General features: G+C 45.9%; 1 protein-coding gene and 2 long non-coding RNA genes across 4 annotated transcripts; 1 reads left to right on the top strand and 2 right to left on the bottom strand.

Annotated features, from left to right (window-relative positions):
- Window positions 1-31,234: 31,234 nt before the first annotated feature.
- LOC141094923 (uncharacterized) lies at window positions 31,235-34,259 on the bottom strand. Its single transcript, XR_012233197.1, has 4 exons — window positions 34,180-34,259; window positions 32,522-32,671; window positions 32,353-32,433; window positions 31,235-31,413 (listed from the first exon to the last, which is right to left on the bottom strand). It is a non-coding gene; the product is annotated as an uncharacterized lncRNA (long non-coding RNA).
- A 12,669-nt stretch (window positions 34,260-46,928) lies between these two features.
- On the bottom strand, window positions 46,929-113,355 carry LOC141094663 (uncharacterized). Its single transcript, XR_012233150.1, has 6 exons — window positions 113,273-113,355; window positions 53,328-53,497; window positions 49,912-49,992; window positions 48,214-48,363; window positions 48,045-48,125; window positions 46,929-47,107 (listed from the first exon to the last, which is right to left on the bottom strand). It is a non-coding gene; the product is annotated as an uncharacterized lncRNA (long non-coding RNA).
- A 126-nt stretch (window positions 113,356-113,481) lies between these two features.
- Window positions 113,482-131,043, top strand: PLEKHM1 (pleckstrin homology and RUN domain containing M1). Of its 2 annotated transcripts, none has more exons than XM_073580500.1 (12): window positions 113,482-113,615; window positions 116,878-116,957; window positions 117,368-117,609; window positions 119,263-119,871; window positions 120,286-120,577; window positions 120,821-120,989; window positions 121,069-121,926; window positions 122,007-122,152; window positions 127,431-127,624; window positions 127,951-128,014; window positions 128,130-128,287; window positions 129,648-131,043. In XM_073580500.1, exons 2-12 carry the CDS (start codon window positions 116,910-116,912, stop codon window positions 129,748-129,750), a joined length of 2,883 nt encoding a protein of 960 aa, XP_073436601.1. In that variant the 5' UTR covers window positions 113,482-113,615; window positions 116,878-116,909; the 3' UTR covers window positions 129,751-131,043. The 2 variants fall into 2 exon arrangements, with proteins under 2 accessions (XP_073436601.1, XP_073436602.1); XM_073580501.1 differs by having other exon boundaries at window positions 113,559-113,695.
- The last annotated feature ends 13,136 nt before the right edge of the window (window positions 131,044-144,179 follow it).

The raw sequence follows: 144,179 nt of genomic DNA, 5'->3' as shown, positions 1-144,179 counted from the left end.
CAATGAATCAAACCCAATTGCTCAGCTTTATTCTATTCCTTAAAACCATCATACATGTATCGAGCAGGGTGGGTGCACGGTCAGCTTCTAAGTCTGCGCCATCAGCAGCAGATATCAGCTATATATTTCAACTGACACTTTTCTGCAATGGGGCAACTGGTTGGTGCTAGCTGAAGATGAAAGGTCTTCCATAGGTATCTTGTTTTCTTTTAAAGCATAACTAACCTTTTTTTGTCCTTAAAAAACTTGTTTGAAAATGTCTTCAAAAGTTTAAAAATTGCTCTTAAATATCTATAGATTTTAACATCCTAAAAAGATATGATGCCAACATAAAAGAGACATATGGGAAATGTTCATTATGAACTGCAGTTTTTGAGAACTAAAAATTGGAGTTTTCCATATTGAATAACACGTACCACTAACATGAAGTACAATGGGTCACAAAAAAACTATTTCACAATCACTTAGAGAAGTATAATAATTCCAAAGTTATTCCTAAATAAAATAACGCAGGTCAGATTTCAAAATTGGACAAAACTGGCTGCAACTGTAAGGGGTAAAAGTGTCCATTAATCCCCATTATATATGCTTCCATTGGGATTCTGTTTTTCAACAAGACAGACAAACGGAGATTGCGTGAATTTTATTGTGCACTACAAGTTTTGGGCAAGTGAAAGTACTATTTGTGACGCTTCAGAGGTATGGACTGCGTCCGAGAGTGGACCCTCTGGGTCGCGGAACTGAGGCCCCCGGGACGAGCGCACCAGGTGGAACCGACCCCTATACAGGGACCGTTAGGGGCAGGTCCACGGGGGGTCAGACACCGCGACAGCTGGAACCAAGAGGGACGGCCCAAGGGACTGGAAAGACTACAGGCTGAAGAGGCTTACCAAGGAACGGGACTCCGTGCAGGAAGTGAGAGGAGGCAGCACGGACGACTGACAGGCAGTGGCAGGAGTACAGGACAGGGAACTAAGCAGACACTGGGGGACGGAACAGAGACAGGGGGGCCGGGGAACGTAGGCAGTGGCACCCGGACAGACAGGACAGAGGACGGGCAGGAAGGCAGGACAACAAGACTGGAACTAGGAAAAACACGAGACAAGGAAGACCTATAGACAAGCTATAGGCGGCCAAATTAGAGAAGGTAGACACACACAATAATCAGGCGTCTTCCCCTTATGGGAGACGCCTGATATATCCCCTGCTGGCGGGCGATTGGCTGACCGCTAATCGGCCGCCGCCCACCGCAGGGTTAAACAACCCGACAGCCGCGCACCCGCGACCTAATGCACATGTGTGGGCCAGCAGCTGTCGGGAGACCAGGGAGGCGAGGCGCGCGTGAGCAGGAGGAGGGGGGAGGCGCGTGTGAGCCGGAGAGAAGAGGACGGGGCGGCTCGCGACGGGCCGGGTAAGAAGCAGCCGCGGGGGGACCCGGTGCTAGGGGAACGACCGCTGCCGTTACACTATTTTTGTATTGTTCTATTTGACATACGTTCTTTTAAGAAATGTACAATTTACAATTTCATGAAAAGCTACCAAAAAGAAAAACAATTAAGATTCTGATACAATGTACTAAAGTTATAAAAAAATGTTGTTCCCTGTAAAAAATGAAATTTTAATATTGAATCCTGCTTTTGTAATATTTACCTGGGAGATGTTGTAGAGCTGGCGAGTGTCGTTGGGTTTAATTTTGGTCACACAGTCGTCTGAGGTCCCATTCTCTGGAATCTGGAACAGAAAATATAACATTATGTAATCAGCAGGAGAAATTGACCATGGTATGATTGTGCCTTGTGCGCCACCTTTAGCTGCACTGCTGCAGGTGACCACAGGAAAGATAGAGGACGCAAGCGCCAGAGGCTCACCATGGTATGGAACTTGATAAGCATCTGGATGGAAAGATCTTTGTGATTGTCTTGGAGCCATATGCAGCTCTTGGAGTAGACAATGGTACTGGCACAGAGAAGGAGAAGGAACGTCCAAGTATTGGCTGGAGACATGGCCAGTAGTCAGAAGGTTGTTGTCTCCTCTGTCCTGGTGATATTTTTGCTTAGAATTGGGCTCCATCTTCATAGTTATATTCCAAAAAGAATATGGATGTCACAAAAGTGGAATGTGAATTAAGTCTATGGGATCTCCCTATCAGTTTTAGTTTCCTTCTAGCAGAGAATTTTTTTGACTGCTTACTTACTGATTGTGGAGACATCTAGTGGTGAAGTCAAGGAGAACTTCCACAAATCCTGAACATGAATATGTGCACACTACATCATTTTCAGGCAGATTCCACAGCGGAAGTGTAATAGTAGGAAGTGCTTGTTTTGTATGCTACAGCTATTTTGTGTGCTCCTTAATAAATTAGGTAATATGCATGAGCCAGTCACCAACCTCTATCTGTGTATATACAGATGTAAGCAGTTTGAGTGCATGAAAGAAATGGAAAGATATAAAATTGATAAATGTCAGGAGGAGGGTTTGGATATTTTGAATGATCTCCCTTTGGGTAAATCTCCTAGACCGGATGGAATTGCATTTATATTACAAGACCTTTTCAGACGAGCTTTCTCCCCGCATGGTTAGATTGTTTAACGCTTTTTTGGAAGGCTCTCCCATCCGGACTTGTTATCACACTCCTACTTAATTCTCATCCCAAAATCAGGGAAAACCCCCTTGGATTGTTCAAATTTTCGTCTAATTGCACTGTTAAACTCTGATCTGAAAATTTTAACTCACATACTGGCCAATAGGCTTAACTGTTGGCTTCCTCAGCTTATTAACAAGGATCAAGTAGGTTTTGTCCTTAATCGCCAAGGAGAGGATAATACCATATATTGTATGGTATTGTGGGGACATTATACTGTATGGAGCACTACGTGAGGCCATTATACTGTATGGAGCACTGTGTGGAGCCATTATACTGTATTGAGCACTTTTTGTAGCTATTATACTGTATTGAGCACTATGTGGGCCTATTATACTGTATAGTGTTTTTGTAGCTATTATACTATATGGAGTTCTATGTGTGACTATTATAGTGTATGGAACACTACCTGTTGCCATTATATTGTATGGAGCACTAAGTGGGGCCAGTATACTGTATGGATGACTATGTTGGGCCCATTATACTGTATGGAGCACTATGTGTTGCCATTATATTGTATGGAGGACTATATGGGGCTATTATACTGTGTGGAGCACTATGTGGTGCCATTATATTGTATGGAGGACTATGTGGGGGACATTATGCTGTATGGAGCACTTTTTGGGGCTCCATACTATATGGAGGGCTGTGTGGCAATTACAGTTGGAGAACCATATTGTGATGGATCACCATTCTTTGTCAGGGGATCGAAGGGGAGGTATGGTAGAGTCATCACATCGTACATGTGGGAGGTACTGTGGAGGGATTCACTGTGGGGGTATCATACTGTGTTTGGGCGCACTTTTATTTGCATCATGCTTTATAATCTGTATTATTCAGAGCCTCATTTTTCCAAGTGAGTTCCAAAGATAGGATACGAAAACAGACCGCATACTGGCCCACATAGAGGTTACCTTGGCGTAACCAGAGCAGAGAAGAGGCTGCAAAAGAAATGCGGCCGGGCTCGTCAAAGACCTTACGAAAGGCTTCCAAGAAGGACCGTAGGTCCGACACCAATGGATGCCCTCTTTCCCACAGAAGATTGAGCCATGCTAGGGCCTCATCAGATAGATGTGACATGATGAATGCCACTTTGGCTCAGTCTGTGGTGAACTGATGAGCCAAGAGTTCAAAGTGCAATGTGCACTGGTTAATGAACCCCCGACACAGGGCAGAATCTCCGCCATAGCGTGGAGGAGCCGACAGACGTGGTCCAGAACCTGGTGCATAAATGGCTGCCTGGTGGGTTACCGTGGTGGTAACTGCTGCCTGTGAGGGTGAGGAAGCGGCCGGTACTGCCAGCGTATCAAGACGAGTATTCACAGACCGTAGCTAGGAAAAAATCTTGTACTGCTGATCCTTTGGGCAGGAGACCTCCTGGTATAGGTCCGAGATGAAAGACGCCTGGGAGCCAGCAGATTCCATGGCCTGTACAAACTACAACGGGCTGGGTGGTGGAACCACTGTACCAAAGCCCAAGTAAGAACTGGAGGGGCGGGACTAGAAGCCTCACCCAATCCGACCACGGACACGCAGCAGCTAATGACACCGCAGACCTTGGAGAGTCAAGGAAGGTGATCCAGGTGCTACTCCAGGACTGACCTTGGTTAGATGGAGACGGACCCCTAGGAGTGGATAGCTGGAATGGCCCGGGGAAATGTCCAACACCTGCAGACAAGCAGAGAAGATGAGAGGAACCACAGACGCAGACAAGACAGTCTAATGGACAGATGAGCACTGACGGGTACGGCCGGCCCAGCTGCCGTTGAGGTGAGCACTGGTGGGTGCAGCTGGCTCTGCTGCCGTTGAGGTGAGAACTGGCGGGTGCTGCAGACGCGGATACAAGTACAGGGACCTGAGAACTGACAAGCGTGTTAGGAACAAACTCACAAAATTGTACAGGCACCTCCATGGAGGAGGAGGCGGTTTAAATAGTAAGTGACCTCCAGCTATTGGCTGGGGACACTTTAGAGGAACACGCGCAGCCCCGTTAGGAAAGAGGAAGTGCACGTGCGCATGCTCTAAGCACAGTGCCTGAAGATCTGCTAGGAGTGTGTGCACCCTGGGCAGCATCAGACCGGGAAGGATGGGAGCCTTGCCAGTGAACACGCTGCTGTCTCTGCAGAGAGAGAGAGGAACTGCAGGCAGAGATGAGGGCGTTACAGATATGTTATTTATCTGAAAAGTTACCACATGGGATAATAAAGAGTCTGCCACTTTTTTCACAATTTATCAGAGTGAAATACTATATATATATATATATATATATATATATATATATATACAGTCATGGCCAAAAGTATTGACACCCCTGCAATTCTGTCAGATAATACTCAGTTTCTTCCTGAAAATGATTGCAAACACAAATTCTTTGGTATTATTATCTTCATTTAATTTGTCTTAAATGAAAAAACACAACAAGAATTGTCCTAAAGCCAAATTGGATATAATTCCACGTCAAACATAAAAAAAGAGAGTGGACAAAAGTATTGGCACTGTGCGAAAAATCATGTGATGCTTCTCTAATTTGTGTAATTAACAGCACCTGTAACTTACCTGTGGCACCTAACAGGTGTTGGCAATAACTAAATCACACTTGCAGCCAGTTGACATGGATTAAAGTTGACTCAACCTCTGTCTTGTGTCCTTGTGTGTACCACATTGAGCATGGAGAAAAGAAAGAAGACCAAAGAACTGTCTGAGGACTTGAGAAACCAAATTGTGAGGAAGCATGAGCAATCTCAAGACTACAAGTCCATCTCCAAAGACCTGAATGTTCCTGTGTCTACCGTGCGCAGTGTCATCAAGAAGTTTAAAGCCCATGGCACTGTGGCTAACCTCCCTAGATGTGGCCGGAAAAGAAAAATTGACAAGAGATTTCAACGCAAGATTGTGCGGATGTTGGAAAAAGAACCTCCACTAACATCCAAACAAGTTCAAGCTGCCCTGCAGTCCGAGGGTACAACGGTGTCAACCCGTACTATCCGTCGGCATCTGAATGAAAAGGGACTGTATGGTAGGAGACCCAGGAAGACTCCACTTCTTACCCCAAGACATAAAAAAGCCAGGCTGGAGTTTGCCAAAACTTACCTGAAAAAGCCTAAAACATTTTGGAAGAATGTTCTTTGGTCAGATGAGACAAAAGTAGAGCTTTTAGGGCAAAAGCATCAACATAGAGTTTACAGGAGAAAAAAGAGGCATTCAAAGAAAAGTACACGGTCCCTACAGTCAAACATGGCGGAGGTTCCCTGATGTTTTGGGGTTGCTTTGCTGCCTCTGGCACTGGACTGCTTGACCGTGTGCATGGCATTATGAAGTCAGAAGACTACCAACAAATTTTGCAGCATAATTTAGGGCCCAGTGTGTGAAAGCTGGGTCTACCTCAGAGGTCATGGGTCTTCCGGCAGGACAATAACCCAAAACACACTTCAAAAAGGACTAGAAAACGGTTTGAGAGAAAGCACTGGAGACTTCTAAGGTGGCCAGCAATGAGTCCAGACCTGAATCCCATAGAACACCTGTGGAGAGATCTAAAAATGGCAGTTTGGAGAAGGCACCCTTCAAATATCAAGGACCTGGAGTAGTTTGCCAAAGAAGAATGGTCTAAAATTCCAGCAGAGCATTGTAAGAAACTCATTGATGGTTACCGGAAGCGGTTAGTCGCAGTTATTTTGGCTAAAGGTTGCGCATCCAAGTATTAGGCTGAGGGTGCCAATACTTTTGTCCGGCCCATTTTTGGAGTTTTGTGTGAAATGATCAATGTTTTGCTTTTTGCTTCATTCTCTTTTGTGTTTTTTCATTTAAGACAAATTAAATGAAGATAATGATACCAAAGAATTTGTGTTTGCAATCATTTTCAGGAAGAAACTGAATATTATCTGACAGAATTGCAGGGGTGTCAATACTTTTGGCCATGACTGTATATATATATATATCTCCAAGCACTAAATTTTGTATTTATTTTCAGAAAATGAGAAATGGTCAAAATAACAAAAAAATTCCGTGCTTGCAGATCTCAAATAATGCTAAGGAAACAAATTCATAATCATTTAGAAACAACAATACTAATGCTTTAACTCAGAAAGAGTTCAGAAATCAATAATTTGTAGAATAACCATGATTTTTAATCACAGCTTTCATGCATCTTGGCATGCTTTCCACCAGTCTTTCACACTGCTTTTGGGTGACCTTATGCCACTCCTGGTACAAAAATTTAAGCAGTTCTTCTTTGTTTGATGGCTTGTGACTATCTATCTTCCTCTTGATTACATTCCAGAGGTTTTCAGTGGGGTTCAGTTCTGGAGATTGGGCTGGCCATGACAGGGATTTGATGTGGTGATCCTTCGTACTGTGACAAAACACTCCGGGATCGCCTTTGCTGGGGTCAAAGGCCACGTGGGTTTAGCATGAAACTAAGGTGCACAGCCGAGATCCGGATATAACTGACACTGGGTCAGGTTTATTTATGGTGAAAGCCAAAACATACAGGGAATAAAACATAAAACAAATCCTTGCCTGTCCGGCACTAACTAAACAGGGTCCGAACTAACTACCAACTGGAGGGCTTATCCCGTCCAGCCCAACCACAGTTACCGTGAGCACTGCTTTCACTCACAAGTGTCTCTCACACAGACAGGCTCTCTGTGTTCCCCAAGCTGAGCGACTAACACACCACCTGGTGTCCTTTTATATTCGCCTCCCCTTACTCATTAGTCATCAGGTGAAATACTGACCAGTGTAGGCCACATAGGAAAGGTATCTGGGCGAGATATACTTGCCCTCATCCACGATTCCCCCATGCTTCTCACATATCCCCCCCCTGCTCAGACCACTCCGGTCGAGCAATGACACCCGCCAAACAGTGCACTTGGGACAGGGCATCTGCATTCCCCATCTGTACCCGTGGGCGGTGCTACACCATAAAAGTGTAGGTCTACAGGGCAAGGAACCACCGGGTCACTCGGCTATTCCGTTCCTTGTGCAAGTGCATCCACTTGAGAGGGGCATGGTAAGTGATCAGCCTAAACGTTCTGCCCACCAGGTAATATTTGAGGGACTCTATAGCCCACTTAATGGCTAGGCACTCTTTTTCCACTACCATATACTTTTGCTCATGTTTATTCAGCTTCCTGCTGAGATAGAGGACCGGGTGTTCCACTCCGTCCCTCGCTTGTGACAGTACGGCCCCGATACCGATCTTGGAGGCATCAGTTTGTACCACGAACTCGCTGCGGAAATCTGGAGTCACCAGTACGGGTTAAGAGCAAAGTGCCCGTTTTAGGCTATGGAAGGCTTCTTCAGCCGCTAAATTCCATTTAACCATGACGGAATCTTTCCCTTTGGTAAGATCCGTCAGGGGGGTAGTGATGGCTGCAAAATTGGTGATGAAGCGGCGATAATAGCCGGCGATCCCCAGAAAGGCTTGCACCTGCTTTTTGTTAACTGGTTGCGGCCAGTCCTGAACCGCTTGAATCTTATCGACCTGGGGTTTAACAATACCCCTCCCAATTACGTAACCCAAATACCGGGCTTCTTCTAGCCCGATGTGACATTTCTTGGGGTTCACGGTTAGACCTACCCCCCACAGGTACTCAATCACAGCTTGCACTTTCCGGAGGTGAGTCTCCCAGTCCAAGCTTTAAATGACAATGTCATCCAAATAGGCAGAAGCGTACTCCCTATGTGGCCTCCGTACTCGATCCATCAGTCTCTGGAACGGCGCCGGCGCTCCGTGCAGTCCAAACGGCATATACACATACTGAAATAAACCTTCCAGTGTAGCAAATGCCGTCTTCTCTCTGGCAGCCTACGCCAGAGGGATCTGCCAATATCCCTTTGTTAGATCTAGGGTCATAATATACCGGGCCTTCCCTAACCGATCTATTAACTCGTCGACCCGAGGCATAGGGTAAGCATCAAATTTTGAGACCGCATTCAGTTTCCTGAAGTCATTGCAGAACCGGATGTTGCCGTCCGGTTTAGGAATTAACACAATCGGGCTGGACCAAGCACTGTGCGACTCCTCAATGACCCCCAACTGTTATGAGCTCATTTTCTGCTCCACCAGTTGAGAGTTCCCTTTCCGTTCTCCCTCTGGTGGTGACAGGAGGTAGTGAGGTTGGTTTAAGTGGTAGTGAGCTGCCACCTGGTGAGGAAGATAACGATTGGATCTCTAGAGTATTCGACTGGATATAAGACAGCCACCGCCCTATCCTGTTGCTGGTGATTCAGTCTGCTTCTCAGGCCTAGGACTCAGCTCTGTTCCAGTCTTCTCAAGATAAGTTTGTTTTTTGCTAATGTTCACACTTGCTCTTGTTGGTCTTTTCAGTTTTTTGTGTGGTCAGCCAGCCCGGCTGTGCTGTGCTGAATTTCCACTCTTATTTGCCAAATTGCCTTTTTTTTTGTCCCTTATTAGATTGGTGTCTTTTTGCTCTGTCTCAGAATATTTCAGAGTGCTGATATAGTGGGAGAAGTCTAGTGACTTCAGGGTTAATTTTGCTATCAGTTGTGTTGGACATTTTGTAGGGTTTTTTGGCAGACTGCAGACAGTGTCTTTCCTTTCCTGTCCTTTCTAGCTAGTTTGGCCCCATCGTTTGCTCAGCCTATTTTCCTGCCTTTGTTTGTGTTTTCATCTTGCTTCACCGTCAATACATGTGGGGGGCTGTCTCTCGTTCGGGGTCTGCTCTGGGGCAGTTAGTTTTCCTCTTTTCCTGCTTTAGGCTTATTTAGTTCTCCGGTTGTGACGAGGCATCTAGGACCACCGTAGGAACGCTCCACGACTGCTGCTAGTTGCGTGTTAGGATCAGGGGTCTGCAGTCTGCATAGTTACCAACCTCTTTGGTTTTCTGAGACTTAGCTTGTTGTTTTTTATTTCCTCCTCGGCTACTCCTTCCATAACACCTAACTCTAACATTGCCTTGACTTCTCGGGAAGCAGCTTCATGGCGTGCTTCCGGAATTCTGCAGGGTTTCACATGGACGGTGACCCCAGGTTCCGTTATGATGTCATGTTTCATTAGCGTAGTCTGCCCAGGTTTTTCAAAGAAAAACTTTTGGTTGTGAAGTAGAAACTGCCTGACCTCAGTCTTTTGCCGCTCTGAGAGAGTCTCTGCAATCTGTACCTCCGGTTCGGTATGCGAGCAGAAGGGCCGGGCCAGATCCGCTGATAAGGCAGACCGATCCTTCCAGGGTTTTATCAGATTTACATGATAAATCTGTTCAGGTTTCCTTTTACCTGCCTGATACACTTTGTAGTTTACCTCACCAACTCTTTCCTTAATCTCAAAGGGGCCTTGCCACTTTGCCAGGTATTTACTGTCAGCCGTGGGGACCAGGATCAACACCCTATCTCCTAGTGCAAACGTACGGATCTTGGCGCCCCTATCATAGATTCTTTTCTGGGCTCCCTGAGCCTGCATCATGTGCTCTTTGATGATGGGCATAACAGCCGCAATACGGTCCTGCATTTGTGTTACATGATCTATCACCGTTTTAAATGGAGTGACCTGACCCTCCCAGGTTTCTTTTGTGACGTCTAACAGTCCACTGGGACGTCGGGCGTACAATAACTCGAAAGGCGACAATCCAGTGGAAGACTGGGGCACTTCCCTGATGGCAAAAGGCAAATACGGAAGTACATAGTCCCAGTTTTTCCCATCCTTGTCTATCGCCTTTCTCAGCATCTGCTTCAGAGTTTTATTGAACCGTTCGACCAGCCCGTCTGTTTGAGGGTGATACACGGATGTGCGTAACGGTTCGATTTGAAGCAGCCTGCAGAGCTCCCTCATTACCCTTGACATAAAGGGAGTCCCAGGTCGGTGAGTATCTGTTTTGAAATACCGACCCGACTAAACACATGCACCAGTTCCTTGGCAATCGTCTTGGTGGCCGTGTTACGCAAAGGGATGGCCTCCGGGTAACGAATGGCATAATCCAAGATGACCAGGATATGTTGGTATCCATGGGCAGACCATGGAAGGGGCCCAACTAAATCCATCCCAATCCTCTCAAACGGGACTTCAATAATAGGTAGAGGTACAAAAAGGGCTGCAGAACCAGGGTTTAGGCGCAGAGGCTTGGCAGTCAGGACAAGACTCACAATATACACAAACATCATGATGCATACCTGGCCAAACAAAACAGTGTAATATCCTTTTGGTGATTTTCTGGACTCCCAGGTGATCTCTCATCACATGTCCGTGGGCCAGGTCCAGCACTTTCCACTGGTAGGGTTTTGGCACGACTAATTGTTGCACCATGTCTTCCCCTTTTTTCTCAATCTGATATAATAAATCATTCTCCAGGACCATGTATGGATATGCCAGCTTAGTGCCAGGTTCTACGGGTACCCCATTTATCACTTTTACATTTGTCCTAGCCTTAGAAAGGGTAGGATCCTTTATTTGCTCACTTTGGAAGTCATCTTTCTGGACTTCGACATCCGGCAAACGGGGAGGTGGACGGCTGCCTGCCCCCTCCTCTTCCCTGGTCTCCTCAGTATCCCCGCCATGACTGAAAACAGGAACTGAAGTTCATTTCCAGTAGACTCGTCACTAGAGTCTCCCTGGGGAACCTCCTCCAGGGGTTCGGGACCCACCCGCGCCCTGGGAGAGGAATCCCATACACTGTTACCCTGGGGCATCAACTGATTCTCCCACAATTGCCAGAAGTGGGGAAAATCCCGGCCCAAGATAACATCATGCAATAATGCGGGGACGAGTCCCACTTTATGTTGCACAGACCTATAGGAAGTAGAAATGCATATGACCGCGGTAAGGTATGAACAGGTGTCTCCATGCACACATGTTACAGAAAATTTGTCTGATGGTCCAGTCGGGGCTGACACCAGACTGGCCTTCACCAGAGTCACCACACTTCCCGAGTCTACCTGTCATGATCCAGGATGGGCTTTGTCTTTGGCCCGTCCGGGTCAGACAGGGGTTAATTGTTTCTGCCTCTCTCTGGCAGAGGGCGGCTATTTAATGCTCACTTGACCTAGGTCCGGTGTCAGTTATACTCCTGCCCTCGGCTGAGTTAGTTGACCTCGTGCGTACGTGTGCCTTGTGCCTGATATCTTGCTTGCTTGTTTGGTTTTGATCCGGTTCTGTCCCTCTTACGAGTTCTGCCTGTCCCTCTTGTACTGCGCTATCTCTCTGTGTATGACCCTCTGCCTGTGACTTGACTATTCTCTGCTCGTCCCTCTGGTACCACACAGCCCTCTCCGTGTACGAACCCTCGCTTGTCTGACCTGCGTTTTCCTCCACTACAGTTTCCCTGCAGTAGGTACATTATACCATCTGCAGCAGTAGGACGCTAAGCCCCGCCCCCTGCAGTCACATGATCTAGGTCCTGGGACTCCTTACTATTTTCAGTGCCGCAGGTCCTGTCTGCTTGAACCGTCACTACTATATTGGACCCCGCGCTCTCCCATAGTGGGGGTAAGTCACCCTGCTCGGCGTGGCAGTTTGCCGACGCTGACAGGGTCCTGACATTTGAGTCCTGACACTACCAATGCCACCACCCTTTTTCCATCCACCGTTACATCACACAGGTGTTTTTCCACCTTACTTTGACCGGCATTCACACTCACTACCCGGGCAACCATAGACATGCGTTTTTGAGGCTGCATGGGTTCAGTAGTGACCAGACCGTTCGCAGCGATGTGGCCCATTTCTTGGCAGCGAAAACACCTAACTGTCCCCTTGCCTAGACCAACGTTCGTTACTCTTGGCCTTACCGTGTGGGCAGTCCCGTTTTCCTCCCCCACTGTCTTAGGGATTTTTCCTTCTCCCCTAATCCCGGGAACAGTCTTACCGGTTCCACGTGGAGATGATGAAGACTGAGGTGGGGTAGCGTCATCTCGGAGTCCTTCCACCACGGAGTAACGCTCAACCATATCCACCAATTCATCTGCCGTCGTAGGATTTCCATGGCTTACGCACTTCCTCAAGGCTGGCGGTAGAGCTCTCAGGTACTTGTCCAGGACGACTCTCTGTATCATCTCTGGCGCTGTCAGCACCTCGGGTTGTAGCCACTTCTTCGTCAGGTGGATCAGGTCGAACATCTGTGACCGCGGTGGTTTATCCAGCTGATAAGTCCATTGATGCACTCTTTGTGCACGGACAGCGGTCGTCACTCCCAGCCGGGCCAAGATCTCGGCTTTCAGTTTGTCAAAGTCCTGCGCGGCTTCAGGTTCTAAGTCATAATAAGCCTTTTGGGCTTCACGGGAAAGAAACGGGGCAATCAGGCCGGCCCAGCGGGCCTTCGGCCATTTTTATAGCACCGCCGTCCGTTCAAACATGGTCAGATATGCCTCGAAGTCATCTTCAGTCGTCATCTTCTGCCAGTACCGACTCACGTGAATCACTCTTGAATTGGCTTCCGGGTTAACCTCAGGTAAGGCCGCCAGGCGCTGCGCCACCTGCTAGAGAAGCGACCAATCTGTTGCTGTCATGTCCACCATCTCCTTCAGCTGGGCCATCATCACCTGATTAGCTTCTTGCTGGACTGCGGTGGACTGTATCAGCGCTTTCACCACGTCCTCCATGTTCATGCTTTCAACGTCCTGCTCGTATTCTCCACCATACTGTGACAAATCACTCTGCGATCGCTTTTGCTGGGGTCAAAGGCCACGTGGGTTTAGCATGAAACTCAGGTGCACAGCTGGGATCCGGACATAACTGACACTGGGTCAGGTTTATTTAAGGTGAAAGCCAAAACATACAGGGAATAAAACATAAAACAAATCCTTGCCTGTGCAGCACTCTAAACAGGGTCCGAACTAACTACCAACTGGAGGGCTTCTCCCATCCAGCCCAACCACAGTTACCATGAGCACTGCTTTCACTCACAAGTGTCTCTCACACAGACTGGCTCTCTGAGTTCCCCAAGCTGAGCGACTAACACACCACCTGGCGTCCTTTTATATCCGCCTCCCCTTACTCATTAGTTATCAGGTGAAATACTGACCAGACTAGGCCACATAGGAAAGGTATCTGGGCGAGATATACCTGCCCTCATCCACGATTCCCCCATGCTTCTCACAGTCCACAGATTGATTGACCTAGCTGTGTGGCATGGCGCATTGTCCTGCTGGAAAAAAACAGTCCTCAGAGTTGGGGAACATTGCCTGAGCAGAAGGAATCAACTGTTTTTCCAGGATAACCTTGTATGCGGCTTGATTCATACCCAAAGATTAACCTGCCCAATTGTAGCCTTGCTGAAGCATCCCCAGATCATCACCGATCCTTCAACAAATTTCACAGTGGGTGCAAGATGCTGTGGCTTGTACGCATCTCCAGGTCTAACCATTAGATGACCAGGTGTTGGGCAAAGCTGAAAATTAGACTAATCAGAGAAGATTACCTTACTCCAGTCCTCTATGGTCCAATCCTTATGGTCTTTGGAAAACTTCAGCCTGGCTCTCCTTTTGTTCTCATTGAAGAAAGGCTTTTTTCTACCTTTACATGACTTGAGCCCTGCCTCTTGGAGCCTGTTACGAACTGTTCTTGCTGTGCACTTCACCCCGTCTGCCATTAGCCGTTCCTTTTGTAGGTCACTTGATGTCATCCTGTGGTTGCTGAGTGACATTTGAATAAGATGACGGTCATCCCGGTCAATGTAGAGTCATTTTCGCCCTTTGCTAGTCTGTAGCTTTGTTGTCCCCAATGTCTCCTGCTTGACCTTGTTGTAATGGACTTCCGTCTTAGAAATTTTAAGGATGGAGGCAACATGACGCTCACTGTATCCCTCTGCTAGATAAGCCAAAATTGAGCCCATCTTTTCCTCGCTCAATACATTTCTTTTCAACTCTTTTGGCATGGTTAAATGTTATTTTTTCATTCCTATTACTTTTGGGATATATATAACATAGGAGACACCACGACTGCTAAATATATCACATTGCGACTGCTGCATATACATTATATAATTGATACTGTGACTGCTGTATATACATTATATAGGTGATACTGCAACTATTACAGCAGTGGTAGGCCAGGAGAACAAAAAGGAGCACTGAATTCAATATAAAAAAGTTACAAATTTTATTAGTCACATAAACATTAGCAATTAGAATAAGCAGCAAAGTTGTAAAACCAACAGGACAAACACAGGGGGAGCGTTTCACGCTCACACAGGGCACTTTCTCAGAGTTTTTTTGCACAGCTATGGACTTTTGTGCATGAGACCACACATGACGTGCCCAACTCAATGATGTCTTCCAAGATGGCAATGATAGGGGTACCAATGGATGTAGTAGAGATTTATAGAAGGCAATGCTAAAGGTCAAGGACTTATTAAAGAAACATACACATATCATCCTCTTGGGAAAGCACCCTGTGTGAGCGCGAAACGCGTCTCGGGGTCCACCCCTCGGTCCTGGGTCCATGCATACTGCCTGGTAAGCTCCCTTAATTTATGCTTTACTTGCCATTGGGTTTTTTTTACTGGTAATATGGGGTACAGCTTACCGCAACTGTTGTTGTAATTAGTCACCATTTGTGACTGATGCTATGGCTGACTTTGTGGGTATGTGCTAGTATACACGGCTCCTTCCCCCTGTGTTTGTCCTGTTGGTTTTGCAACTTTGCTATTTATTCTAATTGCTAATGTTTATGCGACTAATAAAATTTGTAACTTTTTTAGATTATATTGAATCCAGTGCTCCTTTTTGTTCTCCTGGCCTACCATTATACATGGAGTGGAATTTTTACTAAGATGGCGGTTTATTTGCATTTGCTACCACCCACTTCTTTCAAGAAACTGTTGGGCGTTTTTGTGTTTCTAACTATACACAGCAGTAGCAGTGTCATATTTATAATGTATATACACAGATTTAACAGCCAGGATCACAGTATCACCTATATAATGTATGCTGTATATACATTATACAGGTGATACTGTGATTATACACAGATTTAGCAGCCAGTATCACCTATAATATCTATATATAGCAGAGTCGCAGTATCACCTATATTTTGTATATACAGCAGTCTATATACAGTTTACAGTTGGTACTGCAAGTGCTGAATATACAGAAAACAAAGTTTCAATATTGGAACTTACCCAGGTCTCGGAGATGGGGGGGGATGAAGATCTCTGAGCTGAGGTGGGTCCATCATCAGGCGTGCAGAGGAGCGGATCCCTGGCTAGGACTGGTGAGTACAGCACGAAACAAAAAAAGCTGCTCTGATGCTAATTCTGGCCAGCGTCAGTTGGTAGAGCCCTGTGCGTGCCACGGTGGCCCTTTCAAACTTGTGAAAGACGGTCCTGTGTGCGCGCACTCTCATGCTTGCACACAATGACAGGGACCGCAGCCGCGCGCGTACACGTGCGAGCTGACAAGGGCCGCTGCGGCAACCACATACAGATACGTGCCACAGCGGCCCTTGTCAGAGCGTGCAAGCGAGAGACCCCGTCACACAGGGCCTTTAGTAAGATGTTTTAGAGGGTTGGATGGCCACTTCGTATTACAGAACCGCCAACCCACCGGGCATCTGCCCGACCCGGCAGATTAGCAATCCGGGCCTGCCCCTTGTATTGGCTACACCCTGAATGTTATCAGTTGAGCTCACCATTGCATCCAGTAGATATGTTCTCTTGATTTATGTAGTTTCATCCTTATTACTTTAGAGAAATTATCTCATCTGGTCATGTTTATAACCGCATGGTGATGACTAGTGAGACGTTCTTACAAAAAATAAATTTTATTCCAAAATACATAAAACACAATAATAATATAAAATAAATAGATAAATAACATAATAGATAAATAAATTGCAGAAGATGCAGTGGTAGCAAGGGCTGGAGATCCTTGTCTGACTACTGAGCAGGTCTATTCCTCATGATTGTGGAGAGTTTAGTGGCGTGCAGGAGGCAGCGATTGATGTTTACGTGGATTATCCACTGAGCGCAGACAGTGTCATCCTGCAAAACAGAAAGGTACCGTAAAAATGGTTAAATTCTACAATCTATTTGTCATGGAAAGAGTCACATGTGATAAGACAACCAGCAAGACATACAGAGCAATCAGAAGATTTTTTCTCCCCTTCACTTTTTCTACCTTGACAACCCATTATGGATTAAACGTTCGTTTGTAATCAACCAATACATAATTCTCTATAATAAAAAATGTAATTGGCTTCATAAAAATGTGTGCAAAAGTATTCAATCCCTAGTTAAAGCCTCAGGTCTCCTTGTGTATGACACTATAAACCCAGCGCAATTGCATTTGGAGATTTTCTCCAAATTTTAATTGCAGACCCTCTCGGGTTTTACTTTTTACTAATTTACATTTAGTAAATTAGTTGTCTGTTGAGAAAGAAACATATATTCTTGATTTGGAGCCGTTTTCACAAAACTATTGGACATTTTTAATAAAATGATTTACTAAGTTGCTTAGTTTTTCATATTAGATGCATAGGAAAGAAAATTTGTTGCGATGGTGGAGATAACCTTCAAGTGCCTTCTGGCCAACTCCACATGGGCTATAGTGTGGATTTTAGTGAAAAGTATGGTAGTTTATATCTATATAAAGTCCCGTAAACAGATAGCTGCTAAATGAAAAATCACTTGGCCAATTGCTATCTCCCCAAACTCTTCCCATAGACAGAAATCCTCGCCTCAACCTAGCGCTTCTGTGTCTTCTATGAATGAGTCACTGCAAGATTCTTTTGTTGGTGACTTGTCTTCTGGAGAATGAAAGGATCAGCTGCTGAAATTCAACAGGTTGGATCCTTCTCTTCCCATACAATATCTGTCAGGACAGAGTCAAAGACTGTCTGCTGATCCTGTCGATATTTGCAGGTTTGGCCTATTATAGCAATAAGATGAAATCAAAGACATGTAATTTGAAGAACCATTACCTGCTCTTTCAAAATCTTTTCCAGCGTACTGAAATATTTATTCCAAATTCTCTTCTCACGATTTCCTGTGGTTTCGGAGATCTGGGGAGAAATAAAACCTGTCGATTACTGACTGTCCAGTGTAACACTCAGAATGGCTGTACTGTAGATCAGTTAGAGGAGAACCTACACAGTCCTCCAGTAGATTCGCCTGGTGATACATTTCCTCCTGAAGCTGCTCCCAGGCTGTCTGGTTGTTCACAAGTTTCTCCTGATGTTTTGTGTAGAACTGGAGCGTTTGCTCAAAAAGTTCACGGACCCACCGCGCCACAGATTCGACCTGCAAATTTATAGTCAAGAATGATTAATACACCAGGAGCTGCGGATGGTGTGATTCTCTCTAGAGAGGCCAAACGTGGGCCACAGATTCCCCCTGCAAATATTTCAACATGATCATTTCACAAGGAGTGGTGGATGGTGTCATTCTCTAAAGAGTGGTCAGTTATGGAAAGTTCTGCTGGCTACATCAATGAATCAAACCCAATTGCTCAGCTTCATTACAGTTCCTGTAAACCATCATACATGTATCAAGCAGGGTTGGTGTATGGTCAGCTTCTAAGTCTGTGCCATCAGCAGCAGATATCAGCTATATATCAGCTCGTCTCCCGGTACTTACCTGCACGAAACCTCCGATCCTCACAAGACCTCATTCTGTACTCCCCTCTTATCTCCTCTTCCCACAATCGCATACAAGATTTCTCCCGCGCATCCCCCGTACTCTTGAACGCTGCACCACAACATATCAGACTCTCACCTACCATGGAAGCCTTCAAAAAGAGCCTGAAGACCTACCTCTTCTGACATGCCTACAACCTGTTGTAACCACCGATCCACCAAACCGCTGCATGACCAGCTCTACCCTCGCCTACTGTATCCTCATCCATCCCTTGTAGATTGTGAGCCCTCGCAGGCAGGGTCCTCTCTCGTCCTGTACTAGTCGTGACTTGAATTGTTTAAGATTACTGTACTTGTTTTTATTATGTATACCCCTCCTCACATGTAAAGCGCCATGTAATAAATGGCACTATAATAATAAATAATAATAATATATTACAACTGACACTTTTCTGCAATGGGGCAACTGGTTGGTGCTAGCTGAAGATGAAAGGTCTTCCATAGGCATCTTGTTTTCTTTTAAAGCATAACTAACATTTTTTGGTCCTTAAAAAACTTGTTTGAAAATGTCTTCAAAAGTTTAAAAATTGCTCTTAAATATCTATAGATTTTAACATCCTAAAAAGATATGATGCCAACATAAAAGAGACATATGGGAAATGTTCATTATGAACTGCAGTTTTTGAGAATTAAAAATTGGAGTTTTCCATATTGAATAACACGTACCACTAACATGAAGTACAATGGGTCACAAAAAAACTATTTCACAATCACTTAGAGAAGTATAATAATTCCAAAGTTATTCCTAAATAAAATAACGCAGGTCAGAATTCAAAACTGGACAAAACTGGCTGCAACTGTAAGGGGTAAAAGTGTCCATTAATCCCCATTATATATGCTTCCACTGGGATTCTGTTTTTCAACAAGACAGACAAACGGAGATTGCGTGAATCTTTCTTGTCCTGCTGAACACAAGGATCCCAACTTATTTCTTTTATTGTGCACTACAAGTTTTGGGCAAGTGGAAGTACTATTGTTCTATTGTTCTATTTGACATACGTTCTTTTATGAAATGTACAATTACAATTTAATGAAAAGCTACCAAAAAGAAAAACAATTAAGATTCTGATACAGTGTACTAAAGTTATAAAAAAAAAGTTGTTCCTTGTAAAAAATGAAATTTTAATATTGAATCCTGCTTTTGTAATATTTACCTGGGAGATGTTGTAGAGCTGGCGAGTGTCGTTGGGTTTAATTTTGGTCACACAGTCGTCTGAGGTCCCATTCTCTGGAATCTGGAACAGAAAATATAACATTATGTAATCAGCAGGAGAAATTGACCATGGTATGATTGTGCCTTGTGCGCCACCTTTAGCTGCACTGCTGCAGGTGACCACAGGAAAGATAGAGGACGCAAGCGCCAGAGGCTCACCATGGTATGGAACTTGTTAAGCATCTGGATGGAAAGATCTTTGTGATTGTCTTGGAGCCATACGCAGCTCTTGGAGTAGACAATGGTACTGGCACAGAGAAGGAGAAGGAACGTCCAAGTATTGGCTGGAGACATGGTCAGTAGTCAGAAGGTTGTTGTCTCCTCTGTCCTGGTGATATTTTTGCTTAGAATTGGGCTCCATCTTCACAGTTATATTCCAAAAAGAATATGGATGTCACAAAAGTGGAAAGTGAATTAAGTCTATGGGATCTCCCTATCAGTTTTAGTTTCCTTCTAGCAGAGAATTTTTTTGACTGCTTACTTACTGATTGTGGAGACATCTAGTGGTGAAGTCAAGGAGAACTTCCAAAAATCCTGAACATGAATATGTGCACACTACATCATTTTCAGGCAGATTCCACAGCGGAAGTGTAATAGTAGGAAGTGCTTGTTTTGTATGCTACAGCTATTTTGTGTGCTCCTTAATAAATTAGGTAATATGCATGAGCCAGTCACCAACCTCTATCTGTGTATATACAGATGTAAGCAGTTTGAGTGCATGAAAGAAATGGAAAGATATAAAATTGATAAATGTCAGGAGGAGGTTTTGGATATTTTGAAGGATCTCCCTTTGGGTAAATCTCCTAGACCGGATGGGATTGCATTTATTTTACAAGACCTTTTCAGACGAGCTTTCTCCCCGCATGGTTAGATTGTTTAACGCTTTTTTGGAAGGCTCTCCCATCCGGACTTGATATCACACTCCTACTTAATTCTCATCCCAAAATCAGGGAAAACCCCCTTGGATTGTTCAAATTTTCGTCTAATTGCACTGCTAAAATCTGATCTGAAAATTTTAACTCACATACTGGCCAATAGGCTTAACTGTTGGCTTCCTCAGCTTATTAACAAGGATCAAGTAGGTTTTGTCCTTAATCGCCAAGGAGAGGATAATACCATATATTGTATGGTATTGTGGGGACATTATACTGTATGGAGCACTACGTGAGGCCATGATACTGTATGGAGCACTGTGTGGAGCCATTATACTGTATTGAGCACTTTTTGTACCTATTATACTGTATTGAGCACTATGTGGGGCTATTATACTGTATAGAGAGTTTTTTGTAGCCACTATACTATATGGAGTTCTATGTGTGACTATTATAGTGTATGGAACACTACCTGTTGCCATTATATTGTATGGAGCACTAAGTGGGGCCAGTATACTGTATGGATGACTATGTTGGGCCCATTATACTGTATGGAGCACTATGTGTTGCCATTATATTGTATGGAGGACTATGTGGGGCTATTATACTGTATGGAGCACTATGTGGTGCCATTATATTGTATGGAGGACTATGTGGGGCACATTATACTGTATGGAGCACTTTTTGGGGCTCCATACTATATGGAGGGCTGTGTGGCAATTACAGTTGGAGAACCATATTGTGATGGATCACCATTCTTTGTCGGGGGATCGAAGGGGAGGTATGGTAGAGTAATCACATCGTACATGTGGGGGGTACTGTGGAGGGATTCACTGTGGGGGTATCATACTGTGTTTGGGCGCACTTTTATTTGCATCATGCTTTATAATCTGCATTATTCAGAGCCTCATTTTTCCAAGTGAGATCCAAAGATAGGATACGAAAACAGACCGCATACTGGCCCACAGAGAGGTTACCTTGGCGTAACCAGAGCAGAGAAGAGGCTGCAAAAGAAATGCGGCCGGGCTCGTCAGAGACCTTGCGAAAGGCTTCCAAGAAGGACCGTAGGTCAGACACCAATGGATGCCCTCTTTCCCACAGAAGATTGAGCCATGCTAGGGCCTCATCAGATATGATGAATGCCACTTTGGCTCAGTCCGTGGTGAACTGATGAGCCAAGAGTTCAAAGTGCAATGTGCAATGGTTAATGAACCCCCGACACAGGGCAGAATCTCCGCCATAGCGTGGAGGAGCCGACAGACGTGGTCCAGAACCTGGTGCATAACTGGCTGCCTCGTGGGTTACCGTGGTGGTAACTACTGCCTGTGAGAGTGAGGAAGCGGGCATTACTGCCAGCATATCAAGACGAGTGTTCACAGACCGTAGCTAGGAAAGAATCTTGTATTGCTGATCCTTTGGGCAGGAGACCTCCTGGTATAGGTCCGAGATGAAAGATGCCTGGGAGCCAGTGGATTCCATGGCCTGTACAAACTATAACGGGCTGGGTGGTGGAACCACTGTACCAAAGCCCAAGTAAGAACTGGAGGGGCGGGACTAGAAGCCTCACCCAATCCGACCACGGACACGCAGGAGCTAATGACACTGCAGTCCTTGGAGAGACAAGGAAGGTGATCCAGGTGCTACTCCAGGACTGACCTTGGTTAGATGGTGACGGACCGCTAGGAGTGGATAGCTGGAATGGCCCGGGGAAATGTCCAACACATGCAGACAAGCGGAGAAGATGAGAGGAACCACAGACGCAGACAAGACAGTCTAATGGACAGATGAGCACTGACGGGTGCGGCCGGCTCAGCTGCCGTTGAGGTGAGCACTGGTGGGTGCAGCTGGCTCTGCTGCCGTTGAGGTGAGAACTGGCGGGTGCTGCAGACTCGGATACAAGTACAGGGACCTGAGAACTGATAAGCGTGTTAGGAACAAACTCACAACATTGTACAGGCACCTCCATGGAGGAGGAGGCGGTTTAAATAGTAAGTGACCTCCAGCTATTGGCTGGGGACACTTTAGAGGAACACGCGCAGCCCCTTTAGGAAAGAGGAAGTGCACGTGCGCGTGCTCTAAGCACAGTGCCTGAAGATCTGCTAGGAGTGTGTGCACCCTGGGCAGCAGCAGACTGGGAAGGATGGGAGCCTTGCCAGTGATCACGCTGCTGTCTCTGCAGAGAGAGAGGGGAACTGCAGGCAGAGATGCGGGCGTTACAGATATGTCATTTATCTGAAAAGTTACCACATGGAATAATAAAGAGTCTGCCACTTTTTTCACAATTTATCAGAGTGAAATACTGTATATATATATATATATATGTATATATATATATATATATATATATATATATATATATATATATATATATATATATCTCCAAGCACTAAATTTTGTATTTATTTTCAGAAAATGAGAAATGGTCAAAATAACAAAAAAATGCCGTGCTTGCAGATCTCAAATAATGCTAAGGAGGCAAATTCATAATCATTTAGAAACAACAATACTAATGCTTTAACTCAGAAAGAGTTCAGAGATTAATAATTTGTAGAATAACCATGATTTTTAATCACAGCTTTCATGCATCTTGGCATGCTTTCCACCAGTCTTTCACACTGCTTTTGGGTAACCTTATGCCACTCCTGGTACAAAAATGTAAGCAGTTCTTCTTTGTTTGATGGCTTGTGACTATCTATCTTCCTCTTGATTACATTCCAGAGGTTTTCAGTGGGGTTCAGTTCTGGAGATTGGGCTGGCCATGACAGGGATTTGATGTGGTGATCCTTCGTACTGTGACAAAACACTATGGGATCGCCTTTGCTGGCACGTGGGTTTAGCATGAAACTAAGGTGCACAGCCGAAATCCGGATATAACTGACACTGACACTGGGTCAGGTTTATTTAAGGTGAAAGCCAAAACATGCAGGGAATAAAACATAAAACAAATCATTGCCTGTCCGGCACTAACTAAACAGGGTCCGAACTAACTACCAACTGGAGGGCTTCTCCCGTCCAGCCCAACCACAGTTACCGTGAGCACTGCTTTCACTCACAAGTGTCTCTCACACAGACAGGCTCTCTGTGTTCCCCAAGCTGAGCAACTAACACAACACCTGGCGTCCTTTTATATCCGCCTCCCCTTACTCATTAGTCATCAGGTGAAATACTGATCAGACTAGGCCACATAGGAAAGGTATGTGGGCGAGATATACCTGCCCTCATCCACGATTCCCCCATGCTTCTCACATATCCCCTCCTCTGCTCAGACCACTTTGGTCGAGCAATGACATTGCCCATCTGTACCCCTGGGCGGTGCTCCACCGTAAAAGTGTAGGTCTACAGGGCAAGGAACCACCGGGTCACTCGGCTATTCCGTTCCTTGTGCAAGTGCATCCACTTGAGAGGGGCATGGTCAGTGATCAGCCTAAACGTTCTGCCCACCAGGTAATATTTGAGGGACTCTATAGCCCACTTAATGGCTAGGCACTCTTTTTCTACTACCGTATACTTTTGCTCATGTTTATTCAGCTTCCTGCTGAGATAGAGGACCGGGTGTTCCACTCCGTCCCTCGCTTGTGACAGTACGGCCCCGATACCGGTCTCGGAGGCTTCAGTTTATACCACAAACTCGCTGCGGAAATCTGGAGTCACCAGTACGGGTTGAGAGCAAAGTGCCCGTTTTAGGCTATGGAAGGCTTCTTCAGCCGCTAAATTCCATTTAACCATGACGGAATCTTTCCCTTTGATAAGATCCATCAGCGGGGTAGTGATGGCTGCAAAATTGGAGATGAACCGGCGATAATAGCCTGCTATCCCCAGAAAGGCTTGCACCTGCTTTTTGTTAACTGGTTGCGGCCTGTCCTGAACCGCTTAAATCTTATCGACCTGGGGTTTAACAATACCCCTCCCAATTACGTAACCCAAATACCGGGCTTCTTCTAACCCGATGTGACATTTCTTGGGGTTTGCGGTTAGACCTGCTTATGTGGCCTCAGGACTCGATCCATCAGTCTCTGGAACGGCGCCGGCACTCCGTGCAGTCCAAACGGCATATACACATACCAAAATAAACCTTCCGATGTAGCAAATGCCGTCTTCTCTCTGGCAGCCTCCGCCAGAGGGATCTGCCAATCTCCCTTTGTTAGATCTAGGGTCGTAATATACTGGGCCTTCCCTAACCGATCTATTAACTCGTCGACCCGAGGCATAGGGTAAGCATCAAATTTTGAGACCGCATTCAGTTTCCTGAAGTCATTGCAGAACCGGATGAATTAACACAATCGGGCTGGACCAAGCACTGTGCGACTCCTCAATGACCCCTAACTCTAACATTGCCTTGAGTTCTCGGGAAACAGCTTCACGGCGCGCTTCCGGAATTCTGTAGGGTTTCACATGGACCCCAGGTTCCGTTATGATGCCATGTTTCATTAGCGTAGTCTGCCCAGGTTTTTCAGAGAAAAACTTTTGGTTGTGAAGTAGAAACTGCCTGACCTCAGTCTTTTGCCGCTCCGAGAGAGTCTCTGCAATCCGTACCTCTGGCACGGTATGCGATCAGACGGGCCGGGCCAGATCCGCTGATAAGGCAGACCGATCCTTCCAGGGTTTTATCAGATTTACATGATAAATCTGTTCAGGTTTCCTTTTACCTGCCTGATACACTTTGTAGTTTACCTCACCAACTCTTTCCTTAATCTCAAAGGGGCCCTGCCACTTTGCCAGGAATTTACTGTCAGCTGTGGGGACCAGGATCAACACCATATCTCCGGGTGCAAACGTATGGATCTTGGCGCCCCTATCATAGATTCTTTTCTGGGCTCCCTGAGCCTGCATCATGTGCTCTTTGACGATGGGCATAACAGCCGCAATATGGTCCTGCATTTGTGTTACATGATCTATCACCGTTTTAAACGGAGTGACCTGACCCTCCCAGGTTTCTTTTGTGACGTCTAACAGTCCATGGGGACATCGGGCGTACAATAACTTGAAAGGCGAGAATCCAGTGGAAGACTGGGGCACTTCCCTGATGGCAAAAAGCAAATATGGAAGTACATAGTCCCAGTTTTTCCCATCCTTGTCTATCGCCTTTCTCAGCATCTGCTTCAGAGTTTTATTGAACCGTTCGACCAGCCCATCTGTTTGAGGGTGATACATGGATGTGCGTAATGGTTCGATTTGTAGCAGCCTGCAGAGCTCCCTCATTACCCTTGACATAAAGGGAATCCTAGGTCGGCGAGTATCTGTTTTAGAATACCGACTCGACTAAACACATGCACCAGTTCCTTGGCAATCGTCTTGGTGGCCGTGTTACGCAAAGGGATGGCCTCCGGGTAACGAGTGGCATAATCCAAGATGACCAGAATATGTTGGTGTCCACGGGCAGACCATGGAAGGGGCCCAACTAAATCCATCCCAATCCCCTCAAACGGGACTTCAATAATAGGTAAGGGTACCAAAGGGGTACAGAACTGCGGTTTAGGCGCAGAGGCTTGGCAGTCAGGACAAGACTCACAACATACACGAACATCATGATGCATGCCTGGCCAAACAAAACAGTGTAATATCCTTTTGGTGGTTTTCTGGACTCCCAGGTGATCTCCCATCACATGTCCGTGGGCCAGTTCCAGCACTTTCCGCCGGTAGGGTTTTAGCACGACTAATTGTTGCACCATGTCTTCCCCTTTTTTCTCTATCTGATATAATAAATCATTCTTCAGGACCATGTACGGATATGCCAGCTTAGTGCCAGGTTCTACGGGTACCTCATTTATCACTTTTACATTTGTCCTAGCCTGAGAAAGGGTAGGATCCTTTATTTGCTCACTTTGGAAGTCATCTTTCTGGACTTCGACATCTGGCAAACGGGGAGGTGGACGGCTGCCTGCCCCCTCCTCTTCCCTGGTCTCCTCAGTATCCACGCCATGACTGAAAACGGGAACTGAAGTTCATTTCCAGTAGACTCGTCACTAGAGTCTCCCTGGGGAACCTCCTCCAGGGGTTCGGGACCCACCCGCGCCCTGGGAGAGGAATCCCGTACACTGTTACCCTGGGGCATCAACTGATTCTCACACAATTGCCAGAAGTGGGGAAAATCCCGGCCCAAGATAACATCATGCAACAACGCGGGGACGAGTCACACTTTATGTTGCACAGACCCATAGGAAGTAGAAATGCATATGACCGCAGTGAGGTATGAACAGGTGTCTCCATGCACACATGTTACAGAAAATTTGTCTGATGGTCCAGTCGGGCTGACACCAGACTGGCCTTAACCAGAGTCACCACACTTCCCGAGTCTACCTGTCATGATCCAGGATGGGCTTTGTCTTTGGCCCGTCCTGGTCAGACAGGGGTTAATTGTCTCTGCCTCTTTCTGACAGAGGATGGCTATTTAATGCTCACTTGACCTAGGTCCGGTGTCAGTTATACTCCTGCCTTCGGCTGAGTTAGTTGACCTCGTGCGTACGTGTGCCTTGTGCCTGATATCTTGCTTGTTTGTTTGGTTTTGATCCGGTTCTGTCCCTGTTACGACTTCTGACAGGGTCCTGACATTTGAGTCCTGACACTACCAATGCCACCACCCTTTTTCCATCCACCGTTACATCACACAGGTGTTTTTCCACCTTACTTTGACCGACATTCACACTCACTACCCAGGCAACCATAGTCATGCATTTTTGAGACTGCATGGGTTCAGTAGTGACCGGACCGTTCGCAGCGATGTGGCCCATCTCTTGGCAGCGAAAACACGTAACTGGCCCCTTGCCTAGACCAACGTTGGTTACTCTTGGCCTTACCGTGCGGGCAGTCCCGTTTTCCTCTCCCACTGTCTTAGGGATTTTTCCTTCTCCCCTAATCCCGGGAACAGTCTTACCGGTTCCACGTGGAGATGATGAAGACTGAGGTCTCGGAGTCCTTCCGCCACGGAGTAACGCTCAACCATATCCACCAATTCATCTGCCGTCGTAGGATTTCCATGGCTTACCCACTTCCTCAAGGCTGACGGTAGAGCTCTCAGGTACTAGTCCAGGACGACTCTCTGGATCATCTCTGGTGCTGTCAGCACCTCGGGTTGTAGCCACTTCTTCATCAGGTGGATCAGGTCGAACATCTGTGACCGCGGTGGTTTATCCAGCTGATAAGTCCATTGATGCACTCTTTGTGCACGGACAGCGGTCGTCACTCCCAGCCGGGCCAAGGTCTCGGCTTTCAGTTTGTCAAAGTCCTGCGCGGCTTCAGGTTCTAAGTCATAATAAGCCTTTTGGGCCTCACCGGAAAGAAATGGGGCAATCAGGCCGGCCCAGCGGGCCTTCGGCCATTTTTCTCACACCGCCGTCCGTTCAAACGTGGTCAGATATGCCTCGACGTCATCTTCAGTCGTCATCTTCTGCCAGTACCGACTCACGTGAATCACTCTCGAATCGGCTTCTGGGTTAACCTCAGGTAAGGCCGCCAGGCGCTGCTCCACCTGCTGGAGAAGCGAATAATCTGTTGCTGTCATGTCCACCAACTGCTTCAGCTGGGCCATCATCACCTGATTAGCTTCTTGCTGGACTGCGGAGGACTGTACCAGTGCTTTCACCACGTCCTCCATGTTCATGCTTTCAACGTCCTGCTCGCATTCTCCACAATACTGTGACAAAACACTCTGGGATCGCCTTTGCTGGGGTCAAAGGCTACGTGGGTTTAGCATGAAACTCAGGTGCACAGCTGGGATCTGGACATAACTGACACTGGGTTAGGTTTATTTAAGGTGAAAACCAAAACATACAGGGAATAAAACATAAAACAAATCCTTGCCTGTCCAGCACTCTCTAAACAGGGTCCGAACTAACTACCAACTGGAGGGCTTCTCCCGTCCAGCCCAACCACAGTTACCATGAGCACTGCTTTCACTCACAAGTGTCTCACACAGACAGGCTCTCTGTGTTCCCCAAGCTGAGCGACTAACACACTACCTGGTTTCCTTTTATATCCGCCTCCCCTTACTCATTAGTTATCAGGTGAAATACTGACCAGACTAGGCCACATAGGAAAGGTATGTGGGCGAGATATACCTGCCCTCATCCACGATTCCCCCATGTTTCTCACAGTCCACAGATTGATTGACCTAGCTGTGTGGCATGGCGCATTGTCCTGCTGGAAAAAACAGTCCTCAGAGTTGGGGAACATTGCCTGAGCAGAAGGAATCAACTGTTTTTCCAGGATAACCTTGTATGCGGCTTGATTCATACCCAAAGATTAACCTGCCCAATTGTAGCCTTGCTGAAGCATCCCCAGATCATCACCGATCCTTCAACAAATTTCACAGTGGGTGCAAGACGCTGAGGCTTGTACGCATCTCCAGGTCTTACCATTAGATGACAAGGTGTTGGGCAAAGCTGAAAATTAGACTAATTAGAGAAGATTACCTTACTCCAGTTCTCTATGGTCCAATCCTTATGGTCTTTGGAAAACTTCAGCCTGGCTCTCCTTTTGTTCTCATTGATGAAAGGCTTTTTTCTACCTTTACGTGACTTGAGACCTGCCTCTTGGAGCCTGTTACGAACTGTTCTTGCTGTGCATTTCACCCCGGCTGCCATTAGCCGTTCCTTTTGTAGGTCACTTGATGTCATCCTGTGGTTGCTGAGTGACATTTGAATAAGATGACGGTCATCCCGGTCAATGTAGAGTCATTTTCGCCCTTTGCTAGTCTGTAGCTTTGTTGTCTCCAATGTCTCCTGCTTGACCTTGTTGTAATGGACTTCCGTCTTAGAAATTTTAAGGATGGAGGCAACATGACGCTCACTGTATCCCTCTGCTAGATAAGCCAGAATTGAGCCTCTCTTTTCCTCACTCAATACATTTCTTTTCAACTCCTTTGGCATGGTTAAATGTTATTTTTTCATTCCTATTACTTTTGGGATATATATAACATAGGAGACACCACGACTGCTAAATATATCACATTGCGACTGCTGTATATACATTATATAATTGATACTGTGACTGCTGTATATACATTATATAGGTGATACTGCAACGATTACAGCAGTGGTAGGCCAGGAGAACAAAAAGGAGCACTGAATTCAATATAAAAAGTTACAAATTTTATTAGTCACATAAACATTAGAATAAATAGCAAAGTTGCAAAACCAACAGGACAAACACAGGGGGAGCGTTTCGCGCTCACACAGGGCACTTTCTCAGAGCTTTTCTGCACGGCTATGGACTTTTGTGCATGAGACCACACATGACGTGCCCAAGTTAATGATGTCTTCCAAGACGGCAATGATAGGGGTACCGATGGATGTAGTAGAGATTTATAGGAGGCAATGCTAAAGGTCAAGGGCTTATTAAAGAAACCTACACATATCATCCCCTTGGGAAAGCGCCCTGTGTGAGCGCGAAACGCGTCTCGGGGTCCACCCCTCGGTCCTGGGTCCGTGCATACTGCCTGGTAAGCTCCCTTAATTTATGCTTTACTTGCCATTGTTTTTTTTTACTGGTAATATGGGGTACAGCTTACCGCAACTGTTGTAATTAGTCACCATTTGTGACTGATGCTATGGCTGACTTTGTGGGTATGTGCTAGTATACACGGCTCCTTCCCCCTGTGTTTGTCCTGTTGGTTTTGCAACTTTGCTATTTATTCTAATTGCTAATGTTTATGCGACTAATAAAATTTGTAACTTTTTTAGATTATATTGAATCCAGTGCTCCTTTTTGTTCTCCTGGCCTACCATTATACATGGAGTGGAATTTTTACTAAGATAGAGGTTTATTTGCATTTGCTACCACCCACTTCTTTCAAGAAAGTGTTGGGCGTTTTTGTGTTTCTAACTATACACAGCAGTAGCAGTGTCATATTTATAATGTATATACACAGATTTAACAGCCAGGATCACCTATATAATGTATATACAGCAAAATCACAGTATCACCTATATAATGTATGCTGTATATACATTATACAGGTGATACTGTGATTATACACAGATTTAGCAGCCAGTATTACCTATATAATGTATATATAGCCGAGTCACAGTATCACCTATATAATGTATATAGACTGCTGTATATACATTATACAGGTGATACTGTGATTATGCACAGATTTAGCAGCCAGTATCACCTATAATATCTATATATAGCAGAGTCGCAGTATCACCTATATTTTGTATATACAGCAGTCTATATACAGTTTACAGTTGGTACTGCAAGTGCTGAATATACAGAAAACAAAGTTTCAATATTGGAACTTACCCAGGTCTCGGAGATGGGGGGGGATGAAGATCTCTGAGCTGAGGTGGGTCCATCATCAGGCGTGCAGAGGAGCGGATCCCTGGCTAGGACTGGTGAGTACAGCACGAAACAAAAAAAAGCTGCTCTGATGCTAATTCTGGCCAGCGTCAGTTGGTAGAGCCCTGTGCGTGCCACGGTGGCCCTTTCAAACTTGTGAAAGACGGTCCTGTGTGTGCGCACTCTCATGCTTGCACACAATGACAGGGACCGCAGCCGCGCGCGTACACGTGCAAGCTGACAAGGGCCGCTGCGGCAACCACATACAGATACGTGCCACAGCGGCCCTTGTCAGAGCGTGCAAGCGAGAGACCCCGCCACACAGGGCCTTTAGTAAGATGTTTTAGAGGGTTGGATGGCCACTTCGTATTACAGAGCCGCCAACCCACCGGGCATCTGCCCAACCCGGCAGATTAGCAATCCGGGCCTGCCCCTTGTATTGGCTACACCCTGAATGTTATCAGTCTACTTTGAGCTCACCATTGCATCCAGTAGATATGTTCTCTTGATTTATGTAGTTTAATCCTTATTACTTTAGAGAAATTATCTCATCTGGTCATGTTTATAACCGCATGGTGATGACTAGTGAGACGTTCTTACAAAAAATAAATTTTATTCCAAAATATATAAAACACAATAATAATATAAAATAAATAGATAAATAACATAATAGATAAATAAATTGCAGAAGATGCAGTGGTAGCAAGGGCTGGAGATCCTTGTCTGACTACTGAGCAGGTCTATTCCTCATGATTGTGGAGAGTTTAGTGGCGTGCAGGAGGTAGCGATTGATGTTTACGTGGATTATCCACTGAGCGCAGACAGTGTCATCCTGCAAAACAGAAAGGTACAGTAAAAATGGTTACATTCTACAATCTATTTGTCATGGAAAGAGTCACATGTGATAAGACAACCAGCAAGACATACAGAGCAATCAGAAGATTTTTTTCTCTCCTTCACTTTTTCTACCTTGACAACCCATTATGGATTAAACGTTCGTTTGTAATCAACCAATACATAATTCTCTATAATAAAAAATATAATTGGCTTCATAAAAATGTGTGCAAAAGTATTCAATCCCTAGTTAAAGCCTCAGGTCTCCTTGTGTATGACACTATAAACCCAGCGCAATTGCATTTGGAGATTTTCTCCAAATTTTAATTGCAGACCCTCTCGGGTTTTACTTTTTACTAATTTACATCTAGTAAATTAGTTGTCTGTTGAGAAAGAAACATATATTCTTGATTCTGAGCCGTTTTCACAAAACTATTGGACATTTTTAATAAAATGATTTACTAAGTTGCTTAGTTTTTCATATTAGATGCATAGGAAAGAAAATTTGTTGCGATGGTGGAGATAGCCTTCAAGTGCCTTCTGGCCAACTCCACATGGGCTATAGTGTGGATTTTAGTGAAAAGTATGGTAGTTTATATCTATATAAAGTCCCGTAAACAGATAGCTGCTAAATGAAAAATCACTTGGCCAATTGCTATCTCCCCAAACTCTTCCCATAGACAGAAATCCTCGCCTCAACCTAGCGCTTCTGTGTCTTCTATGAATGAGTCACTGCAAGATTCTTTTGTTGGTGACTTGTCTTCTGGAGAATGAAAGGATCAGCTGCTGAAATTCAACAGGTTGGATCCTTCTCTTCCCATACAATATCTGTCAGGACAGAGTCAAAGACTGTCTGCTGATCCTGTCGATATTTGCAGGTTTGGCCTATTATAGCAATAAGATGAAATCAAAGACATGTAATTTGAAGAACCATTACCTGCTCTTTCAAAATCTTTTCCAGCGTACTGAAATATTTATTCCAAATTCTCTTCTCACGATTTCCTGTGGTTTCGGAGATCTGGGGAGAAATAAAACCTGTCGATTACTGACTGTCCAGTGTAACACTCAGAATGGCTGTACTGTAGATCAGTTAGAGGAGAACCTACACAGTCCTCCAGTAGATTCGCCTGGTGATACATTTCCTCCTGAAGCTGCTCCCAGGCTGTCTGGTTGTTCACAAGTTTCTCCTGATGTTTTGTGTAGAACTGGAGCGTTTGCTCAAAAAGTTCACGGACCCACCGCGCCACAGATTCGACCTGCAAATTTATAGTCAAGAATGATTAATACACCAGGAGCTGCGGATGGTGTGATTCTCTCTAGAGAGGCCAAACGTGGGCCACAGATTCCCCCTGCAAATATTTCAACATGATCATTTCACAAGGAGTGGTGGATGGTGTCATTCTCTAAAGAGTGGTCAGTTATGGAAAGTTCTGCTGGCTACATCAATGAATCAAACCCAATTGCTCAGCTTCATTACAGTTCCTGTAAACCATCATACATGTATCAAGCAGGGTTGGTGTATGGTCAGCTTCTAAGTCTGTGCCATCAGCAGCAGATATCAGCTATATATCAGCTCGTCTCCCGGTACTTACCTGCACGAAACCTCCGATCCTCACAAGACCTCATTCTGTACTCCCCTCTTATCTCCTCTTCCCACAATCGCATACAAGATTTCTCCCGCGCATCCCCCGTACTCTTGAACGCTGCACCACAACATATCAGACTCTCACCTACCATGGAAGCCTTCAAAAAGAGCCTGAAGACCTACCTCTTCTGACATGCCTACAACCTGTTGTAACCACCGATCCACCAAACCGCTGCATGACCAGCTCTACCCTCGCCTACTGTATCCTCATCCATCCCTTGTAGATTGTGAGCCCTCGCAGGCAGGGTCCTCTCTCGTCCTGTACCAGTCGTGACTTGAATTGTTTAAGATTACTGTACTTGTTTTTATTATGTATACCCCTCCTCACATGTAAAGCGCCATGTAATAAATGGCACTATAATAATAAATAATAATAATATATTACAACTGACACTTTTCTGCAATGGGGCAACTGGTTGGTGCTAGCTGAAGATGAAAGGTCTTCCATAGGCATCTTGTTTTCTTTTAAAGCATAACTAACATTTTTTGGTCCTTAAAAAACTTGTTTGAAAATGTCTTCAAAAGTTTAAAAATTGCTCTTAAATATCTATAGATTTTAACATCCTAAAAAGATATGATGCCAACATAAAAGAGACATATGGGAAATGTTCATTATGAACTGCAGTTTTTGAGAATTAAAAATTGGAGTTTTCCATATTGAATAACACGTACCACTAACATGAAGTACAATGGGTCACAAAAAAACTATTCCACAATCACTTAGAGAAGTATAATAATTCCAAAGTTATTCCTAAATAAAATAACGCAGGTCAGAATTCAAAACTGGACAAAACTGGCTGCAACTGTAAGGGGTAAAAGTGTCCATTAATCCCCATTATATATGCTTCCACTGGGATTCTGTATTTCAACAAGACAGACAAACGGAGATTGCGTGAATCTTATTGTGCACTACAAGTTATGGGCAAGTGGAAGTACTATTGTTCTATTGTTCTATTTGACATACGTTCTTTTATGAAATGTACAATTTACAATTTAATGAAAAGCTACCAGAAAGAAAAAAAATTAAGATTCTGATACAATGTACTAAAGTAATAAAAATAAGTTGTTCCCTGTAAAAAATGAAATTTTAATATTGAATCCTGCTTTTGTAATATTTACCTGGGAGATGTTGTAGAGCTGGCGAGTGTCGTTGGGTTTAATTTTGGTCACACAGTCGTCTGAGGTCCCATTCTCTGGAATCTGGAACAGAAAATATAACATTATGTAATCAGCAGGAGAAATTGACCATGGTATGATTGTGCCTTGTGCGCCACCTTTAGCTGCACTGCTGCAGGTGACCACAGGAAAGATAGAGGACGCAAGCGCCAGAGGCTCACCATGGTATGGAACTTGTTAAGCATCTGGATGGAAAGATCTTTGTGATTGTCTTGGAGCCATACGCAGCTCTTGGAGTAGACAATGGTACTGGCACAGAGAAGGAGAAGGAACGTCCAAGTATTGGCTGGAGACATGGCCAGTAGTCAGAAGGTTGTTGTCTCCTCTGTCCTGGTGATATTTTTGCTTAGAATTGGGCTCCATCTTCATAGTTATATTCCAAAAAGAATATGGATGTCACAAAAGTGGAATGTGAATTAAGTCTATGGGATCTCCCTATCAGTTTTAGTTTCCTTCTAGCAGAGAATTTTTTTGACTGCTTACTTACTGATTGTGGAGACATCTAGTGGTGAAGTCAAGGAGAACTTCCAAAAATCCTGAACATGAATATGTGCACACTACATCATTTTCAGGCAGATTCCACAGCGGAAGTGTAATAGTAGGAAGTGCTTGTTTTGTATGCTCCAGCTATTTTGTGTGCTCCTTAATAAATTAGGTAATATGCATGAGCCAGTCACCAACCTCTATCTGTGTATATACAGATGTAAGCAGTTTGAGTGCATGAAAGAAATGGAAAGATATAAAATTGATAAATGTCAGGAGGAGGTTTTGGATATTTTGAAGGATCTCCCTTTGGGTAAATCTCCTAGACCGGATGGGATTGCATTTATTTTACAAGACCTTTTCAGACGAGCTTTCTCCCCGCATGGTTAGATTGTTTAACGCTTTTTTGGAAGGCTCTCCCATCCGGACTTGATATCACACTCCTACTTAATTCTCATCCCAAAATCAGGGAAAACCCCCTTGGATTGTTAAAATTTTCGTCTAATTGCACTGCTAAAATCTGATCTGAAAATTTTAACTCACATACTGGCCAATAGGCTTAACTGTTGGCTTCCTCAGCTTATTAGCAAGGATCAAGTAGGTTTTGTCCTTAATCGCCAAGGAGAGGATAATACCTTATATTGTATGGTATTGTGGGGACATTATACTGTATGGAGCACTACGTGAGGCCATGATACTGTATGGAGCACTGTGTGGAGCCATTATACTGTATTGAGCACTTTTTGTAGCTATTATACTGTATTGAGCACTATGTGGGGCTATTATACTGTATAGAGAGTTTTTTGTAGCCACTATACTATATGGAGTTCTATGTGTGACTATTATAGTGTATGGAACACTACCTGTTGCCATTATATTGTATGGAGCACTAAGTGGGGCCAGTATACTGTATGGATGACTATGTTGGGCCCATTATACTGTATGGAGCACTATGTGTTGCCATTATATTGTATGGAGGACTATGTGGGGCTATTATACTGTATGGAGCACTATGTGGTGCCATTATATTGTATGGAGGACTATGTGGGGCACATTATACTGTATGGAGCACTTTTTGGGGCTCCATACTATATGGAGGGCTGTGTGGCAATTACAGTTGGAGAACCATATTGTGATGGATCACCATTCTTTGTCGGGGGATCGAAGGGGAGGTATGGTAGAGTCATCACATCGTACATGTGGGGGGTACTGTGGAGGGATTCACTGTGGGGGTATCATACTGTGTTTGGGCGCACTTTTATTTGCATCATGCTTTATAATCTGCATTATTCAGAGCCTCATTTTTCCAAGTGAGATCCAAAGATAGGATACGAAAACAGACCGCATACTGGCCCACAGAGAGGTTACCTTGGCGTAACCAGAGCAGAGAAGAGGCTGCAAAAGAAATGCGGCCGGGCTCGTCAGAGACCTTGCGAAAGGCTTCCAAGAAGGACCGTAGGTCAGACACCAATGGATGCCCTCTTTCCCACAGAAGATTGAGCCATGCTAGGGCCTCATCAGATATGATGAATGCCACTTTGGCTCAGTCCGTGGTGAACTGATGAGCCAAGAGTTCAAAGTGCAATGTGCAATGGTTAATGAACCCCCGACACAGGGCAGAATCTCCGCCATAGCGTGGAGGAGCCGACAGACGTGGTCCAGAACCTGGTGCATAACTGGCTGCCTCGTGGGTTACCGTGGTGGTAACTACTGCCTGTGAGAGTGAGGAAGCGGGCATTACTGCCAGCATATCAAGACGAGTGTTCACAGACCGTAGCTAGGAAAGAATCTTGTATTGCTGATCCTTTGGGCAGGAGACCTCCTGGTATAGGTCCGAGATGAAAGATGCCTGGGAGCCAGTGGATTCCATGGCCTGTACAAACTATAACGGGCTGGGTGGTGGAACCACTGTACCAAAGCCCAAGTAAGAACTGGAGGGGCGGGACTAGAAGCCTCACCCAATCCGACCACGGACACGCAGGAGCTAATGACACCGCAGTCCTTGGAGAGACAAGGAAGGTGATCCAGGTGCTACTCCAGGACTGACCTTGGTTAGATGGTGACGGACCGCTAGGAGTGGATAGCTGGAATGGCCCGGGGAAATGTCCAACACATGCAGACAAGCGGAGAAGATGAGAGGAACCACAGACGCAGACAAGACAGTCTAATGGACAGATGAGCACTGACGGGTGCGGCCGGCTCAGCTGCCGTTGAGGTGAGCACTGGTGGGTGCAGCTGGCTCTGCTGCCGTTGAGGTGAGAACTGGCGGGTGCTGCAGACTCGGATACAAGTACAGGGACCTGAGAACTGATAAGCGTGTTAGGAACAAACTCACAACATTGTACAGGCACCTCCATGGAGGAGGAGGCGGTTTAAATAGTAAGTGACCTCCAGCTATTGGCTGGGGACACTTTAGAGGAACACGCGCAGCCCCTTTAGGAAAGAGGAAGTGCACGTGCGCGTGCTCTAAGCACAGTGCCTGAAGATCTGCTAGGAGTGTGTGCACCCTGGGCAGCAGCAGACTGGGAAGGATGGGAGCCTTGCCAGTGATCACACTGCTGTCTCTGCAGAGAGAGAGGGGAACTGCAGGCAGAGATGCGGGCGTTACAGATATGTCATTTATCTGAAAAGTTACCACATGGAATAATAAAGAGTCTGCCACTTTTTTCACAATTTATCAGAGTGAAATACTGTATATATATATATATATATATATATATGTATATATATATATATACACTCACTGGCCACTTTATTAGGTACACCATGCTAGTAACGGGTTGGACCCCCTTTTGCCTTCAGAACTGCCTCAATTCTTCGTGGCAGAGATTCAACAAGGTGCTGGAAGCATTCCTCAGAGATTTTGGACCATATTGACATGATGGCATCACACAGTTGGCGCAGATTTGTCGGCTGCACATCCCTGATGCGAATCTCCCGTTCCACCACATCCCAAAGATGCTCTATTGGATTGAGATCTGGTGACTGAGGAGGCCAATTGAGTACAGTGAACTCATTGTCATGTTCAAGAAACCAATCTGAGATGATTCGAGCTTTATGACATGGCGCATTATCCTGCTGAAAGTAGCCATCAGATGCCTGTTCTTAGCTGAGAGGAGTGGTACCCAGTGTGGTCTTCTGCTGCTGTAGCCCATCTGCCTCAAAGTTCGACGCACTGTGCGTTCAGAGATGCTCTTCTGCCTACCTTGGTTGTAACGGGTGGCAATTTGAGTCACTGTTGCCTTTCTATCAGCTCGAACCAGTCTGCCCATTCTCCTCTGACCTCTGGCATCAACATGGCATTTCCGGCCACAGAACTGCCGCTCACTGGATTTTTTTTCTTTTTCGGACCATTCTCTGTAAACCCTAGAGATGGTTGTGCGTGAAAATCCCAGTAGATCAGCAGTTTCTGAAATACTCAGACCAGCCCTTCTGGCACCAACAATCATGCCACGTTCAAAGGCACTCAAATCACCTTTCTTCCCCATACTGATGCTCGGTTTGAACTGCAGGAGATTGTCTTGACCATGTCTACATGCCTAAATGCACTGAGTTGCCGCCATGTGATTGGCTGATTAGAAATTAAGTCTTAACACACAGTTGGACAGGTGTACCTAATAAAGTGGCCAGTGAGTGTATATATATATATATCTCTCTCCAAGCACTAAATTTTGTATTTATTTTCAGAAAATGAGAAATGGTCAAAATAACAAAAAAATGCCGTGCTTGCAGATCTCAAATAATGCTAAGGAGGCAAATTCATAATCATTTAGAAACAACAATACTAATGCTTTAACTCAGAAAGAGTTCAGAGATTAATAATTTGTAGAATAACCATGATTTTTAATCACAGCTTTCATGCATCTTGGCATGCTTTCCACCAGTCTTTCACACTGCTTTTGGGTAACCTTATGCCACTCCTGGTACAAAAATGTAAGCAGTTCTTCTTTGTTTGATGGCTTGTGACTATCTATCTTCCTCTTGATTACATTCCAGAGGTTTTCAGTGGGGTTCAGTTCTGGAGATTGGGCTGGCCATGACAGGGATTTGATGTGGTGATCCTTCGTACTGTGACAAAACACTACGGGATCGCCTTTGCTGGCACGTGGGTTTAGCATGAAACTAAGGTGCACAGCCGAAATCCGGATATAACTGACACTGACACTGGGTCAGGTTTATTTAAGGTGAAAGCCAAAACATGCAGGGAATAAAACATAAAACAAATCATTGCCTGTCCGGCACTAACTAAACAGGGTCCGAACTAACTACCAACTGGAGGGCTTCTCCCGTCCAGCCCAACCACAGTTACCGTGAGCACTGCTTTCACTCACAAGTGTCTCTCACACAGACAGGCTCTCTGTGTTCCCCAAGCTGAGCAACTAACACAACACCTGGCGTCCTTTTATATCCGCCTCCCCTTACTCATTAGTCATCAGGTGAAATACTGATCAGACTAGGCCACATAGGAAAGGTATGTGGGCGAGATATACCTGCCCTCATCCACGATTCCCCCATGCTTCTCACATATCCCCTCCTCTGCTCAGACCACTCTGGTCGAGCAATGACATTGCCCATCTGTACCCCTGGGCGGTGCTCCACCGTAAAAGTGTAGGTCTACAGGGCAAGGAACCACAGGGTCACTCGGCTATTCCGTTCCTTGTGCAAGTGCATCCACTTGAGAGGGGCATGGTCAGTGATCAGCCTAAACGTTCTGCCCACCAGGTAATATTTGAGGGACTCTATAGCCCACTTAATGGCTAGGCACTCTTTTTCTACTACCGTATACTTTTGCTCATGTTTATTCAGCTTCCTGCTGAGATAGAGGACCGGGTGTTCCACTCCGTCCCTCGCTTGTGACAGTACGGCCCCGATACCGGTCTCGGAGGCTTCAGTTTATACCACAAACTCGCTGCGGAAATCTGGAGTCACCAGTACGGGTTGAGAGCAAAGTGCCCGTTTTAGGCTATGGAAGGCTTCTTCAGCCGCTAAATTCCATTTAACCATGACGGAATCTTTCCCTTTGATAAGATCCATCAGCGGGGTAGTGATGGCTGCAAAATTGGAGATGAACCGGCGATAATAGCCTGCTATCCCCAGAAAGGCTTGCACCTGCTTTTTGTTAACTGGTTGCGGCCTGTCCTGAACCGCTTAAATCTTATCGACCTGGGGTTTAACAATACCCCTCCCAATTACGTAACCCAAATACCGGGCTTCTTCTAACCCGATGTGACATTTCTTGGGGTTCGCGGTTAGACCTGCTTATGTGGCCTCAGGACTCGATCCATCAGTCTCTGGAACGGCGCCGGCACTCCGTGCAGTCCAAACGGCATATACACATACCAAAATAAACCTTCCGATGTAGCAAATGCCGTCTTCTCTCTGGCAGCCTCCGCCAGAGGGATCTGCCAATCTCCCTTTGTTAGATCTAGGGTCGTAATATACTGGGCCTTCCCTAACCGATCTATTAACTCGTCGACCCGAGGCATAGGGTAAGCATCAAATTTTGAGACCGCATTCAGTTTCCTGAAGTCATTGCAGAACCGGATGAATTAACACAATCGGGCTGGACCAAGCACTGTGCGACTCCTCAATGACCCCTAACTCTAACATTGCCTTGAGTTCTCGGGAAACAGCTTCACGGCGCGCTTCCGGAATTCTGTAGGGTTTCACATGGACCCCAGGTTCCGTTATGATGCCATGTTTCATTAGCGTAGTCTGCCCAGGTTTTTCAGAGAAAAACTTTTGGTTGTGAAGTAGAAACTGCCTGACCTCAGTCTTTTGCCGCTCCGAGAGAGTCTCTGCAATCCGTACCTCTGGCACGGTATGCGATCAGACGGGCCGGGCCAGATCCGCTGATAAGGCAGACCGATCCTTCCAGGGTTTTATCAGATTTACATGATAAATCTGTTCAGGTTTCCTTTTACCTGCCTGATACACTTTGTAGTTTACCTCACCAACTCTTTCCTTAATCTCAAAGGGGCCCTGCCACTTTGCCAGGAATTTACTGTCAGCTGTGGGGACCAGGATCAACACCATATCTCCGGGTGCAAACGTATGGATCTTGGCGCCCCTATCATAGATTCTTTTCTGGGCTCCCTGAGCCTGCATCATGTGCTCTTTGACGATGGGCATAACAGCCGCAATATGGTCCTGCATTTGTGTTACATGATCTATCACCGTTTTAAACGGAGTGACCTGACCCTCCCAGGTTTCTTTTGTGACGTCTAACAGTCCATGGGGACATCGGGCGTACAATAACTCGAAAGGCGAGAATCCAGTGGAAGACTGGGGCACTTCCCTGATGGCAAAAAGCAAATATGGAAGTACATAGTCCCAGTTTTTCCCATCCTTGTCTATCGCCTTTCTCAGCATCTGCTTCAGAGTTTTATTGAACCGTTCGACCAGCCCATCTGTTTGAGGGTGATACATGGATGTGCGTAATGGTTCGATTTGTAGCAGCCTGCAGAGCTCCCTCATTACCCTTGACATAAAGGGAATCCTAGGTCGGCGAGTATCTGTTTTAGAATACCGACTCGACTAAACACATGCACCAGTTCCTTGGCAATCGTCTTGGTGGCCGTGTTACGCAAAGGGATGGCCTCCGGGTAACGAGTGGCATAATCCAAGATGACCAGAATATGTTGGTGTCCACGGGCAGACCATGGAAGGGGCCCAACTAAATCCATCCCAATCCCCTCAAACGGGACTTCAATAATAGGTAAGGGTACCAAAGGGGTACAGAACCGCGGTTTAGGCGCAGAGGCTTGGCAGTCAGGACAAGACTCACAACATACACGAACATCATGATGCATGCCTGGCCAAACAAAACAGTGTAATATCCTTTTGGTGGTTTTCTGGACTCCCAGGTGATCTCCCATCACATGTCCGTGGGCCAGTTCCAGCACTTTCCGCCGGTAGGGTTTTAGCACGACTAATTGTTGCACCATGTCTTCCCCTTTTTTCTCTATCTGATATAATAAATCATTCTTCAGGACCATGTACGGATATGCCAGCTTAGTGCCAGGTTCTACGGGTACCTCATTTATCACTTTTACATTTGTCCTAGCCTGAGAAAGGGTAGGATCCTTTATTTGCTCACTTTGGAAGTCATCTTTCTGGACTTCGACATCTGGCAAACGGGGAGGTGGACGGCTGCCTGCCCCCTCCTCTTCCCTGGTCTCCTCAGTATCCACGCCATGACTGAAAACGGGAACTGAAGTTCATTTCCAGTAGACTCGTCACTAGAGTCTCCCTGGGGAACCTCCTCCAGGGGTTCGGGACCCACCCGCGCCCTGGGAGAGGAATCCCGTACACTGTTACCCTGGGGCATCAACTGATTCTCACACAATTGCCAGAAGTGGGGAAAATCCCGGCCCAAGATAACATCATGCAACAACGCGGGGACGAGTCACACTTTATGTTGCACAGACCCATAGGAAGTAGAAATGCATATGACCGCAGTGAGGTATGAACAGGTGTCTCCATGCACACATGTTACAGAAAATTTGTCTGATGGTCCAGTCGGGCTGACACCAGACTGGCCTTAACCAGAGTCACCACACTTCCCGAGTCTACCTGTCATGATCCAGGATGGGCTTTGTCTTTGGCCCGTCCTGGTCAGACAGGGGTTAATTGTCTCTGCCTCTTTCTGACAGAGGATGGCTATTTAATGCTCACTTGACCTAGGTCCGGTGTCAGTTATACTCCTGCCTTCGGCTGAGTTAGTTGACCTCGTGCGTACGTGTGCCTTGTGCCTGATATCTTGCTTGTTTGTTTGGTTTTGATCCGGTTCTGTCCCTGTTACGACTTCTGACAGGGTCCTGACATTTGAGTCCTGACACTACCAATGCCACCACCCTTTTTCCATCCACCGTTACATCACACAGGTGTTTTTCCACCTTACTTTGACCGACATTCACACTCACTACCCAGGCAACCATAGTCATGCATTTTTGAGACTGCATGGGTTCAGTAGTGACCGGACCGTTCGCAGCGATGTGGCCCATCTCTTGGCAGCGAAAACACGTAACTGGCCCCTTGCCTAGACCAACGTTGGTTACTCTTGGCCTTACCGTGCGGGCAGTCCCGTTTTCCTCTCCCACTGTCTTAGGGATTTTTCCTTCTCCCCTAATCCCGGGAACAGTCTTACCGGTTCCACGTGGAGATGATGAAGACTGAGGTCTCGGAGTCCTTCCGCCACGGAGTAACGCTCAACCATATCCACCAATTCATCTGCCGTCGTAGGATTTCCATGGCTTACCCACTTCCTCAAGGCTGACGGTAGAGCTCTCAGGTACTAGTCCAGGACGACTCTCTGGATCATCTCTGGTGCTGTCAGCACCTCGGGTTGTAGCCACTTCTTCATCAGGTGGATCAGGTCGAACATCTGTGACCGCGGTGGTTTATCCAGCTGATAAGTCCATTGATGCACTCTTTGTGCACGGACAGCGGTCGTCACTCCCAGCCGGGCCAAGGTCTCGGCTTTCAGTTTGTCAAAGTCCTGCGCGGCTTCAGGTTCTAAGTCATAATAAGCCTTTTGGGCCTCACCGGAAAGAAACGGGGCAATCAGGCCGGCCCAGCGGGCCTTCGGCCATTTTTCTCACACCGCCGTCCGTTCAAACGTGGTCAGATATGCCTCGACGTCATCTTCAGTCGTCATCTTCTGCCAGTACCGACTCACGTGAATCACTCTCGAATCGGCTTCTGGGTTAACCTCAGGTAAGGCCGCCAGGCGCTGCTCCACCTGCTGGAGAAGCGAATAATCTGTTGCTGTCATGTCCACCAACTGCTTCAGCTGGGCCATCATCACCTGATTAGCTTCTTGCTGGACTGCGGAGGACTGTACCAGTGCTTTCACCACGTCCTCCATGTTCATGCTTTCAACGTCCTGCTCGCATTCTCCACAATACTGTGACAAAACACTCTGGGATCGCCTTTGCTGGGGTCAAAGGCTACGTGGGTTTAGCATGAAACTCAGGTGCACAGCTGGGATCTGGACATAACTGACACTGGGTTAGGTTTATTTAAGGTGAAAACCAAAACATACAGGGAATAAAACATAAAACAAATCCTTGCCTGTCCAGCACTCTCTAAACAGGGTCCGAACTAACTACCAACTGGAGGGCTTCTCCCGTCCAGCCCAACCACAGTTACCATGAGCACTGCTTTCACTCACAAGTGTCTCACACAGACAGGCTCTCTGTGTTCCCCAAGCTGAGCGACTAACACACTACCTGGTTTCCTTTTATATCCGCCTCCCCTTACTCATTAGTTATCAGGTGAAATACTGACCAGACTAGGCCACATAGGAAAGGTATGTGGGCGAGATATACCTGCCCTCATCCACGATTCCCCCATGTTTCTCACAGTCCACAGATTGATTGACCTAGCTGTGTGGCATGGCGCATTGTCCTGCTGGAAAAAACAGTCCTCAGAGTTGGGGAACATTGCCTGAGCAGAAGGAATCAACTGTTTTTCCAGGATAACCTTGTATGCGGCTTGATTCATACCCAAAGATTAACCTGCCCAATTGTAGCCTTGCTGAAGCATCCCCAGATCATCACCGATCCTTCAACAAATTTCACAGTGGGTGCAAGACGCTGAGGCTTGTACGCATCTCCAGGTCTTACCATTAGATGACAAGGTGTTGGGCAAAGCTGAAAATTAGACTAATTAGAGAAGATTACCTTACTCCAGTTCTCTATGGTCCAATCCTTATGGTCTTTGGAAAACTTCAGCCTGGCTCTCCTTTTGTTCTCATTGATGAAAGGCTTTTTTCTACCTTTACGTGACTTGAGACCTGCCTCTTGGAGCCTGTTACGAACTGTTCTTGCTGTGCATTTCACCCCGGCTGCCATTAGCCGTTCCTTTTGTAGGTCACTTGATGTCATCCTGTGGTTGCTGAGTGACATTTGAATAAGATGACGGTCATCCCGGTCAATGTAGAGTCATTTTCGCCCTTTGCTAGTCTGTAGCTTTGTTGTCTCCAATGTCTCCTGCTTGACCTTGTTGTAATGGACTTCCGTCTTAGAAATTTTAAGGATGGAGGCAACATGACGCTCACTGTATCCCTCTGCTAGATAAGCCAGAATTGAGCCTCTCTTTTCCTCACTCAATACATTTCTTTTCAACTCCTTTGGCATGGTTAAATGTTATTTTTTCATTCCTATTACTTTTGGGATATATATAACATAGGAGACACCACGACTGCTAAATATATCACATTGCGACTGCTGTATATACATTATATAATTGATACTGTGACTGCTGTATATACATTATATAGGTGATACTGCAACGATTACAGCAGTGGTAGGCCAGGAGAACAAAAAGGAGCACTGAATTCAATATAAAAAGTTACAAATTTTATTAGTCACATAAACATTAGAATAAATAGCAAAGTTGCAAAACCAACAGGACAAACACAGGGGGAGCATTTCGCGCTCACACAGGGCACTTTCTCAGAGCTTTTCTGCACGGCTATGGACTTTTGTGCATGAGACCACACATGACGTGCCCAAGTTAATGATGTCTTCCAAGACGGCAATGATAGGGGTACCGATGGATGTAGTAGAGATTTATAGGAGGCAATGCTAAAGGTCAAGGGCTTATTAAAGAAACCTACACATATCATCCCCTTGGGAAAGCGCCCTGTGTGAGCGCAAAACGCGTCTCGGGGTCCACCCCTCGGTCCTGGGTCCGTGCATACTGCCTGGTAAGCTCCCTTAATTTATGCTTTACTTGCCATTGTTTTTTTTTACTGGTAATATGGGGTACAGCTTACCGCAACTGTTGTAATTAGTCACCATTTGTGACTGATGCTATGGCTGACTTTGTGGGTATGTGCTAGTATACACGGCTCCTTCCCCCTGTGTTTGTCCTGTTGGTTTTGCAACTTTGCTATTTATTCTAATTGCTAATGTTTATGCGACTAATAAAATTTGTAACTTTTTTAGATTATATTGAATCCAGTGCTCCTTTTTGTTCTCCTGGCCTACCATTATACATGGAGTGGAATTTTTACTAAGATAGAGGTTTATTTGCATTTGCTACCACCCACTTCTTTCAAGAAAGTGTTGGGCGTTTTTGTGTTTCTAACTATACACAGCAGTAGCAGTGTCATATTTATAATGTATATACACAGATTTAACAGCCAGGATCACCTATATAATGTATATACAGCAAAATCACAGTATCACCTATATAATGTATGCTGTATATACATTATACAGGTGATACTGTGATTATACACAGATTTAGCAGCCAGTATTACCTATATAATGTATATATAGCCGAGTCACAGTATCACCTATATAATGTATATAGACTGCTGTATATACATTATACAGGTGATACTGTGATTATGCACAGATTTAGCAGCCAGTATCACCTATAATATCTATATATAGCAGAGTCGCAGTATCACCTATATTTTGTATATACAGCAGTCTATATACAGTTTACAGTTGGTACTGCAAGTGCTGAATATACAGAAAACAAAGTTTCAATATTGGAACTTACCCAGGTCTCGGAGATGGGGGGGGATGAAGATCTCTGAGCTGAGGTGGGTCCATCATCAGGCGTGCAGAGGAGCGGATCCCTGGCTAGGACTGGTGAGTACAGCACGAAACAAAAAAAAGCTGCTCTGATGCTAATTCTGGCCAGCGTCAGTTGGTAGAGCCCTGTGCGTGCCACGGTGGCCCTTTCAAACTTGTGAAAGACGGTCCTGTGTGTGCGCACTCTCATGCTTGCACACAATGACAGGGACCGCAGCCGCGCGCGTACACGTGCAAGCTGACAAGGGCCGCTGCGGCAACCACATACAGATACGTGCCACAGCGGCCCTTGTCAGAGCGTGCAAGCGAGAGACCCCGCCACACAGGGCCTTTAGTAAGATGTTTTAGAGGGTTGGATGGCCACTTCGTATTACAGAGCCGCCAACCCACCGGGCATCTGCCCAACCCGGCAGATTAGCAATCCGGGCCTGCCCCTTGTATTGGCTACACCCTGAATGTTATCAGTCTACTTTGAGCTCACCATTGCATCCAGTAGATATGTTCTCTTGATTTATGTAGTTTAATCCTTATTACTTTAGAGAAATTATCTCATCTGGTCATGTTTATAACCGCATGGTGATGACTAGTGAGACGTTCTTACAAAAAATAAATTTTATTCCAAAATATATAAAACACAATAATAATATAAAATAAATAGATAAATAACATAATAGATAAATAAATTGCAGAAGATGCAGTGGTAGCAAGGGCTGGAGATCCTTGTCTGACTACTGAGCAGGTCTATTCCTCATGATTGTGGAGAGTTTAGTGGCGTGCAGGAGGTAGCGATTGATGTTTACGTGGATTATCCACTGAGCGCAGACAGTGTCATCCTGCAAAACAGAGAGGTACAGTAAAAATGGTTACATTCTACAATCTATTTGTCATGGAAAGAGTCACATGTGATAAGACAACCAGCAAGACATACAGAGCAATCAGAAGATTTTTTCTCTCCTTCACTTTTTCTACCTTGACAACCCATTATGGATTAAACGTTCGTTTGTAATCAACCAATACATAATTCTCTATAATAAAAAATGTAATTGGCTTCATAAAAATGTGTGCAAAAGTATTCAATCCCTAGTTAAAGCCTCAGGTCTCCTTGTGTATGACACTATAAACCCAGCGCAATTGCATTTGGAGATTTTCTCCAAATTTTAATTGCAGACCCTCTCGGGTTTTACTTTTTACTAATTTACATCTAGTAAATTAGTTGTCTGTTGAGAAAGAAACATATATTCTTGATTCTGAGCCGTTTTCACAAAACTATTGGACATTTTAATAAAATGATTTACTAAGTTGCTTAGTTTTTCATATTAGATGCATAGGAAAGAAAATTTGTTGCGATGGTGGAGATAGCCTTCAAGTGCCTTCTGGCCAACTCCACATGGGCTATAGTGTGGATTTTAGTGAAAAGTATGGTAGTCTATATCTATATAAAGTCCCGTAAACAGATAGCTGCTAAATGAAAAGTCACTTGGCCAATTGCTATCTCCCCAAACTCTTCCCATAGACAGAAATCCTCGCCTCGACTTAGCGCTTCTGTGTCTTCTATGAATGAGTCACTGCAAGATTCTTTTGTTGGTGACTTGTCTTCTGGAGAATGAAAGGATCAGCTGCTGAAATTCAACAGGTTGGATCCTTCTCTTCCCATACAATATCTGTCAGGACAGAGTCAAAGACTGTCTGCTGATCCTGTCGATATTTGCAGGTTTGGCCTATTATAGCAAGAAGATGAAATCAAAGACATGTAATTTGAAGAACCATTACCTGCTCTTTCAAAATCTTTTCCAGCGTACTGAAATATTTATTCCAAATTCTCTTCTCACGATTTCCTGTGGTTTCGGAGATCTGGGGAGAAATAAAACCTGTCGATTACTGACTGTCCAGTGTAACACTCAGAATGGCTGTACTGTAGATCAGTTAGAGGAGAACCTACACAGTCCTCCAGTAGATTCGCCTGGTGATACATTTCCTCCTGAAGCTGCTCCCAGGCTGTCTGGTTGTTCACAAGTTTCTCCTGATGTTTTGTGTAGAACTGGAGCGTTTGCTCAAAAAGTTCACGGACCCACCGCGCCACAGATTCGACCTGCAAATTTATAGTCAAGAATGATTAATACACCAGGAGCTGCGGATGGTGTGATTCTCTCTAGAGAGGCCAAACGTGGGCCACAGATTCCACCTGCAAATATTTCAACATGATCATTTCACAAGGAGTGGTGGATGGTGTCATTCTCTAAAGAGTGGTCAGTTATGGAAAGTTCTGCTGGCTACATCAATGAATCAAACCCAATTGCTCAGCTTCATTACAGTTCCTGTAAACCATCATACATGTATCAAGCAGGGTTGGTGTATGGTCAGCTTCTAAGTCTGTGCCATCAGCAGCAGATATCAGCTATATATCAGCTCGTCTCCCGGTACTTACCTGCACGAAACCTCCGATCCTCACAAGACCTCATTCTGTACTCCCCTCTTATCTCCTCTTCCCACAATCGCATACATGATTTCTCCCGCGCATCCCCCGTACTCTTGAACGCTGTACCACAACATATCAGACTCTCACCTACCATGGAAACCTTCAAAAAGAACCTGAAGACCTACCTCTTCTGACAAGCCTACAACCTGTTGTAACCACCAATCCACCAAACCGCTGCATGACCAGCTCTACCCTTGCCTACTGTATCCTCACCCATCCCTTGTAGATTGTGAGCCCTCGCAGGCAGGGTCCTCTCTCGTCCTGTACCAGTCGTGACTGGTATTGTTTAAGATTACTGTACTTGTTTTTATTATATATACCCCTCCTCACATGTAAAGCGCCATGTAATAAATGGCACTATAATAATAAATAATAATAATATATTACAACTGACACTTTTCTGCAATGGGGCAACTGGTTGGTGCTAGCTGAAGATGAAAGGTCTTCCATAGGCATCTTGTTTTCTTTTAAAGCATAACTAACATTTTTTGGTCCTTAAAAAACTTGTTTGAAAATGTCTTCAAAAGTTTAAAAATTGCTCTTAAATATCTATAGATTTTAACATCCTAAAAAGATATGATGCCAACATAAAAGAGACATATGGGAAATGTTCATTATGAACTGCAGTTTTTGAGAATTAAAAATTGGAGTTTTCCATATTGAATAACACGTACTACTAACATGAAGTACAATGGGTCACAAAAAAACTATTTCACAATCACTTAGAGAAGTATAATAATTCCAAAGTTATTCCTAAATAAAATAACGCAGGTCAGAATTCAAAACTGGACAAAACTGGCTGCAACTGTAAGGGGTAAAAGTGTCCATTAATCCCCATTATATATGCTTCCACTGGGATTCTGTTTTTCAACAAGACAGACAAACGGAGATTGCGTGAATCTTTCTTGTCCTGCTGAACACAAGGATCCCAACTTATTTCTTTTATTGTGCACTACAAGTTTTGGGCAAGTGGAAGTACTATTGTTCTATTGTTCTATTTGACATACGTTCTTTTATGAAATGTACAATTACAATTTAATGAAAAGCTACCAAAAAGAAAAACAATTAAGATTCTGATACAGTGTACTAAAGTTATAAAAAAAAGTTGTTCCTTGTAAAAAATGAAATTTTAATATTGAATCCTGCTTTTGTAATATTTACCTGGGAGATGTTGTAGAGCTGGCGAGTGTCGTTGGGTTTAATTTTGGTCACACAGTCGTCTGAGGTCCCATTCTCTGGAATCTGGAACAGAAAATATAACATTATGTAATCAGCAGGAGAAATTGACCATGGTATGATTGTGCCTTGTGCGCCACCTTTAGCTGCACTGCTGCAGGTGACCACAGGAAAGATAGAGGACGCAAGCGCCAGAGGCTCACCATGGTATGGAACTTGTTAAGCATCTGGATGGAAAGATCTTTGTGATTGTCTTGGAGCCATACGCAGCTCTTGGAGTAGACAATGGTACTGGCACAGAGAAGGAGAAGGAACGTCCAAGTATTGGCTGGAGACATGGTCAGTAGTCAGAAGGTTGTTGTCTCCTCTGTCCTGGTGATATTTTTGCTTAGAATTGGGCTCCATCTTCACAGTTATATTCCAAAAAGAATATGGATGTCACAAAAGTGGAAAGTGAATTAAGTCTATGGGATCTCCCTATCAGTTTTAGTTTCCTTCTAGCAGAGAATTTTTTTGACTGCTTACTTACTGATTGTGGAGACATCTAGTGGTGAAGTCAAGGAGAACTTCCAAAAATCCTGAACATGAATATGTGCACACTACATCATTTTCAGGCAGATTCCACAGCGGAAGTGTAATAGTAGGAAGTGCTTGTTTTGTATGCTCCAGCTATTTTGGGTGAAATCTCCTAGACCGGATGGGATTGTATTTACATTACAAGACCTTTTCAGACGAGCTTTCTCCCCGCATGGTTAGATTGTTAGATTGTTTACCACCTTTTTGGAAGGCTCTCCCATCCCGGACTTGTTATCACACTCCTACTTATTTCTCATCCCAAAATCAGGGAAAACCCCCTTGGATTGTTCAAATTATCATCCAAATGCACTGCTAAACTCTGATCTGAAAATTTTCACTCACATACTGGCCAATAGGCTTAACTGTTGGCTTCCTCAGCTTATTAACAAGGATCAAGTAGGTTTTGTCCTTAATCGCCAAGGAGAGGATAATACCATATATTGCATGGTATTGTGGGGACATTATACTGTATGGAGCACTAAGTGAGGCCATTATACTGTATGGAGCACTGTGTGGAGCCATTATACTGTATTGAGCACTTTTTGTAGCTATTATACTGTATTGAGCAGTATGTGGGGCCATTATACTGTATGGAGAGTTTTTGTAGCCATTATACTATATGGAGTTCTATGTGCGACTGTTATACTGTATGGAACACTACCTGTTGCCGTTATATTGTATGGAGCACTAAGTAGGGCCAGTATACTGTATGGATGACTATGTTGGGCCCATTATACTGTATGAAGCACTATGTGTTGCCATTATATTGTATGGAGGACTATGTGGGGCTATTATACTGTATGGAGCACTATGTTGTGCCATTATATTGTATGGAGGACTATGTGGGGCACATTATACTGTTTGGAGCACTTTTTGGGGCTCCATACTATATGGAGGACTGTGTGGGTATTACAGTTGGAGAAACATATTGTAATGGATCACCATTCTTTGTCGGGGGATCGAAGGAGGGGGGTATGGTAGAGTCATCACATCGTACATGTGGGGGGTACTGTGGAGGGATTCACTGTGGAGATGTCATACTGTATATTGGCGCACTTTTGTTTGCATTATGCTTTATTATCTGTATTATTCAAGGTTTTTTTTTATCATTTGTCATTACATATTTAAATTAGGCCATATGCCTTTTCCTGCTCTAACATAACATTATATTATTACAATATTTTATTATAAGATCTATTCATTAAAATGTACTATGTTCGTTGGACAACTCCTTTAAGACTGTTTTCATATGAAAATGTTCATTATTATAATTGATGATAAGGAAAAACTTCCTCAGTTGCGGAACATTTTTAATATATTTCAAGGTTGGCCTGCAAATTTGTCCAAGGTTTTAATTTTGTCCCTCTGCAAAATTAAGTGTCACACCTTTGCTCTAGTGGTAGGGACTTCCCTGTTGACAGGTGTCTCTTTGGAGAAAGAAACTTGTTTGGTGGTAGAAGAATTTAGTGCTAGGGGCCTCTCTGGTGGTAGAAGCCTTTTTGGTGGCAGTAATGGTTGGTGATAGAGGTTTCAACTTGTAGGGTCATCTCTGATGGTAGGGGCTTCTGTGATGACAGCGGACCTACCTGATGATAAAGGTCTCTATAATGGGAGACTACTTCTTTGGTGGTAGGCACCTCTCTGGTAGATGAAATTTCTCTGATGGCATAGGTATCTCTATTGGTAGATGCCCCTCTTTTGTGGCAGGAACCTCTTTGGACGGTAGTAGAGATCTCTTTAGTGCAGTGTTCCCCAACTGCAGTCCTCAAGAGCTATAATTCTATCCTCCTGTCAATACTAAGGAAATCCCGAAAATATGATCTGTTGGACGTTCTTGAGGACTGAAGTTGGGTAAAACTGGTTTAGTGGTAAAGGCCATTCTGGTGGCACATACCTGTTTGATGGTAGAAGTCTCTAATGGTACGTGCCTCTCTGGTGGTGCAAGACTCTTTGTTGGCAGGAACCTGTTTGGTGAAAGAGGTCTCTACACTGGTGGGGTCCTCTCTGGTTGCCTCCGCATCTCTGATGGTTGATGCTTCTTTGGTTACTAGAATGTCTTGGCTGGTAGAGTGGTAGGAGCCTCACCCGGGACAGAGACCTCTCTTGTGGTGGAGGTTTCTTTGGTGGCAGAAATCTCTTTTGTGTCAGAGGTCTTTCTAGTGGTTGAAGCCTCTCACTATAGAATCTGTGATTAAACATGTACATAGCTGTCCCCTCCTCAACTCTACCCTTATGCTGCAAGAAAATATTTCATCACATCACAGCATGAGTATGTTCTTACAGCCGTCATACAGCTGTCTATCTACAATAAGCATAAAATTTCACAGACATTGAAAATGAGACATTTTCAGTAACTTATACAACATTATAGAGTTTTATTGAGTGCACTCCTCCTTCCTTCATTGTGGTCAACAAGCAGGAAGAAAGGGAGTACCCTTTTCCTGGTGACTGTTTCGCTGCTTTCTCTGGGTGACGTGTTGTCTTTCTCTTGTGGAGAGTTTCTTGTCTTACAGAGACATAATTGGGTATTTGCCAGGCAGGGAATCCCCTTTTCCCGCTGCACATAGACTTTTTTTCAAGGTTTCAGTTTCGATTGCGAGGTTTAGTTTCCTTAGAAGATTTTATTTTCCTCTTAGTCAGCCTATCCTTCCTTCATACAGAAATTCCTATCCTGCATTTCATCACGCAGCACGTGAAGCCATCCAACCACCCTTCCCCTACTGTCAAGTTCTATGCAGTTAATTAGAGCTTGCATTGTCTTTGATATCATCATCATAAGTATTCTTATTAATGTTAGAAAATAGTAGAAAAAATGCAGCACTCACCCATAAGCTATAGTAAATGAAGTCCTTTATTCAACCATGCAAGGTATTTGGACACAGTTCATGGGACAAGCAGGTGCAGGAGGGTAGCGGGGAAGGAGATGGACGATGGCCGTTTCGCATTGTAGACACTTCCATGGGTCCAGGTCTTATTAATGTTGTATTGAAAAAAGCTAAGTAAATGTTGAAAAACAGAAAAAAAAAAAACACTCAGGACCCCCAAGCATAATAGATAACTGCTAGACAAGCGATCGTTCGGCTATCAGCGATCTCTGCAGACTCCTCCATACGCAAAATCAGTTGCTCTGCCGTGCAATCCCGTGTTCTTTACTAAAAAGCTGCTGCCAGACTCCTCTAGCAGTGGCTTATGTAACCGGCAACAAAAGAATCGGAAGTCGGAAATTAGCCATGAGTCTCCCATATATGTTAGACTGTCGATATCAGCACGTTTGGCCAACATTAATCTGATGTGTATGGATGTCTTTAAAATTCTCCAAAAGGACAAAAATTCTTATTATAGTTCTGCATAGACTGGACCATGGATGATAATGGTGATGAGAGAAAGTGTTACCTTTATCAACTAAACCTGTTCTGTCCAAATATCGGAAGATGGAGAAATACAATGATGAAGCCTGTAAAGCGCTGTAGAATTAATGGCACTATATAAATGAGTAAAATAAATAAAAAAAAACAAATTAATAAAATCCCCTTATCTGTAATGAAGAGACATAGTGAGGGAAAATGAAGGACAAGCACATAATTACTAATCCTCATTAAAAGGGAGGTTAAAGAGAATACATCATAAGAAAATGACCTATTGTTTAAATCATGTTTTTACATTATTATTTTTTTTAATTTGGCATTTTTTTCGCATATCACAATTTTTAAAATAATTAAACAAAACCCCATATTAGAAACCTTGCATTTTCACACTGGTCACAGGGGCTATTGTAGACTCATACTTTCAGTTCTTTCTGGAAGAGTTTTCAGCTGACTCTTAACCCTTTTCTTTCACAATGACCTTTGCCAAAGCTCATTAGATGCCCCAATACAAAATATTGGGTCAAAGAATGTTCATTGTATATTAGTGTTGTTTTGTAAAACTGCTGGTAGTTAAAGTCTGAACTGACCCTAGTGGCCAGTGTGAAGATTACTAATTTTAATTTAAAGGGAACCTGTCAGCACTTTTTTGGGCTACCAGCTAAAAATATTTAATTTAGTGTCACCTATACATTACACATCTACTCCTGATACCCCGACTCCCCATGTATCAACCATAAATACCTTTTATATTCCTCCTGCGCTGTATGTTAATATGTTCGGTCCGGTCCGATGGGCGTGTCTTCGTTTCCATCTCTCCCCCACTTCTCGCTTGCTCTACCCATTCCTTGCGGTGAATTTTGGCGATCGCGTAGGGTTTTTGCACGTGCGCATTCGAAAGGCATCTCGCTATGCCCAACTGTGGGCGAAGCCGAAAAGTGGTATTGTGCATGCGCCGGCTGGGAACACAGAAATGGCAGCAAAATACTTCCGGGCCATAGAAAGCAATCGTGTATGCCGGCGCATGCACAATACTGTTTTTCTACTTTGCCCACAGTTGGGCAAAACATACTGCACACGCGCAAGATGCCATTTGAATGTGCACGCGCGAAAACTGTACACAATCTGTGATATTCACAGGAAGGAATACGTACAGCAAGCAGAGGAGGGGGGAGACGGACACTAAGGCACGCCCATCGGACCGGACAGAACAGATTACCATACAGCGCAGGAGGAATAAAAAAGGTATTTATGGATGATACATGGGGAGTCAGGGGGTAACAGAAGTAGTTGAATAATGCCTATGTGACACTAAATTAAATTATATTTTTAGCTGGTAGCCCAGAAAAGTGCTGACAGGTTCCCTTTAACACAAAAACCTGGTCACATTTTGATGAAAGCTTCTCTTTTACTTAGGTTGTGTTCTCATGGTCCAGCTGAATTCCACAGCATCATAATTTGCTGCTTTGTTCCAGACCACTGTATGTTTTCCCTTCATTTATAGCCTGTTACAGTATGTTGATAGTTGGGTCAGTCAAACGGACAGACCAAACCTGGGCATACTGCGGCTCACATGTGGCTCTTTGGCTGTCTTGGTGCAGCCTGTGGACAGTGACAGCCAAAGGGCTGGATACATTGGCGCCCTGCATCTTGTGGCCGCCCTAAGTCTCAATTTCATTGTTATGGGCATCCTAGTTACGTAGATACCGGTGAAAAAAATGATGAAACAGGGAGCTGACCTCTTCCATCATTGAGCCTGTGCATCTGAGAGCGGAGAAGGCACAATGACATTATTACTTTGTGCCAGCTGTGCCTCCGTACACAGTGAAGACTGGAGCATTGGGGAAGCAGGGCTAGATTAATAGTTTTATTTTTATAATTGACCGTACATTGTGGGAAACTGTGGACACATAATACTGTGCAATGGGTGCTGTGTGGGGACATAATACTGTGCAAGGCGGCTGTGTGGGGACTTACTATTGTGTAAGTGGCTATGTGGGGACGTAATATTGTGCAAGTCGGCTGTGCGGGGACGTAATATTGTGCAAGGCTGCTGTGCGGGGACATAATGCTGTGCAATGATAAAGAAACTTGGCCAAGTTTCTTTATCATAAAATTTGGTTTGGGACCCTACTAGAGCACCATACCAGTAGTGCCACATCACAATGCTGTGCAAGGCAGCTGTGCGGTGACATAATATTGTGCAAGGTGGGTGTGTAGTGACTTACAATTGTGCAAGGCGGCTGTGTGGGGATATAATACTGTGCAAGTCGGCTTTGAGGTGACACAATGCTGTGCAGGAGGCTGTGTATGGACATAATACTGCAAAAGGCGGCTGTGCTGGAACATAATACTATGCAAGGCAGCTGTGAGGGGACATAATACTGTGTAAGGCTATGTTCCCATTAGCGTTCGGGGGCTCTACGGAGGGCTATGTACTTCCTCTGTTAAGCCCCACCTACTTCCGCATACTTCTGCATGCATTCTGCGTACCTATCTTTAACATTGGGTATGCAGGACATGCGGATGTATGCTGCTGCGTTGTTTTGATGCGCCTGCCGACCGCACGGGAACGCAACAAGTTGCGTTTTGCGCAGACGGGAGGCGCGTCAAAACGTCGCATCCGCATACATCCGCATGTCCTGTGTACCCAATGTTAAAGATAGGTACGCAGGATGCATGTAGAAGTATACGAAAGTAGGCGGGGTTTAACGGAGGAATTACGCAGCCCTCCACAGACCCCCCGAACGCAAATGTGAAATGTGAATGTTTTGCCACAGGTAGATCCATTCTTTTTTCTATTATTGTGTGACGATGAGCATTCATCCTTGTTCTAAGCTTTTGCCCTGTCTCCCCCACAACATTTTTGTATGATGGACCACGACATCAGGGATATGAAATTACTGGTATTGAAAGGTAACTTCACATCTCAGAGAGAGAGAAGAGTCTGTGAGTATAAATTTATGACGACCTTTGGCACTCTCAATGCTGGAATGAATGTGTCGCATGGATTTATGTCTTTTTACATCAATTAAGGAATTTGCTCCTAAAACCTTGTGGGGGCATCACAACACATTAGGAGACCCCAATCAAAGGACAATAAAACATCCGGACTCCTTATCTATGAACTGGTCCAATATCTATGTTTCTCCCTCCTCCATAGTCATAATTCTGCTTCATGTCACTTGTCTCATCTATTGCATTTTTTCTGTGCTGTATTGTGCATAAATATGTGACTTTTTAGATTTTGTATTAGTCTATGCCTGATGAAGAGACCTGAGTAGTCTCGAAAGCTTGCAATGTGTTACCATCTTTTCAGTTAGCCATTAAAAGGTATCAACCACTAAGGACTCTCAATTCTGAATATTTTTCTATCTACTGGCTAACACGGTACAAAGATATACCTCTTTCCTGTATCAAAAAGTTAATTTATTTCAGTTCTTCAATACGAAAAGTTAAACTTATATATTATATAGAGTCATTACAAACAGAGTGATCTATTTCACGTGTTTATTTCTGTTAATGTTGATGATTATGGCTTACAGCCAATGAAAACCAAAAATCATTATCTTAGTAAATTAGAATAATTAACAAAAACACCTGCAAAAGCTTCCTAGGCATTTAAAAAGGTCCCATAGTCTATTTCAGTAGGCTCCACAATCATGGGGAAGACTGCTGACTTGACAGATGTCCAGAAGGCAGTCACTGACACACTCGACAAGGAGGGTAAGCCACAAAAGGTCATTGCTAAAGAAGCTGGCTGTTCACAGAGTGCTGTATCCAAGCATATTAATGGAAAGTTGAGTAGAAGGAAAAAGTGTGGTAGAAAAAGGTGCATAAGCAATCGGGATAACCAGCCATGAAAGGATTGTTAAGAAAGGCCATTCAAAAATTGGCGGGAGATTCACAAGGAGTGGACTGCTGATGGAGTCCTTGCTTCAAGATACTGTGCAAGGGGACAGTGTGGAAACATAATACTATGCAAGGCGGCTGTGTGGGGATACAATACTGTTCAAGGAAGCTGTGTGGGGTCATAATGCTGTGCAGGGGGGCTGTGTGGGGACACAGTACTGAGCAAGAGGGCTATGTGGGGACATGATACTGTGCATGGAAGCTGGATGAGGACATAATACTGTGCAAGGGGGCTGTGTGGGGACATCATTCTGAGTGCGAGGCTGTGTGCGGACCTAATACTATGTAAGAGAGATGTGTGGAGACAATGTGTAGGGGGCTGTTTGGGCACAAGGATCACAAGAAGTAGTCTCATGGACTACAAACAGAGGGCGGATAACAGAGTGCCTCTTGTGGTCACATACAAGAAGAAGTGTACAAGATTGGTATTTATCTTCAAGCTATATTCCACAGTCTGAAAGAAATATTCCAGGAATTACGACTTCTTTCCTACAAACAGCTCTCTAACTTAAAGAAGTTGTCTACTACTTGGACAACTTCTTCTCATACTCCAAACTTGGTCCCACTAAAATAATGAAGCTTATACTCACCTCCTGTGCTAGCGCCTGGAATTCCTCTTCTTGTTCGATTTGTCCAAACAAGGGGACAGTGACGCCGGCGCTGATAGGGCGCTGCGGTCACATGTCACAACAACCCCTCAATATCCTCAGTAACGTGAGTACTGACACCGCTGGAACGGCACCGGCACGAGATGTGAGTACAGGTTTTTTCATTTTTTGGGCGCCAAACATTTAGATCAAGAAGGGTTTGTCCAATTAATCAGAAATGACCACTCATCACCATCAGAGATGGTCACATTCTCCTGAAACAATAAAAAAAATTAAGACTTGTACCCACATATTACCAACAAATACAGTCTCCGCATACCTAACACGAATCAGGACTAGACTGTAAATCATGGATTTCTTCCCATGTACATCCGCCAATGTGGTGTACATTATACAATGTATGAGAAAAGGAAGCAAAGACTACAAACAAGGATGAACCTATACAGGCACACAATGAAGAATGAGCTGGACAAACCAGTGAGAAAACATTTATCTGGACCTGGACACTTTATGATGGATTTAATCTATGCACAAATGTCCTATTGTAATATCTCATAAATGTTGTGCTCTAGTCTCAGTAATTAATTTGTAAACCCGCCTGAAGGAGCCTCTTTGCTCTAAAATCTTGCAAACATAATTCTTCTTGTTAGGCTGCTTTCACATATCAGTTTTTTGGCGTCCGCCACAATCCGTCGGATCGACTGATCCGTCGCAGATTGTGAAAATCTGAGGTGATGGATCAGTTTTTTCATCCGTTTCTTCCGTTTTTTATACGGATCCGTTTTTAAAAATGCCCACAGACAGATAGATAGATAGACAGATCTATAGATAGATAGATACCGTAGAAAGATAGATATGGGATCGATAGACTAGATAGATATATCTATGGATATATCCATAGATATATCTATCTTTTGATATATCTATGGATAGATCTAGATAGATAAATAATAGCAAGGCCAATGTTTATTAATGAACAATATTTTTTATTAAAAAAAAAAATGGCGTGGGCTCCCGCTCAATTTTCTGCGCCAGAGGGGAAAAGCTGATGGCCGGGGGCCAATATTTTTAGCCTGGGAAGGGGGTAATACCCATGGCCGCAGCTGTCTGCATAGCCTTTACTGGCTATTAAAATATGGGGACCCCCCAAAAAATGACGTGTGGTACCGCTATATTTTATAGCCAGAAAGGCTATGCAGACAGCTGTGGGCTAATATTCATACCCTAGGAAGGGGCCATGGATATTGGCCCCCCCTGGCTACATATACCAGCCCGCAGCCACCCCAGAAATGGTGCATCTCTAAGATGCGCCAATTCTGGCACTTAGCCACTCTAGCGGTGGCATATGGGGTAGTAAGGGGTTAATGTCACCTTGCTATTGTAAGGTGACATTAAGCCCTTAATGGAGAGGCATCAATAAGACACCTATCCATTATTAATCTTATATTAATAAAGGGTTAAAAAAAACACACACATAAGAATAAAGTATTTTAATGAAATAAAACACGACACATTTTTTCAAATTTTTATTTTACACCTATCCATTCGAAGCCCTCGATCACCTGCAAAAAAAACAAAAAAAACAAACCAACAATATACAATGTAATCCCATTAATAACGATTGTCCCACGACGATCTCCCCTATACAGCGGTCACATCAGCAGATATATCTATAGATCTATCGAATATCTATCTATAGATAGATATGAGATAGATATTAGATGTATATATGTATCTATCTATCTATCTATCCCATATCTATCTATCTATCTAGCTATCTATCTATCCAACATCTGTCTATTTATCTATCTATCTATCTATCTATCTATCTATCTATCTATCTATCTATCCCTTATCTATCTATCCATCTATCCCATATCTATCTATCCATCCATCTATCATCTATCTATCTATCTATCTATCTATCCCATATCTATCTAACTATCTGTCTATCTATCTATCTATCTATCTATCTATCTATCTACAGTATCTATCGATCTATCTATCTATCTATCTATCTATCTATCTATCTATCTGTGTGTGTAATGGAGTGTGGGTTGTACAAATGTTAAAGAGGAGGTTGGACCAGAAATGACAATACAAATCTTTTTCTTATGTTAAATAATATATCTTTATTTAGCTTACAAAAAAACGCATACAAATCCGCATGAAAAAAACGGATGTAAAAACGCATCAAAAACGCAGGTGACCTCAAGTGCAGATTTGGTGAAGATTTTACCTGCGTCAAATCCTGAGCAAGTCCTGATGCAATCCTAACCGTGGAAACATACCCTAAGGCTATGTGCCCACGTTGCAGAAATGTTGCGGAAATATCCACAGCATTTCCGCAACTCCCGCCGCGGGAAAAACACGGGAGTTGGGGAGGCTATGGGGGAATCATGTTGCACATGAGGAGGCTATGGGGGTATCATGCTGCACATGGGGAGGCTATGGGGGTATCATGGAGGCTGTGTGTGGCTCATGCCGTATATAGGGAGGCTGTGTAGGGCTCATGCCATATATAGGGAGGCTGTGTGTGGCTCATGCCGTATATAGGGAGGCTGTGTAGGGCTCATGCCATATATAGGGAGGCTGTGTAGGGCTCATGCCGTATATAGGGAGGCTGTGTGGGGCTCATGCCGTATATAGGGAGGCTGTGTGGGGCTCATGCCATATATAGGGAAGCTATGTGGGGCTCATGCCGTATATAGGGAGGCTGTGTAGGGCTCATGCCGTATATAGGGAGGCTGTGTAGGGCTCATGCCGTATATAGGGAGGCTGTGTGGGGCTCATGCCGTATATAGGGAGGCTGTGTGGGGCTCATGCCATATATAGGGAAGCTATGTGGGGCTCATGCCGTATATAGGGAGGCTGTGTAGGGCTCATGCCGTATATAGGGAGGCTGTGTAGGGCTCATGCCGTATATAGGGAGGCTGTGTGGGGCTCATGCCGTATATAGGGAGGCTGTGTGGGGCTCATGCCATATATAGGGAGGCTGTGTGGGGCTCATGCCATATATAGGGAGGCTGTGTGGGGCTCATGCCGTATATAGGGAGGCTGTGTGGGGCTCATGCCGTATATAGGGAGGCTGTGTGGGGCTCATGCCATATATAGGGAAGCTATGTGGGGCTCATGCCGTATATAGGGAGGCTGTGTGGGGCTCATGCCGCATATGTAGTAGGCTGTGTGAGGCTCATGCTGTATATAAGGTGCTGAGAGGGGTTCAAAGGTATATAGGGGGGTGTCAGCATACTTAATTATGCTCAACAATAAGTGATACAATTAATATTAATAAATTAATATTGAGTAGAATTAATTTCAAGTTATTAGCTCAGCCCTCCACAACAGTCATGGTCTCTCATGTGGTGCCTTGGGAAAATTAATTGCCCACCCCTGCCCCAGCCCCATCTACATCACAGCCCCCATGGATAAGATACTCAGAGACTGCCTGTCCCAGCTAGAGAGTGAGTTTATTCAATTCAAAGAGGAATTTTAAAGAAGCCAAGGTTAGAAAAATGCAAATGACCAACTGAAGGAGGAATTATCAAGGCTGAAAAGAGACCAGTGTGAAAAGACTTCAAAGACTGCAGGAAGAAAATGCATACCTCAAAGAAGAAATAACACGGCTAAAATCACCAAACCTGCAACATAAGCCAGAGAGGGTATGTTAAAATACAAGCAGTCCCCCAAAACCAAGGCCTGCACCAACCATGCCCCATCCACACAACAAATCAGGGCAACCAACATCCCCTGAACCCAACACTGCAAAGGAAAATTCTACCCTCATCCCAGCAATGAATATACAGCCTCATCTTCACAGCATCCCAGGGCAACCAACAGCCAAGGGCACACAAAAAAAGTAACATCCCAAATGAAACACCGGACTCTGATATTGTCCTAATAATAGACTCAAACGGGAAATACCTGGACACTAAGGGGCCCGTCACACATAGCTAGATCGCTAGCGAGATCGCTGATTTTGTGACGCATCAGTGATCTCGCTGTGTGTGGCACACATCAGCGACCGGCCCCCCCGCCAGGTATCGCTGATCATGCAGGAATGTCCTGGGCCATTTTTTGATTGTTGGTCTCCCGCTGGCCAGCACGCAGGGTGTGACGGGACCCTAAGAGACAGTGACCCAAGGTCTATCAAAACTTGCAATAGCTGCCCAGCAAAAATTTACCAGATCAAAAATAATCCTGTCTGCCGTGCTTCCAAGGAAAGACATAGACCAACAGGTAACAGCAAATCAACTCAGAGCTGGCCACCAGTATCACCTTAACACCAAACATACAACTGGCAAGACACTCAGCGCCGACTGCCCCCGCCGCCGCAATGATGGAGAAGAGAGCGTCAGCTGATGCTCCCTCTCCCATCATTCCCGACTCTGCTTCTGCCACAGCGGGTGCGCAATGAAGTCATCGCGCTCTCACTGTGTGCCAGACAGAGCAGGAGACAGGAGCCGGGAGCAGCCAGAAGCCAGCAGTGCGGGCAAGAGGAGAAGGTGAGGAGTGTGTTTTTTTTAATATATCAGTGTAAGTACTGGACTGTGGGACCATTCTCGGGGGGGGGGGGGGGGGGGGGGCGCTATATACCATGGTGGGCTGGGCTGCTGTATACCATGGTGAGCTGTGCTGCTATATACCATGGTGGGCTGTGTTGCTATATACCATGGTGGGCTGTGTCGCTATATACTGTACCATGGTGGGCTGTGCTGCTATATACCATGGTGGGCTGGGCTGCTATATATCATGGTGGACTGTGATGCTATATACCATGGTGGGCTGTGTTGCTATATACCATGGTGGGCTGTGATGCTATATACCATGGTGGGCTGTGCTGCTATATACCATGGTGGGCTGTGTTGCTATATACCGTGGTGGGCTGTGTCGCTATATACTGTACCATGGTGGGCTGTGCTGCTATATACCATGGTGGGCTGTGCTGCTATATACTGTACCATGGTGGGCTGTGTTGCTATATACTATGGTGGGCTGTGCTGCTATATACCATGGTGGGCTGGGCTGCTATATATCATGGTGGACTGTGCTGCTATATACCATGGTGGGCTGTGTTGCTATATACCATGGTGGGCTGTGTCGCTATATACTGTACCATGGTGGGCTGTGCTGCTATATACCATGGTGGGCTGTGCTGCTATATACTGTACCATGGTGGGCTGTGCTGCTATATACTGTACTATGGTGGGCTGTGCTGCTATATACCATGGTGGGCTGTGATGCTATATACCATGGTGGGCTGTGCTGCTATATACCATGGTGGGCTGTGTTGCTATATACCGTGGTGGGCTGTGTTGCTATATACTATGGTGGGCTGTGCTGCTATATACCATGGTGGGCTGTGCAGCTATATACTGTACCATGGTGGGCTGTGCTGCTATATACTGTACCATGGTGGGCTGTGCTGCTATATACCATGGTGGGCTGTTCTACTATATACCATGGTGGGCTCTGCTGCTAAATACCAAGGTGGGCTGTTCTGCTATATACTATACCATGGTGGGCTGTGCTGCTATATACTGTACCATGGTGGTCTGTGCTGCTATATACCATGGTGGGCTGTGCTGCTATATACCATGGTGGGCTGTGATGCTATATACCATGGTGGGCTGTGCTGCTATATACCATGGGGGGCTGTGCTGCTATATACCATGGTGGGCTGTGATGCTATATACCATGGTGAGCTGTGCTGCTATATACCATGGTGGGCTGTGTTGCTATATACCATGGTGGGCTGTGTCGCTATATACTGTACCATGGTGGGCTGTGCTGCTATATACCATGGTGGGCTGGGCTGCTATATATCATGGTGGACTGTGATGCTATATACCATGGTGGGCTGTATTGCTATATACCATGGTGGGCTGTGTCGCTATATACTGTACCATGGTGGGCTATGCTGCTATATACCATGGTGGGCTGTGCTGCTATATACTGTACCATGGTGGGCTGTGCTGCTATATACTGTACTATGGTGGGCTGTGCTGCTATATACCATGGTGGGCTGTGATGCTATATACCATGGAGGGCTGTGCTGCTATATATCATGGTGGGCTGTGTTGCTATATACCGTGGTGGGCTGTGTTGCTATATACTATGGTGGGCTGTGCTGCTATATACCATGGTGGGCTGTGCAGCTATATACTGTACCATGGTGGGCTATGCTGCTATATACTGTACCATGGTGGGCTGTGCTGCTATATACCATGGTGGGCTGTTCTACTATATACCATGGTGGGCTCTGCTGCTAAATACCAAGGTGGGCTGTTCTGCTATATACTATACCATGGTGGGCTGTGCTGCTATATACTGTACCATGGTGGGCTGTGCTGGTATATACCATGGGGGGCTGTGCTGCTATATACCATGGTGGGCTGTGATGCTATATACCATGGTGAGCTGTGCTGCTATATACCATGGTGGGCTGTGTTGCTATATACCATGGTGGGCTGTGCTGCTATATACCATGGTGGGCTGTGCTGCTATATACCATGGTGGGCTGTGCTGCTATATACCATGGTGGGCTGTGTCGCTATATACTGTACCATGGTGGGCTGTGCTGCTATATACCATGGTGGGCTGGGCTGCTATATATCATGGTGGACTGTGATGCTATATACCATGGTGGGCTGTGTTGCTATATACCATGGTGGGCTGTGTCGCTATATACTGTACCATGGTGGGCTGTGCTGCTATATACCATGGTGGGCTGTGCTGCTATATACTGTACCATGGTGGGCTGTGCTGCTATATACTGTACTATGGTGGGCTGTGCTGTTATATACCATGGTGGGCTGTGATGCTATATACCATGGTGGGCTGTGCTGCTATATACCATGGTGGGCTGTGTTGCTATATACCGTGGTGGGCTGTGTTGCTATATACTATGGTGGTCTGTGCTGCTATATACCATGGTGGGCTGTGCAGCTATATACTGTACCATGGTGGGCTGTGCTGCTATATACTGTACCATGGTGGGCTGTGCTGCTATATACCATGGTGGGCTGTTCTACTATATACCATGGTGGGCTCTGCAGCTAAATACCAAGGTGGGCTGTTCTGCTATATACTATACCATGGTGGGCTGTGCTGCTATATACTGTACCATGGTGGGCTGTGCTGCTATATACCATGGTGGGCTGTGCTGCTATATACCATGGTGGGCTGTGATGCTATATAACATGGTGGGCTGTGCTGCTATATACCATGGGGGGCTGTGCTGCTATATACCATGGTGGGCTGTGATGCTATATACCATGGTGAGCTGTGCTGCTATATAGCATGGTGGGCTGTGTTGCTATATACCATGGTGGGCTGTGCTGCTATATACCATGGTGGGCTGTGCTGCTATATACCATGGTGGGCTGTGCTGCTATATACCATGGTGGGCTTTGATGCTATATACCATGGTGAGCTGTGCTGCTATATACCATGGTGGGCTGTGCTGCTATATACCATGGTGGGCTGGGCTGTTATATATCATGGTGGACTGTGATGCTATATACCATGGTGGGCTGTGTTGCTATATACCATGGTGGGCTGTGTCGCTATATACTGTACCATGGTGGGCTGTGCTGCTATATACCATGGTGGGCTGTGCTGCTATATACTGTACCATGGTGGGCTGTGCTGCTATATACTGTACTATGGTGGGCTGTGCTGTTATATACCATGGTGGGCTGTGATGCTATATACCATGGTGGGCTGTGCTGCTATATACCATGGTGGGCTGTGTTGCTATATACCGTGGTGGGCTGTGTTGCTATATACTATGGTGGTCTGTGCTGCTATATACCATGGTGGGCTGTGCAGCTATATACTGTACCATGGTGGGATGTGCTGCTATATACTGTACCATGGTGGGCTGTGCTGCTATATACCATGGTGGGCTGTTCTACTATATACCATGGTGGGCTCTGCAGCTAAATACCAAGGTGGGCTGTTCTGCTATATACTATACCATGGTGGGCTGTGCTGCTATATACTGTACCATGGTGGGCTGTGCTGCTATATACCATGGTGGGCTTTGATGCTATATACCATGGTGAGCTGTGCTGCTATATACCATGGTGGGCTGTTTTGCTATATACCATGGTACCATGGTGGGCTGTGTCGCTATATACTGTACCATGGTGGGCTGTGCTGCTATATACCATGGTGGGCTGGGCTGCTATATACCATGGTGAGCTGTGCTGCTATATACCATACCATGGTGGGCTGTGTTGCTATATACCATGGTGGGCTGTGTCGCTATATACTGTACCATGGTGGGCTGTGCTGCTATATACCATGGTGGGCTGGGCTGCTATATATCATGGTGGACTGTGATGCTATATACCATGGTGGGCTGTGTTGCTATATACCATGGTGGGCTGTGTCGCTATATACTGTACCATGGTGGGCTGTGCTGCTATATACCATGGTGGGCTGTGCTGCTATATACTGTACCATGGTGGGCTGTGCTGCTATATACTGTACTATGGTGGGCTCTGCTGCTAAATACCAAGGTGGGCTGTTCTGCTATATACTATACCATGGTGGGCTGTGCTGCTATATGCTATACCATGGTGGGCTGTGCTGCTATATACTGTACCATGGTGGGCTGTGCTGCTATATACCATGGTGGGCTGTGCTGCTATATACCATGGTGGGCTGTGCTGCTATATACCATGGTGGGCTGTGCTGCTATATACCATGGGGGGTACATTTTACATTATATTCTATGGGGGAGGCTGTGTTATATAATATGGGGGGCTACATTATATTCTATGGGGGCTGCATTTTACTATATGAGGAGGGCTACATTGTATTCTATGGAGGGGCTACATTATACTATAGGAGGGGGGCTGCATTATATTCTATGGGGGGGTTACATTATATTCTGTGGAGTGGCTGGATTATACTCTGTGGGGTAGCTGCATTATTCTCTAAGGGGTGACTGCATTATACTATAAGAGGGGGGCTGCATTATAGTCTATGGGGGGTTACATTGTACTCTGTGGGGTGGCTGCATTATACTATTTGTGGGCTGCATTATACTGTATTGAGGACTATGGGGAATACATTATATGAAGAACTATGGGGTGCATTATACTATGGGAAGTGAATTGTACTAAATGGATGACTGAGCAGTGTATTTTAATATATGGAGGACTATGAGAAGTGTATTATACAATATGGAGGACTATGGGTCACATTGGGTTTAAACTGTAGATGTGCTGCTGATAACATGATACTGTATGGTGATCCATTAGTGATTGTTCTGTCCCCATCATTCTTTCACAGATGGTGGATCGAGGCTGGGAGACAAGTGTTGAACGATTTCAATATTGTCGATCACACTCATTTAGCGACCTGAACTCAGCGCATGTAAATACAACTGAAATGCTTCTGTTTGATGTGCAATATGCTAGCATTCGGGGCCCCATTTTAAACTTTGCCTAGGGCCCCACTTTGCCTAAAACCGACCCTGGGTCCAAGATGAATGACCCAGACTTCAAACAAAGGCTGAAGAACATTGACATCCAGATCCTATTGGAGACATTGACCTGAGCAGTGGAGGAATCCCTGGCACCCCTGGGAGCAGTCCTACTCTAACATGAAAACCTCAGAAAGAGGAAAAAATCCTCCCAAAAAATCCAGAGAAAACCAGACAGGCCTAAATACATCTGCACTAATACAGGGGGGCTGCCCAGTGCCAACTAAAATGCATCCCGTGTGAACAGAGGCCAGAGTAAGCAGAACCGTTTGGGCCCAACTGCACCCTAAAAAAATATACAGTGCACAAAAACACATCAATATATGTAAGGTATTGGTTGATATTATGGCCATAATACGAAAGCTGGCAAACTACGTTAAAGTTCCTTACTCTTGGCTGGCTATTTCATTTGGTATTATTGCCCTATATGGTGTTACTAAGAGGCTGTGAACCAGAAGGTCTGCATACCCTGTGTGAACACTGCCACATGCGGATTATTTCTTTTGCACTGGTGTACCACATGGCCAATCCCTGATTGTAGGCTGGCTATTTCATTTGGTATTATTGCACCTGTGCAGTTGCCATTTTACTTGGGTCCGCTGCACCCTGGTTAGTGCAGATGTATTTAGGCCCGTCTGGTTTTCTCTGGATTTTTTTTGGAGGATTTTTTCCTCTTTCTGAGGCATGCTAATATGGTACAAGGAGGAGAGCAAAGAGCACATCAAAGCAATGAAAAGAGGAGACAGCCATATCTGGATAAAGATAAGAAGTTCCATTCTCACCTTTCAGCAGGACATCTACCTCTGTGAAGCTTACATGCCTTCATCAGAAACCCCATGCTTAAGCCAGACATCTAGGAGGTCCTACAGAGTGAGGCAGCCCAATTACAGTCCAAGGGTAAAGTTCTCCTCTGTGGAGACCTCAATGCCAGGATAGGTACAGAAAAGGACAATCTGTCACCAGACGGAAACATACATGCTGGAAGATGAGTCCTTCTACAGCGACTCAGTACAGACAGCAAGAAAAAGCTATGACAGAGTGGTGAACAAAAGCGGCAGAACACTGCTGAACCTGTGCCGGAGCCTGGGGCTGCATATACTGAATGGGCACATCAGGGGGGACTCGTTAGGGAGATTTACACTAACCTCCCATGTGGGAAGTAGTGTAGTGCATTATGCCATTGCAGACATGGACCCAGCAAACATAAATGCCTTCATAGTCACCCACTTGTCAGACCACAACCAAATTCTGCTGTAAATGAGATCCACGGAAAAACCACCCACAGAAAAGCCCCATCTGATCGGTCTCCACAACCTACCACCATCCTTCAAGTGGCCTAAACAGTTAAGCACTGATACATGAAAATGAGCAACAGAACCGAGATCCAAGAGCTACTTGTACATTTTAACACAAGTAGCTAAACATCAAATCAGCAAGGGGACAACCTGGCAGTGAATGATTTTAACAAGCTCCTATTTACCATGACAGAGCTAGCAGGCCTCAGAAAAACTAACTCCAAGAGACCTACAAATAAACAATGCCAAAAATGGATTGACAAGGAATGCAAGGCACTACGCAACTCCCCAAGGTTGACCTCAAACCAAAAACACAGAGACCCCAACAACAGGGACCTAAGAGCGGCACATGATACCCTACAGAGGCAATACAAGTGCATCTTAAAGGACAAAAAATAGAGGCACATCTCCCAGAAACTACAGCAGCTTGAAGACTCCCTCTAGGACAACTCATTCTGGGAGACCTGGAGTCATATCCGCACAAAGCCCAAGCAGAACACCCTCCACATCCAGAATGGCAACATCAGGCACTACTTCGAGAGCCTCTATAGTAACCAACAAACTGAGGAACATGGAGGAACATGGAGGAGTCAATCTAGGTCTTCCAAAATCCTCTGGACACACCAATCAGTGTGTTGGAAATAAAGGATAGAATAAGACTTATGAAATGCAAGAAGGCCGGGCACAGTGACGGCATCCTGCCAGAGATGATCAAATACAGTTCCCAGACATACATGCAGCACTGGCAAAACTCTTCACCAACGTCCTAAGAACCAGCTACTTCCCGCAATGCTGGAATCAAGGTCTCATTATGCCTATCTACAAGAATGGAGACCGATACAATCCAGCAAACTACAGAGGGATCTGTGTCAACAGCACTCTGGGAAAACTGTTTAACAGCATCATTAATAAAAGGATCATCACCTTCCTCACCCAGCGTGACATCCTCAGCAGAATCCAAGCTGGGTTCATGCCAAACCACCACACTACCAATCACATCTACACTCTGCACAGCCTCATCACGAGCCACGTCCACAGCAAAAAAGCAGGGGAAAATATTTGCATGCTTCGTGCACTTAAAGAAGGCCTTTGACTCAGCGTGGCACCCCGGCAAGCTGAATAGGTGGCATCAAGAGCTCTTACACTGAGAACTGTTGCAGCGTGAAAGTGAACGGGAAGAGGATAGCCTTCTTCCAGCAGTGCCGCAGGGTCAGACATGGCTGCAGCGTGAGCCCAACTCTATTCAACGTCTGCATAAATGGACTGGCAGCAGCCCTGGAATCCTCCTGCACCCCAAGCCTCAGTCTGCATGACCATGAGGTGAAGTTCCTGCTGTACGCAGATAACCTTCGACTACTCTCTCCAACCGAGAGAGGCCTCCAAGATAGCCTGGCAGTGCTAGAGACATTCAGCCCCACCTGGGCGCTGCCCTTCAACCAAAAGAAGACCAAAGTCATGATGTTTCAGAAGAGGAACCAGAAAAAAAAAACAATCACTCCCTCACATTAAATGGTTCCACATTGGAGAAGACCAACAGTTATACCTACCTCGGTCTGGAGCTAAGCCAAAGCGGGAGCCTCAAGCAAGCAGCAGAGGCCCTGAAAGGAAAAGCGTGCAGAACCTTCTATGCCGTCAGAAGACAACTGTACCACCTCAAACCACTGGTGAGAGTTTGGCTTAAGATATTCGATAGCGTCATCACTCCTATACTGCTGTATGGTAGCGAGGTTTGGGGCCCAGCGACTTACCCAGACCACACAAAGTGAGATTCCAGCCCAGCCGAAGTCTCCCACCTGGAGTTCTGCAAATATCTCCTCCAAGTACATCGCAGCACCTCAAACGTAGAATGTCGGGCAGAGTTGGGCCGATTCCTCTTATGGCTAACTATAAACAAGAGGGTGCTATCACACCAGGCGCACATAGAGAGCAGCAACCCCAGCGTCTACCATCATAAAGCCCTACTGAGCCAAAACCCAGAGCAAGCCACGAACCCCAACAGCCTGTCCCGCCAAAGTCAGCAACACACCCTGACAAAAAGCCGAAATAAAGAAGATCTCAGAGAGCTGCAAGATGCAATATATAGAGGGTTGGCAGAGTGAATTAGAGAATTCCCAGAAACTCACTATCTACCGGTCACTGCGGAGGGACTATACTCTAGCCCCATATCTGGAGGGGTTACGTCATCCCAAAGACAGGCAGACCCTGAGTCTATACAGACTGATTGCTCTCAGTCTAGAGGTGGAAACAGGTGGCACTGACAGACATACAAGCCACGGGAGACTGTGCCAGCACTGCCAGCACAGGGCACTGGAGGGCGAGGCTCACTTCCTGCTTCACTGCAACAAATACTCAGCAGTGAGGGCCTCCCACTTCCAGAGAAATTACATTCACAACCCGGACTTCCCATCCATGAACGAGGAGAGGAATCTCTACATCCTACTGGGGGAAGAAGAATCAACAGTCAAGATCGCCACCCAATACGTCAGCATATGTCATAAGCTGAGTGGAACGTAAAACCCCCAAATGGACTATTATTTCCCAAATTGTGTCTCCAACACCCCATTCCCATAATCCCCAATCCCCTCCCCTGTCCCATCTATTTTCCTTGCTTTGGCAACACTAAATGTATTTTGGTCCTGCCAATAAAGCCTATGTGAGTTTGAGTAGTTACAGTATATGTTTGTATATATGAGCAGTATTATAGTAGTTATATTCTTGTACATAGGGGCAGTATTATAGTAGTTTTTTACTCTTAATTACAGAGGAAGTATAACAGTTATATACATCTATAGAGGTGGCAGCATGATTTAGGTCTTTAGAGAGGACAGTGATGTAATAATCCACAGATTTATTTGGTAGCAATTTGAAAAGACATCATAGTGATATAAGTGCTGCTATGTATCTGGGATCACAATTACATTTACTTTTTAGACATCATCTTTATATTTTCAGTTTTGGGGAGCCCGAGCTGTTTCTCTTTCAATCTGTCATATTAATTGAGAGTCCTCAGTGGTTGAAACTTTTAATGGCTGACTAAACAGGTGATGACAAACAGCAAACTATCAAGACTAGTCAGGTCTAGAGATAAGTGAGTTAATTTGAGTGGAATTGAATTGTACATGATTTTTTTTTATAAATCCACATTCGACAAAATGTGGATGTTTTTGTAATTCACTTCTGTGTGCATTAAGCAAAATGGCAGCTTTCCACTATTTTTCTGAACCATAATGGGCTGTCAAAAAGTAAAACCAAAAATCCTTATACTTACCTCACAGACACCTCTTTACCCACTGCCACCTATCCAGTCCTTGCTGCACCTTCGGATCTACAGTCTCTCGCGCATCTAAAGCTGTGCTGGAACCTTCAGCTTTCAAGGGGCAGGGAGGGTTTAGCGAATGCACACAGGAAGGTCACAGCGCATGTCGTGAAGTCATGACCTCCCAAGACTTCATGAAAGCTGGAAGTCTGACAAAGTTACAGCGCAAGCAGCGGGGAATCTGAAGATGCGGCATGGACCAAACGGGTGAAAGTGAGTAATGGAGAGGCCGGAGAGATAAGCAGTGAGGTAGGCATAAAGATTTTTTTACATATTATGTTTATTATTTTCTAGGCCCTGGAGAGACCCTGGAGAATGATAAGTGACATTAAATTCACAGAAATTACTTCTCTGCAAATTGAAAATCCATGGGAAGAGTCAAATTCTAATTTTGCCTAATCTGCTCATCTCTACTTAGGTCTCCATCAGGCATAGTATAAAACAATATCTGAAAAGTCACATATTTATCTGCAGAATACAAGCGCAATAGAGAAGTGTGGAGCTATGAATTTATCCAGAATTGAACCAGAAGGGAACCGAAGGTAACTAGATACTTAGTCACAGTAAACAATGTTTCTGGTTTGTCTTCACTCTCACCCCTATAATTCTTAACTTTCTACTAACCCCCCTAATCCCTACACCTAGTAAGGAACTGTTCATCTCACCCTCCATTCTCCCCATCCATCTCACCTCCTCCTCAACATACAATTCTCTGTCTCCAAACACAGACAGCCTCTTCCTGTTCCCACCTGCTAACACTTTCTCTGCTCCTCCTCACAAAATCTGGTCCTCCTCATCACATTCCCACAGTCACTTCAACCTCTCATCCACATTATATCACACATTTCCGGAACCTCTCTAACCTTATACCCATTCGCCCAGCTCCTGCCTCCCCAGTCCCTCTAGCAGGAGCTCTATGAAATGCTCACTCTGTCTGCAACAATCTTTCCTACATCCATGATCTTTTTATTGCTAACAAACTTTCCTTCCTCACCATCACCGAAACCTGGCTCACCCCCTCTGACACAGCCTGTCCAGTTGCACTTTCGTATGGTGGATTCCACCTTTCTCACACCCACTGCCCCATCAGCAAGCATGGAGGAGGAGTTGGTTTTCTCCTGTCAGATAACTGTTCCTTCACCCAAATCCCAATGCTATCTGTTACCTTCCCTTCCTTAGAGGTGCATTGTCTGTGTATCTTCTCCCCCTTCAACCTCCAACTGCCCATCATTTACCGCCCCCCAGGGCCAGCCACTACCTTCTTCAACCACTCCACCACCTGGCTACTTCATTTCCTGTCCGCTGACATCCCCACTGTCATCCTGGACGACTTTAACATTCCCATTGATACTTCCCTCTTAGCTGTCACTAAACTTCTCTCACTTCCTCCTTCAGCCTCACTCAATGATCTTCTGCAGCCACTCACAAAGATGGCCACACACTGTACCTCATCTTCACCCATGTCTGCTCCCTAGCTAACGCCTCTCTAACTCACCTCTCCCTCTTCCTGACAACAACCTACTTACATTCTCTTCCCTTTCCTCTCCAGGTACATAATCCCTACTCCACAAACTTGCACACCCTTGCAGAAATCTTAAACACCTTGATCCACACTCACTCTCTGAATCCCTTCTCCCTCTTACAGACGTAAGTTCCTTACACAATACGGACGCTGCTGCCGCTTTATATAACACCACAATAGCTGTAGGTCTCGAATCAGTCACCCCTCTCACACATACCAAAGCTCGCAAAATCAACAGGCAACCCTGGCACACCATCCTGACCAAAGAACTGAGGCAGGCTTCCAGGATTGCTGTGAGGAGATGGAAAAGATCCCACCCCAACGAGCACTTCATTGCATTCAAACAGTCCCTCACTACTTTCAATGCCACATTCACTGCAGCAAAACAAACCTACTTCTCATCTCTCACATCCTCCGTCTTACAACCCTAAACAGCTATTCAACTTTCAATTCTCTTCTCCGTCTCCACTCATGTCAACTGAACACTTTGCCTCATTTTTCAAGCAGAAGATTGATACCATGAGTGAAAGCTTTGGCCTACAGCCCTTGCTCCTAACTACTCAGCCCTCCTCCTCCAAAACCAAGTTCTCCACCATTACAGAAGATCAACTTTCCGTTCTACATTAAAGATCACATCTCACCACCTGTGCACTTGACCTGATCCCAGCCCACCTCATCCCAAACCTCACTACAGTCTTCATCCCAACCCTAACCCATCTTTTCAACCTATCACTAACAACTGGTGTTTTCCCCTCATGCTTCAAACATGCCTCAATCACATCCATCCTCAAAAAACCCTCTTGACCCATCCTCTGTATCTAGCTATTGCCCCATATCAGTTCTCCCCTAAGCCTCAAAACTACTGGAACAACACATCCATCTGGAACTATCCTCCCACCTCTCCTCCTGCTCCCTCTTTGACTGCTTACAATCTGGCTTCCAACTGCATCACTCCACTGAAACTGCCCTGACTAAAGTCACCAATAACCTACTAACCGCCAAAGCCAAGCGACACTACTCTGTGCTCCTCCTCCTGGACCTGTTCCTCTGCCTTTGGCACAGTGGACCATTCCTATTACTACAGACCCCCTCACCTCTTGGCATCACAAACCTGGCCCTATGTATGATCTCGTCATACCTAACAGACCGGACATTCAGCGTCTCCCACACACACCACCTCCTCACCTCGCCCCCTATCTGTCGGTGTCCCCCAAGGTTCAGTCCTATGACCCCTGCTCTTCTCCATTTACACATTCGCCTGGGACAGCTCATAGAATCTCACGGCTTGCAGTATCACCTCTATTCTGATGACACACAGATCTACTTCTCTGGACTTGATATCACCTCCCTACTCACTAGAGTTGAAACCACATATCCAAGCCCTTTCCACTTCTTGCTGACATCAACTCAAATATATTTCCCGGATCCATACAGTCCTCAACTAAGAACCTGCAAAAACCCTAGTCCATGCACTTATCATCTCCCGCCTTGACTACTGCAACCCCCTGTTTTGCGGCCTCCCTTCTAACACTTTTGCACCCCTCCAATCTATTCTGTTGTGAATGGGTCACCGAGGAGGATAACAGGCCCAGGCTAAGCCACAGATAACCAGAGAGGTTGGTAACTAAGCGGATTGCAGACCCCTGATCCTGTCCACACAACTAGCAGTAGCCGTGGAGCATACCTACGATGATCCTAGATGCCTCGGCACAGCCGGAGAGCTAACTAAACCTAAATCAAGAAGAGGGAAATCTAAACTGCCCCGAAGCAGACCCCAAAGGAATAGATAGCCCCCAAACATATTGTCGGTGAGACAAGATGAAAACACAAACGCAGGCAGGAAAAGAGACTGAGCAAATGATGGGGCCCACACTGACTAGACAGGACAGGAAAGGAAAGACACTGTCTGCAATCGCGCAAAAAACCCTGCAAAAGTCCAACACGTCTGATGCACAAAAAACACTGAAGTCGCACGACTTCGCCCCCACTATATCAGCACTCTGGTATATTCTGAAAGCAAAGCAAAAAGAGACCAATATAACAGGGGACAAAACAAACTGGCACAAGCAGTAACCTATGGGCGGTGATTCAGCACAGCCCGAGCCGGAGCTGGCTGACCCGCACAAAGCAGAGATAGACAAAACCAGATCAAATGCAAACAGAGTAGCAAATGAACCACTTAGCTGAACATGCTGGGACAGAGCAGGAGACATCAGACCTCAGGAGGCACCGGAAGAAAATCACCAGCAGGGATAGAGGGAGTCAGCTGTCTTAAATCCCAATCTGAAACCCCAGATCTCCAATCGTCTTCCTCATTATCAGGTGGCAAGCCTCTGTCAATCAGATTAGCTCCACTACCTCCAGTAACCACCAGAGGGAGCCCAGAAAGAGAACTCGCAACCCCTCTGTCAATCTGACCAGCTCCACTAGCTTCAGTAATCGCCAGAGGGAAGCCAGAGAGAGAATTCACAACACTATTCTAAACCCTGCTTCCCTACTAATCCACTTATCTTCCCGCTATTCCCCGGGCTCTCCCCTCTGTCAATCCCTTCACTGGCTCCCCATTACCAAGAGACTCCAGTTCAAAACCCTAAACATGGCATACAAAGCCATCCACAACCTGTCTCCTCCATACATCTGTGACCTAGTCTACCAGTACATACCTGCATGCAACCTCCTTTCCTCACAAGATCTCCTTCTTTACTCCACTCTTATCTCCTCTTTCCACAATCGCATACAAGATTTCTCCCGTGCATCCCCCCTACTCTGAACTCTGTACCCCAACATATCAGACTCTCACCTACCATGGTAAGCTTCAAAAGGAGCCTGAAGACCTACCTCTTCCGACAAGCCTACAACCTGCAGTAACCACCGATCAACCAAACTGCTGTCCAACCAGCTCTACCCTCACCTACTATTGTATCCTCACCCATCCTTTGCAGATTGCGAGCCCTCGCAAGCAGGGTCCTCTCTCATCCTGTACCAGTCATGACTTTTATTGGTTTAAGATTACTTTACTCGTTTTTATTACAAGTGCCATGGAATAAATGGCGCTATAATAATAAATAATAATATTTCTATATAACAGGACATAGAATATTGCAGTCATAAGACATGCGTTGGGAAGCAGAACTCAATATGAGGAACGGAGCCAACAGTTGTAAAATAAAGTATTGGAGGAGTTCATAGATAAGGAGTGTAAATGTTTTATAGTCCCCTGATTTAAGTCAGGTCACTGGTTGCGATGTAGAAAGATATAAATCCATACAAAATATTTATTCCGGCTTCGAGTGTCAAAGGTTGTCACATTTTTCTGTCCTACTTAGAGACACTGCAGCCATTTGGAGAACACATAATTTTTCATATCTGACTGGGGATTATACTGTATGACTCCACTGACTAGTCCGAGGTCCCCGGCCGGCTTCTCACCTCCCCAGTTGACTATCAGGTCTCTCCCTTTGTGTCTGCATAGAAGGAAAGATCTGTCAAAGGGATCGGTTTGGGATGAAGATAGCTGAGAACCTGCATCGAACTAGTCAGCAGAGATAAATAGTCCTCTGCCGTACTTCGGGAAGCATGGCTGATGACGGATTCTCTTTAATAACATTTCTTTCATGTCTCTGATATTGTGATCAGGTCTACAGAAATGTGATGAGAATTCATAATTATTCTAAACTATAGTCCTGTTTCCTCTACATAGAGCCCTCCAGTGGAAAATACAATTAAATGGGTTGCCCACTTCTTTAACAGCCAGTTTTTAAGTGCTATAGCACCTCAAGTAAAATAAAAAAAATTATACTTACATCCCGTGTGAGCGATATTGACAGCAGGTCTCTGGGAACTCAGGTAACATTGTAAGCTAATTACTACTAATGGGCAACTTTTCTCACACTTCCTTTGGATGAAACTCGGACCGCCGGGAGATGTGTGAATGCGGTAGACCATAAGTGTCTGCTCACTTGACATAACTGGATCGGCAGCATTGCAGGAGGAGACTGTGTTTTATCTCTTGGGGGACTACAGCTTTCAAAAGGGGAGTATCCAAGAAGCAGACAACCCCTTTAAGTAGACATTTTTTGGTGTGGTGGAGGTGAAGTACCTGAAATCTTGCAATCCTGATGTCTGTTGAGTATTTGTCTTATCCGTGGTCATTTTATACGAAGAGGTTTTATATTTGAAGAGGACAGGAAGCTGCTAACAATAATGTTTTTCAGATTAGGTGGAGCATAAAACACAGAATCGGGGGAGTCTGGAGGTACGGATTTTAAATAGACATCTTTTTGTAATTATTGTTTTAGTTTCCATTCAGCAGTAGGCTTTTAAGTATGCGGTTGTACCTAATTGCTTGACTTTAGACAATGCAGATTTTTAGGAGTTTGGGGTAAAAACTTCCCCATCTGAGGTACAGTGCCTTGCGAAAGTATTCGGCCCACTGGAACTTTTCAACCTTTTCCCACACATCATGCTTCAAACATAAAGATACCAATTGTAAATTTTTGGTGAAGAATCAACAACAAGAGGGACACAATTGTGACATTGAATGAAATTTATTGGTTATTTTAAATTTTTGTGGAATTTCAAAAACTGAAAAGTGGGGCGTGCAATATTATTCGGCCCCTTTACTTTCAGTGCAGCAAACTCACTCCAGAAGTTCATTGTGGATCTCTGAATGATCCAATGTTGTCCTAATTGAGTAATGATGATAAATATAATCCACCTGTGTGTAATCAAGTCCAGGGAGCCAAATACTTTCTCAAGGCACTGTATGTATAGAGGGAGGTCAATTGTCTTCTTGTATAGTGATGTCTCTATTTTATTGTTCTGTATCTTTATGATGGTGACAGAGATTATTTCTGTATATAAATAGTTGAGTATTAAGTTGGGATGAAACTGGTTGACGTATTCATGGAGCATCTTTAGCTGTTGCACTGGCTCAGTCCAGAAATGAAAAAGAAGTTACCTTCGAACTTGACTATTAAAAGATTTGCATATTGGGGTGTCATTTTACTTCCCATTGTGGTACCAGGCTAATGTAAAAATATATTGCTTCCAAACGAGAAGTAATTATGTAGGAAGAGGAATTTTACAAGCTTTGACACTAATTCAGCATCAGTTTCTTGATTGTCCATGAAGACTTGACAGGATTCTAATCTATCCATCCATAGTGGTGAGGATGGTAGATGACCCATTGCTGATAGTTTATTCAGTAGATCACACATTTTTACCTTGGAAAAGGTGCCTGTCCATCACTGAAACACATTGGTTAATAAGAACCTCCATTTTACACCATCAAGGATTCTTCATTTCCACAAGCACAGCCCAGGTACATAACACACAGTTGGTCTCCCGCTGGCCAACATGCATCGCTGCGTGTGGCAGCGGGAGAGCAACGATCAGCAACGCTGCACGCTGGTATCTAAGGTAAACAGCGGGTTTCTAAGAGCCGCGCGGCTCTTGGATAAATGCTGTTTACCCTGCAAACCAGCGTGCATGCTGGTATCTAAGGTAAACAGCGGGTAACTAAGAGCTGCGCAGCTCTTAGAAACCCGCTGTTTACCTTAGATAACAGCATGCACGCTGGTTTCCAGGGTAAACAGCGGGTATCCAAGAGCTGCGTGGCTCTTAGAAACCTGCTGTTTACCTTAGATAACAGCATGCACGCTGGTTTCCAGGGTAAACAGCGGGTATCCAAGAGCCGCGCGGCTCTTAGAAACCCACTGTTTACCTTAGATACCAGCTTGCTCGCTGGTCCTGATCGCTGGAGGGGCTGTCTATGTGACAGCTCACCAGCGATAAGCCTAACGATGTCCCAGCGATCCCATCCATGTCGGATCGTTGGTGGGATCGCTGGGACATCGTTATGTGTAACAGGGCCTTAAGACTCTTACTGGTGCTGTGTCCAGTGGCGGATTATAATGAGGTCAATCTGGGCGGTAGCCCAGGGCCCAGTGTTGTGGGGGGGCACACCAGCCCAAGGAAAATTGCCCCATTATAATCTGCCACCATAGCGCCACGCCCCCCCCATGTACCGACCCCATCCTCCCCCTCCCAGACCCACCGGCCACCGCAGTGCCAGCCCCTCACTGATAAATCCCTGCTCTGTGCATACAGGACCTGTGATGAGGTCACAGGAGGGGAGGAGTCAGGGGTTACATGATCAGGGACCCTTCAGTGGAGGTCCCTGATCATGTGACACCAGACTACTCCCCTCCTGTGACCTCATCACAGGTCCTGTGCACACAGCCGTCAATGTATTGTATGTGGGACTGCTGTGCTGGTTGTCATGGTGCTGGATGAGGGAATTATGTGTGGGGTCAGGAGGGTTTTACAGGGTAGATGTAGCTGCGTGTGTGTGCGAGGTGTACGGAGCAGAGCCGCGAATGTGCAAGGTGTACGGAGCGGAGCTGCGCGTGTGCGGGGTGTACGGAGCAGAGGCGCGAATGTGCGAGGTGTACGGAGCAGAGATGTGTGTGTGCGAGGTGTACGGAGCGGAGCTGTGCGCATGCAAGGTGTACGGAGCGGAGCTGTGCGTGTGCGAGGTGTACGGAGCAGAGCTGGGCGCGTGCGAGGTGTATGGAGCAGAGCCGCGTGTGCGAGGTGTACGGAGCGGAGCCGCGTGTGTGCGAGGTGTACGGAGTGGAGCCACGCATGTACAGAGCGGAGCCGCGTGTGTGTACAAGGTGTACAGAGCAAGGCCGCGTGTGTGTACAGAGCGAAGCCGTGTGTGTATGAGATGTATGGAATGGAGCCCTGTATGTGTACAAAGTGTACAGAGCTGAGCCGTGTGTTTATGGAGTGGAGCTGCGTGTGTACAAGGTGTATGGAGCAAAGCCGCATGTGTACAAGGTTTACGGAGCAGAGCCATGTGTGTACAAGGTGTACAGAGCATGGCTGCATGTGTATAAGGTGTACGGAGCAGAGCCGCATGTGTACGAGGTTAACGGAGTGGAGCCATGTGTGTACAGAGTGGAGCCGTGTGTGTGCGAGGTGTACGGAGCAAAGCCGTGTGTACGAGGCATACAAAGCGGAACCATGTGCGTATGAGGTGTGCGGAGCCATGCGTGTACAAGGTGTATGATGGGGAGCATTCATACCTCCCAACCATCCCAGATTTTGAGAGTCTGCCCCACTGCCCCGACCGGGAGCTTACTTTTCCCGCGGACACAGGAGTATATGGCGGAGGCCTGGAGGAGCACTTGAAAACTCGCACGTGACATTCCATCGGAAGTGATGTGCTGGAAGCTGACCGGAAGAGATTGTGACGGGACCATGGAGGCACTTCAGGGAATGCTTCAGATCATCACCATGTCCTATGTCCTCCTCCTCCCGGACAGCGGGATCGCCTTGGACTCAGGGATGTCGGTCATGTGAGTGGATCATGATATGTACTGCACCAGGAGGCTCAGGTGGGCACTACAATGTGAGCTGGGCTGGTATTGTGACGGACTCAGCTTCTACTGAGCCCATTTTTTGAGTGGACCCTCTGGGTCGTGGCACCCACCCACCGAGGGTGAGCTGACCTTGTGAGGAACCACCCCCTATACAGGGAGTGTCAGGGGCAAGACCAAGGGGGTGAGCCACCACGACTGCTGGGACCAGACGGCCGGCTCAGGGGGACACTATGTGAGTGTCTGACGACCAGGGACAAGCAGGAAACAAGACAAGACAAGACGTAAGTTCAAGGTATCTTCATTTAGACAACTGCAGGAACATTCAGTGCAAAAACATGAGAACAAGCAAACACGGCAAGGTGCGTGCGTGGGCACGCCAAGGTCCATAGCATAGTACGTGCCAGGTGGCACGCCTGGGTACAGGCAAAGACACAATGGCATCGGACTCCGGACAGCTGGCAACAATCGACATGATCAGGGCATCAGGCTGCGGACATCAGCTCCGGACATCAGATCGCAGTCATCAGGCTTACGATCTCTGGCAGCGATCGGCAGGTTCCGGGCATCCGGCAGGCAAACCAGGGTTCAGGCAAAGAGGCACGACAGATATCCAGGCATGGTGCGTGTTAGGGAACGCGCCGAGGTCCAAGGCAGGATTCCAGGCAGGGTGCGTGCTAGGGGCACACCAGGGTCCAGGGCAAGGTGCAAGGCAGGGTGCGTGTGTAGGGGACACGCCAGGGTTCAAAGCAAGGTGCAAGGCAAAGTGCATGTGTAGGGGACACGCCAGGGTTCAAAGCAACAAACAAGACAGGAGGCATGTGTAGAGACACGCCTAGGCACAAAGTTCAACAATCAAGACAGGGTGCATGTATAGAGACACGCCAAGGCACAAGGTACAAGGCAGAGTCCTGCACGTGCCAAGGGGCACGCCAGGGTCAGGTTCAACATACAAGACAGGGTCAGGTTCAACATACAAGACAGGGTCCTGCGCGCGCAGAGGGGCACGCCAGGGTCAGGGTTCAAGGCAGGGTGCGTGCTAGGAGCCACGCCAGGGCTCAAGGCAGGGTACACGCCTCACTGGCCAGCGCACACGGCTGAGACACAAGCACACGACAAAACTAAGGCACAGGAGGCGGGCAAGGGCAATTTGTCACGTATGCCTGTCCTGTGTGACACGACTCGAAGGCCGGTAACTAAAACAACAGGACTGACTAGTGACCCTGTCCTGTGTGACGCGACCAACAGGTCGGTCCTGAAACAACAAGACAGGGGGGAAGGAAAACCAACAGGGCAAGGAAAAGACAAAGCAAGGAGCGGAACCTGAAAAGGAACATAGGCAGAAACACAGAGTCAGGTCAGAGAGAGAACAGAGCTAGCAGCGGAGCGTAGGCCGAAGCCCAGAGCCGGGCCAAGGCAGAGCCTTGGAACTAGTCAGGTGTGTGCTAGAGAGCACCAGAGGACAGAGTACAGAAAACCAGGCAGAGACAAAGAACGTGGAAGTACTACAAGGCTCAGAATAGCAAAGGCCAGACATGGCGGAACAGGCCAGGCAGAGAACAGAGGAAGGACTACAAGTCAAAGAATAGCTAAGGCGAGGCATAGCAAAACAGGCTAAGGCAGAGAACAGCGGAAGTACTACAAGGCAAAACAAGGCAAGGACAAACATGGCACGAGAGACAACACAAGACATGGCACGAGACAAGAGGCAAAGTACAAGCACAGAGCGTGTGCAGAGACGCACGACAGGGCAGAGTGCAGGGGCACAGAATACAGGGAGCGACCGAGCAGACAAAGCAGCCAAGCAGGGAAGCAACACGGTAATCAGACCCTGACCATAGGGAGGGGCGGTCTGATATAGCACCATAGCACCTGTAGTTCCGGGTCAGGATCATGGAAGGACTTCCGGTTAAGATCCTCCAGGATCATAGAGAGCATCGCTAGAACAGCCTGGGTAGAACCATAGAGAATGTCACATGATCAGGGGTTCCAGGAATACAGCGGATTGCAGAACCAGAGCAGGGCTGGAACATAGGAAAGGTCACATGATCAGGGGTTTCCAGGAATACAGCAGATTGCAGAACCAGAGCAGGGCTGGAACATAGGAAAGGTCACATGATCAGGGGTTTCCAGGAATACAGCGGATTGCAGAGTCAGACAGAGACGGATGGTTACCCAGCAACAGCGTGCAGCCATGAGGTAAGGCACTGCTCCAGGCAACTTGCAGCATAACAGACATGGCGGACATGACAGGTATAGTATCTTTATAGAATCTTTCTTTCTTTCCCCTCTTTCCTTGTCTTTCTTTCTCTCTCTGTTCTTTCTTTCACTTTCTGTTCTTTCTTTCCCCTCTTTCTCTCTCCCTCTGTTCTTTATTTCCCCTTTCTTTCTTTTTTTCTCTCTTTGTTCTTTCTTTCACCTCTTTCTTTCTCTTGCTTTTTCTCTTTGTTCCTTCTTTCCCCTCTTTCTTTCCCTCTCCCTCTCTGTTCTTTCTTTCTTTCTTTCCCCTTTCTTTCTTTCTGTCTTTCTTTTTTCTTTCTCTGTTCTTTCTTTCTCTCTGTTCTTTCCTTCTCTCTCCCTCTCTGTTCTTTCTTTCTTTCCCCTCTTTCTCTCTCTGTTCTTTCTTCCTTTCTCTCTGTTTCTCTCTTTCTTTCTTCTTTCCCTCTGTTATTTCTTTCTCTCTCCTTTATTTCTCTCTTTTTTCTCTCTCTCTGTTCTTTCTTTCTTTTCCTCAGTACCAGTCAGTGTGCCCACAGTACCAGCCACTGTACCCTCAGTACCAGTGTGATCAGCAGTGCTAAATGGGTGTGGTTGGGGTGTGGACATGGGTGTGACTAGTTGTGAAATGGGTGTGGTCGGGCGTCCGGTAACCAATCATCATAGTGGAAGTCATCTGTTTCCATCAACTTTGTTATATGTGGGCAGTGGGCACCTCTAGTAAGGTGGGCACGAGATGGCGGGTCTTGTCACCTCTGCCTCACACATAAGATACTATGAGGTGTACTTTATTCCTGCCACATTTCTTTCTTGGCCTACTGAGAGAAATGTTTTGACCAGTTGAAAGTTATACAACCTGAGGATTGTGCATGTGTGCGCTGCCCACATATATGTATACTTACTCCGACACTTATATAAACCCTGCCCCTCCAACCGCCGTCCACTTTCCCATGCTCCTGTTCCAATTCTGGGGTATTTTTTGTCACCCCTTGGTCCTCCAAATGCTGAACATCTGGGACACGACTAACATTGTGCAATGTGCACTTGTTCGTCGCCAGATGCAGCGTCGTGTCCAGTGTGTGAGGACACGGTGACTTGTCTGTGGCGTTAACCCCTCTGCTGACATGTTGGGCACAGCCTGTGACGAGGAGCATCTCTTCCTGTGTATCCGGCCACAGGCTGCACATCGGAGGCTGCTTCTTCTATCTGGGGAAGTTCATGAAGCAGAAGCCTCTGTGTGACTCATGTAATGTAACTTGTCTGATAGGCCATGGGTCCAGGTCTGCAGGTGATTGCAGACTATTAGCTGATTTTGATGTTAGTTACAGGTGAGTCAGGACTAGATGTTGGGTGGAAGCCTTCCAGTATTTGTAAGGCCTCGTGCACACGCTGAGTATTTGGTGAGTTTTTACCTCAGTATTTATAAGGCCTCGTGCACACGCTGAGTATTTGGTGAGTTTTTACCTCAGTATTTATAAGGCCTCGTGCACACGCTGAGTATTTGGTGAGATTTTCACTCAGTATTTGTAAGGCCTCATGGACACGCTGAGAATTTGGTGTTTTTTACCTCAGTATTTGTGAGGCCTCGTGCACATGTTATGTATTTGCAGAGTTTTTTTTACATCAGTATTTAACCACTTCCCGCCCCATGACGCACCGTATGCGTCATGAAAACTAGTGACTTCCCAACCCCGTCACATGACCAGGGGGCCCACAGAGTCTGAACAGTCCGGGGCCCTGGCTACCCTTAATCCACCCCTGGTTGTGTCCATACACAACCACCCCAGGTGAGCACTATCATCATTCACACCCTCTCTCATTTCTCCTACGGTATTGCCCTATTGTGCGTTTCTGTCCAAACCAGAGCACAGCAGCATCAGATTATTGATTTTCCATGAAGACTTGGCAGGATGCTAATCCATCGTGGCGAGGATGGATCCCTCTGGTAGAGGACCCATGGTGATAGTTTATTCAGTAGGTTTAAGAACACCTTCAGCCAGCAAGAAATTTGCCCACAAAAGAATAAAAATGTATATATTACACAATTGCTTTTATATTTGGCATGTTGTGTTCAGGGATACAAAATTGCATTCCCAGGTATGGAGCTGCCCCTCTTTTATTGTGAGGCAAGGAGAAATTATGAAGGAACTGTTTGGGGAACACATAGAACAGTGGCACGTGGTAAAGATAGTGAAAGGCAGGAGTATGCCCTTACCTGGTGGTGTTGTGTGGAGGCACGACGCCTGTAGATGCGTGAAACTGCTGCTGCGGCCCTTGGCTGGAGAAAATCTTCTTCAAAATGTATAATAGTAGAGGAGGAAGATATCATGTTGTATGAGCTGGAGTTGCGCTGCGGTAAATGAATCCCTTTGTACTCCAAAATGGTTCTTTATTGATTCCAACTAATGTCAGACATATTTTTGCTTCAGAAACGCGCCGGTCCAGTGACGAAATGTTTTGGAACAATAAAACCAGTTTGGAACATTTAAAGCTTCTCATTTACCGCAGCACAGCCCATACAACGTGATAAAGTCCTCCTCTACAAAGATAATTTATTGTCATTCTAAAACAGTCACCGTCACTTTACTTTTTATTTCATAATTCAACAGTAGACATGAAAATAAGCAACTTTGTAATATATCTTATCAGAGAATTCTGCTTCTTTCTCCTCCTGGACTAATCTCACTGTGACGAGGTCAGCTTACGCCGAGTCGTTTTGTTTAGATTAGACCCTCTGGGTCGTGGCACCCACCCACCTAGGACAAGCTGACCTTGTGAGGAACCACACCCTATACAGGGAGTGTCAGGGGCAAGACCAAGGGGGTGAGCCACCATGACTGCTGGAACCAGACGGCCGGCTCAGGTAGACACTAAGTATGAGTGTCTGATGACAAAGAACGTGCAGGAAACAAGACAAGACATGAATTCAAGGTATCTTCATTAAGGCAAACTCAGCGTAACATCAGGTGCAAAACGTGATAACAGGCAAAGCACAGCAAGGTGCGTGCGTGGCACGCCAAGGTCCATGGCATGGTACGTGCCAGAAGGTAAGCCCGGTTACCGGCAAGGACACGATGGCATTGGACTCCGGACAGCTGGCAAGGATCAGGGCATCAGGCTGCAGACACCAGCTCCGGACATCAGGCCGCAGTCTTCATGCTTACGATCTCTGGCAGAGATGGCAGGTTCCAGGAATCCAGCAGGCAAACCAGGGTACAGGCTAGGAGGCATGACAGATCTCCAGACATGGTGTGTGTTAGGGAACACGCCGAGGTCCAAGGCAAGATTCTAGGCAGGGTGCGTGCTAGGGGCACACCAGGGTCCAGGGCAAGGTGCAAGGTGCATGTGTAGGGGACAAGCCAGGTTCAACGTGCAAAGTACGGTGCGTGTGTAGGGGACACGCCAGGGTTCAAAGTTCAACATACGAGACAGGGTGCGTGTGTAGACACGCCAGGGTTCAAAGTCCAAGGCAAGGTCCTGCGCATGCCGAGGGATACGCCAGGGTCAGGCTACAAGGCAAGGTCCTGCGCATGCCGAGGGACATGCCAGGGTCAAGGTTCAAGGCAGAGTCCTGCGCGTGCAGAGGGGCACGCCAGGGTCAGGATTCAAGGCAGAGTCCTGCGTGTGCAGAGAGGCACGCCAGGGTATAGGCAAGGACCTGTGCGTGCTAGAGGGCACGACAGGGTACATGACAAGACCTGTGCGTACTTTTACAGAAGCACGGGGAGGTATGCCACGGGGCAGGCGAGGGCCTGCGCGTGCTATTAGAGAAGCACGCAAAGCACAGTGCAGAAAAAGAGACAGTGTGGGTGCAAGGAAGCACAGAGAGCATGGCTGGGATACTGGCTAGCTGGTCGGGCTGCAGCACAGACAGGCGGGCAAGACTCCAGCGAACCCGGCTGGGGCATAACGGGCGACGCAGCTGTCACTGGCCGACGAGCACGGCTGAGGCACAAGGAGGCGGGCACGGCTAGGGCGGGAACGGCTGAGGCAAAAACAGGAGGCTAGGAAGGCCAGGCGCATGCAAAGGGCACACGCAGAAACAAGGCAAGCCAAGGCAAGAAACAAGGCAAAGCTAGACAAGGTACGGAACAAGGAGCGGAACGTAGGCAGAAGCACAGAGTGGGGTCAGAGAGAGTATAGGACTAGCAGCGGAGCATAGGCCGAAGCCCAGAGCCAGGTCAAGGGAGAACCTTGAGACTAGCCATGGAATGTGCAAGAGAGCACCATAAGACAGAGTACGGAAAACCAGGCAGAGACAAAGAACGTGGAAGTACTACAAGGCTCAGAATAGCAAAGGCCAGACATGGCGAAACAGGCAAGGCAGAGAACACAGGAAGGACTACAAGTCCAAGCATGTCAGAGACAAAACGTGGCACAAAGGACAAACACAAGACAAGGAACGGGACAAGAGGCAGAGTACAAGCACAGAGCGTGTGCAGAGACACACTACAGGGCAGAGTGCAGGGACACAGAATACAGAGAGCGACCGAGCAGACCAAGCAGTCATGCAGGGAAGCAACACGATACTCAGGCCCCGACCATAGGAAGGGGTGGTCTGATATAGGGCATTAGCACCTGCACTTCCAGGTCAGGACCAGGGGAGAACTTCCGGTTCAGATCCTCCAGGATCATAGAAAGCATTGCTAGATCAGACTGGGCTGGACCTTAGAGAAGGTCACATGATCAGGGGCTCCACAAACACTGAGAGGTTAGCTGGGTCAAGCAGTGCTGGAACATAGGAAAGGTCACATGATCAGGGGCTCCAGGAATACAGAGAGGATTGCATTAAGATAATCCTTTAAGATAATCCTTTAATCGTCCCACCATGGGGAAATTCAGAATCCGAGCAGAGACGGATGGTTACCTAGCAACGGCGTGCAGTCATGAGGTAAGGAGCGCGTGCACACTGCTCCAGGCATCTTGCAGCACAACAGTCACGAGGTGCGTGTGCACACTGCTTCCAGGGATCTTGCAGCATGAGACATAACAGGCATGAGAATTCAGTGCATGTGCACACTGCTCCAGGGGTCAAGCGGCACAACAGACATGGCGGGCATGACAGGCATAACGGACATGGCGGGCATGACACTCACTTTCTCAATTTATGGGTAAAATCTGTATTCAGTGAAGACAGATTTTCCCATTACTCAGACAGAAGATAAGTTGGTGCTTTCAAAATTCTATGGAGGGCGAAGCGAGAGGCAGAGACAGTAATTCTGCTGAACGTTCTCCTGATGCAACAGTTTTCCATAGCACTTTATAAGCACCAATTGTCATCTAACTCAGTAATGGGAAAAACTGTATTCACGGAAGACAGAATTTACCAATGAATTAAGACATCAGTCCTGGAGAAAAAAAAAGCTGATTTCTCTCATAAGATATATTGCAAAGTTTCTTATTGTCATATGTATTTTTGATTTATGGAAAAAAACACAATTACTCATTAATCTTCTGCCCTATTTCACTTACAGAGACTCCAAATAGGGTGATTGGCGGCCTGTTTACACTAGACAAGTCAGTATAAGACTCATATGCTGGATTATCGGCGCTCAGTATATACAAGTCCTATACTTGGGTTATTAATCATGATGTAGGGTATGAAATGCTCCTATACTTGGACAGTATAGAAGTTTCCTTTATTAGATCATTGATCAGTTTATAGTCTGTTTATAGTCTGTCATGTCAGACTAACGAAATTTCCTTCTGTGATAGAATCACTGACTGGGTGGATCAGGGAAATGCTGTAGATATATAGTATACCTTGACTTCAGCAAAGCATTTGACAAAGTATCTCACACCATCCTTATTGAAAAAAATGACTAAGTATGGAATGGACAAGGCAACTGTTAGGTGGATTCATAACTGGCTTAGTGATTGGACACAAAGAGTGGTCGTAAATGGCTGCATATCCAGTTGGAAGAATGTCTCAAGTGGGGTACCACAGAGTTCTGTCCTGGGCCCTGTATTGTTCAACATCTTTATCAATGATTTAGATGAAGGAATTGAGGGTAAACTGATTAAATTTGCTGATGACACAAAGCTAGGAGGGATAGCTAATACTAGAGAAGAGAGAGAGAGGATTCAAAAAGATATAAATAAACTGGAGCAGTGGGCAGCAACTAACAGAATGGTTTTTAACAGGGAAAAATGCAAAGTACTACATCTGGGCAATAAAAATGAAAAAAGCATATACAAATGGGAGGAATAATGCTAAGCAACAGCTCATGTGAAAGACTTGGGTATACTAATAGATCACAGACTGAATATGAGTCAACAGTGTGATGCAGCAGCAAAAAAGGCAAATGCAATTCTAGGATGTATTAACAGAAGCATACAGTCTAGATCACGTGAAGTCATTATTTCCCTCTACTCCTCTTTGGTCAGACCTCATCTGGAATATTGTGTCCAGTTTTGGGCACCACATTTAAAAAAGACATCAACAAACTGGAGCAAGTTCAGAAAAGAGCGACCAGAATGGTGACCGGTCTGCAAACCCTGTCTTATGAGGAAAGGTTGCAGGATTTGGGAATGTTTAGTTTGCAAAAGAGAAGACTGAGAGGAGACTTAATAGCTGTCTACAAATATCTAAAGGGCTGTCACATTGTAGAAGGATCAACTTTATTCTCATTTGCACAAGGAAAGACTAGAAGCAATGGGATGAAACTGAATGGGAGGAGATACAGATTAGATATTAGAAAAAACTTTTAGACAGAGTGATCAATGAGTGGAACAAGCTGCCACGAGAAGTGGTGAGTTCTCCTTCAATGTATGTCTTCAAACAGAGGCTGGACAGACATCTGACTGGGATGATTTAGCGAATCCTGCTTTGAGCAGGGGGTTGGACCAGATGGCCCAGGAGGTCCCTTCCAACTCTACGATTCTATGATTCTAAGCCACTCCTTTGTTATTTTAGCTGTGAGCTTAGGGTCATTGTCTTGTTGGAAGGTGAACCTTTGGCCAAGTCTGAGGTCCAGAGCACTCTGGAAGAGGTTTTCATCCAGGATATATCTGTACTTGGCCGCATTCATGTTTCCTTAAATTGCAACCAGTTGTTCTGTCCCTGCAGCTGAAAAACACACCCAAAGCATGATGCTGCCACCACCATGTTTCACTGTTGGGATTGTAATGGGCAGGTGATAAGCAATGCCTGGTTTTCTCCACACATACCGCTTATAATTATCACCAAAAAGTTCTATCTTTGTCTCATCAGACCAGAGAATCTTATTTCTCATAGTCTGGGAGTCCTTTGTGTGCTTTTTTTAGCAAACTCTATGCGGGCTTTCATATGTCTTGCAATGAAGAGAGGTTTCCGTCTGGCCACTCTGCCATAAAGGCCCAACTGGTGGGGGGCTGCAGTGATAGTTGACTTTGTGGAACTTTCTCCCATCTCCCTACTGCATCTGTGGAGCTCAGGCACAGTGATCTTGGGGTTCTTCTTTACCTCTCTCACCAAGGCTCTTCTCCCACGAATGCTCACTTTGGCTGGACGGCCAGGTCTAGGAAGACTTCTGGTGGTCCCAAACTTCTTCAATTTAAGGATTATGAAGGCTACTGTGCTCTTAGGAACCTTGAGTACAGCAGAAATTCTTATGTAACCTTGGCCAGATGGGTGCCTTGCCACAATTCTGTCTCTGAGCTCCTTGGCCATTTCCTTTGACCTTATGATTCTCATTTGGTCTGACATGTACTGTGAAGTCTTATATAGACAGATGTGTGCCTTTATAAATCAAGTCCTATCAGTTTAATTAAACACATCTAGACTCCAATGAAGGAGTAGAACCATCTCAAGGAGGATCACAAGGAAATGGACTGCATGTGACTTAAATATGAGTGTCTGAGCAAAGGGTCAGAATACTTATGACCATGTGATATTTCAGTTTTTCTTTTTTAATAAATTTGCAAAAATTTCTACATTTGTTTTTTTCAGTCAGGATTGGGTGCAGAGTGTACATTAGTGAGAAAAAAATGAACTTTTTTTGAATTTACCAAATGGCTGCAATGAAACAAGAGTGAAAAAGTTAAAAGGGTCTGAATACTTTCTGTACCCACTGTAGAAGATTCTTCTGTTGAATTATTGGATAGGATGGTCAGTATAGACAGATTCTTTATTCAGTTATTAGTCCATATATGGGGTCAGGATAAAAAGCAATAAGTAGGGCGAGTATAGAATGATGATGTACTTGCTCATCGGGCAGTATAAAAGGCTTCTCTCTTGGTCATTATATAGGATGAATAGAGAAGGTCTCTACTGGGTTATTGGTCAGACCGAAGTTTTTCTACTTAGCCAGTGGTGAATTTATATGATCAGTATAAAAAGCCACTGTACTCTATTACTGGTCATTATATAATGTCCCTCTACTAGTCATCAGTTCCATATAGAAAGTTATAGTGCCTATACATGCTTTCATATTTGGTCATTCTGCTGCTCCTTGTCAGCATATAAGTCTACGCTACATAGTCACTGGTCAATATAGAAAGTACCCATCATTGTTAATTCGTCAATAGTCTGTTCAGAAGGCCCCTCTCTTGGGTCATTGGTCTGAACAGAAGGACCCTGTCTTGAGTCATTGGTCTGAATAGAAGGACCCTCTCCTGGGTCATTGGTCTCAATAGAAGGACCTTCTCGTGCGTCATTGGTCTGTATAGAAGGCCCCTCTACTGGGTCATTGATCTGTATAGAAGACCCCTCTCCTGGGTCATAAGTCTGTACTGAAGGCCCCTCTCTTGGGTCATTGGTCTGTATAAAAGGCTCCTCTCTTGCGTCATTGGTCTGTATAGAAGGACCTTCTTCTGGGTCACTGGTCAATATAGCAGGCAGAAAAACACAACAAAGCAATCATCAGCTCAACTGGATTCAGAAATGTCTGTAATGAGGGCGTGGTGCACAGAGACTTCAGGCTGGTGAGACGACCGTCAGCTTACGCTGAGTCGTATTTGTTCTTAGAGTGTACCCTCTGGGTCGTGGCACCCACCCACCTAGGGCGAGCTGACCTAGTGAGAACCCACCCCCTGTACAGGGAGTGTCAGGGGAAAGACCAAGGGGGTGAGCCACCACGGCAGCTGGACCAGACGGCCGGCTCAGGGAGACACTATTGAGTGCCTGGCAACAGGACGAACAGGGTATGAAACATAAGCGAAGTCGTCGCAGAGTTTCTTCAGCAAACGTGGTTACACACTTTAATCAGATACAAGGCAAAAACAGAGAATCAGGTGCAGGGCACAAACGGTGAAACACGGCAAGGTGCGTGCAAGGGCACGCCAAATGTTCCAGACATAGCACGTGCAGAAAACATACCGGAGTCCAGGACAGGATACGTGTTAGGGGTCACACCAGAATTCCTAGGAAGGGTGCGTGCTGGGACACGCTAGAGTCCAAGACAAGGTGCGTGCTAGGAAACACGCCAGAATCCAAGGTAGAGTGCATGCAAGAAGACACGCCAGGGTCCAAGGCAGGTGCGAAGGCATCGGACTCCGGAAGACTGGCAAGGACTGACAGGATCCAGGCATCAGGATGTAGTCATCTGGTTCTGGACCTCTGGCAGCGGTCGGCAGGCTTCAGGAATCCGGCAGACAAACCAGAATACGAGGCAGGATGCGTGCTAGGAGACACGCCAGGGTCAGGTTCAAGGACGGAAGCCTGCGCGTGCTGTGGGCACGTCAGGGACAGATACAAGGACGGAGGCCTGCGCGTGTAGAGGGACACGCCAGGGACAGGTACAAGGACTGAGGCCTGCGCGTGTAGAGGGACACGCCAGGGACAGGTACAAGGACGGAGGCCTGCGCGTGTAGAGGGACACTCCAGGGACAGGTACAAGGACGGAGGCCTGCGCCTGCAGAGAGACACGCCAGGGTCAGGTTCAAGGCAGAGTCCTGCATGTACAAAGGGCATGCCAGGGTCAGGGTTCAAGACCAGGGTTAGGGCCTGTGCGTGCAAGAGGGCACGACAGGGTACAAGCCTGCACGACTTTTACAGAAGCACGGGGAGGTATGCCAAGGAGCAGGCGAGGACCTGTGCGTGCTTTAGAGAGCACATAGAGCACAGTGCAGAAATAGCGTGAGGTGCAAGGAAGCACAGAGAGCACGGTTGGGGCACTGGCTAGCTGGACGGGCTGCAGCACTGACAGACGGGCAAACCTCCAGAGAACCCGACTGAGGCACAGCAGATGACACAGCTGTCACTGACCGACGAGCACTGCTGAGGCACAAGCAGGCAGGCACGGCTAGGGCGGGCATGGCTGAGGCACAAACAGGAGACTAGGAAGGCCAGGCGCATGTAAAGGGCACACAAAGCAACAAGACAAGGCAAAGCAAGAAACATGGCAAGGCAAAGCAGGGAGCGGAGCACGGAGGGGAACATAGGCAGAAACAGGCAAGGCAGAGAACACCGGAAGGACAACAAGTCCAAGCAGGACAAGGACGAAATATGGCACAACGGACAAACATAAGACAAGGCACAGGACAAGAGACGGAGTACAAGCACGGAGCGTGTGCAGAGACGCACGACAGGGCAGAGTGCAGGGGCACAGAATAGAGGGAGCGACCTAGCAGACCAAGCAGCCATGCAGGGAAGCAACACAATACTCAGGCCCTGACCATAGGGAGGGACGGTCTGATATAGCACCATAGCACCAGTACTTCCGGGTCAAGACCAGGGAGGGACTTTGGGTTCAGATCCTCCAGGATCATAGAGAGCATCGCTAGAACAGCCTGGGTAGAACCATAGAGCAGGTCACATGATCAGGAGTTCCAGGAATACAGCAGATTGCAGAACCAGAGCAGGGCTGGAGCATAGGAAAGGTCACATGATCAGGGGTTCCAGGAGTACAGTGGATTGCAGAGTCAGACAGAGATGGATGGTTACCCAGCAACAGCGTGCAGCCATGAGGTAAGCGCGCGTGCACACTACTCCAGGCAACTTGTGGCATAACAGACATGGCGGACATGACAGCTGGTTTCCTGAGCAAGTAAACCATGGAAAAAATATGGAAAATCTAGCAACTGCAATGTTCATTAAAACATTACGCTTATTTGTAGATTAAAATAGGAAAACACAAAATTAACAGGACATATTAGCGCTAAAATCAATGCATTTCGAGCTATACTAGCTCCCAATCCTGACAACATGCGTGCGGCTATGAGTATATATAACATAGAAAGTAGGTGTAGAAAGGCCAAATTCACAGAGGTGCTTAATTGTTAATCCTATGTATACACAGGAAAGAATTGAAAGGAGAAAAGAGTGGGAGGGGAGCGGGAGGCAGGGAAAAAACAAAGAAAAGAGAATAGCACATATCAATGTAGATAGTTAAGGCCCCGTCTCACATAGCGAGATCGCTGCTGTGTCACCGATTTTGTGACACAACAGCGATGTCGCCTGCGATGTCGCCACATGTGACACATAGCGGCAATCGGGCCCCTGCTGCGATGTTGCTGATTGTGCTTGAATGTCCTGGGCCATTTTTTGATCGCTGGTGTCCTGCTTGCCAGCATGCATCGCTGTGTTTGACAGGGACAACGACAAACGACCTCAATACTACAGGTCTGAGAGACAGGGTCCCAACGACAGTCATATCGTTCTGGATCGCTGCTGCGTCGCTGCTGAGATCTGTCTGTTTGACACCTCACCAGCGACCTCGTAGCGACGCACCAGCGATCCCTACCAGGTCGCATCCTTGTCAGGATGACTGGTGCGTGGCCAAGTGTGACGGTACTATTAGAAAAGGAAAGTGTCACAAGATTGGCCGGTATCCTGTATAAAATATCCATATGTATATATAACATAAATTACTAATATTTTATTATCCACCAAAAACATACTTCATGCGAGAGAAAATGTTTTCTCTTTTGTTGTTATCATAATAATAAATCAATGTATTGATAAATCGTTATACCGACAGTTCTTATTTCTCTCATGTGCCCAAAGCTAAAACAAAGCCGTTTTAATGATATTGCATTTAATATATTCAGCCATCTGTTGTGTGTACGATCTGCAATATATTGGCTGCACTTCTTGCAAGTTAAGGCCGGGGTCACACTAGCGATTAAATCGGACGAATGCAATGCGATAAGAAATCGCATTGCATTCATCCCAATGTTATTCTATGGGGCAGCTCACATCATGCGATTTTTTATCGCATCCGTTCCTCGGACCGAGACAATCGCAGCACGCTGCAATTGTCACCGATTTTCGGATCGGATTCGACAATGCAAGTCTATGGAGGCGAGAAAAAATTGGATTGCAAACGGACCCGATGTGTGAGTTGCGGTAAAATCGCACCAAAAGCCCAATTTTTTTTTTTTAAATACAGTAATATCACAGTGACCGTTTAAATAAAGAATCGAATTAATAGATCTAGACACATATATATACATATATATATTTTTATATATATATATATATATATATATTTTATACATGTCATAGAGACACATTTATATATATATTTCTAATTCATACAGTTCTTCATTGCAGAATAGCCGCAGAAACATTTGCCGGCTTTTGTATAATCATTCTTCTGCCCGACATGAAATGACACATGGTTTACATATAGTTAACCATTTCATTTCGTTTTTTTTTTATGTCTATCACTATTAATTATATGAGGGTTTGTGGGTAAAATTTTGGAGTTGTAGGGGTTCATTTAAGGGGTTAATTCGTTGTATTAAATTGCTGGGACTCCCGCTGACGTCACTGAGGCTGCAGGGAGTCCCCGCAATTTAATACAACGAATTAACCCCTTAAATGAACCCCTACAACTCCAAAATTTTACCCACAAACCCTCATATAATTAATAGTGATAGACATAAAAAAAACATGAAATGAAATGGTGAACTATATGTAAACCATGTGTCATTTCATGTCGGGCAGAAGAATGATTATACAAAAGCCGGCTAATGTTTCTGAGGCTATTCTGCAATGAACTGTATGAATTAGAAATATATATATAAATGTGTCTCTATGACATGTATAAAATATATATACATATATTTAATATGTCTAGATTAGAGTTGAGCGAAACGGGTCGAAAAAATTCAAAAGTCGCCGACTTTTGGCAAAGTCGGGTTTCATGAAACGAAACCCGACCCTAGGATGAGGTCGGCCACGAGGTCGGCAACTTACGCGCCAAAGTCGCGTTTCAAAAGTTTGTTTTGCGCTCTTTTTCAGCCAATCAGGATCCACGGACACTGTGGGCAACGTGATGACATAGGTACGGGTCACCACCATCTTTCAGAAGGGCATGCAAGTGATTGGCTTGCTTTGGTGGGCGTCACAGGGGGTATAAAAGGGCGTGCACGCCGACCGCCATCTTACTTCTGCCGATCTTAGCATAGGGAGAGGTTGCTGCTGATTCTGTAGGGAGAGCGTTAGGCAGGGAAGAAGACAGAAAAACTGCTTCTGCTGCTAGCGATTTGGCCTGCACAACACACCAGTCACTGTGTGTGCAGTGCAAGGGGAGGCTATATAGTGGTGTATCAGTGGTGTTGGTTGTTGGGCTGCCTTCTAAGGCTTCCTGACAGGCTGGCATTGCTGTTTACCCACTGCTCCGCAAACTGCTTTTTTAAAAGCAATCCAATCTCCCTTATCCTCTAGTCACTTTGGTCACAGCTGCGCCATCGAGCCTGTCACATAGCGCTCAGATATTCATTGGGCCTCAAACTGCTTTTTTAAAAGCAAGCCCAATTTTTTTTTTTTGTCCTGCTGAGAAGAAAAAAAAACTGCTTCTGCTGCTGATAGCAATTTGGCCTGCACAACACACCAGTCACTGTGTGTGCAGTGCAAGGGGAGGCTATATTGTGGTGTATCAGTAGTGTTGGTTGTTGGGCTGCCTTTTAAGGCTTCCTGACAGGCTGGCATTGCTGTTTACCCACTGCTCCGCAAACTGCTTTTTTAAAAGCAATCCAATCTCCCTTATCATCTAGTCACTTTGGTCACAGCTGTGCCATCGAGCCTGTCACATAGCGCTCAGATATTCATTGGGCCTCACACAATCCAAAAGTGTCCAGTGTCCACAAGTGTGTGCAGAGATTCAAAATCTCCCTTATCTTCTAGTCACTTATGTCACAGCTGTGCCATCGAGCCTGTCACATAGCGCTCAGATATTCATTGGGCCTCACACAATCCAAAAGTGTCCAGTGTCCAAAAGTGTGTGCAGAGATTCAAAATCTCACTTATCCTCTAGTCACTTAGGTCACAGCTGTGCCATCGAGCCTGTCTCATAGTGCTCAGATATTCATTGGGCCTCACACAATCCAAAAGTGTCCAGTGTCCAAAAGTGTGTGCAGAGATTCAAAATCTCCCTTATCCTCTAGTCACTTAGGTCACAGCTGTGCCATCGAGCCTGTCACATAGCGCTCAGATATTCATTGGGCCTCACACAATCCAAAAGTGTCCAGTGTCCAAAAGTGTGTGCAGAGATTCAAAATCTCCCTTATCCTCTAGTCACTTAGGTCACAGCTGTGCCATCGAGCCTGTCACATAGCGCTCAGATATCAGTGGGCCTCACACAATCCAAAAGTGTCCAGTGTCCAAAAGTGTGTGCAGAGATTCAAAATCTCACTTATCCTCTAGTCACTTAGGTCACAGCTGTGCCATCGAGCCTGTCACATAGCGCTCAGATATCAGTGGGCCTCACACAATCCAAAAGTGTCCAGTGTCCAAAAGTGTGTGCAGAGATTCAAAATCTCACTTATCCTCTAGTCACTTAGGTCACAGCTGTGCCATCGAGCCTGTCACATAGCGCTCAGTTATCAGTGGGCCTCACACAATCCAAAAGTGTCCAGTGTCCAAAAGTGTGTGCAGAGATTCAAAATCTCACTTATTCTCTAGTCACTTAGGTCACAGCTGTGCCATCGAGCCTGTCACATAGCGCTCAGATATCAGTGGGCCTCACACAATCCAAAAGTGTCCAGTGTCCAAAAGTGTGTGCAGAGATTCAAAATCTCACTTATCCTCTAGTCACTTAGGTCACAGCTGTGCCATCGAGCCTGTCACATAGCGCTCAGATATTCATTGGGCCTCACACAATCCAAAAGTGTCCAGTGTCCAAAAGTGTGTGCAGAGATTCAAAATCTCACTTATCCTCTAGTCACTTAGGTCACAGCTGTGCCATCGAGCCTGTCTCATAGTGCTCAGATATTCATTGGGCCTCACACAATCCAAAAGTGTCCAGTGTCCAAAAGTGTGTGCAGAGATTCAAAATCTCCCTTATCCTCTAGTCACTTAGGTCACAGCTGTGCCATCGAGCCTGTCACATAGCGCTCAGATATTCATTGGGCCTCACACAATCCAAAAGTGTCCAGTGTCCAAAAGTGTGTGCAGAGATTCAAAATCTCACTTATCCTCTAGTCACTTAGGTCACAGCTGTGCCATCGAGCCTGTCACATAGCGCTCAGATATCAGTGGGCCTCACACAATCCAAAAGTGTCCAGTGTCCAAAAGTGTGTGCAGAGATTCAAAATCTCACTTATCCTCTAGTCACTTAGGTCACAGCTGTGCCATCGAGCCTGTCACATAGCGCTCAGATATCAGTGGGCCTCACACAATCCAAAAGTGTCCAGTGTCCAAAAGTGTGTGCAGAGATTCAAAATCTCACTTATCCTCTAGTCACTTAGGTCACAGCTGTGCCATCGAGCCTGTCACATAGCGCTCAGATATTCATTGGGCCTCACACAATCCAAAAGTGTCCAGTGTCCAAAAGTGTGTGCAGAGATTCAAAATCTCACTTATCCTCTAGTCACTTAGGTCACAGCTGTGCCATCGAGCCTGTCTCATAGTGCTCAGATATTCATTGGGCCTCACACAATCCAAAAGTGTCCAGTGTCCAAAAGTGTGTGCAGAGATTCAAAATCTCCCTTATCCTCTAGTCACTTAGGTCACAGCTGTGCCATCGAGCCTGTCACATAGCGCTCAGATATTCATTGGGCCTCACACAATCCAAAAGTGTCCAGTGTCCAAAAGTGTGCGCAGAAATTCAAAATCTCCCCTGTCCTATAGACACCTTGTACCTTGTTTTACATACTATATAGTTTGTTGGATTTTGTCTACATTTCTACCAAAAATGAGGAAGGCTGGTGGAAGAGGCCGTGGAATTGGGCGGGGGTTGGCAGCTGGTAATGATGGTGTTGGTGGTGGATCTGATGGTAGTGGCAAGAGCAAAATAGGACCGAATGCAGGAGGTGTTGAGCCTGCGTCATCGTCTGGCTACATAAGGCCTCGAACGCTTAGTTTTCTAGGAGTTGGCAAACCGCTTTTAAAGCCAGAGTATCAGGAAAAAGTTTTGTCTTACATTGCTGACTCAGCCTCCAGCTCTATCGCCTCCTCTTCTTCAGTTGTAAAAAGTAAAAGCACTGAGTCGTCATTGGAGGCTCATGTTCATGAACCACACCTTTCCTTGTGTCCTTCACCCCAACCAAGATTGAAGGATGACGCAGGCCATACTACTGATTACTCCATGGAGCTGTTTTCACATACCATGCCTGGATTATCAAGTGAAATGGTGAATTACCCAGGCCAAGATGAATCTGACATGGAGTGCACTGATGCACAGCCGCTGATGGATGATTCTGCTGATACATTCACTCAGAGCACTACATTGTCCTCGCAGTGTACAGAGCCAGATTCTGACCCTGATGAGACTCAGGTGCCCCTTCCCGCACACTATACCACCATACACGGTGACACAGAGGAAGGTGCACATGACATAGAAGAGGAGGTGATGGATGACCCAGTTGTTGACCCAGATTGGCATCCATTGGGGAAGAGGGTGCTGCTTCCAATAGCTCAGATGAGGAGCATCCACAGCAGACATCGACATCGCAACAGCTGTTATCCGGCAGGCCCGGAGCACTCCAAAGACAGGTTCCAAACATCAAAAGAGTTGCTGGACAGCTTGTCCAGAGGGTCAAAAGATCACAGCGTGCTAGGCCGCAAAATGTCTGCCAAAGTAGGAAGAGTGCAGTGTGGCACTTTTTTGAACAAAATCCTCATGATCAGGCCAAGGTTATCTGTAAGAAGTGCGCAAAGACCTTTAGCCGAGGGAAAAATCTGAAAAATTTGAATACCAGTTGCATGCTTAGACATTTAACCAGCATGCACTTGCAAGCGTGGACACAACACCAAACCTCAAGTGCCACATGTGCAACTGATCACAACGAAGGTAGTCAGCAACGCTACATTGTTTCCCCCACTGTAAGCCCACCGGTTAGCACAGTAGCAAATGTTGAGGTGTCGTTGCAAGGCCACAGCAGTCAGGGAATCCCACTGTTATATCAATGAAAGACTGATTCTAGGCCATCAGAAAGAACACCAACTCCATCACCATCATCAACCCTCTCTCAGTCCGCCCTGTCCACCGCTACTTCCACCATATGCAGCTCTCAAGTCCAGCTCACCCTCCCAGACACTATGAGTAGGTCAAGAAAGTACTCAGTCTCTCATCCGCGTACACTGGGTTTGAACGCCCACATTGCCAAACTAATCTCGTTTGAGATGATGCCCTTTCGGTTGGTGGAAAGCACAGCTTTCCGCGAACTCATGGCCTATGCAGTACCACGCTATGACCTACCCAGTCGCCACTTCTTCTCTCGCAAAGCCATCCCAGCCCTCCACCATCATGTGAAAGACCGCATTGTCCATGCACTCAAGCAGTCAGTGAGCGGAAAGGTGCACCTCACTACTGATGCATGGTCCAGTCGGCATGGCCAGGGCCGTTACGTGTCCATCACTGCGCACTGGGTTAATGTGGTGGATGCAGGGTCCACAGGGGACAGCGGTGGTGGGACAGTGCTGCCTAGCCCACGGTATAGGAAACAGTTGGCTGTAGGCGTTCCACCCTCCTCCTCCTCGTCCAGAAGCGAAAGCTCGTCCACAGAGCGCAGTTGTACGAGCACTCCATCTGCAGCTGCCACTGTTGCACACGATGTGTCCCCCTATCGAGCAGCTAGTGGAAAGCGTCAGCAGGCTGTGTTGCAGATGATGCGTTTGGGCGACAGACATACCGCCGAGGTGCTGGCCGAGTACTTGAAGCGACAAACTGAGTCATGGCTGGGCAATGTACATCTTGAGGCAGGCAAGGTAGTTAGTGATAACGGCCGTAATTTTGTGGCAGCCATAGCCCTTTCAAAACTCAGCCACATACCTTGCTTGGCTCACACCTTGAACCTGGTGGTGCAGTGCTTTCTCAAAAATTATCCGGAGTTAACAGCCCTGCTCCAGAAGGTGCGAAGACTGTGCGCGCACATCTGCCGGTCGCCTGTACACTCCGTTCGTATGCAGAAGCTGCAGCGATTGCTCCACCTTCCCAACCACCGCCTCATTATCGACATTGCAACAAGGTGGAACTCCACCCTGCACATGGTGGAGCGGCTGTGCGAGCAGAGGCAGGCCATAATGCATTTGTGGGAGGATACACGGCCAGGCACTTTGAGAGCAGACATGGAGTTGACAGGTGTGCAGTGGTCGAAGCTGAAAGACCTCTGTAAAGTCCTTCAGTGTTTTGAGGAATGCACACGGCTGGTAAGCGCAGACGACGCCATCCTAAGCATGAGCATCCCACTTATGCGTCTGCTCATGCAAACTTTGACGCACCTTAAGGAGCAGGCGTCTGCAGCCAATGTTGATGAGGAGGAAGAGGAGGAGGGAATCCTTGATGACATTCAGCCATTGTCTGTTCAGGGACCTCTCCTGAACAAGGTGGAGGAAGAAGAGGAGGAGGAGGATGATGATGGGGATGATTACTTAGGGGAGGAGGATGCATCTCGTGGGGCAAGTGAAAATGTTGGCATGGCAAGGTCTGGTACAGGGTTTGTGCGTGACTGGAGGGATGTGGATTTGCCAGAAAGTGCATCATTGACACCGGGAACATTGGCCCACATGTCAGATTATGCCTTGCGGATCCTAAAAAGGGACCCCCGCATTGCCAAAATGATGAACGATGACGACTACTGGTTGGCCAGCATCCTGGATCCACGCTATAAAGGCAAATTACAAAACATCATGCCACAGGAGAACCTTGACCTAATATTGGCTAATAAACAAGCAACTCTGGTAAATCGGTTGCTTGAGGCATTCCCCGCACACAGCAGCGGTGATGGTTCTCACACGAGCCGTACGGGCCGGGGGCAGCTTGGCAGAGGTGTTCGTGGTGCACACAGCAGAAGTGGCGTTGGAGACAGGGGTTTCATGACAATGTTGTGGACTGATTTTTCAAATACCGCTCACACAACTGGTAATACTGCATCGATGGAAAGTGACAGGAGACAGCAGTTGTCAACCATGGTTACAAACTACTTTTCCTCCCATATCGATGTTCTCCCACACAGGTCATTCCCCTTTGACTATTGGGCCGCTAAACTGGACACCTGGCCTGAATTGGCCCAATATGCCTTACAGGAGCTCGCTTGCCCAGCTGCAAGTGTGCTATCGGAAAGAGTCTTCAGTGCAGCTGGATCAATCCTGACAGAAAAAAGGACCCGTCTGTCAACCCAAAATGTGGATGATCTAACCTTCATTAAAATGAACCATGCATGGGTTTCCAAGGATTTTGTCCCACCTTCCCCTGATGACACATAGGGTAACAGAAAAATGGCTTGCTTTGGTCCACCTCTTCCTGGGACTTGACCTATTTCGCCTTTTGCATCAGCTGAATGTCCAACATCAACATATGCCACTTTCTAAAACTCCCTAACTGTGCTGCCTCCCCCCCCATGGCTGGGGTCACCACCTAGCGCACGACACCGTGCGAGTGCCGTTGCCCTGGACAGGTGGGTAGGCCGACTCTTGGGCGCGGGCACTGGCACAGGGTCCCTCATAGTGCAATCAAGTGTCTCTGACGCTGTACTATGAGGGGCCCAGTGCCAGTACCGACGCCCACGAGTGGGCCCCCCTTGCTTGGGCAGGGCCCCAGCATTTGCAATCTTTACCTCTCCCTGCTCCTCCGCTGTGTAATCTGGGCCGTCAAATCCATACTGTGCCTGACACCGTCTGAGCCTGCCTCCTGAGACATATATTTTGAATGTGTACGCTATCCATACATGTTATCCGGGGATACGGTACCCTTTCTAACCTTTGTGCAATCACGTGCAATCCATACTGGGCCTAACACCGTCTGAGCCTGCCTCCTGAGACATATATTTTGATTGTGTACGCTATCCATACATGTTATCCGGGGATACGGTACCCTTTCTAACCTTTGTGCAATCACGTGCAATCCATACTGGGCCTAACACCGTCTGAGCCTGCCTCCTGAGACATATATTTTGAATGTGTACGCTATCCATACATGTTATCCGGGGATACGGTACCCTTTCTAACCTTTGTGCAATCACGTGCAATCCATACTGGGCCTAACACCGTCTGAGCCTGCCTCCTGAGACATATATTTTGAATGTGTACGCTATCCATACATGTTATCCGGGGATACGGTACCCTTTCTAACCTTTGTGCAATCACGTGCAATCCATACTGGGCCTAACACCGTCTGAGCCTGCCTCCTGAGACATATATTTTGAATGTGTACGCTATCCATACATGTTATCCGGGGATACGGTACCCTTTCTAACCTTTGTGCAATCACGTGCAATCCATACTGGGCCTAACACCGTCTGAGCCTGCCTCCTGAGACATATATTTTGAATGTGTACGCTATCCATACATGTTATCCGGGGATACGGTACCCTTTCTAACCTTTGTGCAATCACGTGCAATCCATACTGGGCCTAACACCGTCTGAGCCTGCCTCCTGAGACATATATTTTGAATGTGTACGCTATCCATACATGTTATCCGGGGATACGGTACCCTTTCTAACCTTTGTGCAATCACGTGCAATCCATACTGGGCCTAACACCGTCTGAGCCTGCCTCCTGAGACATATATTTTGAATGTGTACGCTATCCATACATGTTATCCGGGGATACGGTACCCTTTCTAACCTTTGTGCAATCACGTGCAATCCATACTGGGCCTAACACCGTCTGAGCCTGCCTCCTGAGACATATATTTTGAATGTGTACGCTATCCATACATGTTATCCGGGGATACGGTACCCTTTCTAACCTTTGTGCAATCACGTGCAATCCATACTGGGCCTAACACCGTCTGAGCCTGCCTCCTGAGACATATATTTTGAATGTGTACGCTATCCATACATGTTATCCGGGGATACGGTACCCTTTCTAACCTTTGTGCAATCACGTGCAATCCATACTGGGCCTAACACCGTCTGAGCCTGCCTCCTGAGACATATATTTTGAATGTGTACGCTATCCATACATGTTATCCGGGGATACGGTACCCTTTCTAACCTTTGTGCAATCACGTGCAATCCATACTGGGCCTAACACCGTCTGAGCCTGCCTCCTGAGACATATATTTTGAATGTGTACGCTATCCATACATGTTATCCGGGGATACGGTACCCTTTCTAACCTTTGTGCAATCACGTGCAATCCATACTGGGCCTAACACCGTCTGAGCCTGCCTCCTGAGACATATATTTTGAATGTGTACGCTATCCATACATGTTATCCGGGGATATGGTACCCTTTCTAACCTTTGTGCAATCACGTGCAATCCATACTGGGCCTAACACCGTCTGAGCCTGCCTCCTGAGACATATATTTTGAAAGTGTACGCTATCCATACATGTTATCCGGGGATACGGTACCCTTTCTAACCTTTGTGCAATCACGTGCAATCCATACTGGGCCTAACACCGTCTGAGCCTGCCTCCTGAGACATATATTTTGAATGTGTACGCTATCCATACATGTTATCCGGGGATACGGTACCCTTTCTAACCTTTGTGCAATCACGTGCAATCCATACTGGGCCTAACACCGTCTGAGCCTGCCTCCTGAGACATATTTTGAATGTGTACGCTATCCATACATGTTATCCGGGGATACGGTACCCTTTCTAACCTTTGTGCAATCACGTGCAATCCATACTGGGCCTAACACCGTCTGAGCCTGCCTCCTGAGACATATATTTTGAATGTGTACGCTATCCATACATGTTATACGGGGATACGGTACCCTTTCTAACCTTTGTGCAATCACGTGCAATCCATACTGGGCCTAACACCGTCTGAGCCTGCCTCCTGAGACATATATTTTGAATGTGTACGCTATCCATACATGTTATCCGGGGATACGGTACCCTTTCTAACCTTTGTGCAATCACGTGCAATCCATACTGGGCCTAACACCGTCTGAGCCTGCCTCCTGAGACATATATTTTGAATGTGTACGCTATCCATACATGTTATCCGGGGATACGGTACCCTTTCTAACCTTTGTGCAATCACGTGCAATCCATACTGGGCCTAACACCGTCTGAGCCTGCCTCCTGAGACATATTTTGAATGTGTACGCTATCCACACATGTTATCTGGGGATACGGTACCCTTTCTAACCTTTGTGCAATCACGTGTAATCCATAATGGGCGTGAGAACGGCTGGCGAGCTGTTAAGCAAGCTACAACAGCTGTGGTTTGCACACGTAAGTTTTTCATTTTTTCAGGAATGACGGTTAGGCCTAATTCCGGAACTGCAGTTGACCTGCCCTTACTGGGAAATCATTGTTCGCGGGTAATAATTGTAATCAGTGATCCCCATCACTAACGTTGTTCAGCGGGTTATCTGCACCTGTAAGCGACAAACGCTGGCCTTTTCAGTGTAGCGCACATGCAGCCACGGACATGTAAGGGCATGACACACCAGTTATTGGCCAATCTCATGTTCCAGAGCCTCACGTGTCCCTCTAGTAAGCCGGACTCGGACCGCGGGGCATGACGGAGTCTCGTTCGTTAACGGAATTAAGCTTGCAATGTGTGCATCTGTTCTGTAGCTGGCATGGTTGAGGTTTCCCAGGTGGAGTCGAATTTAACCGTAGGCTCCACTCCTGGTGGTGCCCTTCTGGACATTCCTTTAAGGTTCAGCTTTGCAACCATACTGCCCACGTAAAACAAACAATTTGCCTTCATGAACGCTGTTTGGAGGGTCATGACTCGTGGGAATAACGCCGCCCAATCAGTTAACCTGCTAGAGAGATCCTTCGTTGCTCCCAAGCATGACATCACACTCCCTAGGAGGAAGGTAATGCCACTGTGGCGACCGTACTCCTGGGGGCGACACAAGTGCACTGATGCCCAGCCACTGCTCGATGAATCTGCTGGTACATTGACCCAGACCACTACATTCCCCTCGCACGCTACACGGCCTGAATCTGACCCTGATGAAACTCAGGTTACCCTTCCCATATAAAGTTCCATCTTACACGGTGACAAAGAGGAAGCTGCAGATGAAAGTGCAGGTTCGGCCCACCCGCCATCAGACACACCACCGTACTATCAGGGGCCCTGTGCCAGTGCCGTCGCCAACGAGTGGGCCCCCCCTGCTTGCTCAGGATCACAGCACTTGCAAGGTTGAAATACTGTGCAGTGAGATGGAAGATGGGGACGACGAGGAGTCCAGACTAGTACAGGGATTCCCTAGCGAGGAGACTAATTTGATTGTTTTCAATGTTGGGACAGCAATTTTTGGGGAGCACGTTACTCTGGAGAATGATAGATGGGGCCCACCATACACTGGAACATTCCAAAGGTGGACATCAGACACTGGAGCAGCATTTACAGGGCCCATTATACACTAGAGCATTAGAAATGGGGCTCATTATGTTTGGAGCATTATTTGGGCCCATAAGACAGTGGAGCTTCATCCATGGGGACCAACATATACTGTAGCATTATGTGGAGCTCATCATATACTGTTTCAAACATTATATGGGACCAATGATTCTGTATGGAGAAATACACTCACTGGCCACTTTATTAGGTACACCATGCTAGTAACGGGTTGGACCCCCTTTTGCCTTCAGAACTGCCTCAATTCTTCGTGGCAGAGATTCAACAAGGTGCTGGAAGCATTCCTCAGAGATTTTGGACCATATTGACATGATGGCATCACACAGTTGGCGCAGATTTGTCGGCTGCACATCCCTGATGCGAATCTCCCGTTCCACAACATCCCAAAGATGCTCTATTGGATTGAGATCTGGTGACTGAGGAGGCCATTTGAGTACAGTGAACTCATTGTCATGTTCAAGAAACCAATCTGAGATGATTCGAGCTTTATGACATGGCGCATTATCCTGCTGAAAGTAGCCATCAGATGCCTGTTCTTAGCTGAGAGGAGTGGTACCCAGTGTGGTCTTCTGCTGCTGTAGCCCATCTGCCTCAAAGTTCGACGCACTGTGCGTTCAGAGATGCTCTTCTGCCTACCTTGGTTGTAACGGGTGGCAATTTGAGTCACTGTTGCCTTTCTATCAGCTCGAACCAGTATGCCCATTCTCCTCTGACCTCTGGCATCAACAAGGCATTTCCGGCCACAGAACTGCCGCTCACTGGATTTTTTTTCTTTTTCGGACCATTCTCTGTAAACCCTAGAGATGGTTGTGCGTGAAAATCCCAGTAGATCAGCAGTTTCTGAAATACTCAGACCAGCCCTTCTGGCACCAACAATCATGCCACGTTCAAAGGCACTCAAATCACCTTTCTTCCCCATACTGATGCTCGGTTTGAACTGCAGGAGATTGTCTTGACCATGTCTACATGCCTAAATGCACTGAGTTGCCGCCATGTGATTGGCTGATTAGAAATTAAGTCTTAACACACAGTTGGACAGGTGTACCTAATAAAGTGGCCAGTGAGTGTAGATGGGCCTCGTCATGAGATGTAAAAGTGAAGTATTTTTCATTGTACTATACCGCTATTTCTCTGCCGTATCGGAGCATGATGAGTTTTGGTATGTGTTAAAGGGGCGCTCTTTCGCCCAGGGCACATGAAAACCTGGAGCCAGCCCCCCCCCCACAACTTTAGCCAAATAACCCCCATTTTTCAGTGCGTAACTTGTATTATGAAGTTAATTAAGGTTGACAAGCTTAAGTAAGAAGAATTGATGCTTTTGGCATTCAAATGGGCACTGTAGGTGTGTTTCCTGTCCTCCTCTCACTGCCGACTTTTATTCCCCATTGACTTACATTGGGTTTCGTGTTTCGGGACGACCCCGACTTTTCCCTATAATCGGCCGATCTTGCTCGACCCGACTTTTGGAAAAGTCGGGTTTCACGAAACGAAACGCGACCCTAAAAAACCAAAAGTCGCTCAACTCTAGTCTAGATCTATTAATTCGTTTGTGTGGGGAAACCTGTCATTGGGCTCTATTATATGTCCATTTAGCTACCCTGCGAGAAAATCTTGCCAGACGGATGTCAAAAGGATGCTTACATGCGTTTAAAATCGCATCGATGAAGAAAAATCGCATCAAAAACGGATCACTGGTTAAGATACTTTTGTGCGATTTCGGACCGTTAAAATGGGACCGATTTTTTATTCGTTGTGTGTGACTCCAGCCTTAAAGTTAGAATTGCGGAGCACATTCAGAATGTGATTCCGGACCCCTTAACCCCGTCACAACATGCGCCGTACATGTTTGTCGCATGTCGGGTCTCCCCCTTTGATATGGCTCTAGTGCTGAGCCCACATCTTTTCTGGAACCTGTCAGCTGACATGTGCCCCTAACAGCTGCGGGTGAAATTTTGATCCACCCACCCCTGTGGTTGCCTGATAGCTATAAGCGCGCGGTCGGCACTCAAAGCAAGTGAGCATTCCTGCTACAAAGAAGGGCTGAAGCCTTGCTCTGTGTAGCACAAGGGATCAGCTTCTACAGTAAACTCCTAGGGAGATTATTGAAGCAAGTAAAAACTTTAAAAAAAAAAAAAAAAAAAAAAAAAATGTTTAAATATTTAAAAAATAGAAAATAAGTTTAAATCACCCCATTCAAAATAAAAAATACACATATTTGGTATCGCCGTGTTCAGAATCGCCTGATCTAATAAAAAGAATTAACCCAATCGCTAAACGGTGTAGCGAGAAAAAAAATCCAAATGGTAGATTAAAGTTTTTTTGAGTTGCACTCGCTTTGCAATTTCTCCACACTTGGAAAATTATTTCTGTTTTCCAATACATTTTGTGGTATAATCAATGGTGTTGCTCAAAGTTACAACTTGTACCACAAAAAAACAAGCCCTCACATGGACATACTGATGGGAAAATAAAGAAAAGTTATGGCTCTGGAAAGAAGGGGAGCAAAAAACAGAGACGCAAAAGCGGAAAATGGCCCAGGGGTGAAGGGGTTAAAAAAATACTGTATATATCTATGTCTGGTTTATCTAAACATGTCCATAACATTCATGAAGGAAATTGTTCTATTCTATTAATTACAGGCATGGAGAAAGTGAACTGTCCAGCTGCAGGCGGGGATTGGCTGCGACTTCTTTTTGAACCAGAAGCCTTTTGGATTTTCCATGTAGCCACCAGATTCCCCAGTGGGTTAAATTATAACAATATAAACATTAAAGGGAATCTGTCACCTATTTTTTCACATATAAGATGCGACCACCGCCATCAGGCTTATCTACAGCATTCTATAATGCTGTAGATAAGCCCCCGATGTAACCTGAAAGAGAAGAAAAACGACTTCTATTATACTCACTGAGGGGGTGGTCTGGCGCCTCCCATCTTCTAGAGATGACGTCCTCTTCTTTGCTTCCCGTCGCAGCTCCTGCGCAGGCGCACTTATCGGCCCAGTTGAGGGCAGAGCAGAGTACTGCAGTGCGCAGGTGCCAGACCTCTATGACCTTTCCCGGCGCCTGCGCACTGCAGTACTCTGCTCTGTCCTCAACAGGGCCGATAAGTACACCTGCGCCAGAGTCACGACGGGAAGCAAAGAAGAGGATGTCATCGCTAGAAGATGGGAGGCGCCGGACCCGGTGAGTATTATATAACTCGTTTTTCTTCTCATTCAGGTTACATCGGGGGATTATCTACAGCATTATAGAATGCTGTAGATAAGCCTGATGGCGGTGGCCGCAGCTTATATGCGAAAAAATAGGTGACAGATTCCCTTTAAGAATTTGCAATCCTTTCTGCCATTTTGAGATACTGGGATAGGGTTTGTCAACAAAAGCCGAAAATATTATGGTTTTTCCTCTTATAATGACTTTGATATAACTCTGGACACGTGGGAAATCAGGAAGGTCGGTATAAAGATTTATCAATAGATTTATTATCAATATGATCACGACAAAAGAGAACATGTTTTCTCTCATGTGATGTATGTTTTTGGGGGATTATAAAATTATTTATTACAGCACCATTTATTCCAATATGAAGTAATTTCTGTTATAAATACATATGGATAGTCTCTGCAGGATACCGGCCAATCTTGTGATACTTTCCCGCCCAACCAGCCACATTTATATGTGCTATTCTCTTTTCTTTGTTCCCCCTGCTCCTCCTCTTTTCTCCTTAACTGACAATATACAGGGCAATGTCACTGCCGGTATGCAGGCCCTGTGCTGGGGCATTGCCGGTATACGGGACCCCATGCTCGGTTATTGCCGGTATACGAGGGTCCTGTGCTGTGGTATTGTCGGTATACGGGACCCCATGCTCGGTTACTGCCAGTATACAGGCCCTGTGCTGTGGTATTGTCGGTATACGGGACCCCATGCTCGGTTACTGCCAGTATACAGGCCCTGTGCTGTGGTATTGTCGGCACACAGGGCCCCATGCTCAGTCACTGCCAGTATACGGGACCCCATGCTCGGTTACTGCCAGTATACAGGCCCTGTGCTGTGGTATTGTCGGCACACAGGGCCCCATGCTCAGTCACTGCCGGTATACGGGACCCCATGCTCGGTTACTGCCAGTATACAGGCCCTGTGCTGTGGTATTGTCGGCACACGGGAGCCCATGCTCAGTCACTGCCGGTATACGGGGCCCTGTGCTGTGGTATTGCCGGTATACGGGACCCCATGCTCGGTTATTGCCAGTATACAGGGCCCCATGCTCAGTCACTGCCGGTATACAGGCCCTGTGCTGGGGCATTGCCGGTATACGGGACCCCATGCTCGGTTACTGCCAGTATACAGGCCGTGCTGTGGTATTGTCGGCACACGGGGGCCCATGCTCAGTCACTGCCGGTATACGGGACCCTGTGCTGGGGATTGCCAGTATACGGGACCCCATGCTCGGTTATTGCCAGTATACAGGGCCCCATGCTCAGTCACTGCCGGTATACGGGACCCCATGCTCGGTTACTGCCGGTATACAGGCCCTGTGCTGTGGTATTGCAGGCACACAGGGCCCCATGCTCAGTTATTGCCAGTATACAGGCCCTGTGCTGGGGCATTGCCGGTATACGGAGCCCCATGCTCGGTTATTGCCAGTATACAGGCCCTGTGCTGGGGCATTGCCGGTACACGGGGCCCCATGCTCAGTCACTGCCAGTATACAGGCCCTGTGCTGTGGTATTGTCGGCACACGGGGCCCCATGCTCAGTCACTGCCAGTATACAGGCCCTGTGCTGTGGTATTGCAGGCACACAAGGCCCCATGCTCAGTTATTGCCAGTATACAGGGCCCCATGCTCAGTCACTGCCGGTATACGGGACCCCATGCTCGGTTACTGCCGGTATACAGGGCCCCATGCTCGGTTATTGCAAGTATACAGGCCCTGTGCTGGGGCATTGCCGGTATACGGAGCCCCATGCTCAGTTATTGCCAGTATACAGGCCCTGTGCTGTGGTATTGTCAGCACACGGGGCCCCATGCTCAGTCACTGCCAGTATACAGGCCCTGTGCTGTGGTATTGTCAGCACACGGGGCCCCATGCTCAGTCACTGCCAGTATACAGGCCCTGTGCTGTGGTATTGCAGGCACACAAGGCCCCATGCTCAGTCACTGCCAGTATACAGGCCCTGTGCTGTGGTATTGCAGGCACACAAGGCCCCATGCTCAGTCACTGCCAGTATACAGGCCCTGTGCTGTGGTATTGCAGGCACACAAGGCCCCATGCTCAGTTATTGCCAGTATACAGGGCCCCATGCTCAGTCACTGCCGGTATATGGGACCCCATGCTCGGTTACTGCCGGTATACAGGCACACAGGGCCCCATGCTCGGTTATTGCCAGTATACAGGCCCTGTGCTGGGGCATTGCCGGTATACGGGACCCCATGCTCGGTTACTGCCGGTATACGGAGCCCCATGCTCAGTCACTGCCAGTATACAGGCCCTGTGCTGTGGTATTGTCAGCACACGGGGCCCCATGCTCAGTCACTGCCAGTATACAGGCCCTGTGCTGTGGTATTGCAGGCACACAAGGCCCCATGCTCAGTTATTGCCAGTATACAGGGCCCCATGCTCAGTCACTGCCGGTATATGGGACCCCATGCTCGGTTACTGCCGGTATACAGGCACACAGGGCCCCATGCTCGGTTATTGCCAGTATACAGGCCCTGTGCTGGGGCATTGCCGGTATACGGAGCCCCATGCTCGGTTATTGCCAGTATACAGGCCCTGTGCTGGGGCATTGCCGGTATACGGAGCCCCATGCTCGGTTATTGCCAGTATACAGGCCCTGTGCTGTGGTATTGTCGGTATACAGGCCCTTTGCTCGGTTACTGCCGGTATACAGGCCCTGTGCTGTGGTATTGCCGGTATACAGGCCCGGTGCTCGGTTATTGCCAGTATACAGGCCCTCTGCTCGGTCACTGCCGGTTTAAAGGCCTCGTGCTGAAGTATTGCCGGTATACGGGGTCCTGTGCTCGGTTATTGCCGGTACACAGGCAGGCCCTGTGCTCGGTCACTGCTGGTATACGAGGCCCTGTGCACGGTCACTGCTGGTATACGAGGCCCCGTGCTTCAGTACATGAGGCTACAATTATGAATAATCGGTCGGTGCAGTCAGAAATCGTCAGACTCGCGCGCCTTCACGTGATCTCGAGCTAGAACAGGTCATGTGATGTGGACGCCCCGCCCTGCTCTCTTTCGTCACTCCAGCTGTGCACGTGACCGGAAACCGGCTGTTGTTTTCTCTGTGCCAGTGTGGACCCCGAGTAAAGCATCTGCAGCCGGAGCGGCCCCTCAGGTAGAAGTCGTGGGGTCCCGCGCTGCCTCAGCACTGGCCTTAGGTCACAGGGATAGTAATATGGCCGCATACGTGCCGCGGTGAGGGCGCCTCTGGGGGTCGCTGTTGTTGGCTTTTGGGAAATAGGAACATTGTTCTGGTTGGGGGGGGCTTAGCGGTTTCTGGGGTTTTGCCGGGTGATCCTAGGGTGTTGCTGGGGTTTTCTTGGTTTGTGTTGGGTGTTCCTAAACGTTGGGGCCGTTGCCGGGTGTGTGTTGCTGGGTGTTCGGGGTATTACATGAGGGAGACTTCCTAACATAGGGGGTGTTGCTGGGTGTTCGGGGTATTACATGAGGGAGACTTCCTAACATAGGGGTTGTTGCTGGGTGTTCGGGGTATTACATGAGGGAAACTTCCTAACATAGGGGGTGTTGCTGGGTGTTCGGGGTATTACATGAGGGAAACTTCCTAACATAGGGGGTGTTGCTGGGTGTTCGGGGTATTACATGAGGGAGACTTCCTAACATAGGGGGTGTTGCTGGGTGTTCGGGGTATTACATGAGGGAAACTTCCTAACATAGGGGGTGTTGCTGGGTGTTCGGGGTATTACATGAGGGAGACTTCCTAACATAGGGGGTGTTGCTGGGTGTTCGGGGTATTACATGAGGGAAACTTCCTAACATAGGGGGTGTTGCTGGGTGTTCGGGGTATTACATGAGGGAAACTTCCTAACATAGGGGGTGTTGCTGGGTGTTCGGGGTATTACATGAGGGAAACTTCCTAACATAGGGGGTGTTGCTGGGTGTTCGGGGTATTACATGAGGGAGACTTCCTAACATAGGGGGTGTTGCTGGGTGTTCGGGGTATTACATGAGGGAAACTTCCTAACATAGGGGGTGTTGCTGGGTGTTCGGGGTATTACATGAGGGAGACTTCCTAACATAGGGGGTGTTGCTGGGTGTTCGGGGTATTACATGAGGGAAACTTCCTAACATAGGGGGTGTTGCTGGGTGTTCGGGGTATTACATGAGGGAGACTTCCTAACATAGGGGGTGTTGCTGGGTGTTCGGGGTATTACATGAGGGAAACTTCCTAACATAGGGGGTGTTGCTGGGTGTTCGGGGTATTACATGAGGGAAACTTCCTAACATAGGGGGTGTTGCTGGGTGTTTGGGGTATTACATGAGGGAGACTTCCTAACATAGGGGGTGTTGCTGGGTGTTCGGGGTATTACATGAGGGAGACTTCCTAACATAGGGGGTGTTGCTGGGTGTTCGGGGTATTACATGAGGGAAACTTCCTAACATAGGGGGTGTTGCTGGGTGTTCGGGGTATTACATGAGGGAGACTTCCTAACATAGGGGGTGTTGCTGGGTGTTCGGGGTATTACATTAGGGAAACTTCCTAACATAGGGGGTGTTGCTGGGTGTTCGGGGTATTACATGAGGGAGACTTCCTAACATAGGGGGTGTTGCTGGGTGTTCGGGGTATTACATGAGGGAGACTTCCTAACATAGGGGGTGTTGCTGGGTGTTCGGGGTATTACATGAGGGAAACTTCCTAACATAGGGGGTGTTGCTGGGTGTTCGGGGTATTACATGAGGGAGACTTCCTAACATAGGGGGTGTTGCTGGGTGTTCGGGGTATTACATGAGGGAAACTTCCTAACATAGGGGGTGTTGCTGGGTGTTCGGGGTATTACACGAGGGAGACTTCCTAACATAGGGGGTGTTGCTGGGTGTTCGGGGTATTACACGAGGGAGACTTCCTAACATAGGGGGTGTTGCTGGGTGTTCGGGGTATTAAATGAGGGAGACTTCCTATCATAGGGGGTGTTGCTGGGTGTTCGGGGTATTACATGAGGGAGACTTCCTATCATAGGGGGTGTTGCTGGGTGTTCGGGGTATTACATGAGGGAGACTTCCTAACATAGGGGGAGTTGCTGGGGGCATTTTTGATGCTCTGGGCCTTTTGGTCTCGGGTGTTGCTAGGTGTGCACCTGTTGGGGGTGTCTCTTATGGTCGATGTGTTGGACGGTGAGGGGAGAATCTGGATTTGGGGAGTGTTGGATGTAGGGAATGTTGGGGTGCTCCTAGATGTCGGGGGAGATGCGGAGTGTGAGTTTGCTGTGGGAGTGATATTGGCTGTTTGGGGTGTTGCTTGGTGGTTCCTAATGTCGGGGTCTTTTGGGATGTTGGCCAGTGAGGGTAATGTGTGATTTGTGAAGTATGTTGGGGTATTACATGTAGCAGGGTGCTGCTGGCCATATGTAGATTTTTTTAACATAGGGGGTGCTGCTGCGTTCATTTTTGTGCCCTGTGGAGTGTTTTGGGGTGTTTGGTGTGAGGGTGGTAGGCTGGGGGTGTTAATGCTGTTGGACATTGAGGGGTGATGTAGGGAATGTTGTTGGAGTGTTCCTAGATGTAGGGGGAGGGTTGCTAGGTGACTTTTGGATTCTTTGTGTGACTGTTGTTTGTTCTCTTGGTCTTTGTGTCTGGAATGTTGTTGGCTATAGGGGGTGTTGGGCGGTTGCTCAGGAAAGGAATCATGTTCTAGTTAAGGGTGTTTCTTATTATCAGTCTTTGTTGTGTTGTAGGTGTTTCTAGGTATAGTGGTTGTTGCTGGTTGCATTTTAGATTTTTGGGTTGTTTTGGTCTTGGAGTGTTGCTTGGTGTTTCTTAATGCATGGGTCTGTTAGGATGTTGGACAGTGATGATAACATGGGTGATTTGAGAGGTATGTAGGGAATGTTGTTGGGGTGTTCCTAAATGTAGGATAAGTTTCTGTGTGTGGGGGTGTTGATGTCATTGTTTGGGCGATGATATTGGCTGTATGGGGTGTGTGGCTGTTGCTCAGTGAGGGCGTTGTGCTCCATTTGGGGATGTTGGGGTGTTGCTTACTATTAGTCTATTATGGTATTGTAGGTTTTTCTGGGTGAGGGCAGCATATGTGATTTGGGGGTGTTGCTGGGCAAGTATTGGATGCTTTGTGGGGGTCTCTGTCTTGCTGATCTCGGGGTAGCTCAGTGAGCTTGTCACTGGTGGATTTGGGCTGTGGTGGTGATGATTGGTGCTGGGTGGAGAGACTGGCGTTAGGTTTCACCTTACTGTTGTGGGGGTTGGATGTTTCTTTGTGTTGGGTTTATAAATGCATGGAATGTTAATTGGGTGTGTTTTCCATGTTTTGTTTGCTGTTGTTTGCTCTTTGACTTTGCCAATAGTAGGGGGTGTTCTCAGGGATCTCTGCCTTTTGTCTAAACATTTAGCTTCTCCTTTCTTTGCAGGACATGTGACTGGATTGTGTAGGAGCGCTGACATGTACTCTCCACAGGCCCCGATACCGGACCCCAGAGATGTTAAACAGGTATGGGGGGGTTGCCTGTTAAGGTGTCATTCCTCTTCTCAGTTCGCACAATGATGGATTTGTTTAGTCATTGTCACAAATCATATTGCGGATGAACAGATGAGGGGACTGACATGTTCTGGCTTCACATATGGTGCAGGGTTATTTTGTTGCTATTTTGGGCCCCTCCTAAGCTCAGTTAGGACATTCTCCACCGCTCTCATGATTGATGCACACAGGTGACAGGGTTCCGCCATATGTATTCCAGGTACCCACCTAAATCGTTTTTTTCCCTAATTTACAGGTTACATTTTATAGTTTTGACAAGTTTCTTTTGCGTTTCTAGCTGAGTTATTGCCTTCCATTTTCAGGTGGGAATGTAAAACATCTCATAGACTTCCTGTAATACTGTTTTCTTCTCATAATGGCAGAATATCACAAAAAAGTTATCGTCTTCGCTCCGCGCCCTTCAGATTCGCTCTGTGACGACTGATGATGTAATCACGAGTGACGATGACGATGCAAATGCGCTGTGTATGGCGCTGGAGGCCGTCTTCATCCATGGACTAAAAGAGAAGTTTATCAGAACCCAAACCGACAGGAGGAATAAGGGGCGCCGCATACTGTTACCCCAGCCGGCCTTCTGGCCTCTTCTGAAGGCTGTCACTCACCGGTCAGTGCATGGAGGGTCAATGCCAACAATACTCTTTAGGATATGTGCCCACGATGCTTTTTTTAAGCGTTTCCGCAGCGTTTGTGCCAGCTCAGACACTGCAGAAATGCTTAAAAGAAGCTTCAAATTAATTTGCATGCGTTTTTGGCTTTTTGTGCCAATGCATGCGTTGTTAAACACTCAGGAATCGCTTAGCGGCTAAAAGCGCAGCATGCTCATTAATTTCCACATTGCTGAGCGTTTTTAGCCTTCCCCAATGTTCCCAGAAAACGCGCGTCAAAAACGCGCGTCTTTTGTGCAAAAAAAACACGCAAAAAACGCGCGGAAAAAAGATGCGCGTTTTCTGAGAAGGGGATCAGTTTTCTGAGCGTTTAAAAACGCTAACGTGGGCACATAGCCTTATAGTCAATCTCGTCATTACTTTGTATACTCGTCTGTCGCCTGTATAATGTCCCGCCATTACTCTGTATACTATCGTTATACTGTCCTGTCATTACTCTGTGTACCGTTCTGTCCTCTGTATACTGCCCCCTCCTTACTCTGTATACTGTCCTGTCATTACTCTGTGTACTGTTCTGTCCTCTGTATACTGCCCCCTCCTTACTCTGTATACTGTCCTTATATTGTCCTGTCATTACACTGTGTACCGTTCTGTCCTCTCTGTACTGCCCCCTCCTTACTCTGTATACTGTCCTTATACTGTCCTGTCATTACTCTGTGTACCGTTCTGTCCTCTGTATACTGCCCCCTCCTTACTCTGTATACTGTCCTTATATTGTCCTGTCATTACACTGTGTACCGTTCTGTCCTCTGTATACTGCCCCCTCCTTACTCTGTATACTGTCCTGTCATTACTCTGTGTACTGTTCTGTCCTCTGTATACTGCCCCCTCCTTACTCTGTATACTGTCCTTATATTGTCCTGTCATTACACTGTGTACCGTTCTGTCCTCTGTATACTGCCCCCTCCTTACTCTGTATACTGTCCTTATATTGTCCTGTCATTACACTGTGTACCGTTCTGTCCTCTGTATACTGTCCTTATATTGTCCTGTCATTACACTGTGTACCGTTCTGTCCTCTCTGTACTGCCCCCTCCTTACTCTGTATACAGTCCTTATACTGTCCTGTCATTACTCTGTATACCGTTCTGTCCTCTGTATACTGCCCCCTCCTTACTCTGTATACTGTCCTGTCATTACTCTGTGTACCGTTCTGTCCTCTGTATACTGCCCCCTCCTTACTCTGTATACTGTCCTTATACTGTCCTGTCATTACTCTGTATACTGTTCTGTCCTCTGTATACTGCCCCCTCCTTACTCTGTATACTGTCCTGTCATTACTCTGTGTACCGTACTGTCCTCTGTATACTGCCCCCTCCTTACTCTGTATACTGTCCTGTCATTACTCTGTGTACCGTTCTGTCCTCTGTATACTGCCCCCTCCTTACTCTGTATACTGTCCTTATATTGTCCTGTCATTACACTGTGTACGTTGTCTTCTCTATAATGCCCCCTCCTTACTCTGTATACTGTCCTGTCATTACTCTGTATACCGTTCTGTCCTCTGTATACTGTCCTGTCATTACTCTGTATACTATTTCCCTCCGGTCAGCGGTCGGTACGTCATCTTTTCCATGTTTCTTTCCTTGCAGTGACGTCATCACTCAGCTGGAGACTATCAGTTACATAAGCAGTGACGTTGGCCGCTGCCGCTCCTGGTTGCGCCTGGCCCTGAATGAGTCTTTGATGGAGTGCTATTTCCTCACACTACAGAGAGAGAAGTCTCGCTTGGTGGAGTACTACCAACCGTTTGCACTACTGCTGGATGCTGAGGATTGTGTTGTTGTCCTCAGCTACCTGCAGGGTTTGTCCTCCTTGATATTCTGTCTGTCTTACAAGTCTTCTATCCTGAACGAGTGGACGGCGTCTCCGCTCACGTTATCTGGGCTGTGGCCTGAGGACGCTGAGCCTGTTGTGCAGTATGAGCCACACAGGCGGAAGTCCCTGGACTCGGTCTCCCATTCATCTGGGTCTGATGACACCAACCATTCAATGATCAGTAACACTAAGGGGCAGCTGGAGTCGTCTTCTCTGAGCCTGGATAATAGCAGCACGTCTTCCCAGCTTTCTTCCAGCTTGGGATCTGATGAACAATCGGTAAACCAGGGCTCAGTGACACCTGCGTCCCCCAAGAGCTCTTCGTTTCCCCTACAAATTCCAGACCCTTGTGATGCTGTGGAGGGCACCCCGGCTGCCATGCAGTGAGTACGGGTGGGGCTGGTTAACCAAGGCAGGATACAGAGCTTATTTCCACTTCTGTTTTCCAAACTGCAGCTCATGTAAATGTCACAGCCTTGTGTCACATGCCATCAGTCTGATATGAGCCTATTTCGTAGCAGCAGCCAAAAAACACGTAGTTTTATATCCAGTTGCCGCAGATTTGCAATGCAGTTTTTATAAATAAAGAAAATGTTTTAGCTTTTTAAAAAAAAAGTGGCAAAAACTACATCACAAAACTGAGGTATGCTGTGGTAAAACCAAAGGCGTTTTTCATTTCTGAGCCCAGAAACAACTCTAAAAAAAATACACCCACATAATGGCGATCTTATGGTTTGGATGGCAGTAGAGTGGATACTAGGTGCTGACAGCTGATCTTTGACACTCTTTATTTCCAGGGACACGAAAAGTGGGACTAATGGTGAAACAAATTTGAAGTCTCTGTATGTTTTCCCCGTCCCTCAAGTCCTCAAAGCTGATGAAGAATACAAGGAACTGTCAAAGGCTCCACCAGCAGACGCACCCGAGACGGCTCCTATCACTGAAAACACTTCAGATGCCGAGCTGACTGTCACTGAAGTGCACTCCTCTCCTTCCACACCGGAACATTGTGTGGACTCCCATCCTGTTTCTGCCCCTCTTAGCAATAGGTCTTTTTCAGCAAATGCATCTGCAACTTCAGAACTCCCAGTGAGTACCCGATGTAGTGTCAGTGACTGTTGTGCTGAAGGAAATATGCTGGACACGCAGTTTCTGTCACTTTATGATTTCTGTCTATCTTTACTGGCATATCACCCTTTGCCTAGCTCTCTTTCTGGTGAAACCTACCCTTTGTTACTGCCTCTATAGCAATGTGAACTAAGTAGAGCCATGTTCTTCTGTGTTTCTTCTATTTTTTAATTATTACCCCCCCTTCCACCCCGATTTGTTCAGAAAAGCCCAAGCTGGATCTCTGAAGATGATTTCCATACAGAATCTCCAAGTATTGTAGTAGATGAATCCAGTATTGGACCCTTTGCCTCCAAGCTGCCAAAAGTCGCCAGCTTTGAGTCCCTGAAACCTCCTGGCGCAGTCTTTAATGTGGTCCACCGCAGGCAGATAGGTAATTCCCATATGTTCAGTGCTCTCACTGTGACTTATCTCTGGTGTTTTGCTGATTCTTCCCATATTGTTTCCTACAGGGCTGCCCAACCCGTTCCGTGGCCTCCTGATGCTGGGATCCCTGGAGCGTAAAAATGCCTTAGGTCTATATAAGCCTTATTACTGTGAGCTGACACCATATGAGTTTCGCCTGCACGTGGAAGGAGATGAGCAAAACTGCCCTGAGAGCTGCTCTCTTCTTCGCTGTGAGTCAGTGGGTCCCGCACACAGTGACGGTCGCTTTGATCTTCACTTTCCAAGTAAAAAATTGTATATGAGGGCACCGTCTAAGGACGAGGCCCAGGACTGGGTGGACAGAATACAAGAAGCAGTTGACAAATTTCGACCACAGAATGATGATTGCTGGGAGGTGATACAGTGGCCGGATTCCCCACGAAGTCATGCACTTCTCAGGGAGAGGGCGTCCCCTTGCCAAGTATTTGACTGGACTTTCCAAGTGGAAGTTGGGCCGGATGTTTTGAAAGAGTCCGTTCTGTACATGAAGTTGCACAAGTCTTGGTCGAGGTTCATTTTTTCACTCTCGACGCAAGCACTGAAGTGTTTCCAGCTGCGGAGCAGCGAGAAGGTTCTGTACAACATATACACCGCTGAGATGGTGAAAGACATTCTTCCGGACACTGGCCTTGGGAGCCCCTCCTGCTTTCGGCTGGTAACCACCAAGGGCTCCTTGCAGTTACAGGCGGAAAACTCAGCTGAAGCCAAAACCTGGAGAGAGCTTGTCCGCGCCGTGTTCCTTGAGTTGGAAGACGACGCTATGCTTTTTCTGAGGGTGGCGAGTTTCCACATAAAACCGCACGTTAGGGATCACTTGCTCTTTCAGTACCTCCTGAATATTCCCACCGAGCGGGGTCTAGACACGCAGAACTTTAAGTGTGCAGGTGGGTGAGGGCCTGGGGGTCTAATGTAGCTGTTGCTCCGCGTGGTTTATTACATGTCTCCTTTTGTCCTTTTGTTTCAGGCTGCCATAAACAGATTGGATTTAACTTTGGGAAGGCGAAATTGTGCACGTTTTCTAGCTTGTATTATTGCGGCTTGTGTCATCAGGATGATGTGTTCATCATCCCCTCCAGAATTGTGCATAACTGGGATTTGATGGAGCGACCGGTGAGTACAGCAGGGATCTGTCTTCTTCCTCACGGCAGGGCCTCATCTGCTTAATTCCTGGTGGTTAGGAGCAGCTGGCACCTGGATGCTTGACCTCCTGTAGATGGGCATGGTCTTCACTGCCTATGTATGCCTCTTCGTTAAAGTATGTTCACATGATCATATTTTCAGTTCAATTGCTGTCCGTGAAAACCACTGACCTCACTCGGACCAGTGTTGTTCAGTTAAAAATCTCGCTTGCGCTATTCTCTTCAGTATTGTGGATGACACTCTTGCCAAAAAAAAAATCTTTAAAAAATTGCATCTCATTGAAATCATATGTATGGCATCCAGTTTTTACACATAAATTGCAATTAACTGCTTTAGGTCTTGTAAATGTTATTAACTACCCAGTCCTCGGGTTATGAACTTGATACCTTCTGTAGCTTTGTTAGTAACCCGGATATGTATGCAAGTAGGAACAGGGCTGAAGTTAAAAAAAACAAAAAACAAAAACCTTAATATATGACACGCTCTGGCCGCCCAGCTGCTCCCTGCCCGCGATATGGTCCTCTTCTATTCATCGTCGAGCATGCTGGTCTTATGGTTGTGTCCAGGCCTTGGAGGTTTCTACACGTTGTAATGTCGCAACATTATAGTCGCGACGTTATCACACAAAGTGTCCTCTGGGGCTTGGACGCTGGCGAAAGTCTTTTATATGGGGCACGTGACCGTGGAAGGAACAGGACCGGGTGGCTAGCAGTGGGGTGGCCAGAAAGGGGTGTATTCTATATATATCGCAAGCTTATGATGCACATTAAGATTCGGCCTGGACGAGGTGGGGAGCCCTGACCTACAGTGAAGAGGCCAGAGATGCAGTGCGCCCGATGCCGAGGAGGTGAATATTGGTTAACCCCTTCCTTACATTGGATGTACTATTCCCTCCATGTGACCTGGGACTGAATAGTATGTCACACACGATCAGCTGTGCTCTCGGGGGGAGCGCAGCTGATCGCGGCTGGGAGTCAGCTGATTATCACAGCTGACACCCAGCACTATGTGCCAGGGGCAGTCACAGACCGCCCCCGGCACATTAAGCCCTGGCACACTGCGATCAAACATGATCGCAGTGTACCAGGGGCATAGGGAAGAATCGGGCAATGAGGGGGCTCCCTGCATACTTCCCTGAGCCCCTCGGAACAGCGCAATGTGATCGCGCTGTTCCGAGGGCCTCTTCCCTGCAGGCCCCCGGATTCAAGATGGCCGCGGGGTCCTGCAGGGAGGCGGCTTTCTCAGTGCCTGCTGAGAGCGGGCGCTGAGAGAGCCTTCTCAGTGCCTGTCAGATTGCTGATCTGACACAGTGCACCTGGGACAATATAATAAAGTTAAAAAAAGTGAAAATATTTTTAATTAAATTCCTAAATATTCCCTAATAAATTCTTTTATTTGTAAATAAAAAAAACAATAAAAGTATACATATTTAGTATCGCCGCATCCGTAACGACCTGCCCTATAAAACTGTCCGCCTAGTTAACCCCTGTAGTGAACCCCTTCAAAAAAAGGCAAAAAACAATGCTTTATCATCATACTGCCGATCAAAAAGTACAATAACACGCGATCAAAAAGACGAATATAAATAAACATGGAACAGCTGAAAACGTCATCTTGTCCCGCAAAAAACGAGCCGCCAGACAGCATCATCAGCAAAAAAATAAAAAAGTTATAGATCGCAGAATAAAGCGATGAAAAAATTATTTTTTATATAAAATTGTTTTTATTGTATAAAAACACCAAAGCATAAAAAAAATTATTTGATATAAATGAGGTATCACTGTAATCGTACTGACCTGAAGAATAAAACTGTTTTATCAATTTTACCACACGCGGAACTGTGTGAGCGCCCCCCCTCCCCCAAAGAAATTCATGAAATGCTGGTTTTTGTTCATTCTGCGTCCCAAATATTGTAATAAAAAGCGATTTAAAAAAAAAAAAGTCACGTGCCTGAAAATGGTACGAATAAAAACGTCAACTTGTTCCGCAAAAAATAAGACCTCACATGACTCTGTGGGTCAAAATATGGAAAAATTATAGCTCTCAAAATGTGATGCAAATACTATTTTTACAATAAAAGCGTCTTTTAGCCTGTGACAGCTGCCAAACATAAAAACCCTCCATAAATAGTAAATCAAACCCCTTCTTTATCACCCCCTTAGAGAAAAATAATAAAATTAAAAAAAAGTTTTTATTTCCATTTTCTCGTTAGGGTTAGGGGTGTGTTGGGGTTAGAATTGGGGGGTTTCCACTGTTTGGGCACATCAGGGGCTCTCCAAACGCAACATGGCATCTGATCTCCATTCCAGCCAATTCTGCATTGAAAAAAGTCAAACGGCGCTCCTTCCCTTTCAAGCTCTGCCATGCGCCCAAACAGTGGTTTACCCCCACATATGGGGTATCAGCCTACTCAGGACAAATTGCACAACAACTTTTGGGGTCCAATTTCTCCTGTTACCCTTGGGGAAAATAAAAATTTGGGGCAAAAATATCATTTTTGTGGAAAAAAATTATTTTTATTTTTATGTCTCTACGTTATAAACTTCTGTGAAGCATTTGGGAGTTCAAAGTGTTCGCCACACATCTCGATAAGTTCCTTGGGGGGGGGGGTGTCTAGTTTCCAAAATGAGGTCACTTGTGGGGGGTTTCCATTGTTTAGGCATATCAGGGGCTCTCCAAACGCGACATGACACACGCAGACCATTCCATCAAAGTCTGCATTCCAAAACGTCAACTTCCCTTCCGAGCCCCAACGTGTGCCCATACAGTAGTTTTTTCCCTCATATGGGGTATCAGCGTACTCAGGACAAATTGGACAACAACTTTTGGGGTCCAATGTCTCCTGTTACCCTTGGGAAAATAAAAAAAATTGGGGACTAAAAGATCATGTTTGTGGAAAAAATGATTTTTTTTTTATTTTCATGCCCGGGTGTTTTAAACTTCTGTGAAGCACTTTGGGGGTTCAAAGAGGTCACCACACATCTAGATAAGTTCCTTGGGGGTGTCTAGTTTCCAAAATGGGGTCACGTGGGGGGTGGGTTTCCACTGTTTAGGCACATCAGGGGCTCTCCAAACTCGACATGGCGCCCGATCTCAATTCCAGCCAATTCTGCGTCTTCCCTTCCGAGCTCTGCCATGCGCCCAAATGGTGGTTTACCCCCACATATGGGGTATTAGCGTACTCAGGACAAATTGCACAATAACTTTTGAAGACCAATTTCTCCTGTTATCCTTGGTAAATTAAAAAAAAATTGGACCTGAAGTAATTTTTTTGTGAAAAAAGTTAATGTTCATATATATATATATATATATATATATATATATATATTTTTAAACATTCAAAATATTCCTGTGAAGCACCTGAAGGGTTAATAAACTTCTTGAATGTGGTTTTGAGCACCATGAGGGGTGCAGTTTTCAAAATGGTGTCACTTTTGGGTATTTTCTATCATATAGATCCCTCAAAGTGACTTCAAATGTGATGTGGTCCCAAAGGAAAAAATGGTGTTGTAAAAATGAGAAATCGCTGGTCAACTTTTAACCCTTATAACTTCCTAACAAAAAAAATGTTGGTTCCAAAATTGTGCTGATGTAAAGAAAACGTGGGAAATGTTACTTAATAAGTTTTTTGTGTGCCTTATCTCTGTGATTTAAGGGCATAAAAATTAAAAGTTGGAAAATTGCGATATTTTCAAAATTGTCGCCAAATCTCCGTTTTTTTTTTTTCACAAATAAACACAAGTTCTATCAATGAAATTTTACCACTAACATGAAGTACAATATGTCACGAGAAAACAATGTCCGAATCACCGGGATCCATGGAAGCGTTCCAGAGTTATTACCTCATAAAGGGACAGTGGTCAGAATTGTAAAAATTGGCCCGGTCATTAAAGGGAATCAGTCACCTCATTTTTGGCTTATGAGCTGCGGCCACTGCCATCAGGGGCTTATCTACATCATTCTGTAATGCTGTAGCTATGCCCCCGATGTAACCTGAAGGATAAGAAAATCGAGTTAGATTATACTCACCGATGACGTCCTCCTTACTTCTGCCGCGGCTCCTGCGCAGGCGTATTATATCTGCCCTATTGAGGGCAGAGCAGATTACTGCAGTGCACAGGTGCTGGGAAAGGTCAGAGAGGTTCGGCGCACTGCAGTACTTTACTCTGCCCTCAACAGGGCAGATAAAGTATGCCTGCGCAGGAGCCGCGGCAGAAGTAAGAAGGAGAACGTCATTGCTAGAAGATGGGAGGTGCCGGACCGGAGCGTGACACCCACCGGACTGAAGTATAATCAAACTCTTTTTCTTCTCTTTCAAGTTACATCGGGGGCTTATCTACAGCATTACAAAGCGCTGTAGATAAGCCTCTGATGGCGGTGGCTGCAGCTCATAGGCCAAAAATGTGACAGATTCCCTTTAACGTGCAAACCATCCTTGGGAGTAAAGGGATTAAAAAAAAATTATATAAATTTTTTAAACGAATATTCCCATTCTCGCCCTATCCTCTCCTTCTTGGCGTCAGGTGCACTGCATCTCTGGCCTCTTCACTGTAGGTCAGGGCTCCCTGCCTCGTCCAGGCCAAAGCTTACTGTGCATCATAAGCTTGCAATGACAATATGACCTCAGTGAGCTCCGGCCTGGACGCGGCTGGGAACCTGTCCTATAGTGAAGAGAATAGAGATCTAGTACATGACAGCAGAAAGAAGAGGACCAGACGGCAGCCGCAGAGTTCAACAGTGAGGTGACTATACTAGGGCTCTGTTTTTTGTTTGTTTTTTTTACTTACGACGTATGTAACTAGGGGTTGTACGTAAGTCGGATGTTCGTAAGTCTGGGGACTCCCTGTACAAATTAAAAATTTTTTTTCTGGATGAAAATCAGACTTTATTTTTTCTTATTTTCGTGTGAACTTAGCCTTAGTGAAGGAATAGGATCAGCTGTACTGTGGCTTCATTTTCTCATCTGAATTATCGCCTCGAGTCTCATGACCCAAACTGACAACATCAGTGGTGACACCTAATCTGGCACATATTACATTTGCAGTCACTTTTGGAAAGAGTCACAAGTTTCTTTTGGCTGCTGGTGGTAATTAAGGGGTGCTTATCTGTGGTTTCCAAGTTGCTGATCTCTTCCTCATGCTTGGGTGGATGTTTTCTGTCCTCTGTAAGACATTTGATACACAGCTTGTTATTCTTCTACGATGAGCTCAGCGACGAGTGAATGTCTCTCCCTATTCTGAATCTCCAGGTGTCCAGATCGGCTCGAAACTTCCTGAGCATGGTGCAAGACGAGCCAATCTTTAACCTCAAGTGCTTAAATGACCGACTATATCAGCACACACAGACAATGCGGGAGATCGGCCAGAGCCGGGAGAAGCTGCGGCTGCTGGGGGAGTATCTCATGACCTGTCGCAGCGGAGCACTGCAGGAGCTCAGCACAAGGTGAATGTCGATGCTCACACACTACTACCACCAATGTTACACGAGTCCTCTCTTCGTTGGGGCGGTAAAAGTAGCACCACTGGAAGAATGGTAGTGATTTCTTACAGTAATCATGGCCTTCCGTTATTAGGTTGTCAGCGCCATCTAATGACATTGGAAGGATTTTCAGTCATTTTTTTCACATAGTATTTGTGTTTATGCATGCTTATTGGGACCTATCATGGCTTCTAGGAGGAAACATAGCACAGATCAAGTAAAGATCTAAGAAATGGGGAATTATGATATGATGCCAATTTAATGCTTTTTTTTCCCCTCTCTCTTCGTAGCCTTGACCAACGCGATTACCTCCTGAACTGTTCTCACACTTACAGCGTTCGGGACTTTATACAGGTGTGATGCCAGCCTCCATGTCTCCTAATATAACCCTGGCTTCTATCACAAGTGTATGATGCTAGACCTGCGTTGTCAGACTTCTGCTTTGGGTAATGGTTCATATTTCTTGCAGATTGCCAATGGAGGATTTGATTGTTGTCTCCAATCCGCCCTGGAGTTTGCCAGCAGCCATGTCTTTCAGTGTGAGCTGTGCAGTCAGAGAGGCTTCATCTGTCAGATCTGCAACCAGGATGAGATCATCTACCCTTTCCAGTTTGACACCACAACAAGGTGAGAGCTATTGTCTCTATCATCTGGTCCAATTCACACTGGAAAACTTACTAGAGTTGGTGTGAATCAATTCGCAGGACATAGTCCAGCTCCGTAATCTGTGGCCATCAGACGGAAGGCCTGAGAACTACCTCCTACCTCCCGGCATCCACAGATATTTTGACTTGCCGGCCTGGCGCGACGTGACACTGACATCTGCAATACGTGGCAATGCTGACGTCACACCAGTCCAGCTAATCAAAATAGGAGCCTTGATCAGCGGCAGTATGATATTTCTGCCTGCTTGACGTACCTCCTTCCACTTTATAGCAGCGGTATTTTCTAATAGCGGTGCCCTCAAAGTTCAAGCTATCATTTGTCTCCAAATGTCCAGATCTCAGTCCGATAATCATCTGTGCTATGTGCTCTCCAATCCTTAGAGGCCACACCTCACCAAATACAGGGCTTAGAGCCTTCTGCCTCCTTTATGCTGCCATTTCTTCCTTACCTGTCATGGGTATCCCATTCTCATGTCTAACTTGGACACTGTAGAACTTTTGTAAGTCTGAACCATACCACCCCTGCGTGTTCATTGGTGTGGATGTGCCAGCACAAATGACCACTGTGCGGTGTTCATTCTGGGGCAGTGATTTGCCGGGAAAGGGTGGTTCAGACTTATCGCAATGCTCCCCATGAATCTGTAGCGGCTGTTTTAGACATGAAGCAAGCTGGGCACTGATTGCAAATAAGGAAGGAGCGTCAGCCATTGAGTATATTGACTTTAAAGCGTCCGCCACCAATGTCTCGAGTCAGAGCTGATAGTGGCAAATTGAGGACATGCCCAGTGTTCGGTATGTTCTTTTAATGTTATGGCTGAAGATGAAGTACTCCCGCAGGTCCTAGTCCCGACGCTGGATGGTGTAAAGTTGTACAAGGGAATAACAACGTTTTTGCTTTCACGAGAACTGTTGAAGTCACTGGGTAGAAAAAATATTTCAAAGAATTAGAAGTGCAATCCTCCCCTCCTCCCTGTAATGTCATGTCTGCCGACAGTATTTTAGGTGTGGCCTTTAGCCAACATTATATTGTATCATACAGGAGACCTCTCCTCCTGCCCAAACAGCTATGTGTAGCTGACCCCCATGGTGTCTGCCTCAAGAAGTGATTCTGCTGAAGGGAGTTCACACGGTCACTGAAATCACCACATACTAACCTTATTTATGTTTTTGTTAGTATTGTTCAACGTCCCTGGCCATGAAGTGATTAATTGCACATTAGAAAGCGTGTTACAGGCAGACATATTGTGTGCATCCATGATGTGTGTTTCCCACCCCCTCCAGAAGGTGGCAGCAGCGGCTCAGCCTCTTCTTCTCTCTCCTAGGTGTGGTGACTGTAAAGCCGTCTTTCATAAACCTTGCAAAACGCCTGCTATTCGGTGCCCACGATGTGAGAGACGGAAGAAGTGCCAGAACAAGCGGGTATAGGTGTGAGTCTCCCGGAGTCACGGCCCCCTCTGCTTCAGTTTGCACACCCGGACGGTATCATACTCGTCACTTTATTCTTGTACATAGATTTAGTGTGTATATTGTGTACATAGATGCCACTAACTCCCCAGACCTTGTACACAGCGGGCGCTCGCTCAGGTGATCACAGGAGACATTCATCTCAAATTGTCTTCTGCCAGGCAGTCTTCCATTTCACAAACCAGTCATTGCCAAGAGACTCCTTACCGGGCAGGAGGAGGCCGGCATCGTGCTCCGCGCTCTCCACAGAGTTATTTTTGTATCATCAGGTATTTTTGTATTTATTGACTGGAATCATCTGATCTTGTGCCTTGTCCTCTGGGCAATCCATAACATGGCTATGGAGAGCGAGTCATGTGCCATTTTACGCCAAACTAATGTTCCCTAATGTCTGACAGCTTGGCCGGTTTTGTATTGTTTATAAGCCACATAGAAGAGGCTTGTCATGCAGGTTCCCCCTCCCTTGAGGGGAGTAACATTTTAGATTCTTTCATCATGACAGATGTGAGTGTGATACTGACTACAACATTGTTACTTAATTTGCTTAATGACCTGAAGCTGCTGTAGGGAATACGGGCAATGCAACTATTGCACCTGGTACCAGTGACCTTCCCCCAGCAGTGTGTGTCGGGTAGCAGTGTCTTCCACCCAGCAGTGTGCCTCTTTCACCAGGCACCAGTGTCCTCCACCCAGCAGTGCAGTGTAGCTCATGCAGTCCTGGGCCAGTATCTTCCTCCAATAAGGGCTGTGTAGCTTATACTGCCAGGGCTGTGTCCTCCACTCCTCAGGATACTGCATCCAATACCTGTGTCTTCCACCCAGCGGGAGATGCAGTTTATACACCAGCGTCTTTCAACCTTCAAGACAGCAGAGCTCATTCCTGGACCAGTGTCCATTACCAATCAAAATAGAGCAGCTGATAAACCTGGACAAATTATCCACTCGTCAGGGCAGTGCAGCTCATGTGCCCAGGCCAGTGTCATCTCATCAGGGCGGTGCAGCTCATGTACCCAGGCCACTGTCCTTTAGTCATCAGGGCCATGCAGCTCATTCTATTGCCGTGATCGAGACACTCTGCTAGGTGGAGGCGACGACTGCTCTGGTTTCTCCTCACTTCATACGTGCCAAACACTTTCCTACCAGTTGACAATGTTTTATGTTTTTGATTGTATTACACTGACGTCACTTATTTTATTTGTCTTCTGTATAATAATTATTGTAATAAATGTGATTTTAAGGCTTTGTTTCATTTTATCAACTTGTCTGTAGTTACTTACAGGGATATTCATTGGTTGGCATTAGTATAACCATACGGCAGAGGGCCAGCATTGATAATCTAGATTGTGGCGGAGGTGGGCAGCCTTCTATCATTTGGGCTTGTCTCAGTCATGGCTGTGTTCACATAAGATGTCGGGACTGCCTCTGCCTGTAGCTTCATTTGCTCTGTCTGTTTTCCATCACAGTCCAGCCCGAGCCATCGTATACAGTGAGTGATACTCGCTATGTTTCACAATACCACAATAAGGAAGCCACTAATACTCTACTGCAGACATCCAGTCATGTGAAATGCCATGTGCTTCTCATGCAAAGGGAAACTGAGAAATCCAAAACCACAGAATATAAATAAATATATTCTATAAGGACTAAAGTGTTCTGCTCCCTCCACATTACACCTGTGGTAGATTTTATCACCTTTCTTTCTACATCCAGAGCCATTAATATCTAGTCAGTTCCTTTTGAAGCTGTAACAGCCTCTTCTAGGAAGACTTTCTACAAGACTTTGGTTGTGTCTGGAAATTTTTGCTCATAATTCAGAAGAACATTTGTGAGGTCAGAAACTTAAGTTCGAGCAGAGTAAGCACTCACAATCTCTGTTCTAGTCCATCCCAAAGGTGTTGAGGTCAAGGCTGTATGTGGCCGGTCATGTTCTTCCAACAAAACTCCCCCATCCATGGCTTTTATAGTTTAAGCTTTGTGCACTGGGCACAGTCCTGGGGAACAGAAAAGGAACTTCCCCAAACTGTTTCCACAATTATGGAAGCTACAAATCTCCAAAATATCTTGTGCTGAAGTATTAAGATTTCCCTTCACTGGAACAAAGGTGCTTAAACCAACTGCTGAAAAGCAAGCCCATAGCGTTACCCTTCCTCCACCAAACTTAGCTGCTTGACTGCATTGTCAATGCCATTGGTTTAGTCTTATCTATTCAAATGACACCTGCCCACTTGAAAACCAAAAGAGAATTTAAAAGAAGACTCTGTGGCTATAGAGGACATCTATAATGTACGCGACACTCCGGTCTCAACACATCAAAGAGGTACATGGGGGAAATCTTGATTGTTTTAAATTTAGTGTAATAGAGGTCCTAGCACCATCTTCGAGAGTAGGACATTGGAACAAAAAGATTCTTCAGAAGTAGACAAGCTGGATTTACCAGTTGGGAACCACTACCCCTCTTGGCCTCAATGAGCATACACTTTGGCTGCTTTTTATAGTATTGGTCTCCCATTCATTTGAATACTACTTACTTACCTGTTACATTTGTATTCCAGCTTCTCGATTTAGTATTGGGACTCTTTGAACCTGCCTAAACTTATTGACCAATATGGGTGTCTAGTTAATAAAAAAAAACAAAAAAAAACATCCTTGGTAGCCTGACTAAAAAGAACACATTTTAACCTGGCCATATTTAATATGGATTTAGTAAGAGCTGGAAGTACTTTCCTTTTTTATTTCAGTATATGGTTCTTTTGTGCATATATACCTTTATCTATACAGTTGTGTGAAAGCGTTTGCCCCCTTCCTGATTTCCTATTCTTTTGCATGTTTGTCACACTTAAATGTTTCAGATCACCAAACAAATGTAAATATTAGAGAAAGATAACACAAGTAAAGACAAAATGGAGTTTTTAAATGAAGGTCTTTATTATTAAGGGAAAAAGAAGAAATCCAAACCTACAGGGCGCTGTGTGAAAAAAGTGATTGTCCACCTTAAAACATAAATTGGCTGTGGTTTATTACATCTTTGGGAAGCGGAGTTAAATTCCTATAGCCACACTCAGGCATGATTACTGTCACACCTGTTCTCAATCAAGAAATCACTTAAATAGGACCTGTCTGACAAAGTGAAGTAGAACAAAAGATTCTCAAAAGCTAGACATCATGCCGCAATCCAATCAAATTATGGAATAAATGAGAAAGTAACTGAGATCTATCAATCTGGAAAAGGTTATAAAGCCATTTTGAAAGCTTTGGGACACCAGGGAACCACAGTGAGGGCCATTATCTACAAATTATGAAAAGGTGGAACAGTGGTGAGCCTTCCCAAGTGTACCCGGCCTACCAAAAACGCCACAAGAGCATAGTGACATCAAAAAGCTCGCAAAAGACCCCACAACAACATCCAAAGAATTGCAGGCCTCACTACTTGCCACCATTAAGGTCCGTGTTCATGAGAAAGAGATTAGGCAAAAATGGCCTGCATGGAAGAGTTCAAAGACTAAAACCACTGCTGAGCAATAAGAACATAAAGGCTTTTCTCAGTTTTTCCAGAAAACATCTTGCTGATCCCCAAGACTTTTGAGAGAATACTTTGTGGACTGACAAACACAAAAGTTGAAATTTTTGTAAGGTGTATGTCCCATTACATCTGGAGTTGAAGTAACACAGCATTTCAGAAACAGTAAAAAATGCTGGCCGTACTATGATGGTCTAAAGCTGCTTTGCTTCAGGGACCTGAAAGACTTATTCTGCTGTCTGCAAAATATCCTGAAGGAGAATATTGGGTCATCTGTTTGTGACCTCAAGCTGAACAGCGTGCTTGGGTTGTGCAGCAGGACAATGATCTAAAAAACACCAGCAAGTTTACCTCTGAATGGCTTAAGAAAAACAAAATTAAGACTTTGGAGTGGCCTAGTCAAAGTCCTGACCTTAATCTGATTTGAAATGCTGTGGCATGACCTTAAAAAGTTGGTTCATGCTCGGAAACCCTTCAATGTGGCTGAATTATAACAATTCTGCAAAAGAGGAGTGGGTCAAAATTCCTACAAAGCATTGTAGAAGACTCATTGCCAGTCATGACAAATACTTCATTGCAGTTGCTGCTGCTAGAGGTGGCCTATCCAGCTATTAGGTTTATCACTTTTTCACAGATGGCCCTGTGGGTTTGGATTTCTTTTTCCCTTGATAATAAAGACCTTCATTTAAAAACTGCAGTTTGTGCTTACTTGTTTTATCTTTGTCTAATATTTACATTTGTTTGATCTGAAACATTTAAGTGCGACAAACATGCAAAAGAATAGGAAATCAAGAAGGGGCAAACACTTTCACACAACTGTATATGTTCAACCCATATTAATCTTCATTTGAGGTAGGTTTATACATCTTATCTGGGAATGTAGTTTACATTGCTTCCCTGTGGAAGAATAGTCATATTCCCATAATCAGAGGCATCTATTCCATCTTAATATTATGGCCCACGGACTCCGATACAAAATATCTCTCTTAATGCTTGGCTCTGAACGCCCATTTACACTTAATATACCTCCACTTCTGGGTTCCAGAGTGTAGCACATAACCAAGATGGTTATGTTACTTGCCTCCGTAACCATTTTGTTGCGCTCCATGTTTGAACACACAGCTATTTTGGGTATGTAATTTCCGGCCTCATGATTGTCAAACTTTGGTCATTCAATCTATAGACCTGGACAGTGATTATATTCTTGACTCGAGTGTTTGATATACATTGATGAAATATACTGTATGTAGAGACAATTGTGTTACTTTACCAATAAGATCATATTTATCTAGTATACCTTTTAGATATACTGCTAATCCTTTTGTATATGATTTGCATGTTAATATAAATTTTATATTTGTGCTCAAAAGTTTGCATACCCTGGCAGAATTTTTGCTTTTTTGGCATTTTTTTTTCAGAGCATATGAATAACACCAAAACATTTTCTCCACTCATGGTTAGTGGTTGGGTGAAGCCATTTATTGTCAAACTAATGTGTTTTCTCTTTTTAAATTATGATGACAACCCAAAACATCCAAATGACCGTGATCAAAAGTTCACATACCCCATTTCTTAATACTGTGTATTGCCCCCTCTAACATCAATGACAGCTTGAAGTCTTTTGTGGCAGTTGTGGATGAGGTTCTATATTTCCTCAGATGGTAAAGCTGCCCACTCTTTTTGGCAAAAAGCCTCCAGTTTCTGTAAACTCCTGGGCTGTCTAGCGTGAACTGCGCGCTTGAAATCTTCCCAGAGTGGCTCAATGATATTGAGGTCAAGAGACTTAGATGGCCACTCCAGAACCTTCACTTTGTTCTGCTGTAGCCAATGACAGGTCGACTTGGCCTTGTGTTTTGGATCGTTGTCATGTTGGAACGTCCAAGTACATCCTATGCGCAGCTTCCGGGCTGATGATTGCAAATTTGCCTGCAGTATTTGCTGATAATGTGCTGCATTCGTCTTTCCATCAACTTTGACCAAGTTTCCTGTGCCTTTGTAGCTCACACATCCCCAAAACAGCGGCGATCCACCTCCATGCTTTACAGTAGGAATGGTGTTTCTTTCATCATAGCCCTTGTTGACCTCTCTCCAAATGTAACGTTTATGGTTGTGGCCAAAAAGTTCAGTTTTGGTCTCGTCTCTCAAAATTGCCATGTTCCAGAAGTTTTGATGCTTGTCTCTGTGCTGTTTTGCATATTGTAGGCGGGATACTTTGTGGCATTTGCGCAGTAATGGCTTTCTTATGGCAACTCGACCATGCAGCCCATTTTTGTTCAAGTGCCTCCTTATTGTGCATCTTGAAACAGCCACACCGCTAGTTTTCAGAGATTCCAGTATTTCAGCTGATGTTATTTGTGGGTTTTTCTTTGCATCCCAAACAATTTTCCTGGCAGTTGGTGGGTGAAATCTTTGTTGGTCTACCTGTCCGTGGTTTTGTTTTTACAGAGCCCCTGATTTTCCATTTGTTGATCACAGTTTAAATGCTGCTGACTGGCATTATCAATTCCTTGAATATATTTTTGTATCCCTTTCCAGTTTTATAGAGTTCAACTACCATTTCCTGTAGATCCGTTGACAATTCTTTTGCTTTCCCTATGACTCACAATTCAGAAACGTCAGTGGCTGGATGAAAGATGTAAGAATCTGGATCCCAGAAACTCACTCAGCTTTTATGCACACACACTGATTACAAGCAAACCGGCCACAGGTGAGGATGTTACCTTTAGTAGCCATTCAAACCCATTTGAGTCACCTTCTGTGCATGTTATCAGGCCAAAATCACCAAGGTATGTGAGCTTTTGATCAGGGTCATTTGGATGTTTTGGGTTGTCATTCTGATTTAAAAAGGGAAAACAGTAGTTTGACAATAAATGGCTTCATCCAACCACTAACCATGAGTGGAGAAAAAGTTTTGGTGTTATTCATATTCTCTGAAAAAAGGCCAAGAGACCAAAAATTCTGCCGAGGTATGTAAACTTTTGAGCACAACTGTATATAGAATTTTTATTTTTTAATCCTTGCTATGAGTATTGACATATATTGGTGCAAATACATTTGGTTAAACTAATAAGAGTAGGGTACACATCTATATGCCTTTAGATTTACTAATACCTTTTTTTTGCATATGATCTATAGTCAGCAGACCCCTGCTATGATTGTTGTTCAGCACCCCTGCTATGGCCTCATTCAGCATTGTTTGTTTACCCTGCATAGTAATGCCTGCTCTGGCCTTGTGCTAATTGGTTAATTACTGATTGTTGCCATTTGGTGCCTGATGCTAGCAGACATTTCATATATATTTAGCTCTGGCTGGGATAGCACGCGTGTGGGGTCACGCGTGCAACAGATATAAAGTGCTTTGCAGTTAGACAATGGCAGTTGGACAGTGCAGGAGACAGGTAAGGTGCATAAGATTTTTATACAAACATGCTTCTTGGTCAGTCGTTCTACATTATGCATTGATCATATCAATCTGCTGCTTATTTGTTTTAACTTCTGCTTTCTCACAACCCGTCTGCCCTTTAACACATTCTGTGCACTCTCTTCATATCCACCCCTCCCTTCTCCCCTCTCCCATGTATAACTCTGAGGCTCTACTGACATTTCTTACCCACTCCAAACCATCCAATACCTCCATGCAGCACTCAAAACGTTCATATAAATCATCCCACCACCTGCTCTTTCTGTTTCTCCTTTTACTAGTTGCAGGCGACATCTCCCCCAACCCTGGGCCTTCCTCCACCAGCATACATTACTCTCCTCCAGCTGCATATAGAAACCCTGCTAATCTTATTAACATTCAGTGCATGCCTTCTCCAATTGCTTTCCAATGTGCTCTCTGGAATGCACGGTCTGTGTGTAACAAACTAACTTACATTCACAATTTTTTCCTCTCTAATTCCCTTAACCTTCTGGCTATTACAGAAACCTGGATCCAGCATTCAGACACCACCGCTGCTGCTGCTCTCTCGTTTGGTGGGCTGAAATCTTCACATACCACCAGACCTGAGAACAGACAGGGTGGAGGTGTTGGTTTGCTCCTTTCATCACAATGTGCTTTCCAGGTAATCCCCCTGGTTCCCTCACTTACATTTCCTTCCTTTGAAGTCCACGCCGTCAGACTCTTTAAGCCCTTCTCCTTACGAGTGGCGGTTGTTTATCGCCCTCCAGGCTCCTCCCGCCAGTTTCTAGACCACTTCGCCACCTGGCTTACTCACTTTCTATCCTGTGACATCCCCACCCTCATCATGGGAGACTTTAACATCCCCATCAATGATCCCCTCTCCCAATCTGCCTCTCATCTTCTTTCTTTAACTTCTTAATTCGGCCTCTCACAGTTTACTACACATGAGGACGGGAATACTCTGGACCTGGTTTTCTCCCGTCCCGGCTCACTGCATGACTTTACTAACTCCCCTCTCCCACTCTCCGACCACAACCTTCCTTCCTTCTCTGTCAAGAATTGTCTGCCCACCCGGGACACCCCCACTTATCACACTTATCGGAATACACGTACCATTAATACCCAGCAGCTTATGGACAATCCACACAACTTTAGCCCCCATCTCCTCCCTCTCCTGTCCAGACTTAGCATTGTCACACTTCAATAATCCACTGAAGAATGCCCTAGATGAAGCAGCACCTTCTACATGCAGAAAGACCCGACACAGACAACGGCAGCCCTGGCACACAATGCAAACACGCTTTCTTCAGCGCTGCTCAAGGTGTGCAGAGCGGCAGTGGAGAAAATCTCTCTTAGCAGAAGATTTCATCCACTATAAGTTCATGCTCAAAACCTATAACTCTGCCATTCATCTGGCCAAACAATCCTACTTCACCACCCTCATCACCTCACTTTCCAACAACCAAAAATGACTTTTTGAAACCTAAACTACAGGCCCCCATCACCAACCTCAGAGGTGAGGATCTGGCCACCTATTTCCTAGAAAAAATCAACCACATCCATCAGGATATCTCAGCCCAATCTCCTCAGTGCCTGGATCCCCTTCCCTGCCGCACCTCAAGCTCACTAGACATCTTTGAGCCTGTTTCAGAAGAAGAAGGCTTCTTGCCTCTGCTCGGCCTACAATAGTGACCCCATTCCTTCACATCTCCTGCAGTCTCTCTCACCAGTGGTCACCACTCACCTGACAAATATTTAACCTCTCTTTCTTCAGGTATATTTCCCTCCTCATTTAAACATGCCATCATAACCCCTTTACTTAAAAAGCCATCCCTGCACCAGAACTGCACTGCTAACTACAAACCTGTCTCTAACCTTTCCTTCATCTCTAAACTCCTGGAACGCTTGGTCCACTCCTGTCTAATCCGCTATCTCTCGGATAACTCTTCTCGACCCCATACAATCTGGTTTCCGCTCTCTATACTCTACTGAAACTGCCCTCACTAAAGTCTCTAAATGATCTAATAACAGCTTAATCGATTCTCCTGGATCTCTCTGCCGCATTTGATACTGTGGATCACCAGCTCCTCCTCACTATGCTCCGCTCTATAGGCCTCAAGGACACAGCCCTCTCCTGGTTCTCCTCCTACCTCTCACCGCTCCTTCACTGTATCTTTTGCCGGCTCCTCTTCCTCTCCTCGTCTCCTTACCATCGGGGGCCCGCAGGGCTCAGTCCTAGGCCCCCTCCTCTTCTCTCTATACACTGCCCCTATTGGACAAACAATCAGCAGATTTGGGTTCCAGTATCATCTCTATGCTGATGACACCCAATTATACACTTCTCCTGACATCACCCCTACCCTAATGCAAAATACCAAGGATTGTCTGTCTGCTGTCTCTAACATCATGTCCTCCCTCTATCTGAAACTAAATCTCTCCAAAACTAAACTTCTTGTCTTTCTCCCCTCTACTCTTTTCACTCTACCGAACATCGAAATAACCCTGGAGGGTTCAATCATAACTCCCAAGCAGCGTTTACCGCGAAAAAAACGCATCATGGTAAATGCAGCATGCTTATTAATTTCTGATTTTTCTGCGTTTCTGGCTAGTTCAATGCATTTCGAAAACGCGCCGGAGAAAAAACACATCAAAACCGCGCAAAAAACGCGAAGACAAAAAAAGCCCGGTTTCTGGGAAGGGAGTCAAGTTTTTGAGCAGACATTTTCTGCTACGTGTGCACTTAGCCTTACTGTCGCTTTTATTCATTCTCGTCTGGACTACTGCAACTCTCTTCTGATCGGTCTCCCTCTTACCAAACTTTCTCCTCTCCAATCCATCTTGAATGCGGCAGCCAGGGTCATATTTCTGTCCAGCCGCTTCACCGATGCCTCCATCTTGTGCCAGTCATTACACTGGCTACCTATTTGCTACAGGGTCCAGTATAAACTCATCTCTCTCACCCACAAAGCTCTCCACAGTTCTGCACTCTTCTCCTCTCTCATCTCTGTCTATCGCCCTGCACGTGCCCTTCGTTCTACAAATGACCTAAGACTAACATCCCCCATAATCCGAACCTCGCACCGCCGTCTCCAAGACTTCTCTCGTGCTGCGCCAGCTCTCTGAAATGCACTTCCCCAGACGATCAGACTGATACCTAGCCCCGACCTATTCAAGCGCGCTTTGAAAACCCATCTCTTCAAACAAGCCTATCAACTACTCAGTAAACTAAATTTGCCCTGTTTCCTCCTTCCAAATATTATTCTGAATCTGCACCCTACTATTCATCTGTCTCAACACCCTCCATGCACACGATAACTGCCCTTGATACTTGACTATTGCACTTAAGCACAGGGGCTGATGACCAGATCATGCAGCTTTATATGAAAATCCCTATTTATTATAGTGCTTTGAAAAAAGCACTATTTTGTAATCCGAACGCTGCTAACTTATTCTTATTATTCAGTTGATATCCGCAATTATTGCGGCCCAAACCGCTACACGCACAGACTCCGTTGAGGTGTCGTTTCGAAGGCAACGTCCACGAGTGGTGTGCTAAGTATTTTCCGTGTCGATCAGATTTGTAGTTTTTGCGCAATTTGCGTTTGAAATTTTTTTTTCCTGTCATTGTAATGCACTCTCATTGCATTTCAATGGGAAAATTTTGCCACAGGGAAAACATGCCCTGAGGCGATTCAAATGGCAGTTAAGCTCATTGATATGCGCAGGCAGACCCAGTTACTATGCCAATGCCTACGAACTTTACATGACCCCCCCCCCCAGGACACAGTTTCTGCCAGATAATTTCAGCTCTGAAAGCGAAACCCAAAGCAGAAATGCAAATCTAGCTTCATCATGTGACGCATGCCCCTGAGAGAGAATGTGCGCCAAAGTGGATTTAGAAGCCCAGTGAGCCAAACTGGCTCTTAAAGGGCCGACGCGCCAAAGTGAGTCTTAAAGGGCCGGCGTGCCAAATCGAAAGCTGAGTGACCCCAGGCTCCAAATCGGAGGCTGATCGACGCTGGCCTACAAATGGGAAGCTGAGCCACCCTGGCCTCCAAATCGGACCCAGAGTGGCCCCGCCCACCAAATCGGACGCTATGGGGCCCCGTCCACCAAATCGGACCCAGAGTGGCCCCGCCCACGAAATCGGACACTATGGGGCCCTGCCCAATAAATCGGGATCAGAGTGGCCATGCCCACCAAATCGAACCCTGAGGGGCCCCGCCCACCAAATCGGACCCAGAGTGGCCCCTGTTGTGAGTTCATTCTCTGGTTCACCAGTTGTGAGTTCTTCCAGACTCCCTCTGGTGGTAACAGGAGGTAGTGAGGCTGATTTGATCGGTGGAATTCTGCCACCTGAGAATGAGGATGACGAGTGGACCTCAGGAATCTCAGATTGGATTTAAGACAGCCGACGCCCAATTCTGTTGCTGGTGATTCCTTCTGGCTTGTCAGCTCTGGGTTTTCAGCTCTGTTCCAGTCGTCTAAAGCTAAGTTTTTCTGCTAATGTTCACACTTGATTTTGTTGGTCTATTCAGTTTTTTGTGTGGTCAGCCAGCGGTGGCTGGGGGCTGTGCTGAATTTCCACTCTTATTTATCTGTATTTGCCAATTTGCTTTTTGTCCCTTACTAGTTTGGCCTCTTTTTGCTCTGTCTCAGAATATTTCAGAGTGCTGATATAGTGGGAGAAGTCTAGTGACTTCAGGGTTAATTTTGCTATCAGAAGTGTTGGACATTATTTTTGTAGGGTTTTTTGCAGGTTGCAGACAGTGTCTTTCCCTTTCCTTTCTAGTTAGTTTGGGCCCCATCGTTTGCTCAGCCTATTTTCCTGCCTGTGTTTATGCTTTCATCTTGTTTCACCGTCAATACATGTGTGGGGGCTGTCTTTCCTTTTGGGGTCTGCTCTGGGGCAGTTAGTTTTCCCCTTTTCTTGCTTTAGGCTTATTTAGTCCTCCGGCCTTGACGAGGCGTCTAGGAATATCGTAGGTACGCTCCACGGCTGCTGCTAGTTGTTTGGTAGGATTAGGGATCTGCATGGATACCAACCTCTGTGGTTTTCTGTGACTTAGCTTGTTTTGCTTTTTTCTCCTCGGTGACCCATTCATAACAGGCCCTGCTCACCAAATCAGACCCAGAGGGGCCCCGCCCACCAAATCGGACTCTATGGGGCCCTGTCCACCATTCGGACCCAGAGTGGCCCGCCCACGAAATCAGACCCAGCGTGGCCTCGCCCACCAAATCGGACACTATGGGGCCCTGCCCACCAAATCGGACCCTGAGGGGCCCCGCCCAACAAATCGGACTCTGTGGGGCCCGGTCCACCAAATAGGACAAGAGTGGCCCCGCCCACCAAATCGGACTCTGAGGGGCTCCGCCCAGAGAATCAGACCCTAAGTGGCCCCACCCACAAAATCAAACTCTGAGGGGCTCCAGCCACAAAATCGGACCCTGACGGATCCCGTCCACCAATTCAAGCCCTGAAGAGCCCAGGCCACCGAATCGGATCCTGAGGGGCCCCACCCACCAAATCAGACCCTGAATGGTCCCACAGGCCAAAGTGGCCCCTGAGAGGCACCCACAGTTAAAATGGATCCTGAGTTGAAAGTCTTGCAGGGGCAGCAGGCAAGTCTCTCTTAAAGGGGCAGCCCGGGCACCATTTCAAAGCGCTATCTGTACTTCCTTCAGGAAATACACATCTAGTTATAATTGCCAGATCTGAAATAACAAGCACTTTTCACCTACTGTGTCCCCCCCCATTTCCTTGTAGATTGTAAGCTTGCTAGCAGGGACCTCACACCTAATGTCACTGTTGAATTGTCTTAACTTGTATTGAGTTTATTGTCTGTACATGGCCCCGCTAATGCCTGATTCACACATCATTTTTTTTGGTCAGTCAAAATCTGCCAAAATGGCGGATAGTGGATCCGTTCCTGTACTGACCACTAAGTTTGTCACTGGGCCGTTATTTTAACGGATCCGTCAAAGGAACAATTTTAAAGGAACCGCTGCCGAGAGAGAGAGATTTTTTCAGCCGCCAGAACAGAGTTTAGGGTTAAATTTGCGGCTGAGTGAAGTCTTTCGGGCATGCGCAGTGAGAAGTGCGGATCCTGCCGCCCGAAAAAACGTTGCATGGTCCGTTTGGGCATGTCGGCGGACATCAAAATTTTGACGGATCCGCAAAAAAACGGATCCAACGGATGGCCATCCGTCAAGATCCACCGGTAATGCAACACAATGTGGAAAAAATGGATCCGCCAAGCAAAATGGCGGATCCGTTTTTTTTTTGCAAAATGGCGGATTTTGACTGATGGACACAAACGGATGTGTGAAACAGGCCTTAATTGTAAAGTGCTGCGGAAATATGTTGGCGCTATATAAATAAAAATTATTATTAATTATTATTATTGTTGATAAACGGTTCTAATAACTGATTTTGGCACACTAACGTTCCTACACTGATAAGGCTATATATGTCTTGTATGCCTCCCAGACTAGATTGCCAGGTGTATTAGTAACGATCGGACACAACTGAGGAAAAATTAAAAGTGCACAAATATTTACATAAATACAAAATAAAATCCAATTACAATTGTGCACCAGTTCTAATCTTAAAATGTGATACAGAAGTGTCACCCTAAATGAATGGCATACCATTCGGTTAACAATATAGACAAACCACTGTGTTGGACACTTGTTATTAGAAAAACTGGGACGGCTTAATATATAAAAGAGCCTTTATTTCAATCAATTGGCAAATATAAACAATGTGCAAAACAAAAAGAAAAGTGCCTATATGGCACACCAATTCATTAAAATCAATTTGTAAATATATATGGGACCTGTCAAATCATTTGCATAAATATTTAAATAATTTCTAATATAATGTAATGTGTATATATATGCAATATATATCATAGCTACTATACCGCAAGATACTAATAAAAAATAATAATTAAATTATATTGTGAAAAATGCCCCAATCTATCACAAACATTTTTTTTAGGAAACCACTATACCGTAATGCACAATCTTAGTATTAATAAATGATGAATAAAATTATTAAATGTATGTGAATAAATGAATACGAATATATTCAATATATTATAAAAAGTGCCATATAAATGAATACGAATATATTATAAAAAGTGCCATATTTTTTATATTAAAAGACCAAAATCACCAAAATTATACAAATATAACTCTACTAAACATAGATGTGTGACTCCGCTGTGGAATAATTGCACAGAAACAATATATAAATATATAAATGTATTACATACCAACGGTATAGTGACAGCCCCGTGTGGTAGATTGCCTGGTGGCCGAATATGATTGTCAAACTCCATAAAGCTCATAGTGGAACTAGATTACTACATGACCCTTGTCTTTTTGATCAATCCCTTACTATATTTAGTACTGACCTTCATGTTCCTTTGACTAAGGCTTTATCATTAGGATCTGAAAAGGTCC

This window comes from Dendrobates tinctorius, unplaced genomic scaffold, assembly GCF_039654945.1.
Source record: "Dendrobates tinctorius isolate UK_male_01 unplaced genomic scaffold, ASM3965494v1 ptg000065l, whole genome shotgun sequence".
In the NCBI taxonomy this organism is placed as follows: Eukaryota; Metazoa; Chordata; class Amphibia; order Anura; family Dendrobatidae; genus Dendrobates; species Dendrobates tinctorius.
Note: the sequence above shows the minus strand (reverse complement) of the source record. Positions and strands in the feature narration are given on the sequence as shown.

Excerpts from the sequence above, each read along its gene's own strand:
- PLEKHM1 (XM_073580500.1), top strand. The coding sequence starts at position 116,910 with ATGTACTCTCCACAGGCCCCGATACCGGACCCCAGAGATGTTAAACAG. Across the intron at positions 127,625-127,950 it reads CTGCAGGAGCTCAGCACAAG|CCTTGACCAACGCGATTACC; the intron begins GTGAATGTCGAT and ends CTCTCTTCGTAG. Across the intron at positions 128,288-129,647 it reads CAGTTTGACACCACAACAAG|GTGTGGTGACTGTAAAGCCG; the intron begins GTGAGAGCTATT and ends TCTCTCTCCTAG.